We start from the raw sequence: 144,179 nt of genomic DNA, 5'->3' as shown, positions 1-144,179 counted from the left end.
GTTTTATGAGAGGTTTTAAATATAAAAACAAAAAACTCAACCCCACTTTCAGTTTTCTGTACAAGTCTCATACCAACTTTATACTTTTAACCCCTGAAATCTCTTAAGTATTTACGTTGGGACTACTTTTTTTCATAATCATCTCATGTAACTAAATTTCCAGATGCATTTGTTTGTCTGGAGTGTAAGCAATGTGTGGACACTGATCATAAACTGGATTGCTAAGTATCCAAAGTGTTTATCCCAGAGTATGCTCATAGTGCCTTAGTGTTATTTTAATATTTTGGGTTTTTTTTAATTTGTAATTAATTTTTGTTAAGTCTTGGCATTTAACTGAGATGTGCCTCATAGTCTCAGGCATTTGAATGCATGGTCCCCTGTTGGTAGTGCTATGTAGGAGGCTTCAGACGTGTGGCCTTGCTGGAGGAAGGATGTCACTGGGGGATAGGCTTTGAGCATTTAAAGACTCCAGCCACTTCTGGTCTCTCTGGCCAGTGCTTATGGTTAAAGATGTGAGCTCTCCACGTCCAGCTCCTGTCACGTGCCTGCTGCCTGCTGCCTGCTGCCTGCTGCCTGCTGCCTGCTGCCTGCTGCCTGCTGCCTGCTGCCTGCAGCCTGCTTCACTACCTTAAAAGACTCTCAACCCTCTGGAACCATGAGCACAAATGAACTCTTTCTTCTCTAAGTTGCCTTGGTCATGCTGTTTTATCACGATTACTTTTCTGTAACTAATACCATAAGTATATGAAAAGTAACTAATACCGTAAGCATATGAAATAATTGACATCTATGACATTTTCATACATTTGTCATAATACTTTGCTCAAAATTGTTCCCCATCATGTTACAAGGAAGGAGCTGCTTATTCGTCCCAGCCACCCAGAACCAAAATAACCACACAGGAACTGTATCGATTAAATCACTGCTTGGCCCATTCGCTCTAACTTCTTATTGGCTAACTCTTACATATTAATTTAACCCATGTCCATTAATCTGTGCATTACCATGAGGTTGTGGCCTACCAGCAAAGGTCCAGCATCTCTCTCTGGCGGCAGATCCAGGGTGTCCCCCCTCACTCCACCCCTTTTGATCCTAGCGTACAGCCTAGCTTTCCCCGCCTAGTTTTGTTCTCCCCTGCCATAGGCTCAAAGAAGTTCTTTATTAACCAATAAAAGCAACACATAGACAGAAGAACTTCCCACACCACCATCATGCCATGTCTCACCCCACAATGGGTCCTTTTCTATTCCCTGATAGTATCCCTTCAACATGATTTTTATTAACTGGCTAATAAAAATAAGCAGACACTGGAGAAATGAAAGCTGCAAAAAAACCTAGGTCATTCTAATATAATTTTTAGGCAGGAAGTCATAAAAATCCAAAGTAGTCATTGAAATGAGGGGAAAGACAAACACAAGCACCAAGCACTGCCTACTCTGTGTCAGGAGCATCTACTATGCACATGTCTTCCCAAGACCTGGCCTTTGGTGACATTTCATCAGCATCTTAAATTCAATTGGCTATGGTAAGAATTTTACTAATTCTATGAAGCTATACTATCTCGTGACCGAGAGAACCAGTTTTTAAACATTTTATTCATTTATCATGGGCTGAAGGAAAAAGAAATTCCCTCTATATACCTTTAATTCTTTCAAATTAATATTTAGCAATTTAAAGGCTATTGCACATATGTTATCTATATTTTGCATATCACTCTTTGCAATGTGGATCTTCAAATTGAAATAATGTAGCTATGAGGAAACGACATAATGTATGAAAGAATAAAGGAGTTAATGTAAGCATATATTTAGCTTAGTTTTTTAAAGATGGAGCATATCTTACAATGTCAATCAAATGACAATTTAGAAAGTGTGATTGAGTTTTAGGAGACTGCCTAATGATGGAGAAGATAAACAGCTAAGAGAATGTCTCCCACTCCGTCATCCTCCACCCCTTCCATCCCATGCCACCTGACAATTTCCCCTTGTCATGTTTATATTGTCACCCCAGAAGACTGAAACAATACTGCAGCCAAAGGACAGGCATGGCAGTGCACCTTCAAATGAACACTGGCATGACACAATGAAAAACACCTCCCTTCAATGTATGCATCTCCTTTGGAACTGTATGATTCTATTACAGCTTTATAACCTCCTTGTTGAAATGTTAATGAAATGCTTTCCAGCATGCTTTCAAAGTCAGGATCCACTCAATAAAAGCTTTACTGCTAAATGGTTGCATGGCATCAGCTGTGCTATTCTCCCAGGGTTTTGTGGACTCTACTGCAAAGTGTCCATCAAAGGGAACAATGCAGTCAGGTCTCCAAAGGACTGCTTTGGCCAGTGTTAAGTGGCAGAATGACAGCATTTTCCTTTGTGAGATGAAGGACGTTCACTCTTAAAGTCTTTAAGAACAGAAATACTGAGAGCAATGTCTGTAAAACCTTAAAATTAAACGCATGCTTTTTCTTTATTGTAAAGCATCTAGTGTTCTGTAGAAGGAATTTGTTGATGCCAGTTTCAAGGTTGCCTGTTCTTTGTGCTTTAAACCAAGGTCAAATGAGATGCAGTTCAGAGGCCTTGAGATTGTCATTGACAAGAAAAATAGAAGCTTTATAGCTGCAGTACTAATTAATCACTTCAAAAAGTAGAAATAGGAACAAAACATGTATTTATGCATAAACACATATATACACATGCATTTAACCCTGTCAACAGTTAACTGAAAATTTGTTTTATGATCTTAGACTTGTCATCATATACAGCCAAACATAAGAAATGTTTAAATATATATTCTGGAATTAAATGAGCTTGGGGGTGGAATGTAGTTTCTTTTATAGCACTTCTCCAAAATACTGTTGTAGAAAAGATCTTCAAAAGATCTGCACTTTCAAAGTTATTTCAATGAAAATGTGAGTCTGAGGTCTAGTTCAGTGGTAGAGAACTTGCTTGGCATGTACAAGATGCTGAGTTCACTCTGTAAAACAACAAAAATAAACTGTACTTTTATTGTTAATGTGTTTTTAAAATCATTTTGCCACTATGTTTCCCTGGGTCCCTACATTTCATAAGTAACTTAAGAAAAGAAATTTGCTGGGCAGTGGTGGTGCCTGCCTTTAATTCCAGCACTCCAGAGGCAGAGGCAGGCGAATCTCTGAGTTTGAGGTCAGCCTGGTCTACACAGTGAGTTCACACACACACACACACACAAAAAAAAAAAAAAACCTGGCCGGGCGGTGGTGGCGCACGCCTTTAATCCCAGCACTCGGGAGGCAGAGGCAGGTGGATCTCTGAGTTCGAGGCCAGCCTGGTCTACAAGAGCTAGTTCCAGGACAGGCTCCAAAGCCACAGAGAAACCCTGTCTCGAAAAATAAAAACAAAAAAAAAAAACCTGTCTCCAAAAAAAGAGGAGGAAGAAGAAAGAGGAGGAAGAGGAGAAAGAGGAGGAGGAGGAAATGCTTTTTTACACGATTATATTTATATTTATATTTATATTTAAATTTACATACTGTATTTGAATCATATCCTTTCCTCCTCCTCCAGCTCCTTCCAGATTTTCCCACCACCCTACGCACTCAGTTTCATGTTTTCTCTCTCTCTCTTTCTCAAAAATAACCCAAAACGAAACAACAAAAAAGCAAAACAAACAAACAAAAAAGACAAAACATAACAAAGCTAAAAATGCACAAAATAAAACAAGGAAAGTGGTTTGCCTTTGATAAGTACCCCTGAGCATGGGGCCTACCGTGGATTGTGGCTGATCTACCTAGTGACACTCTGTTGGATTAAAATTATTTTCCCTTTCTCAGCAGGTATCAACTGACATTAGCTTCTTGGTTAGGGAGTAGGCCTTCCCCAGCTCTGTGCTGGGATTTATCTACCTTGAGCTTGTGCAAATCCTGCAAATGTTGTGCATCACCACTCAATCCTCATCAGAGAAGCTTATTCTTGCAGTAGATGGTAATCAACAAATAGACCCACAATATCTTGGACATTGAGCCGAGAGTGAGAGAGACACTTTGGAGCATTCTTAAAGAATGTCCTTATCAAATCCCTCTTCTCAATGCTTAGATGTCTCTGTAGAAAAGTAATGGGTGACTGCAAGAGAACAGTATCTATCTAACACAAGAGGACCGATGGTACACATATGAACGTTAATCTTGAAATGCAAAATATAACAATATAATCAGTATGACCCACATAGGAAACATGGCTCAAATGGTTAAGTTCAGACCTTGTGTATGAAAATGCAGTTGCTTCAAAGTTACAGTATACTTATTCAGAGCTTTCTCCAGCAAGCATTTCATGAGCACTCAATATACACCAGTTGTGGAACAATACTACAGACAAAACTTATGTTTAGATATTTTTGGACGCAACAGTCATTGGACAGAGCTTATTTACAGTAGATTTACAAAGAACTCTTTGGCTTAATTTCTCATTCAAATATTTAACTATTTTTGAAAATTTTGCTATCGTAAAGATGTTGGACCTCTGCTGAACTTTAGAAGTTGTTTTCAGGAAGAGATTGTACTTAGTTTTTTTAATAAGTGGCCTCAAATTCCTATAACAAAGTGACTCTCTTGATTTCAAAAGACAGTGCTGGATTTGGTGGTACACACTTGTAACAGCACCACTCTGGAGTCTGAGGCACAGTTATGACTTTGAATCCAGCCTTAGATGGACACCTTGTTCAAAGTCAGCCTGGGCCACACAGCAAAACTGCATCTCCAGAATAAAATTAATACAGTAGCATTTCTGGGGTGTTAGGAAACCAATTTTTTAATTTATATATTTTAAAAATTCTTCATTCTTCAATATTTTCTGGAACCCAAGCACAAAATGAAAATTGTGCAAAGTTCTTTATATTATTATTGTACTTTATTTATTTAGTGTGTCTTCTCTCTGTGTGTGTGTATGTGTGTGTGTCCATGGATTGCACACATGTGGAAATCAGATGACAATTTGCAGAAACATTTGTCCTTACACCATGTGGGTGTGAGAGACTGAATTCAAATCACTAATCTTGTCAGAAAATACCTTTACCCACTGAGCCATCTTGCCTGCTGGCTCATGTGTAAGGTTCTAAAGTTACAGCAATCACTAAAATGTCCACTGTTCCTCCCTTAGTGAAATTTTAGATATTATAAAAAGGGAGCTCAATCACTTTTCTGACATAAGAAACTATAAAAAGGCCAAAAACATAGAACTGGAGTTTAGGAGAGCTTGCTAGAGAGGTAGTTTCTAATCAGTAGAGGAATGAAGGAAATGATTTAACCAAGCTAAAGAAAAATGAGTGGAATTTCAAGTAGAAGAAAGAGAAATTGAAAAGAAAAGCAAAAGGGCTTTAGAAAGAAAAGAATTTGTTGAGTTGTGTCTAGGGTTTAACATCTGAAGAACACTTAAGAGGAGCTGGCTTTAATGGTACAAATGCTAAAACCCTCAGCTCTCTGTGAGTTCTGATAAAGCTCCAGGAACCAAATGGAAGTTACAAATCTCTGCTCAGCTTCAGTAATGAATCAGGTAAAGATTTGGGGCTTGAAATCACCATTCTTACCACTTTCTAGAAAATATAATGAGCATTACAAAGACTGGAGGAATGCTAACTAAACCTTCAGACTACAGTGTGTCAGGCTAAGAACCTGAGCACAAATGGCAATGGTCGTGGTGAAAATACTGTAATCTGGTCTGAGAGGACACAATTTAACAAATTCTCCTCATTTTATTTTTATTTTCAAGACTAGATTGTATGTTGAGGATGTTTAGCAGCATTTCCAGATCCCACTCAATAATTAACAAAAACTTTCTTCTCACAATGACAACCAAAACTGTCTGCAAATATTGCCTGCATCTTCTAAGAGGCATTGATCACCTTTTTTTGAGAACTATAGTTAAATTAGAGAATTTCTGGCCTTAGTTTTGTATTAGAATCACCTGAGAAACATTTAAATCACATTAGTGCTCTATATTCATCATCTGTTTACAAGGTTACAATCTCAGAAAATAAAATCACATGTTTTTCTAGAGAGAACTGTGGATGTGGATTGCATTTAATGGTGGCACACACCTTTAATCCCAGTGCAAGGGAAGCAGAGGCTGGTGGATCTCTGTGAATCCAAGCCCACCCTGGTCTACTGAGCTAGTTCTAGGACAGCCAGGACTACACAGAGAAACCCTGTCTGCAAAAAGAAGAAAAGGTAAAATTATCCATAAATATTAGACATTCCTAGTTATATGAAAATATTTTAGATGTTAAAAGAAAATATCATAAATTCTGGTCAATTAAGCTCTGAACAACAGTGGGGCGTTGTGATATATACCTATAATTCCAGTTGAGGCAGGAGAATCAAGAGTTAAAGTCTAACCTAGACTACATACAGATACCCTATTTATTTAAAAGTAATAGAGTAAAAAAATAATAAGCCATGTAAAGATGGAAAATACATAGAGAATCTGGATTATGTATATTATTGTATTTTCTTTGAATTTTTGACTGTGAAGAAGCTAAGTAACTGACAAATATACTTTAAAGGTATCTTGTCTTCAAAATTTGGACCTAAGGATATGTTGCTTTGGAAAAGAGGTTCTTCTTTTGTTTCTACAGAGGATGATAACCTTTGTAATCCTTCTAGATTAATGTGGTTTGTTGGACCAAGAACCCCTGAAAGGTCACCTTGAATACCCCTCAAAAATTACTTCACCCAACAAAAAGCAAAAAGCAGTTAGGAAAGAACTACGCCCAAATTCCCAAATATTGTTTATAAATGTTTGTTTTTATTTAAAGGGGGATATGCTATAGAGATTTGCATTGGTATGTATCTTCATTTATTGATACAAATTTAAAGTCAATTTTGTTATATGTATATTTCTGCTCTTGATTAAGGTATTATGTTTATGTAGCTCATTTAAAAATTTAATATATATTTAAGAAATACAGGTTAATAGATAGTCATCTATAATAGTCAAGCTTATAGTCAGGTGAGTTAGGTTGTCTAGATGTATAGAGATACATATCAGATTAATAGGGATTCTTTAAATCTTTCAAAGACCTTCAGAATATGGTATATAAAATGTTTTAAGTACTTAGGAATTTTCATGATAGTGAGACACATCAGCTCCTGGCAGCACCAATCTACTTCAAGAGGAAGATGGGCAATGAAGAGGTTCCTTATGGAGTTTGCAAGAAACTACAGGGTTCCTGTGTCATGAAAGAGTCTGCCAAACATTCTGAAAGACACAGAAGAAAGTAAGTGAAAACTTCTAATATAGGTGGAACTGTCATTGAAATTTCCTGCTTCATGGAAAAGTATGCTGGATACTGTGGGCATGCGGGCTGAAGATTGGATGCTTCAACTTTACAGAACAACTTTGGGTGACTGTCCAGGCAATGAGATGTCTCTGTCAATTCTAGAGTTTGGAAATTGCTTACAATGCACTTCCTGTTTACTTAGGTAATATTATATCCTTCTGGAGTCTTTGATGGAGTTGAAGAATAGTAATAATTATAGTTTTCCTTAGTTATAATAAGAGATAAAGTAGATATAAATATTGCAACTGTAATTCTTGCTTGGTAATTGCTTTGTTAGATGTAATTTTACTATGTTAAAGTTAAAACCTTCCTTTTATTTAAACAGAAGAGGGAAGGTGATGTGGAATTCCCCTCTGTATGTTATGAATACCATTGGTTACAATAAAGAAACTGTCTTAGGCCTATGATAGGGTAGGGTAGAGCTAGGTGGGAAAAACTAAACTAAATGCCGGGAGAAAGGAGGCTGAGTTGGAAAAAGCCATGTAGTCCTGCCAGAGAACAGACACCGGAATTTTACCCGGTAAGCCACAGCCTCATGGTGATACATAAATTACTAGAGATGGGTCAAATTAATATGTAAGAGCTAGCCAATAAGAAACTAGAGCTAATATGCCAAGCAGTGATTTAATTAATACAGTTTCTGTGTGGTTACTTCAGGTCTGAGCTGCCAGGTGGCCAGGAAACAAACAAGCAGCCTCCTACAATAAATGCATACACATGATACATATTCATACATGTAAGTAAATACTCATGCATATAAAATAATAAATCTTAAAAAACAAGAAAACCAAAATAAATAAAGTCATAAAAGTATGATAAATAATGAACACAGGAGTGGCTCAGGAGCCTCCCACCCCTAACTGAGGAACTACAGATGATAGATGGCTTCTGGGAGAAGCAGAGTCAGTTTTTCTTTAAGAGTGTGGTCCCTGGTAGGTCAAACTCTCCAGGAGATGACCTCCTACCCATGCTTATATGGGTAGCACTAATTGGACTCAATGGATTATTTAAAAAAGGGGGAATTAGAGGTGGATATTAGAGGAGTTAGGAGCAATAGCGAGTGAATGTGATCAAAATATACTGCATGCAACTAAAAAGTTCTCAAGAAAACAATGAACTATTGTATTTTAAAAACACACAGAAGACAATCCAGTCATACTGTGTGTTGACATATGCAAACAATTCTATGATCCTGATCAGCTGTTTGGGTAGGTAGCAATGTTGTTGAGCCCAACTACCTCTGTTATGGGTGATTTACTAGGCTCTGGTTTCTACAAAACTGAAAAGTTCCTCTTCTGGTTGAAATATCAACATGCTTGTCCTTACCCGATCACCCTGATGCAGGGCAGCTATGAGAACCAACAGATCATTCCGTTATCTGACTTCCTTGATACATGTTTGTGTGAATATGTCTCTATGCTGTGTGGTACAACTGCACTCAGATCTTCAACTACCTAAGCCTGTTGAACTAGATCCATAATACTGACCAAAAGAAAATTGTTCTCTATATGTGTACAAAGGAGGAGTCTTTATGTGACCTCCAGTGGTCTACTTTGAAGACAAAACAGGCTGGAACCTGAATCACAGTGGAGATCAGCTGCCTATGACACGACATGGTAGCCTTGTTCAAATCAGCCAATGATGTTGACATGATGTAGTGAGCCCATCAATCAAAGACAAAAAGTTACAAGTGCTAGTTCTGCTAGATCTTGTTCACTGTGTAATCAACACCCACCTACAGCTGCAGCTGCAGGAATGTGACAATCATCTTGGAGCTACACCAGCATCTCTAGAAAGGTTTCATTACCCTTGAGGCCTTGCCTCATGAGGAGACATCCTACAAAAATATCTTCCAAAAGCCTGTAGTTCACTGCTTCCTATAATAATCCAGCCCCTTTTTCTTCAGCCCCTCTTGCTTTCAAGCCATTGTTACTCCAGTTAGATGCTGGATAGGAAGGTAATGCTCCACCCATTTGCTACGAGGTTTACTACTTATTTTGGAGAGGTTAGAGTCTTGGCTACCGCCCTGCTCTATACATTTTACTCTATTTGATACATGACATTTCTGATAATTTTTCATTTTTCTCTTCTTTTTGTTTTTAGATAAAGAGTTTTAAGGAAAAAAAGAAAAAATATCTAATAAAAGAAAAAACAGTTCATAAGAGTGAAAATGTGGATTCTCCCTGTTTAGGAACATCAATAGAAATTAAATTAGCCATGATCTATCCACATCATGGAATACTGCAAAGGTATAATTAAAATTATTTGGGTGATAGAAACAGTAATTCTCATGTTATGATGGAATTATATTTCGAATATACAGTTTACAAACACAAAAAGATCATATTTTGTTTCGTTTGTTACCTTTCTTTGTTCTGTTTCTCTCAGTATCTGCTTCCCCCATAACAGTTCCGTAATAAATGACTTACATATGAATTCCCATCTCATGGTCTATTTCTAAGTGAGTCAGTCTAAAAGAAACTCCAGCTGTGGCATGTTATATAAAACGGAAATCTCTACATGCTACCAATAAGGGCTATTGAACAAAACCTCCTCATTTCCTCTTTTAAGCAAAACACTTTTCTGTGCAAAAAGGAAAATGACCAAAACTTACTGTGAGGTTGCCCAGCAAATAGCCATGATGCCATTATCCCTGGGAATTAGGGTAGACAGGTGAGGCAATGTCTATACTTATTTTAAAATATTTTATTAATTCTTTGAGAATTTAATGCACTGTAATTTTATAACTACTCACATGCCTCCCCTTATTCATCCCAGATCCTCCCCTACTTCCTTACCACTCCCAATCTTGTGTCCTGTTTACAAGAGTTAAGTCAACTCAAATTTGTTTTGTCCATGTACTTCTAGAAGCATTAAATCCTGAGCAATCTGCTGACTGTCATAACTGCACCAGAGCAAGGTGAAGGGTGAGGATAAACATCTTACGTTTTAACCTGAGGAGGAACTTTCAGATGCTGTAGAAACCAGAATTCACAAAATCGCCCATTAAGAAGAAAGAAGCAATTGTTCTCAAGAGCTTTTTTATCTACCTAAACAGCTGGTTGTGGTCATAGAATTATCTATGTATGTCACCACATACTGTGACTAGATCATCTGCCTGAACATCTTTAATATGATATTTTTATTATTTAAGAATTTTATAATATATACACTATGTTCATCTCCCACTCTTCCTCCTTAACTACTTCAAGATCTACCTCCCACCCTCAACTTCATGTCCTCTGGATTTTTATTTTAGTTTGTAACCCACAAAGTCCAATTAGTACTGCTCACGTAAGTATGTGTGTGGGACTACCCACTGGAGAGTTTGACTTACCAGGAAACACACTCTTAGAGAAAACTGACTCTTCTCCCCAAGAGGTCATCACCTGTCCACAGATCCTCAGTAAACTCCTTCTCATTCCATGGTAGAGTGTTGACCTGCTTAATCTTGTGCCAATTTTCTGCAGGTAACCATAGCTTCTATGTGTTCATGATTAAAGTGGTCCTGTCATAGAAAGAAGACATGTTTCACTCTGGTCAACTCTGACATCTGGCTCTTACAGCCTATCCACCCCTCCTCCACAATGGTTCCTGAACCTTGGGTGGACACTTATTCTTTAATCAGGTAACCACTTATTCTACTATCTACTGCACAAGCACACAACACACACCACACACACACACACCACACACACACACACCCCTCTTATCTGGTAAGATCACAGCAGCCATTGTTAAGATGCCATAGCTTATAGTGTCTGATCTGGTCCCAAAATGCAGGGCAACTGAGTCAGACGGACAAGGAATAGCAGCCTGAGAAAGTGTCCAGGGTCAGTCTGAGGCCCTGCTGGAGACTCAGTCCTGCCCAGGTTGGAAGATGGAAAAAATAGTAATAGCCACAGTCCAGCCTTCAGGGGAATGTTGGGGTCAATGGCAAGACAAAGACTGTTTATTGGTTGTAATAGATATAATTCTATGGTCCTCAGAATGGGTGAGGTATGAGTGGCCATTAAATATTGGCTTTAGAGACAAAGACTCAGGTGGCAGAAATATTAGAATGTGAAAACCTGTCCGGTAGATATCAGGACGGCCATTAGAGGAAGCCACTTTGGAAAGAGTTTGGCATTAATGGTTGAGTTATACCTTCAAACCCAGCAGTCCCGTTTCATACATGGGAAGAAAACCACTCAGCAGTGCTGTTTATAAATACCACACTCAAAAACAGCCTGTTTGAGCTTAATAGCACAGTAAAGTGCTGAGACTATAGCGCAGTGGTAAAGCATTGGCCTAGCATGCACAAACTCCAGGTTCAGCCCCACTACCTGCCACTAAGTAAAATAATACCGTACAGAATGTGATGCTAATTATATAGCAGAGGGTAGTGGTGGTGGCGCACACCTGGAATCCCAGGACTTGAGAGATGCAGGCAGGAGGATAAAGGGTTCAAGGTCCTCTTTGGTTACATCCTGTTTGAGGCCAGTCTTAGGTCACAGAACATCCATTCAACTTGATTCTATTTAAAGTTCAAAAACAATGAAGAACTACAAGCATTGCACTTGTACAGCAAAGTTATGAAGAGAGGCAGTTGCTCAAGGCCAGTCTGGTCTGCATAGTGAGTTCCAGGTTAGGCGGGCTACAAAGTAAGACTCTGGAAAATAAAATCTTCAGCCAGTACTAAGTAACTGTTAGATGCTATTGCTGGCTAGTAAGAGGACACAGCTGCCCATGACCTAGCAGCTTGTCTCAATAAGCTTGGCAAAATAAAGCTCCCTCCCTCCAGCAGAATTTCCTGCCTCTACCTGCCCTATCTGGAGAATGTCCCTGATCCTGGAGGACTGACCTTACCTAAAAGCTGTCTTTAAACCAGATGCCTGATTCATCATTAGCTTGACCCTTGGCACAGATCCCTGCTAAGAAGACTAGGAAACCTGCTTTAGGACCCTGCTACACATACTAACCCTTGTGATAGGAGCGTGCCAATTAATGCAAATTAGGGTTTGTCCCCAAGCTCCCCAACCCTATATATTTCTTATACTCTGAAATAAAATCAAGATGATTCACTGAAATCTATCTCCCAGGGTGCTGTCTCCATTCATGCGCATGCCCAATAAAGTTTTCTGTTACTTCTGCTGGTGGCCAGCATGCTGAAGGGGAAAGAGACCCCCACAAGGAACTACTCAACTCTCCCAGTTCTAAGACATCTGACTTATAATGTAGGCAGCCTGGATTTCCATCAGCACCAATGCCTACCAGCCTTGCTGCTAAGACACATCTGGCCACCAAAGGGTTTTTTTTGTTTGTTTGTTTAATTGTGTGAAGGGGGTTAATGATCATCCTGGCCTCCACAGCTATGAGCCTACAGGGGGTGAACTACATGCAATGAGCACCCAGTAAATATTATCTGCACTACAGTCCTGTATGTCTACTATTCCTTCTATGCAAAACGTCCCCCCTCTTGTATAATGTACACCTTCCTTTCAAAGAAGAAAGCCTCCTGGTAAGTTCTGCTTTATCTATCTGCCATATTCATCCACCCATGTCTTAGCCCAAATTTCTATATCCATTGACTGCGTCCTCTCACACTGTCTTGATTCAGATCTGAACCACCTTCCCAAAGCCCCTGGAGTAAAAGCATGGCTTCAGTGTAACAGTGTTCAGCAGTAGAGCCTTCGAAAGCTGGTGGGATCATGAGGGCTCTAGCTGTTCCCAGTCAGCTTTTTTGTTCCCTGGCTGCCATAAAGCAAGTATCTTTTCCCCCACCACATTCCTTCACCAGGAGGCAAATTACCTTGCCATAGGTAAAAGAAATTGGCTCAGGTGATTGCCAGCAGAAGCCTCACAAACCATGAGCACAGGTCATCCTTTTCCTCTTTGAGGCCTGCTATTTTGCCACCGCAACATAAGATAACCTGTCAGAAAGCGCTAATGGCTACCTTTAGAGCATCCATGAAATCTGGCCCCCACCCTAGCAGAGCATGTGGCTACTTCCATGTGGCTTCCCACTTCCAGCTTGTCACACACAGCAGTAGAGAGCGCCAGTTTTACTACTCCTCTTTGGAGTTCTCCCTGTCACATATATAATCAAAGTCCTCACATTTGAAAGACTTTTCAGAACCTGACCTCTCCTTGGACCTGCTCCAGTCCCATGTAGCTCTAGATGAGAGGACTTTCCTCAAGGCACATGCAAGCGTGCCACACAGACACACCTTCAACTATGCTTTATGGCTTTCTTGGGCCATTTAATGTGTTGGGCATTATTGGTTCACTGTCTACTTTGCAAATGAGACTGTGGCTGGGATCTTGCTTTTTTATATCTTTTTTTTATCTCATGGTTTATTTTTTTTATATTTAAAAATTTCCATCTCCTTCCCTCCTCCTCCCCCCTCCCTCCCCTCCTCCTCCCCCTTCCCTCCCCTCCTTCTCCCCCTTCCCTCCCCTCCCCTCCACCCATACCTCCCCTCCCTCCCTCTCAAGGCCAAGGAGCCATCAGGGTTCCCCACTCTATGCTAAGACCAAGGTCCTCCCAACTCCCCCCAGGTCCAGGAAGGTGATCGACCAAGCTGAGAAGGCTCCCACAGAGCCCGTCCATGCAGAAGAATCAGAGCCCAGAGCCATTGTCCTTTGCTTCTCAGTCAGCCCCCGCTGTTGGCCACATTCAGAGAGACGGGTTTGGCCGCATGATCCATCAGTCCCATTCCAACTGGAGTTGGTGATCTCCCATTAGTTCTGTCCCACCGTCTCCATGAGTGAACGCACCCCTCTCGTTCCTGACTTTCTCCCTCATGTTCTCGCTCCTTCTGCTCCTCATCGGGACCTTGGGAGCTCAGTCCAGTGCTCCAATGTGGGGCTCAGTCACCTTCCCCATCTGTCGCCAGCTGGAGGTTCCCTCACGGTCCTGACTTTCTTTCTCATGTTCTCTCTCCTTCTGCTCCTCATCAGGACCTTGGGAGCTCAGTCCGGTGCTCCAATGTGGGGCTCTGTCATTTTCTTCATCTATCGTCAGGTGGAGGTTCTATGGTGATATGCAAGAAATTCATCAGTATGGCTATAGGAACTGGCCTTTTCAGGCTCCCTCTCCTCAGCTGCCCAAGGAACTAACTGGGGGCGTCTCGCTGGAAACCTGGGAACCCCTCTAGGGTCAAGTCTCTTGACAACCCTCAGGTAGCTCCTTAAATTAAGATATATGCTTCCCTGCTCCCATATCCACCCTTCCTATATCCCAAGCACCCCATTCCTCAGAGCTCCCCCTGTTCTCCCCTTCACACTTTTCTCTCCCCATCTTCCCTTGGCCCAGTCTTGCCCAACCCTCAAGTTCCCAATTTTGCCTGGCGATCGTGTCTACTTCCAATATCCAGGAGGATTACTATATCTTTTTTTGGGAGTTCACCTTCTTATTATCTTCTCAAGGATCCCAAATTTATAGGCTCGATGTTCTTTAATTATGGCTAGAAACCGATTATGAGTGAGTACATCCCATGTTCATCTTTTTGGGTCTGGGTTACCTCACTCAGAATAGTGTTTTCTATTTCCATCCATTTGCCTGCAAAATTCAAGATGTCATTGTTTTTTACCGCTGAGTAGTATTCTAGCATGTATATATTCCACAGTTTCTTCATCCATTCTTCTACAGAAGGGCATCTAGGTTGTTTCCAGGATCTGGCTATTACAAAAAATGCTGCTATGAACATAGATGAGCATATGCTTTTGTTGTATGATTGGGCATCTCTTGGGTAGATTCCCAATAGTGGAATTGCTGGGTCCTGGGGTAGGTTGATCCCGAATTTCCTGAGAAACCGCCACACTGCTTTCCAAAGTGGTTGCACAAGTGTGCATTCCCACCAGCAATGGATGAGTGTACCCCTTACCCCACAACCTCTCCAGCAAAGGTTATTATTGGTGTTTTGGATTTTAGCCAATCTGACAGGTGTAAGATGATATCTCAAAGTTGTTTTGATTTGCATTTCCCTGATAGCTAGGGAGGTTGAGCATGACCTTAAGTGTCTTTTGGCCATTCGAACTTCTTCTGTTGAGAATTCTCTGTTCAGTTCAGCGCCCCATTTTTTAATTGGGTTAATTGGCATTTTACCATCTAGTCTCTTGAGTTCCTTATATATTTTAGAGATCAGACCTTTGTCAGTTGCAGGGTTGGTGAAGATCTTTTCCCAGTCAGTAGGCTGCCTTTGTGTCTTAGTGACAATGTCCTTTGCTTTACAGAAGCTGCTCAACTTCAGGAGGTCCCATTTATTCAATGTTGCCCTTAAAGTCTGTGCAGCTGGGGTTATGCGTAGGAAACGGTTCCCTGTGCCCATTTGTTGTAGAGTACTTCCCACTTTCTCCTCTATCAAGCTCAATGTGTTCAAATTAATATTGAGGTCTTTAATCCATTTGGACTTGAGTTTTGTGCATGGTGATAGATATGGATCTACTTTCATTCTTCTACAAGTTGACATCCAGTTATGCCAGCACCATTTGTTGAAGATGCCCTCTTTCTTCCATTGTGTACTTTTGGCTCCTTTATCAAAAATCAGGTGTTCATAGGTTTGTGGTTTAAGATCCAGGTCTTCTATACGATTCCATTGGTCAACTTCTCTGTTTTTATGCCAATACCAAGCTGTTTTCAATACTGTAGCTTTGTAATAGAGTTTGAAGTCAGGGATGGTAATTCCTCCAGAAGAACCTTTATTGTATAATATTTTTTTGGCTATCCTGGGTTTCTTGTTTTTCCATATAAAGTTGATTATTGTCCTCTCGATCTCTGTGAAGAATTTTAATGGGACCTTGATTGGGATTGCATTGAATCTATAGATTGCTTTTGGTAGAATTGCCATTTTTACTATGTTGATCCTCCCAATCCACGAGCAGGGGAGATCCTTCCATTTTCTGGTATCCTCTTCAATTTCTTTCTTCAAAGACTTAAAGTTCTTGTCAAATAAATCCTTCACTTCCTTGGTTAGAGATACTCCCAGATATCTTATGCTATTTGTGGCTATTGTGAAAGGTGATACTTCTCTGATTTCCCTCTCTGCTTCCTTATCCTTTGTGTATAGGAGGGTGACTGATTTTTTGGAGTTGATCTTGTAACCTGCCACGTTACTGAAGGAGTTTATCAGCTGTAGGAGTTCTTTGGTGGAGTTTTTTGGGGTCGCTTATGTATACTATCATATCATCTGCAAATAATGAAAGTTTAACTTCTTCCTTTCCAAATTGAATCCCCTTGATTCCCTTATGTTGTCTTATTGCTATTGCTATAACTTCAAGCACTATATTGAAGAGATAAGGAGAGAGTGGACAGCCTTGTCGTGTTCCTGAATTTAGTGGGATATCCTTGAGTTTCTCTCCGTTTAATTTGATGTTAGCTGTCGGCTTGCTGTAAATAGCTTTTATTATATTTAGGAATGACCCTTGTATCCCTAATCTCTCCAAGACCTTTATCATAAAAGGGTGCTGAATTTTGTCAAATGCTTTTTCAGCATCTAATGAGATGACCATATGGTTTTTTTCCTTCAGTTTATTTATATGATGGATTACATTGATAGATTTTCGTATGTTGAACCAGCCCTGCATCTCTGGGATGAAGCCTACTTGATCGTAATGGATAATTTTTCTAATGTGTTCTTGGATTCGGTTTGCCAGTATTTTATTGAGAATTTTTGCGTCAATGTTCATGAGTGAGATTGGCCTGTAATTCTCTTTCTTGGTTGAGTCTTTGTGTGGTTTAGGTATCAGGGTAACTGTAGCTTCATAGAAGGAATTTGGCAATGACTCTTGTGTTTCTATATTATGAAATACCTTAAGGAGTATAGGTATTAGGTCTTCTTGGAAGTTCTGGTAGAATTCCGCATTGAAACCATCTGGTCCTGGGCTCTTTTTGGTAGGGAGGTTTCTGATAACAGTTTCTAATTCTTCGCAACTAACAGGACGATTTAGAGCATTTACCTGGTCCTGGTTTAACTTTGGTATATGGTATTTATCTAAAAAACTGTCCATTTCTTTTACATTTTCCAATTTTGTGGCATACAGGCTTTTGTAGTAAGATCTAATGATTCTCTGAATTTCCTCTGTGTCTGTGGTTATGTCCCCCTTTTCATTTCTGATCTTATTAATTTGCGTGTTCTCCCTCTGCTGTTTGATTAGTTTGGCTAAGGGTTTGTCAATCTTGTTGATTTTCTCCAAGAACCAGCTTCTTGTTTCATTGATTCTTTGGATTGTTTTCTGTTTCTATTTTGTTGATTTCTGCCCTCAATTTGATTATTTCCAGTCTTCTACTTCTCCTAGGTGAGTCTGCTTCTTTTTTTTCCAGAGCTTTCAGGTGTGCTGTTAAGTCACCAATGAGCATTTTCTCCGTTTTCTTTAAGTGGGCTTAAACTTATGAACTTTCCTCTTAGCACTGCTTTCATTGTGTCCCATAGGTTTGAGTATGTTGTGTCTTTGTTTTCATTAAATTCAAGAAAGACTTTAATTTCTTTCTTTATTTCTTCCTTGGCCCAGGTGTGGGTCAGTAGTTGACTGTTCAGTTTCCATGAGTTTGTGGGCTTTCTGGGGGTAGCATTGTTGTTGAATTCTAATTTTAATCCATGGTGATCCAATAAGACACAGGTGGTTACTAATATTTTTTTGTAACTGTGGAAGTTTTCTTTGTTACCAAGTATATGGTCAATTATCGAAAAGGTTCCATGAGCCGCAGAGAAGAAGGTCTATTCTTTCCTATTTGGGTGGAATGTTCTATAGATGTCTGTTAAGTCCATTTGGTTCATTACCTCCATTAAGTCTTTCAATTCTCTGTTAGGTTTCTGTCTGATTGACCTGTCCATTGGTGAGAGAGGAGTGTTGAAGTCTCCAACTATTAGTGTGTGTGGTTTGATGGCTGCCTTGAGTTCTAGAAGTGTTTCTTTTACATAAGTGGGAGCTTTTATATTAGGGGCATAGATATTCAGGATTGAGACTTCATTCTGATGGATTTTTCCTGTTATGAGTATAAAGTGTCCCTTTCCATCTCTTCTGATTGATTTTAGTTTGAAGTCAACTTTGTTGGAAATTAGTATGGCCACACCCGCTTGTTTCTTAGGGCCATTTGCTTGATAAACCTTTTCCCAACCCTTTACTCTGAGTAGGTGTCTGTCTTTGTGGTTGAGGTGTGTTTCTTGTAAACAGCAAACTGTTGGATTCTGTTTTCGTATTCAGTCTCTTAGCCTGTGCCTTTTTATAGGTGAATTGAGTCCATTGATATTAAGTGATATTAATGACCAGTGGTTGTTAACTTCAGTCATTTTTAGTAGTAGAGTTTGTGTGTTTCCCTTCTTCTAGTTGTGCTGGTGAAGGGTCGCTAGATGCCTGAGTTATTGTGGGCATTGTTGGACTCCTTGGTTTGTGATTTTCCTTCTATTACTTTCTGCAAGGCTGGATTTGTGGCTGCGTATTGTTTAAATCTGTTTTTGTCCTGGAATATCTTGTTTTCTCCATCAATGGTGAATGCAAGCTTTGCTGGGTATAATAGTCTAGGCTTGCATCCATGTTCCCTTAGTGTCTGTAGCACATCTATCCAAGCTCTTCTGGCTTTCATGGTTTCCATTGAGAAATCAGGTGTAATTCTGGTAGGTTTCCCTTTATATGTTACTTGACCTTTTTCCTTTGCAGCTCTTAATATCTGTTCTTTATTCTGTATGTTTTGTGTTTTGATTATTATATGGCGTGGGGATGCTTTCTTTTGATCCAGTCTATTTGGTGTTCTGTAGGCTTCTTGTACCTTCATAGGAACATCCTTCTTTAGGTTGGGGAAGTTTTCTTCTATAATTTTGTTGAATATGTTTTCTGGGCCTTTGAGTTGTAATTCTTCTCCTTCTTCTACCCCAATTATTCTTAGGTTTGGTCTTTTCATGGTGTCCCAGATTTCCTGAATGTTTTGTGTTAAGAATTTGTTAGATTTGTTTAGTTCTTTAATCTGTGAGTAGATTTCCTCTATAGTATCTTCAGAGTCCGAGATTCTTTCTTCCATCTCTTGTATTCGGTTGGAAATACTTGTCTCTGAAGTTTCTGTTCGTTTACTCAGAGTTTCCATTTCCAGTCATCCCTCAGATTGTGTTTTCTTCAATACCTCCATTTCATTTATCAGGTCTTGTACTGTTTCCCTTACCTGTTTGATTGCTTTTTCTTGTTTTTCTTGTTTTTCTTGGGTATCTTTGAGAGATTTATTTATTTCGTCTACCTTTTTGTTTGTCATCTCCATTTCTTTATGGCAGTTTTTTACCTCCTCTTTAAGGTCCTCTATTATTTTCATAAAGTACTGTTTAAGGTCGGTTTCTTCTATATCTTCTGGGGTAGGGTGTTCAATTCTTGTTGTTTCGGGATGTCTGGCTTGTGGTGATGTCATGTTGCCTTTCATGTTGTTGGAGGAACTCCTGCATTGGCGCCTGCCCATCTCTTCCTTCAAAAGGAGCCCGGAGGCGTTTGGTGTCCTAGACCAATCTTTGCTGTGACTGAAACTTGTTGGATCTCCCCAGTGCCAGAGGAGGACCTATTCCTTGCATCACAATCTGAAGAAGCCCGCACTCCCTTGCAGGAATCCTCAGACCTGCCTGGAGGCCAGAGTCTGACTCCTCTGGGTGGATGGCCTTAGAACAGGAGCAGGACACCTGAGAACACTAGGGAAAGCTTGGGAGACACACAGGGAAGGGAGAAACCGACACAAGCCTGCAGAGGGAAGTGGGGGTAGGGGGTCTGTGCTCTCTTCCAGGGCAGGTTGCCCCAGGGTCCGCATTCACTCACCAGTTCAGATGGAATGTCAGGGCACAGGATCAGGGATTCCAGGCAGCCCAGGGTCACAGCCCAGACAAAAGGGCCAAGGTGGGGGCAGGGCGGGATGGAATACCACACACTGAACCTGGCAGCACAATCTGAAGGAGCCCGCACCCCTCCGCAGGAATCCTCAGACCTGCCTGGAGGCCAGAGTCTGACCCCTTTGGGTGGATGGCCTTAGAACTGGAGCAGGACACCTGAGAACACTAGGGAAAACTTGGGAGACACAGGGACGGGAGAAACCGACACAAGCCTGCAGAGGGAAGTGGGGGTAGGGGGTCTGTGCTCTCTTCCAGGGCAGGTTGCCCCAGGGTCCGCATTCACTCACCAGTTCAGATGGAATGTCAGGGCACAGGATCCGCTTTTTTATATCTTGAATCTTAGGTGTACTGTTGGTTGGTTGGTTGATTGGTTGGTTGGTTGGTTGGTTGGTTGGTTGGTTGGTTGGTTGGTTTTTTTGACAGAGCTTCTCTACGTAGCTGAATCTGACCTTGAACAGGGATCCTCCTTCCTTAGCTTCTCAGTTCTAGAATTATAGTGAGCCACTTGAAGACTTACTTCCTTGCATTTCTTGTACAAATTGTCCAATTGTCCGATACTGGCCATGGGTGTAGAGGGCCCTCCAGGAGTCAGACCCTTGCTGAGGGTGAAGTGCTTAGGTGCACATTGGCCCAGCTGGCTAAAAATGGATATCAGAGAGTTTATGGTGTAGGAGGCAAGTTTGTGTCTGACCTTGGCAGTATAATGTTAAACATGGACCTCACCTTCCTGTCACTACCTGTCAAAGACGAATTGTGTGTGTGTGTGTGTGTGTGTGTGTGTGTGTGTGTGTGTGAATCGTAGGTTTCCAATGACTTTTCAAACATCCTTAATCTTAGTTATCCTCCCTCCAACCCCATCCTGTGAACTACCCTCTCATGCCTCTCCCCAGTTAAGCCTCCTACCCCATTATTCCTTCCTTTTTCCTCATAGTGCTTGGATTTTTATGGTACGTGTGATTTCAAATATAACAAGTATGGTTTAAAAAAAAAACCTTAAAATACATTGCATGCCTTTGTCAGGGCACTTTACCTGCATAGCAGTCATGAAAAAGGGTTTAGATCTGAAAACATGCAATGCGTTCTCATAGAACTTTAACAAAATCAATGTACAGATGCTCCACCTCCATGTATGTACTGTTCTTAAAATTTATCATCCTGATCCTTCCTCTACCTGCCTGTGAAAAATCTAACTCTTGTTACTTTATTTCTCTATTCTAAATATTACTGCAATATATTTCCCCAGAGCATTAAAACCTCTGTGGTGGCCAAAACAGAATAATTAGACATATTAGTTTTGCTCTTGGGGAAATAAACGAGTTCAATGACTAAGTAACAAATCCATTATCGTGACAGGTAATTTCCAGTTTTTACATTCCACAAAATGGTAGGATATAGACCCCATATTGAACTCTAACCCTTCACACCTTCCGTAAGAATTTATCCAGAAAGATTAGAGACAAATCAGAAAAAAAATAATTTGTAGTTGCTGCATTCAGTTGAACTTTTGGATGAGAAGATGACTCAGTGGTAGAGAATGTGCTTAGAATGCTCAAGGCCCTTGCTTCCAACTCCCACAGTAAAAAAGATGCACTTTTGATCAATTAGATTTTACATTTACTGTGTGTGCATTTGGATGTGTGTGGGCAGAAGAGGGACAGGGTATGTGTGTGGAGTTCAGAAAGCAGGTTTGGGGAATGAGTTATTTCCTTCCACCATGTTGGTCCTGAGGATCAAATTAAGATCATGAGGTTTAGCAACAAGCATCTTTTATCTGCTGAACTATCTCACTGACCCCATTTTTAATCAACTCTGTCCTTCTAAAGTTTAACAATTAGTTATTTATATAATATATTTTATTTTGGTGATCCATGTCAAATAGTAATTGTACAGATAACCCATGGAGAAAGAGAAAAATTTTCCTCATATAAATATCTCAGGATGTCATGGACCTCATTGTATATAACAGGCTAGACTCAAAATCCTGATCTTCCTGCTTCACCTTCCCAAATTCTAGAATTAAAGTTATATATCACCACATCTTGCTTAGAGAAAAAGTATTTACACCTAAAGATGATGGAACAAAGGAAATCATTTTATTTTGTATACATTTTTCATAATAAAGTAACACAACACCTTGCCACTGAATTTGAATGCAATGTCTGATAAATATGTGAGATGGGGCAGTGACAATATTATTTTGACTGAGTGAACAGTTCATAACTTATACATATTTCAGTGCATCTTGTATGTAGTAAATATATAGCATTTTCAATTAAAGAGGATACGGACATTTAAAAAGTATTTTTTCAAGGTGACACAGGAGTGGGCACGATGGCTCAGTGGATAAAGCCATCTACCAACTAGCTTTGAAGAGGTGAGTTTAAACTCCTGGAAAGGAAGAAAGAAAGAAAGAAAGAAAGAAAGAAAGAAAGAAAGAAAGAAAGAAAGAAAGAGGGAGGGAGGGAGGGAGGGAGGGAGGGAGGGAGGGAGGGAGGGAGGGAGGGAGGGAGGGAGGGAGGAGGGAGGGAGGGAGGGAGGGAGGGAGGGAGGGAGGGAGGGAGGGAGGGAGGGAGAGAGGGAGGAAGGGAGGGAAGGAGAGAGGGAGGGACAGACGGACAGAGGGAGGGACGGAGGGGCTGAGAGAATTAAAATAAAGAATTAGAGGCATAGTAAACTATCCCAATTAAAAAGCAATGCCCTTATTTTTAAATGGACATTGATTGTCTATGAAACTGTCCATACCCCACTGTGGCACTCCATGCACTGTTCTGTTTATAGTAACAATGTGACTGTTGGAACTATACTGAGTAGCTAATGATAGTCAGTACATTTTTAGTACAGTAAGTGTGGTTCTGTGTCTAGAGAGAGCAGTGTTCTGAGTGGTGGGTGGGCCCTTTAGAGCAACAGCCGCTACAAAATTAAAGCTTTAAGGAGAGGTTCATCGAACTATTTTAGTCAGCATCAAGTAGGGAACAGTCTCTTCCAGGTTGGGGACTGCTCAACTGGCAGGTTGTGATACCAAAGTGACCCTGCTTAGCTAGGTTTGAAGTAGCAGATTGTAGCAGCAAAGGGGCAGGAAATAGCTGAACAGGTTAGGAAGAAACATCTTCCAAGAACATTCTGCTCTGGAAACAAGCAAGGGAGTCTGCTTTCTCTGACCAATTACCCATGACCTTTACAATCTGCTTCTTAGAATTCTGCTGTCTTCCGTTGTGTGCTATAAACCCACTATTCTGTTAACTTCTAAGAAGACTGTTACTAATACTTGATAGAGCTCTGAAATGTAGCTTTATATTTAAATGTTTCATGTCTATTGAAATAATAAATCAAGAAGTCCAAATAGAAATCTCCATGTGAATGCAAAGAAACACCACTCTGGTTCACTAGGTGCCCAAGCAGAGGAGGAATTTCTAAAATCCATTCTCCAAAACACTGGGAAATTAAGTGTGTCTAAGAAACTTAGACACACACAATGGGTTGAGTAACTTTTTCGAATCACAAAATATTTTCTGAGGACTGACAGTGGGCAAGACTAATCATTTTTATAAAATATATTAATATTCATATCAAAACACCTGAGACTGCAGGGCTCTCACAAATTTAAAGCTAGCCAATGCTACATATTAAGAGCTTATCTTAAAGCAACAATAAAAATAAAACTCCTTATAAGAACCCTATGTGGTAGGTACTGTTATCACCATCTTGCTAATGAGAAAATAAAGCCAGGGTAGTTAAGAAACTTGCTCCAAGTCCAGCGCACCAGGAGTCAGGGCTTTCATTTCGTTCTAGATGGTGGAGCTGGGATTTGAAAGAAGATGTTTGCCCTGCTGTCAGTGATCGAAAGCAGGCTGTTTATATTCCAGCCTTTGCCAGGACCTCCCTGATTATTATTTTATAAGTCTATACTCTAAAATCTACATTGCAGATTTCTATTATAGTATTATTGTGGTGAATGCTTTCATGGTAACCTGAACCTTGTGTCATACAGTGTTTGCGTTCATATGTGTAGTTCTTCAAAGCAATAGTCTGTCTCTCCTGCTTTTTTACCCTGTGTGTATTCATGAGTATGCACATGCGCCAGAGTGCAGTGGAAATATATGAAACTAAGTTAATAGAGTTGGTTATCACCCCTTACTTTTATGTGGGCCCCAAGGAACAAATTTAGGTGACCTCCGGTTTGTATAGCAAATACTACCACTGCTCCATCTTAATGGTCCTTTCTCTCCTTTCTGTTCCCCATTTTTTCTTTTGTTGTTAAGATCTGTTGCCTAGCCATATGATTTCTTTGTTATTACTGTTAATATTTTTAGTTATGATACAAAATAATGGTCTTTGTTATAATGTCTTCACACAGATATATTATTTTGCTTCACTTATATTCTTCTTCTTGTCTCTCTCCTTTTAATCTCCTTCCCATCAAATAAGCCCCCTTCTGCTTTCACAACTAAGCATTTTGATATAAAATAAAACAATTGATCAGAGGTACCTTCGCATTGTAACTTGTAAGTTTTTAAATTTTTATTATGAAAGGGTAAATGGGGACGGCTCCAAACTCATACCCTTAGGGCAGGAAATAAATACAAATCTTCTAAACTAGTTTCTAAATTGTCATGAAAGAAGGAAGCCAAGAATTAATTATGATAATGTTAATGAGGTTTATCAAGCATTCGTCCTAACAGCAGTAGAGAAAACATGTGGAAGCCATTCAAAACCCACATATTTTGTGGACTTGCTATTATCAGCATTTGTTTAGGCCAACATTTGTTCTACACAGTGGTGTATCCTTAGCTCTTAGGACAATATACTGTACATAGGTGCATGTTTAATGTGTGTGTGTGTGTGTGTGTGTGTGTGTGTGTAACTGATATCTCTTAAGCATGATTCCCTCATTCTTACCATTTTCCAGTTTCCAGTGTTGGTAGCTAGAAATTCACCAGTGACAAAAGTAAAAATCTACTGTGGTCAGTCAGTTCCCATGTGTTGCCAGGGCCCGTGATTTCTTCTTTATCATCATCATCATCATCATCATCATCATCATCATGGTGTTTCTTTTTATTGTTTTTATTGAGCTATATATTTTCCTTCATTCTCCTTCATTCCTCCATCTCCCTATCCTGTGACCTCCATGCTCCCAATTTGCTCAGGAGACCTTGTCTTTTTCTCCTTCCTATGTAGAGCCATGTATGTCTCTCTTAGGGTCCTCTTTGGTGTCTAGGTTCTCTGGGATTGTGGGTTGTAAGTAGGTTTTTTTCTTTGCTTTATGTCTAGAAGCCACTTATGAGTAAGTATATATTATATTTGTCTTTCTGGTCTGTGTTACTTCACTCAGGATGTTTTTTTTCTAGAGCCATCCATTTGCCTGCGAATTTCAAGATGTCATTATATTTTTTACTACTGAGTAGTACTCCATTGTGTAAATGTACCACATTTTATTTATGCATTCTTCAATTGAGGGGGCATCTATGTTGTTTCTAGGTTCTGGCTATTATAAATAATGCCAATATTAACATAATTGAGCACATGTCCTTGTGGTATGATTGAGCATCCTTTGGGTATGTACACAATAGCAATTTTGCTGGGCCTTGAGGTAGATTGTTTCCTAATTTTCTGAGAAATTGCCTTACTGATTTCGAAAGTGAAGGCCTATGATTTCTAACTGTCTGAATCTTCTTGTTTTGCTTTGACTTGGGCAGTACTGGAGACTGAAGCTAAAGCTTCTTGTATGCTAAGCACACACTCTATGACTAAAACCCTGTCTGAGTAAGTCTTAAACTTCTGGTATTTTAACTTTTCTACATATAAAACTTAATGAGTATATCAAATCCAACCAGTTGTTTATTGTGAGACATGACTTTTTGTTTCTTTATAAAAAATATTGATTTATCATTAGCTTTAAGCATTTCCATCTTATTAGCTAGGTAATACCACAAATGCAGTGCAACACATACAGCGCCATAGGACACATTTTCTTCTCTATGCTCACACATCTAAAATTTCCCTGAGCACTCAATTATCTGTAAATAGGTTCTGACAGGCTTGGTGCCAAGCTGCAGATTTTGACCAAGGGGTTAGGTGCATCTTTAATCTATTACCATTCAGGTATGATGATGCATGCCTATATTCACATCACTTGGGAGGACTGAAGCAGGAGGATTTTCAGAAGTTCATATCCAATCTGGAAAATGTAGCAATACAGGGTTCCATGGCAAGATATTTGCTCCCAAAGATCTGTTTTACATGATACATGAGGGTAAGAGTCCTAAAGAGGCTAATGAAAACTGGCACTGGCATTTCTGCCCACATTTCAAGGGCTAAAGCAAGTAACAAGGTCAAGCCTGCTACATCTAGTGGAGATAACTTTAAGGTTTCAAATAAAAGGGAATGGATATTAGAAGGAACAGAAAATTGAAAAATATATCCATTAAGAATATTACTATAAAAACGTTTTCATGAGGGTCAGGACTATGTCTGATAAACTCTCTATTGCAGCTTTTCCATGCCAACTGCCTCCTTACAACTTGGCGAGGTAAAGCAGTGATCCTTCATTAGTTTCTGATTACCAGTTTGAATTTTAGGCTTGGCTGTGCAGCTGTTTTCTGCTGGTGTCATCAGAACCCACTGCTACAGACGTAGTTAGCTGAAGAACTTGCTAGAGAGCAGTGTCTCCCTCACATCTTTGACAACTGATGCTGAGCTCTGAGCTGCTGCTGGAGCGGCAAGAGGGTCACACAGAACCAGCGCACTCCACTCGCAGGTTAGAATGCATTAATGCCTTCCATCGTTGTAGCGAAATACATGAGATGACTAGAGAAATTTTATTTGATGCACTTTTTAAGATTCCAGTTTGTGACGGAGCAGTGGTGGTGCAGGCCTTTAATCTCAGCACTCAGAAGGCAGAAGCAAGCAAATCTCTGTGAGTTTGAGACCAGCCTGGTCTACATAACCAGTTCCAGGACAGCCAGGACACAGGGACTCATAAGGTCTTGTGGTGAGACGAACAGCTGCTCTGGTGAACTGTGAAGCAAAACAATGAATCAAGGAAGAAGAAAAGAGCAGGGTGCCACAAACCCCTATGATGGCACATGCCCAATGACCTACGATCTCACGAGCACCACCTAAAGGCCTACATCATGTCTCAACAGTACCACCCTAGCAACGAAGCCACTTTTAAAAAGGAAAGAGAAAAACATGTTTGTGGTCGTATTTTTATCTCCCTCCCTTTACATTTGTTTAATTTTGCTTATGAGTTTTGAAATCTTTAACATTTATTTATTTATTTGAGAATTTCATACAATTATGTTGATCATATTCTTTACTCTTATCAACCTTTTATCAGATATCTTCACTACCTCCATACCCACCCAACTTCATGTTCTTTCCCTCCAAGTTAAAAAAACAAAACAATGAGCAAGGAAGTCAGGACCGTGAGGAGTGCGTTCACCCATTGAGATGGTGGAACAGATCTAACAGGAGACCACCAAGTCCAGTTGGAATGGGACTGATGGAACAGGGGACCAAACCGGACTCTCTGAATGTGGCTGATGGTGGAGGAGGACTGAGAAACCAAGGACAACGGCGATGAGCATGAACTCTACAGCATGGACGGGCTCACTGTGAGCCTTGTCAGTTTGGTTGCTCACCTTCCTGGACTTAGGGGGAGCTGGGAGGACCTTGGACTTAACATAGTGAAGGGAACCCTGATGGCTCTTTGTCTTTGGAGAGGGGTGGAGTGGGGGTATGGGTGGAAGGGAGGGGAGGGAAGGGGGAGGAGGAGGGGAGGAGATGGAAATTTTTAATAAAAAAAAGAGAAAAAACAAAAACTAAAACAAAAACAAAAATAAACCACAAAAATGCAAGGTATACAATTTGTGTTGGTCAACTATTGCTGAACATGAGGCCTACCCTGGAATATAACTGATATACCCAGTGTGTCACTCCACTGAAAAGAACTGATAGTCCCTCTCTCAGGGGACTAGCTTCCTGGCTGAGGAGTTAAACTTTGGGCTCACTTCATGCTGGCGTTGTGAGCTCATATGTGCATCTACTATGTTGTGTCTGTAAAATGCTGCTTTCATGAAGTTATCTACTACCACTGACTTTTCTAATCTTTCTGCACCCTCTTCCCCATAGATCTCAGGAAATCTTGAGGAGTGTGGCAGAGATGTCCCATTTAGGGCTGATCACTACAAAGTCTCCCACACTGCAAGCTGGGGCAGCCTTTAATGTCTGTGACTTTAGGAGAGTGATCCAAACCACAGCATGGAGGTTCACGATTTCTGGGGCCTGCAAGAGAGAGAAAGCATTAATATATAAATCTATAATGTTTCTGTTTGTGCCACATTTGCTATTTATTACATTGACCAAAGCAAATAATGTGACCATCACCAGATTGAGAATACATAAGGACATGGATATAAAGAATATGAAGAAATCAGTATCTGATGTATATTACATGGTATCATTCTGGACATATAACAGGCACTCAGGAATATCAGCAGATGACTGTCTACATAGTTTTGCCATCAGTTGTGAACATTCAAATTTTACAAACTGTTATCATTTCAATGATTATTCTGACCTCTACCACAGGGAGGTCTCTAATATATGGAATTCATATCAAGTTGATTACAAGGACATACTTTTCAAATTTTTAGATGCACAGCTTTTGAGAATAATAATTTTGATGGCATAATTAAAAACAAAATGTCACATCTGAAGAAACATATAACATTAAAAACAAATAGTTAGGCCTGCATTTAGTTACCAAAATTCCACTTCAGACATTTAGAATAAAAGTCTACACTTGCTTTCTTCTCTTTTCTAAAAAATGCAATGTTTTCTAAAGATTTATTTATTTTATGTATTTGAGTGTTTTACCTGCAGATACACCCTTATGCCAGAGAGGGCATCAGCTCCTACTAAAGATGGTTGTAAGTCACCATGTGATTGAAGGGAATTGAACTCAAGACCTCTGATCTAGGGTTGTCCAAGTTATTTATCTGATTCAAGGTCACAGGTGCTTTGAATGTATGTGGAGATGAGGGCACAGATTTGGGGAGGGAGAGTTACTTGGAATACAAGAAGAAACTTTATTTTCACTGACACATGAATTAAATAGAAAAATATAAAGAGTACCAAAGTTAATAGAAAACTAAACCAAGGTTATTTTTAACTGGAAAATGAATTACTGACAAATAAAGCCAGTGAGGGTCACAAATTGTTTTCAAATAAAGTAAGTGAAACTAGACATTTCCTATTTTAATTATTTTTCTGTGCAAATGCTATTGTTAACACACTCATGAGCATGCCCTATCATTCCAGGAAAATGAATAGTTTTTTTCATCTTTCAATGCAGTGATTTTTATCCTTTTATTACTGATAGAAGCAAACATTTATGTTCAATTTCTAAAACCCTTATTATCCTTTTGCTAATTAATTCTATTTCTGTGGCTGTGGTTTGCAAAGTACTTCTTTTTATGTCTTGAAGTGCAAACAAAGCTGTCTTTTTTCCAACATTCCCTGTGATGTTAAATACAAGAATAAAATAAATTCTATTCATTGTCAAGATTTATCTGGTTCAAATTTTTCTAAAGCACAAAACATTATTAATGAATCACTTAACATTAAGCTTCCATCAACCTGGTATAAAAACAACAATAATCCACTAGATAAAGGAAAATATGGGAAATGTTTTTAGTAGGAGCCAAGAAGGGATTTATGTACTTTTAATGCAACTTTATAGGTTCTGGGTTCCATTATTTTGTCAGAGATATAAAGAAAGGGAAATTGAGCAATCTTTTTAATTGATCCCATAGAATTTAGAAAGCTATTGAGTAGATCTAGAGATGGCTAAATATTAGAGTGAGTGAAAGAAATTTTTTTATTAAATTTATAAGATAAACCCCAGAGATCCAAATAAGTACAGCAATAAAAAATATAGAGACACCATCTTGCTCCCTATTGGTACAGTTGCAAGAAATAAAAAAGTCAAACTGGCAAAAGAGGGCCATCGGTGCCCTGAAATTTAAGAAGCCATTGGAAAATACAGAAAGACTGATGTCTCCACGTAAGGCTTAATGGCTCCTGCGAAAATCACAAAGCTAGCATACATGCAACACATATAGAGGTCCTCAAAATATAACCCACTTCAGTGGTCATTGACTTATACAAAAGACTTTTCTTTCTACAAAGATTAAATATGTTTATTTTTATTATTTTAAAAACTTGAAAATAAATTTTTAAAAATTACACACTAAAATTAACCAGCCCTAGAGTCTATTCAACTGATTGAATTTGGATTCAGTTAGGATAGGCATTCTGAGGGGAAGCTGTGAAGGTTCACATTGCATGTTACCCTTTCAATACCACATACAAGTTATGCGCTTATCCGCCACCATTTGGTCTCGGTGGCTATTGTTGAGGAGTCATATATAATTTTCTGAAAGTGCATTTTTCAGACCAAGTGTTAATATCATTAATGCTCTTGGCATCTTCCATCTGCCCCCAAGTCCCCACTTAGCATCAGCAGACTACACCTTACTTTCCTCGTGGCTGGTGTCAGCTTTGGCCACTAGGGGGCACTAGCAACAAACAGGTGGCAAGAAGAGGGCCTTAGCGTGTTATGTCCTCTCTGCATGCATGAGCACTTTATTTGATGTGACTTCCTCTAACAAAGCCTACCACTGGGTCTGGAGAGATGGCTTGGAGGTTAAGACTCCTTGCTTCTCCTTCAGGGGACATGAGTTTCTTCACCATCAACCTATGATGGGTAGCTGCCGGAGAACAGAAACCTCTTCTGGCCACCAAAGTTACCCACACACAGGTGTGCATGTACACACCCAGACAAAAACATGAGTACAAATAAATCTTGTAAAAGGGTAACACTTCTACCCTAATCACACTGCCTTCTCTGAATCCAGAGCTTACTAGCAGGTTTCCTTCTCACCACCTGGACCTGGAGATGGTAACAACACTTAGTAGTTATTACCAACAAGATACCACAGCCCTTTCTGATTTTCCTACATTCTAATCACTTGTTTGAAAAATCTCAAATGACCCAGTTTGGTAATGTTATCTTGACATTAAATTATTACACAAAGAGAATATTTTCTAATATTCAAAAAATAAGGGCATCAGTATTATATCAGGTTGCTCTAAGAAATTACTATTGACTATGTAAATTTATTGTGCATAGTCCAAAATGCTCTGATATCTGAAATCAATGTGTTGGTAGACTTGGTATCTGGGGAAGTTTTGCTTCTTGATGTAAAAACATCCATGTTCTTATCACATCCTCGCTAGGCAGAGACAGATGAAGCAACCCCTCGTGTATCTTTTTATCAGAACACTAAGCCCATTCACAGGGGCTCTTTTATCATGGTCTAAGCCAAATACCCTACCTCTTACTGGCATCACTGTGGGGATTAGGATTCTAGCATGAGTTTTGAAAGGACACAAACATTCCGTTCATCACACAATCCACACGAAGAGAAACTCTTAGACTTGCTTTTTCAAATGAGTAAATAAAGCCTAATGTTTACTGAAAGCTTACTCAATGCTAGAGCTATTCTGTATATTTTCAATGCTAGTTCCTACAACCTGAAATTTAATCCTATGAAGATGAGGCAGTAATTATGCGAAATTCAGAGGGAGGTTAAATGACTTATTCAAAGTCACACAGAAAATAAGGGGCAGGGTTGGAATGTAAAGCAGAAAAATCTGACTTCTGAGCCCCAGTTGTTTACACAGATTAATACCGATAGTCGAGAATATTTCCTGAAACAATCCATGCCGTTAAAATGAAAAATACATTAGTAAAATTTCCAGAATACATAGTTGTTAAAAATAATTAAACATACTTATTTTAATATCAACAGAAAAATAGAGGATATAATGCTCTAAACAGAAAAAGAGGTCGAAACCAGCACTTGAGAAAAGGTATACTGGAAAAGAAATCGGTGCTTATTAAACACTGGTTATGCTCCCTGTTTTCCCAAATCCAATCATCTATTCTCGACCCTACCACTGCAACAGAACACAAGGCACAGCTTTCCATTACCCTTTCCTAACATCCCCTGTGTACTCCACAGACCATCCCCTCCTAACCTCCCTCCCCCTAGTCTTGCCTGTATTCCATCCCCCAGTTCCAGGAAACACCACCTGCTAAGCCACCGGCCATACCTGCCAGAAAACCAGGTATGCTGCCTACAGACCTTCTCCTCTCTCTCTATTCCCTGAGACCCCATACCCCAGTCTCCTCCCTAACACTGCAACAGAAGACTAACTGCAGCCTTCCCTCACCCCTGCCCACATATCCCGTGGTTCCCACAAACCAACCCCTCATAACCTCCTTCCCCAAACTTGTTGTATGTTCCAGATCCCAACTCCAGCAGGCACCCTCTGCTACCCAAAGGCAAGTCATCCTAGGGCATCAAGTAGGCTGAATGCAGATCCACACCTCTCATACTTAATTTTCAGGTTATCTTTTACCCTGTGTTGGATTAGAACATCAGAATCAGGGAGGTCAGCGGCCTGTGGTGATGTCATTTAACTCTGAACTTTTAGTTTCGCCATCTGTACAGTAAGAAGTGCAGCAACTAGGAAACAGAACTTTGGTTTTGTTTGCTCTAGAAGACACAGTGTACAATGTAGCTACACTGACAATGAATTTCCAACACTCTTTTCCTAACCTTCTGACTACTGAGATTACAACAGGCACTTAGGAAATACAGAGAATCATAAGGACGCACTTTAAAAACCTGTACTCCACAAACTTGGAAAATCAAAAAGAAGAATAATTTTCTCAAGAGATATCACTTACCAAAGTTGACTCAAGATTAGATAACCAATTTAAATAAACCTACAACCTCTAGTGAAGAAGCAGTCATTAAACATCTCCCATTCAAAAAGCAAAAAAAAAAAATTAAATAATTTAATTAAATTAGAATGGAATTAGATTAGTGACCACCTAACTTTCATCCCAGAACCTTCATTGAGTAACTGATGGAAGCAGATGCAGAGATCCCCAGCCAAGCCCTGTGCCCATCTTCGGGACTCCAGCTGTAGAGGGGGAAGAGTGATACTATGAGCAATGTGGTCAAGACCAAGATGGGGAAACCCACTGAAACAGCTGACCTGAGCTCATGAGAGCTCATTGACTCTGGACTGACAGTGGGGAAACCTGCATAGGACTAAACTAGGCCCTGTGAATGTGGGTGACAGTTGTGTGGCTTGGGCAGTTTGTGGGGCGACTGGCAGATTCAAACTTGCATCTTATTTGTGTAATTCTCACAAGAGGGTAGAGGTGCACACGTGCAATCTCAGTAGTCAGAAGGCTAGGAAAAGAGTGTTGGAAATTCGGTGTCAGTCTGTATCGTATGCTGTGTCTTCAAGAGCAAACAGAAACCAAAGCTCTGTTTCCTAGTTGCTGCCCTTCTTACTGTACAGATGGCGAAACTCAAAGTTCAGAGTGAAGTGACATCACCACAGGCCGCTGACCTCCCTGATTCAGATGTTCTAATCCAACACAGGATAAAAGAGAAGCTGAAAATTAAGTAGGGGAAAAAAATCTCAAGGCCTACATGAAGCCCCACATTCTCAGGCAGCATAGAGTTGTGTCATAGCACAGATAATGAGCACACAATGATGACCGTGACCAAAGCATGAACCACATTTTGCCTTATTTCCACTTAGTTCTGTAGCATTTTGCCATTTCTTCCGTTACTCTAAAATGACTCTTCTGCTTGAAACATAAATCAAGTAAGACTCCTTCATTTGCTCAACAAATATTAGCTTTGCTATTACAGCTCATATCTTCAATCAGCAATTTTATACACTCTTTATAAAGCCCAATTTAAATTGGCAACTACCTGTTGTTGCCTCAAGTACACTTTAGACATCTGATAACTAAAAACTTCTGACGAAGGAAGCTCTTACAGATGTGTTACATTTCTCTAGCTCTTCTAAGCTCTGTCCTTAATAACAGGCTGGCATATAACTCCTTTGCAATACATGAACTAAATGTGCTGGTAGATCTGATATCCTGGGAAGTTCTATTTAGTGCTGTCTAAAATGAAAGTATAAGGTCCCTAGTCAGAAATTGCTAACAATTTCAAGATGGCTAAAGCCAAGCACGAAAGGGAGCCCTTTTAAACAGAAGCTACCTGGAAACAACACAGGCTCCAGGCACTTGATCGAGTTCTGCAAGCCATTTTCTAAATAAGTTTCTGATTGCAGGAGGGTGAGACAGTAGAGTCATGAGTTTGAGGCCAGCTTGAGCTGCAGAGTAAAATTATGTCTCATAAAAGAAATATTGTGCTGCATTCCTTTTTGGGTTGTCCACATATAGGAAGACATGATCCTCAGGACTTCACCTAAATATAAAAACTTCACAAATGTCTCAGCTCCAGGAAATACAATGTGGGAAGCAAGGTTTTCAATATGAAGACTGTTTGAAAGAACATAATTCAGCCCGCAGTACCATTGTTCAAAGCCTGATCTTTCAACTTTGCACTTACACAATGAAGAAGGGAACCTTATTAATAAAACACTTACTTTATTCTTGTACTGGGATAAGGGCCTCAGCAAATTATTTTATTCAATAGAGTATATCGTATTTTGAAGCCCAGAGAGATAAAAATAATTTACTCTGAATCGTGAAAGCAGTAGAGCTTTGCAGAGACTCAAAGCCTACCTTATTTGACTCCATTACTAGAGACTTGTAGGGCCTTTCTAATGTTTACTGGTGAGTTTATTTAAGAGTGTTTCATAACCCCCAAAGACAGTGCATGCATATCAACAAGATCACATGAAACCACTTTGAATTTGGAAATCAATGTTTTCTCATTATTACTATTTCATAGAAGCAGTTATCACTGGTTAAATAGAATACATTTGCACTTGTTCTTTAAGCCATAAGTGAGTTCTGGAAATTGAATTTTTGAAAAAAGCGTAGTTAACATGAATTTGGGGAAAAGGGAATTGGATGGTCTGTGAAGATATTTCAGTACTGACTGTCGTTTAGCATTCTTACGCTGTTCACTGTGTGATTTTTCATGTCTCTACCGTCAATATCATCTGCCTTAGGCAGTAAAGGCTATGTCGGTCTAAATTACCATGTACAGCCAAGCATAGTAGGAAAGTGACTGAATAGCTGATCATTACCTAGAAGTATCATTTGGTACATCTTTAAAATGTGTTACTCAGAGCCAGGCAGTGGTGGCACACGCCTTTAATCCCAGCACTTTGGAGGCAGAGGCAGGTGGATCTCTGTGAGTTAGAGGGCAGGCTGGTCTACAAGAGGTAGTTCCAGGACAGACTCCAAAGCCACAGAGAAACCCTGTCTCGAAAAACAAAAGGCAACAAACAAAAAATGTTCCTCGGACAGAATATGCAAATATCCATCCCTATGGCTGCAGCACAGAGGATGAAGCCCTCCAGAGTTTAAACTTCTCTCACCTTGACAGGTATTTGGTACTGTATTTCAACATTCCATATCAAAAACATCTCAGTTTGAGTGGATGCAGTGACCTTTGGGCCAAACACTAGGAGGAGCCAGGGGAACCCTGCAGGAGAGGAGGAGGAAAGATTGGAGAAGTCAGAGAGGACAAGGACACCCCAGAATCAATACATCAATGTTCATAGGGGTTCACAGAGACCGAAATGACAAGCACACACCATATATGGGTCTGAGCTATGTCCTTGGTATATATATACCTACCTTACGGTTGTATAGCTTGGTGTTCTTGTGGGACTCCCAACAATGGGAGTGGGGACTGTCTCTGACTCTTTTGTCTGTGCTTGGCCCTCTTTTTCCTCCTACTGGGTTGCCAAGTCCAGCTGTGATATGAGGGTTTGGGCCCAGTCTTATTGTATCTTGCTCTGTGAAAATTCCTGGGAGGCCTGCTTTATTTTTAAGGAAAATGGAAGGAGGAGTTGATCTGGGAGAGAGGGGATGTAGGGAGAGGGACTGGGAGGAGTAGAGGGAGGGCAAGCTGTGGTACAGATGTAATGTATGAGAAGGGAATTAAAGTTTTTAAAAATCTCAATTAAACATAAAAGAGTGACAATTTCATTTTCAATAAGGAACATATTGACTTGTGTAACTTCTCAGCCTCTGTGTTCTAAACTGCAACCACTAATCTCCACTGTTGTGTTGTGAAGACAGACCAAATAATGAGTAAGGGGATGAGCGTGACAATAATGCAGTATACTTTCAGCTGTAAGCATAGTAGTGGGTCTCATTTGGCCTGCAAGCTGTAGCCTCCCCTCTCCTGCACAAGGAAGTGCTATCTTTTTTTCTTGAGATATTTTATGTTGAATGAAGAAAGATTTACATCATATACTTCACATAATATCTCAAGGTCCTCATTGAAATTCTCATTTCTTAAGTCCAAAGTCTATTTGTGTCTCTAGTACTCCCAAATCTCCTTTCTCTTTTTCCTTTTTGCCAGAAGTCTCCCAAAACCTACAATGTTCTTGAGAATAGGCCATTCTTTTGCAAAGATCACAGGCTCCGATAAGTGGTTAACAAAAAGAATAATCCTTTAGAAGTTATGTAAATGAGCACTGTTACTATTGGAATATGTCTTAATCACCAGGATTCTTGAGAAAAATAGAAACTACAGGTGAGTGGAATTGATGATATCCTACATTCATTCCTGTTGCTGTTATAGAAGACCCTAACAAAAGAAATTTTAAGAGAGAAAAGGTTTATTCGACATACAATTCCAGGGTCGATTAGATGAAGAAATCAAGGAAGGAACTTGAAGCAGCTAGTCACAACCACAATTAAAAACAGGGAGAATGAATGCATGCATGCCTACTTGTGGCTCAGGCCTCTCTCTACACCTGCACTGCCCAGGACCCAAACCTGAGGAAAGCTGGTATGTTGTGGTCCAGTGCCAGCCCGGGCCATGAATTATTTCTCGGAAGGCAGTATTCCCACCACAAGTACAGGACTTCATGTACACCAGCAAGCACTCAGGGCAACTCAGCTACATCTCCTGCCCCGATTTGATCTTTGGAACAAACGTGAGTGTAACATATTAGCAACCCCTATTATTAAATGGAACCCTACGCGCTCTCCTCCTGTGTGATTCTATGACCTCACCTGAGTGATTTGCCCTGTGTTTGCCTGCTCCTCATATGAAAGATACCAGGATTGAGTCAGATTAACATAGCCTTCTACTCTGAGAAGTTACTATTTTCTTTCTTCCCTGGAATCATGTGCTAGTCGTGGTGAATTATTTTAGCTAGAGGTTGTAAGTGGGAATGGATATATGGCATTATGTTAGAATGGTGATTCTATAACTGCTCAGAGTCACGCAGAAGTTTGTGAGTGGTAACACTAAAGTAGTGGGACTGTTAGAACTGGCCAGAACACCAAGAACCTTAACTTCTCACATTACTGGGATTTACTACATATGAAGAGAGCTTTGCATTTTAACTTAGTATCTAAGTGGAAGAAAGTGAATAGACATTTGATTTTACTTGAAACCTCTTTCATTGAACTTAATATGCGTGGTTTACACACTCTGAAAAAGAAAATAATAAAGAAAAAAATATTTCTCAGACCTGTGGGGAGGTGTGGGAATAAAGACACAACTCACATGACCTTATTGGGAGGGGGTTTTCAGTGATCCCTCATGAAATCCTGAGTTCACATCCTGAAAATTCACCCGCATTTATTCTCTAAACAGTTTTTATACCAAAATGTAAACTGAGGGGGAAATTCATTAGCATTCTGTTTCCTAGGTAGCCAAGCAAAAGAGTGAGGTCATGTCCACACCTTTGTATGCCCATTTTGTCACAGCTTCCTATCTATGCCTAACACCTCTTTCCCAGGTGGCCTCCAAAATTACAAAGAAGGAGCAGAGCAACATTAGAGCAACATTAGCATATCCTGACCCTTTGTTAGGATGGCTAGGTGATCACCTTCTGTGTGGCCAGGTGCAAACTATGGCCTGAAAATCTAGCTGCCATACAATGCAGAAATACAGATTTGTATAATATGGCCCTACAGTGGTGTTCACAATGAACAGGTAAAAACCTACTTCAATTTATGTTATCAAGGCAATCCTCACAGATAAGCCTGATTTAGACAATCCCTCATTAAGAATCTCTTCTTGGGTGACTCTTCAGTGACTGAAGTTGACACTAAAACTAATCAACATAGATACAGACAGACAGATGATAGATAGATAGATAGATAGATAGATAGATAGATAGATAGATAGATAGATTAGTGATATAATTATATATAGTGATATAGTTATATAGAGATAGAGGCACAGATTTCATTACAAGAATTGGTTCTCACAGCCATGTTTTTGGCATTTTCCCATGTAGTTATACATTCGTTCATTTATGTTTTATTATTGATTAGTATTTCATAAAATGACTGCACCACGGTTTCCAGGGAAATAGAAATATTGCATACCCTACTATCCACTTGACAAAATGAGTTAAGCAATCTACTTTAGAGCTGAATATTATACTCTATGTAAATTTTACCTTAATACAAATATTTTTAAACATGTTTATGGTGTAGGAGTTCCTTCTGTTTGTGTGTTGCTTTCATTGGTTAATGGATAAAGAAACTGCCTTGGCCTAGTTGATAGAGTGGAACTTAGGTGGGTGGAGAAGATAGAACTGAATTCTGGGAGGAAGAAAGCAGAGTCAGAGAGAGCCACCATGGAGCAGCCAGATTCAGACATGCTGAATCTTTCCCGGTAAGCCACTGCCACATGGTGATACACAGATTATTAGAAATGGGTTAAATCAAAATGTGAGAGTTAGCCAATAAGAGGCTAGAGCTAGGGGGCCAAGCAGTAATTTAATTAATACAGTCTCTGTGTGGTTATTTCGGGGCTAAGCTAGCTGGGCAGCCAGGACAAACAAGTAGGCCTCCATGCAACAATTGGAGTCCAAGTAGTCAAGTAAATTCACATAAAACCTGAGAGGGCTTGAATGGGAATTCAAAAAAAACAGAGTTTAACACAGCTTCTTGCTGTTTGCTGGCAGCTTGCTGCAGCTCCTTTAGAAGAGATTTTCCTGACTCAGCAGCCACAGCAGGAAAAAAGTGGTGGTTTTAAAATGCTGGCTTTCTGGGCCACCATGTTTATATTTTTGTTTTTGAGACAGTCTTTTTACAAAAAACTAGCCTTGATCTATCTATGTATCCCAAAGTGGACTTGAACTCATGACTCTCCTATTTCAATTCTAGGGTTAGAGAAGTTTACTACTAATCCTGGCTCCAAATTGTTTTGTTATTGCTGTTGTTGTTATTTGAGACAGGGTCTCTTTACATTGCCCTAGCTGTCCTGGAACTCATTCTGTAGACCAGACTGGCCTCAATCTCAGACATTCACCTGCCTCTGACACTCAAGAAATGGGATTAAAGGAATGTACCACCTTGCCTGGCTTCAAAGCATTTTTTAAAAGTTTATTTGCCTGAAATTTTAAAGCTCCAAACTGGGGCTTAGAGCATAGTTAGCTCTATAGGACAGCACTTGATCAGCCAACAGAAGTCCCTGGGTTTGAGCTCCAGAGACATAAAACAAAAGTTCCATTGTGACTACTAGAGTACCATCTGCCACATCTGCCTTTAGGCGGTGAAAAGAAGAACTAATAAAAAGCTAAGAGGGCCTGGCACAGACCCATGAATTTCCTTAAGGGGAACCAAAGCTTTGTCAACATGTGGCTGGAGAGATGGCTCAGCAGTTAAAAGCACTAGCTGCTGGCCCACATTTGATTCCCGGCGCCCATACAGCAGCTCCCTATATTTAACTCCAGTGCCAGGGCATCTGCCATGTTTTAGCCTCTGTGAGAACCAAGCACACACACTGTACACAGACGTAATGTGCAAGAGAAACACTTATATACAAAAAGCATGAAAAAATAAATTATTTTAAATGTCTCATCACCAATTTAGACTTCCATTGCATTGAGTTCTCTATCTATAAAACAGAGAAACCGGCACAGTGCACTGTTTAGCCAAGCATGTATCAGACAAAATGTTATGTTTGCAGTAAAAAGAAAGCAGAGAGGATGGAGATTAGTTATTCATTGAAACATTCAATCACACAGAGATGTGTGTATGCACACAATTGTTTACAGGGTATCAGGGGATTCACTGGCATCCACTGAATCTCAGTTTGCCTGAATTCTATATTAAATGCTGCTGATTAAATATAACTGAGTAGCTATTCCTAAACACAGCTAATGAAAACTATATGAAGGACACATTCTATTACAGTGGGCACTCAAAAGACACAACTTTGGATAGAGTCTATGTCATAGTTCTCCACTGCAATAGTGAGGTTGCTTGTATCTCCAGAAGACTGCAATTATTTAAGTGGCCTGTTTAGAATTGAGCAGTATTTAATTTTGATGCCATCTTAAATTTACCATATGTGAATGTAAGAAGATAGGCCACTTAAGTATACATTCTACTTACACCCTTGATTTGATGACATTAGTTTGCAGGTGTCTCTACTTCAATTAATTGCATATTGGTGAAATGCATAATTTAGACTCTGTGTAAAATTGAAGTATCTGAATAATAGTCTCTTCAATATAATTATTCCACATAAATTGAATTGCTGACAAAATGTTGTCCTTTATTTTTTTAAATAATAGCTTCAAGTATGTTCAAGATTAGATAACACAGAAAATGTCAACAACATATGACAAATATGAAATGAAAATAATGAGATTAAAATTGTCTTTAATTTTCCCCCATAGACTCACAGGATTTTTCTTTATGAAATCGTCAGCGTTCTTCAATTTTTTCAGCCTAATTTGAAATACAAAAGAAAGCACCTTAAAATATGTATATATAAACAAAGTCTTTTTGCTCAGAAATAAGCTAAATGTTGATCTGGAAAATATGCTAACAGAAGTAATGCTCTATTTATTTTACACACTGTATATTTGAAGTAATCATTTCCTTAGAAATGAATCCTTGTCAGAGTACATGCTAAAAATTAAGGGTGTGGCTCAGTGATAGAGTGACTACTTAGAATACAAGAGAATGTGGCTTGCATCCCCAGTTCTATATTTTAAACTCTATTTGGTCAAAGAAGTTTCAGTGGGCATCAGTCAGTGCAGGGACTCATAGTTGGTCCAGGTGCTGAAGTGAGTGACTTCTGAGTGATCAGCTCTTCGTATGACATACATATCCACCCTTCCAAGGTCCAGGTCACGTGTCAAAAGAAGATGCGCAAAGAATGCAAGAGCCAAAAGGGTAGAGAGGAACGCTATGAAATGTCTTCTAGACGTGGCATGGCTACTGTACTTTATAACTCACAGCAGCTATGGTTCCCTGCATAATATCAAGCTAGACAACATGGAAGTACAGATGGAGAGGTTCTAACCGTACCCCATCCCTAGCTGACAAGGTATTGAAAATGATGGCGATGGGTGGAGCATTATTTTGTCTTGAAGAGTGTTGTTGCTGGCAGCTTATGCATCTCTAGTGGATGGCCGCACACACTCAAGCATACTGGTTGGACCAACTAGCCTCAGTGTGTCATACAAGAGAAGGAGGATGTTAAGATGGGGGGGGATGTATTGGGGTTCCAGGAGAAGTGCAGGGGTTGGAGTGGATATAATAAAGGCATATTGTATAGAAGTATGAAATTGACAAGGAATAAATTTAAAATGTTCTTTAAACTTCCTTGAAAATTTAATAGAAGTGACTTTTCACAGACCCCACATATGTTATTTTATTATTGAGTCACTCACTGACACAGCATCATGTTGTCAAATTAACATTTCATGTTCTATCATAACATTTCATGCAGTATCATAACATAGTTCTATTTATTGAGCATGGGCTCAGAGAAGAAGCATTTACTATACCATTGCTGCAGTATATTAAACAATAGCTCTTTTATGTTCTAATTCCTGAAACTTACCAATGATCCTTTATGTGGCAAAGGGCCCATTGCAGATTTGATTAACTTCAGGAACATGAGCGAGTAGGTTAACTTGGCTAATCCTGGTGGAAGTCGATGAGAACAAAAGGAGCTCTTATAAGACAAAAACATGGAACTGAGAAAAGCCAAGGTGCCTTGCTGCTTGCTTCTTAGAAGAAGAGACTATGAACCAGTAAAAATAAATAAATAAAATAAATGATTCTATCAACATCTAGAAGCTGAATGAAACAAGGAATCAGCTCTCTCCCTCCTAGGGCATCCTGAAGGAAGAAGCCCGTGCAGCAATTTGATTCTAGCCTAGTGAAATTATTCTTGATATCAGACCTCTTGATGTAAGAGAATAACTTTGTGTTATTGGAAGCTACCTATGTACTAACTAGTTACATTAATAATAGGGCACTAACACAATTCAATCACATATGGGGTGGGAAATGTGGTTATTGAACAAAAATGAGACAAGAAAAGAATTAAAATTGTGGACTAGGTAAGTGTGTGTGGCTATGGATGAATTAAGCATCTAGGTAGACTTGAAGCACACACACAGCTCTCTGAAATCATTACTGGTTTGCATGGATCATCAAAGTTCATTGTGCCATGTACTAAGTTTTTCTCCTGTCTTAAATAAAACAGAAGCAGAACAACCATCTCATTTGGGGACTGTTTTGGGGAATGAGATGGGTCTGCCAGATGAGGTCAAGGAGGTATGAGAAAATATGAGTCAAAGTACAATGTAATATACGTACAAAAGCGTCATCAGAAACTCATCATCTTGTATGATAAACTTTAAAAGTTAATGAAAATGCCCCCTTTTTTTCATTTCAAAGGGAAAATAGTTGTTATTCTCTATATATTATTTCTTATTTTCTTGGGGATCCAGTTCTGGAATGTGATCATATTAGGCAAGCTCTCCAATAACAAGCTATCTTGTTCTAAACAATGAGCTTATTGACTCAGATATTTTAGAACCCTATAGTATGTTTCTACGAGGGGATTTTTTTGTATCACAATTTAGGCTGTTTTTTTCCCATAAGTGTGTGTGTGTGTGTGTGTGTGTGTGTGTGTGTGTGTGTGCGCGCGCGCGCGCGCGTGCATATGTGAATTCAACCTCAGTCTAAATTTTGGCTATTTCTATAAAGTTTCTTTGTGAGAAAAATATGCTATGTTCCCCACACAGTCTCCATAAGTGTCTGTTTGCCCCCTAATAAACAATTAAAAGAAATTTTGCAGAAATATGTTGTTTGAGGTTGGATACTATAAATTTTAAGACGTTCTCAATTTAAAATGGATTCAGAAATACTAAAAACCTATTTGAAACGAAAGAATTGAATATGAGATGCTGTAGTTAGCACTCATATTAACCCAACATGCATAAAGCAGGGCTGAGTCGTTCTTTCCAAACATTCTGGATTCCCTGGGAGGTAATCAGGTATTTTGTAATTTGAACTTTATGGTTTGGAATTGTGACTATCTGAACCAGAAAAATGTTGACAATTTAAATAGATGTCAAGAACTCTTTGAAACATCAGCAAGGAAGCTAACTTTGAGCTTTTGCCGGCAAGTATTCGGATATTAGTCTGGTATATAGTGACATCTAGTGGCCCGCATCAGTAATAAAAGTACTTGAAGTTAGAAAGAGGCAAGGAAGAAAAATTAATAAATGTGTAAGTTTGGAGTTAAAGTTATTTTTTCTCATTTTGTCCTTTGCCTATGAGAAAACTCTGAGTCTCCACATTGCAATATATACCAACAGGAATAAAGGCGTTGAATAACAAAAGCCTAGATGGAAACAGAAGAGAGTCCTAGAAATATTTCATTCCATCAACTTATTATTTTGAACATTAGAATATTTAGAACAATATTTGAACAATGTTTGAAATATGGCAGTTATGAAAAGTTGGTTAATTTTGCCTCATTTTCAAATAAAATAAAGAGAACACTGTGTCCTATAGAAGATGCCCTCAGGGTTTTACCCACACTCACTCTGCTGATTTTCGAACTCCTGCTGCTTGATACACATTGCCTGCCTGCCCTCTATGTAAGGGCTGTATTTGGTTCCAACAAAGACTCTTGCCTATAGATGACAGACTAGAAATGCCTCAAAGTTAACAATTTCAAGAGATATTCTCAACAAGAGAATGGAACACAAAAAATAATAAGCTCCTTATCCCCTAGGTGGGACAATTATGTGCTGGTTTTTGCACGAGCTTTCCATCTGGGGCATCCCAAGGGAATAAGATTCCAACTACCTGCAGCATCAGCTTGTACCAATTGCTCGTTTCCTGCATCCCTACCACTTCCAAATGCCTCCTAGTATCACATTCAATAAACCATGTGCTCTCCAAGCACTCCATTCTAGAGAGGACCAACAGGCTTCACCAGGATGACTTTCTGACTGCCCTTTATTTCATTGTGTGCCATCTCTATATCATTAACCTTGAAAAATTGCCTTCTCTCATCATATATTTAATATCATGGCACATCTAGAAATTTTCTATATAGAGGTTAAAAAAGGAAACAAATATTATTATGGGAAAATACCAGCCAATCCCTGGAATTTGTTTCCTTCCATCTCTTCTCAATTTAAGTATAATTCTCCCCTCCATTGAAGTTTATCCATATAATGAGTTATCCAAAATCCCAGCAACATGTCTCTCTCATAATTAACATCAGTTTTGCTTTATTTAAAATAATGTGCCCAAATCATTGCCCAAGAGTCAGCTACATAAAAAGGAAAATAGTTATTTACCTATGCTTTATGCACATGTGTTCATGCAATTCGGAGACAAAAACGAGGTCTCAGCATTTGTACTTATTTTGTTAGCAATACATCAAAATGAAAGGTGCAAAGACAAGAGCAGTATATTTTGGATTTATGGCAACTGTAAAGTCTTTCCAACTGCCTTCAGCCCTGTTTGCAGTTTCCTGTGGGCTTTCTCTTTATGGAAATAGAAGCTGAACAGAGGGAAATTGTCAGAATAAGGAAGGAGAGCACCTCCCCTCTGGGACTCTATCCATTCTAAATTTTCTTCAGGAAAGCTCGAACTAGGAGCTGAGAGTTGGTTGCCTAATTGGGTGGTTCTGTATATTTGAGGACAAAAACTAACCATAGACATTAAAAATGTATTTACCATGATTTGGTGCTTTTTTTTCTGTTTTAATGAGGAAGTTAGTAAACTGTCTTCACTCTCAAGGGCACATGAGAGCAGAAAGAACTATGACTGTCTCAATATTTTATACAAACTAGATCCCAGCATAGGAGGCAATATTCCAGAAGAGGAGGTACAGCCATTCAGCACTCTGACCATCAATCACATGGAAATTTCAACCTTTGGCCACAACTTTGTATCAAGAGTCAATTTATTCTGACCTGATGGTAATGGAGAGGGCAGGAAGCTGTTTTCTACTGACATGTGGAAAATTACAAAATAAATCTCAGATGTATTTACCCAAAACCTTGGTCACAAACAAGGCAGACATGCTAAGTACAGTATATGCCTAATTGCAATTTATAATCCAAGGGATGGAGATAAAGTAATAATTTCATTTCTTTAAAAAAAAACATTTCTAAGCCAATTACTTATCTTCCCCAAGTAGTATATTTATGAAGTTCAGCAGCCCTTATGCTAAAGAGACAATATTTATGGGCCCTGGGTTTCTTTTTAAGTCATCATACATTCTAACATAGGAGTATTATCTTGAAATTCATGGATGTCTCTTATCTCACTTCAGTTTCTGAGCCCCAAAGTAACATAGCTTCTGTAAGTACAGCATTAATCTTAAACTGAATCCTGCCTAAGTCTGTACATATAATATTTCATTTTGTTCTTATAGAACTATAATAGTTGTTATAATTATATATATGCATATATATGGGTATCCTTATGTACATGATTATGATTACATCTGCTAATACTGAATCTTTAGATAGGTTGCTCAAATCCAAATCTATCTGACTGCAAATTCACTCTCATACGTGGTATCAACAAGCTCTTTCTACATAATAAACAAGCACAAAATTTCAAAACTAAATAACTCGAACCCTTTCTTCCTCGCACTTCTACCCAAAGCTGAAGTGGTCCAGCTGATCTTGGGTAAGCTCAGTCAGTTAACTTCAGCTTTGGGGTAGAATCCGGCTCTGCCCTCACGTGTTTCCTGATCTCTTCAGAGCAACAGGCATGGCAATTTTATTTTGATGGCTGAAATACAAAGTATAAGTGGAACACTCATAAGGCTTAAGCTCACATCTAGCATAGTGGCTGTGGCTTAATCCTGTGGAGCAAAGCAAGCCGGGTCTGCAGTGAAAAGTTTGACAGTAAGGAAACACTCCTCTTTTAGTAAAAGAACATGGTGAGATACTTGGCAAAGGGTATGTGTACAAGAAGTGGTGGGAAAATGGAAACAATAACTCAGTCTACATATCTTCTTTGTTAGTGAAATCCATGGTGTTATTTATTGTATATAATGTGATATGTATGAAATAACAACATGTCACTCTGATATACTCATGAATACTTACCAAAAAATCAAATCCAATCTGGAGTCTAGAGGAATAGCTCAGGAATTAAGAGCACACTGATTGCTCTTCCTATAGGTCCACTTTTACTTCCTACACATGTTCGCCACATGGCAGCAAACAAAAGGTCTGTAATTCCAGTCCCTGGAGATCAGATGCCCTCTATTGACCTCCATGGGCACTGTGTGCAGATAGAATAGACATTCGGGAACATACACATGAAAATGAAGAAAATCTCACAAAGCATTTAAAAATCACGAGTCATCTGTGAAATAAGACAAGGGCAGTCCACTTGTATAGCTCTAGCACTCAGGGAACTGAGGCAGGAGGGTCTCCAGTTTGAAGCCAGCCTGGGTCATATACAGTGTTCCAGGGAAACCTAGATTATAAAACCAAACATTGTCTAAAAATAAATAGACAGGAATGTGGGGTAGATAGCACATCAGAGGATGCTCTTTAGCTCCTGTGTCTGCAGAAGCCTTCAGAGACTTGAAACTAGATATAGGCATGATGAGAATGGCCTTCTTGAAACAGCATTTGAACAGGGCTGGGCAGTATAACAGTCAAAGCAGCCATAAGAATTTGTCAGTCTGTCAGTCACTAGCTACTAAACTAAGTCAAATAAAATGTGGAGTTTGAGGATAGAGGGACATTTTTTTTTTCAAATGACCTCAGAACCTCAGGAGATATATACAAATGAATGGCTTTTAGTTCTGTAACACAGGGTAAAAAAAAAAGGAAAAGACAATCACTTGACCACGTGTATTCCCTGCCAGACTCTGCAGTCAATGTGATGCCAAGACCTTTTATCTCTAAATAAGAAAAAGAACAGCAGTCTTGACAGAGGGAGCTTTATATCTCCACTGAAGCAGAACTCCAATTTGTTCTTCAGGGAAATCTTTCTATATTAACTGACGTCCTCTCATGGCTAAAAGAAGCTTGAGTTAACATTAGATTTTAAGTGCCTTGATAACACATACAGTTTTACTATAAGTCATTACTGGCTTGGAACTTGCTATGTAGACCAGGCTGTCCTCAAACTCACAGAGATCCACTTGTCTCTGCCTCCCAAGTGCTGGGATTAAGGCATGCACCACGCCATGCCCAGTGACATTTTTGGTAATTATTTCATGCATGTACCATGCAAACAATTATTATTTATAAAAGTAGATGTGTTCTAGATAGCATGTACTGGGTAGATGTAGTCATACAACTAGATATATTAAGGTATCAATTGAGAGTGAACTATTGAGGTTGCAAAGATGACACAGCAGTTAAGAGCACTTGATGATCTTCCAAAGGACCGAGGTTCAATTCCCAGCACTCATATCGGGACTCGCAGCCCTCTGGAACTCTAGGTCTAGAGGATCTCCACTCTCTCTTCTGGACACTACCAGCAGGAGGTACGCAAGTGATACACAGACACCATATAACAAACCTCCAGCCCCAATCCACAAACTAAAATTTAAAAAGAAAACAAAGCAAATCAATTATTGAACAGTTAGTACAAAGCACCCATGTGGTAGATTTTCTCACTTTGGGCAATGGAACTTTCCCTTTTCTTCTACCTCTCTCTATACTTCCCGAACATGCTTCCTGAACACTTTGGACATCACTCTTTCTCCAGAATTCTTCTCCCACCATGTTACTGTTTGTACACCCTGTGCTTGACTTCCATGCTAATTTAAATTTAAAAACATGGCTTTTTCTATTTTTCTTCTCCATTTCCCTCCTGAGGGTAGCTGCAGAGATTTATTTCTTGTGTGTCCTGGAATTTTTCTTTTAAAAGCTAACAAACATGTCCTCAAGTTTAAAACATAAAAAAACCTGAATTATTTGGATGCCAAAACCTAGACCTCTTCCTGGTATGAAATAGATGCACAGATACTATTTAATTCATTACTTCCTTAGAAAAAAGTTGAGAGATCCAGAAAATATCAATGACTTCCAGCAATAACTTGTCTCTGTAATGTCAACACAATACTAACAACCTTCCTCATATGGTTGCAATTAAAAAGCGTAACAAATAGTTTTGCTGTATTATTTTCTATTTTAACCTTCTGTAGTTCAAAGGAGTTATACAGTTCCATTAGACTTGGGCACACGTTTCAATTATGAACTATAACTTAACTTTTTGCACTTTCTTGTATATTAATGGAGGAAAAGAACTTGAATGAAGAAACAAAATGTGGAATTCTGTTCATATATTACAAATACAAAAGGGAGCAGGAATCTAGGAAATTATGGTAAGTCATAGTACACGTGTGGACATTAATATACCTTCTGTCAATCCTGCTGTCCTCATATTTGTCCAGCTGTCTTCAGAGAGATTTCCTCTGGCAGCAGATGGAGACAGGGACAAAGACCCACAGCCAGGCATTATGCTGAGAGAGTCTAAATTGGAGGTATCCATTTGGCCCTCCCCTTGGAGTTCAGGGAACCCCATGCAAGAGGGTAAAGAAAAATTGTAGGAGTCAAAAGGTGTGGAGGACACCAGGAGAACATGGTCCACTGAATCAACTAAGCAGGGCTCACATGGGCTCACAGAGCCTGAAGTGTCAAGCACAGGGCCTGCAGGGGTCTGTAGCAGGTCCTCTGTGGATATGTTATGGCTGGTAGCCTGGTGTTCTTGGGGGACTCCTAACACTGGAAGTGGGTGTTACGTCTGACTCCTTTGTCTGCTCTTGGGACTCTTTTTCTCCTGGGTTGTGTTGTCCAGCCTTGATATGAGAGATTTTGCCCTTTTTATTGTTTCTTGTTGTGCCGTTTTTGACGGCCATCTCTTAGAGGCCTGTGCTTCTCCGCAGCGGAACCAGAGGAGAGTGGATCTTCGGGAGAGGGTAGGTTAGGGGTAGCTGGGAGGAGTGGACAGAGGGGGAACTGTGACTGGGAAATATTGTGTGGGAGAATAATCTATCCTCAACTGAAAATAAAAAAATACAGTGTATACAAATACATATACCTTCTGTTAAGCAATAGTGCACAATTCTATCTACAGAAAGGGAGCTGAATCACAGAATTCTCCCAAAGCAAAATAAAACTGTGAGGTACTATGTCAAAACTTAGTGAACATTTTTATGACCCATCAATTGTATCATTGCAAGTCATTAGAGAGGAGAGTTTGATGAACATCAATTTCAAACATCAAGAAAAATAAATGATCCTCCATTTCTTTCCTTCTCTTTGTTCTCACCTTCAAGTTGTTAAGGTCTTTGAGAAGAATAAAAGATGACACTTCAGTAGCTCACAAATCAGACTTAACTGTTCCCATGTCAGTTTGAGTTTAGAAAAGATTACTTTCATCTAAAAGCCTTCTCAGATACAGTACTACGGTTAGGTACTATGTCACCTTTAGAAATGATTTATACTGCATCCATCTAAAATTTAAAATATTAGAGAATTCTGCCTTCCATCTGTCTCCATACTTCTAAAACAGCTCCCAACAGTGCCTTGGTGTAAAAAAGAACAAAGAAAGGCATTTCCCTATTAAACTTTCTAATACTTTAAAGTAAATTCATGGTTATATTGACGTTCAGAATAGATGTCAAAATGATCACACAACTATTCTCCATGTTTCTTGTCAAGTTAAGCCTAAATTTATCGTTTTTTAATTCCATAAAAAAATCTAAATTGTATTTAAGGTCCCTTGTGATAAAGATAAGTATGAAATAATCAACTTCTCAAAAAACTCCCCATCTGACAGGCATGATAAGAGGTGGCACGTATTTACAATATGCATAATAAGATGATCATTGCCATAGAAAAGGATGACTGGTGCTTTCAGAAAAATAAAATAGCTTCAAAACTAAACAAAATTGGGAATATAATGATGTTCTATTCTGGTTGAATCTGATGGAAGGGATCATCGAAGAAACATAAAGGGTTTTATACATGAGAGTTGTAAACTTTCAGACAAACTGAGTGAGAATAGCAAGACAGCAACTCTTAGTACCTGGACCAGTAGTATAGATTTTATAAGATAATTGGTGAAAAAGATGCAATGTGATATTAGCTCTTTAGAAGAGATGTGAGGCTGGAATAACATGAAAGGTCCCAACAGGATGCTAACAATTGCCTGTTTCGATAAATGGCCCCATACTGAGATCTCAAGCCAAGGCACTAAGTAAGAGTGGCAAAATTGTCCAAAGTCAAAATATACAAAGAGGTGTAATTATTGGAACAGCATAAATGCTTGTATGAACACTCAATGTGGAGAGAGAAATAGGAAATATCTATGAAGATTTGTGACTAGAAAAAAAGCTGTGGCATTAAAACCCTGTGGGAAGTTGAAAAGAAGCATATATGAAAAAGCTAGAGATAAGCAGTCCAAACGGAAAACATCCTCAACAATCAGCTAGGATGTTCTGCTTCATTTCAGCTCCACTTTGGAAACTTTGGTAACTCCCTTCAGTTTTGTGATTTCATCGTATGTGTTAACAGAAAATATAGACAGTAGAGTTTATCACAGGCTAGGTACTGTCAGGAACTACCAGCAAGGAGGTAAAAGAGGGTGGACAGCTTACACTACTAGCAAGAGGGCATTGAAAGGACAGTTCCTGGGGCAGATGTTTGATAGGGTAGTTTATTACCCACATCAACTCCTTTTCCTCCTTCACATGCCTTTTCCCTTGCCTTTTGTGCTGGGGCTACAGGTGTGTGCCACATAATCCAGCTTCCTTTATCATGTGACAAATTTCATTGTATATTTTTAAAGTATATGATACAATGTTCTAAAATTTGTATAAACAAGTTATTATAGTGAAACAAATTAACATCCATCACCTCATGTAATTACTGTTTCTCTCCTTGTATAAGAGCAACTATAAGAATCTCATTTAGCAACAGTCTTGAGGAAATTGTGCTACTAATGGTTATAATCTTATGACATACATTAGCTATTATATAATTGCTACTGTAAATATTGTCATCTTTTCATTCATCTTCTACTTCAAGATTTTCAGCTCTCCTCTACTCTTCCATTTGACCATTAGCCATGGTAGAGCAAACATATTCACAGAGCAGTATAACTGAGTTGGTATTTCCAATATATACTGCTTAATTGAGCTTTAGAAAAAGTTTATCTCAGTGGGTGAACCCCTCATGGTCTTGACTTCCTTGCTCATACTCTCCCTCCTTGTGCCTGAGCTAATTGGGAGCTCACCAACTCCAACTGGACTGGGAATGAACGAGCATGGGATCAAACTAGTCCCTCTGAATGTGTTTGACTGTTGGGGCAGACTGAGGGGCCACCCCAGCCCCATCTGCTCGCAGTACCCTGTAATCTCTGCTCTCACTGAAGTTCTTTGGGTTCCATATTTTCCTCATTCCCCTTCAAGTCTAGCTGGATTGCAGAGTTAAGTTTATGATTATGAATTAAAAACTAAGTAAGAAAAAAAAAACAGACAGGAGGACCAATCGAACTGAATCAAAGACCCATTAGATATGTTTAAAAGGTAGAAACAAGAGAAGTTATTGAGTCCAAGATTTCCGTATCAATCTAAGCTTCGCTCATATCAGATGTCTGCACTCAGCCAATGTACTTACATTTTAACCTTAATTTTCTCATATATAAAATGTTTACAATAACACTGTTCTATGGTGCTATGTTAAACTAAAAGTATGCACGAATGTGGGGAGTATGGGGTAAGTGTTCAATGACAACTACCGTCAATGTACTCATAGTCTCAAGTAACTTCCAGTTCACATCTTTATAGAATTGCTGTTTGTTAGCATTAGACAAAATAATGACTGTTGGCACCTAGAAAACAGTAGATTAACTCACAACAAACTTGTAAAGTAAAACACTGGTGTTTGAAAAGTTAACTTCTATGTACTTGAGTTCCTTTTTAAGCCATTGTTGAGAACAAACTTATTTTACTGAGCAATGCCTATTGGTCTTATCAAAGTTCTAAATATTCTACATGCTAAAGTAAAACTTGCTGCATTCCCTGGAATATTTTCCATCACTATAAAACACAATCTTTCTGCAGTGCTTTTTTTTAAGACACAAGCCATATTTGACTTTGAAACTCCATGAAGAGAGAAAATGCAGTGTTGATTAGCTTTTTAATCTCCACTAAGTTCTCAAGATAGCTGAAGCCAACTCCACATCTTAGTTGCATAAGCTTGGCCCTAATTTCAGTGTACATGACCTTGAAACTTAGGCTGAAATACTACAATGCCCATGGATGTCTGACATTTTGTAGTAATTACTTGCATAAAGCATATATGAACAGAACATTAATTTCACAAAAATTAATATGGCTCATAAATGTGTGTGCTAATGTTTTAAATGCTATTTGCTATGATAATAAAGTGCAACATCATGCAATACAGTTATGCTCTTTCCTTTAGTGTGTGTGTGTGTGTGTGTGTGTGTGTGTGTGTGTGTGTGTGTGTTTTCTGGTTGTGCTAGGGATCTAACATGGAGCCATGAGACTACCAAGCCAGTGATTCTCAAAGTGTGGTTTGCAACCCCTTTGGTAAACCTCTACCTCCAAAAAAATTATTTACATTATGATTCATAACAGTAGCAAAATTATAGTTGTGAAGTAGCAATGAAATAATTTTAAGGTTGGCGGTCGCCACAACATGAAGAACTGTATTAAAAGGGTCACAGCATTAGAAAGTTTGAGAACCACTGATTAGAATGTATGGCCTTGTTGGAGTAGGTGTAGCTAACAGAAACCCAAATCAAGCTAACAATAAAATTTATGAGTTCAAGTATTTGAAAAGAATATGGGTAAATCCAGGAATGTGTAAGTCTAGTATCTTAACCAATGAAAATGGAATCCATTTTTTTTAAATATCTCAGCTTTCTACCTTTGAGTCTTATCCTCAAGTACAAAGACAGTTTCCAGTACTTGAAGGTATCCACAGGCCCCACTTGCACAGAACAAAAGGTGCTGCCTACTTTTGACAATCCCAGTAGATACTGTCTTGAGTTGGGTAGCCCATAGCTATCTTGAATGTAATTACTGTAGTCATGGGTATGGGATATTCTGATAAACTGAAGGTGTAAATCACAAACAATCCCACACCAGTTTGGAATTATGATTAATAGAATGGTTATTTATTTGAAGGGGAAAAACTTACAGATCACCGTCCCAGACAACAGCCCTCTGTGCAATCAGGAAGGGAGCCTAGTCACCGGAAGCAGAGCCAGAAGCCAGAGCGCGAGTGGAGGGAAGTGGCTGCGTTTTTTTTAAAGAGAGAGACCACGCCCCAATGGGCTGGTATCTCAGTGGCTATTGGCTGAAGAAGCAGAAGGAGCTCCCGCAACAATAAACCAGTGCATATATAGCTGTAACACCCTGAATGGACCAGATCTCATTTGATAGACCAAGCCTGAGATGTGTGCATTGTACCAGTGGAGTATAAAGTAGAGAATGGTTCACCATAGAAAACTTAAAGTGATGGTACGTTAGTAAAGGGAAGGGATGCCAAGCAAGAAAAATATGGTGGCCATAGGAACCTAGTGGAATATGCAGTGATTATATGCAGTAGTTCATTTTCCTAACGTAAGTGGATCTTGAAGTGTTCTGCTTAATAACAAATTTCCAAACTGAAAAATAATGATAATCATGAACTACTTCTTTTTTCTTTATAAGTGAATGTATATCATCCTGTGGGTATAGCTTACTGGACAGAGTGCCTACATAGTATACCAGAGGCTCTGGATTTGATTCCTAGTACTTCCAAAGCCAGGAGGGTGGTTTACAGGCCTGTAATACAGTCCCAATCCCTTCAGAGCTGGAAATAGGAAGATGAAACATTCAAGGTCATCCTCATACTTAACCAGCTCCAAGCCCACATAAGCTACAAGAAAGTAAACCCTGTCTCTATACAGAACAGTTAAATCTTTAGGACCCAGGATGGAGTTCAGTGCTAGAGTGCTTGCCTCACGTGTTTGATGCCCAAGGTTTAATCCCCACTGCTCCCTCCTCCCCTCCAAAAATAGAAGTAGACCGATTTAGATCAAGTACATGAACAAAGACCTGAAGTTTCTGCCTTTCATTTAGATCAGTGTAGAGAACATTATGTGGAAGATACCTATTTTGGAAATTCATCTGCCTGTAAGTAACTAGCTCAGAGAGTTTTCCTGGACCATTAAGCAACTTCACAAAGCATTGCTATCTCTAGGGAGGAGAAAACTCTATGAAAAGAAAATAGAAAGCAAGCACAATTTTTCAGCAAGAACTTCCTTTCAATTTAGCTCATTTCTGAATCATCCGAGACATCCAGATTCCCTACTTCAGAACGTGATCACAAATTCCTCCTGTGCCAATTGGAAATTAGTTATTTATTCTACATATGAAAGTCTTCGCGCTTAACATTTTCTTTCTTTGGATACCTTAGCATGAATTATATAAAGTTCATTATGATAGTGTACTCTAATGGGCACAATTGTCACAATTATTATGCATTCGTGACCTCTCTGACTCCTGTGCTCATTCTGGCTACCTGAATGTTCATCTTTCTGTGGAAGAAAAATCCATGATGTCATTAAGGATAGCTTCACAGTGACTTTCTGCATACGTTTTTATAAAGTGCTTGTGAGGAGGCCTGCTTTAGTCATTCATTCCTTTGGTGGTATGGAGCCCTAGCCGAAAGCTTATATAATCATGCATAAGAGACAGATTGCTCCCCAGATCACACTATCATCTTAACTACACAGTAATATTTAGACCTCCAAACCCTTGTCCCTAATAACTGTAAAGAAAAAATTCCCTCCAGATTGCTTGGCTTATTATTAAATAAATATCTGAAACATCTTATAAAAATGTTGCTTGTGAAGGCTGAAAAGATAGCTCAGTAGTTAGGAGTACTTCCTGTTCTTGCAGAGGACAAGAATTCAGTTCCCAGCATCGACATCTGGTGACTCACAAACACCTGTAACACTAGCATTGGGTCCCCTGGAGCACACCCAAACACAGGTGCTCAGACACATGTATGTATACATACACACAAGTAAAAACAAGTCTCTAAAAGATGTTGTTTTAGGGTTTGGGGTATATGCCTATAATCTCAGCACTTGGATGCATAGAAACAGGAGGACAAATTCTAGGCCATCCTTGGCTGCATACCAAGACTTTGTCTCAGGGGAAAAAAAACTTAACTGAATGTTCAAAGCAATACCTCAAATGATTTCCATAGAAATAATCTGAATTTGTTTTCTCTTTTAGTTTCCTATGTTTTTTGCCTTTTATCACTTACCTTTGAAATTTTATTATTTTAAATTTATGACCATAAATTAGATAAGCTGATAGTATACAAAATGATGTTTCAATATATATTTATAAAATATTTATGCCTTGTAAAATGATCAAATAAAATTAAAATACATATTGCCTCACATTTTTGTGATAAGAATGTTGAAAATCTACTTTCCAAACAACTTTAAATCATACGATATATTAAGTATCATCACTGCAGTGTACAGTAGACTTGAATTTACTCCTTTTGCTTAACTGAAATTTTATATGATTCGGTATCTCATTCTCTTTAACATCAGCTAGCATCATAGCAACTTCTATGGTGTTTGCTTTTACGAACTCAACCTCTTTCATTCTTTTATTATTGTGATTTTTCTTCTTTTTACACTACTGAAATGAATTTTATTTTTTAAAATATATTTTGAATTGAAATAGAATTACATAACTTTTCTCCTCCCTTTCCTCCCTTTAGCCCCTCCCAGCTACCATCCCTCAAATTTCTCCAGTGTTACCCCACTTTCAAGTTAATAGCCTCTTTTTGTTCGACTATAAATATATTTGTATGCATGTGTATACACTAATACAAATAAATATATAAATTATATATAAATGTACAAATGCAATATATATATATTATACAAATATATATAGTACACACACATACATATATATGTATATATCGTGCTGAATCCATTTTTGTTAGTGGTATGTATATGGTTTCAAAACTGAGTACTCTGGGGCTGGAGAGATGGCTCAGAGGTTAAGAGCACTGGCTGCTCTTCCAGAGGTCCTGAGTTCAATTCCCGGCAACCACATGGTGGCTCACAACCATCTGTACTGAGATCTGGCGCCCTCCTCTGGTGTGCGGGCATACATGGAGGCAGAATGTTGTATACATAATAAATAAATAAATCTTAAAAAAAAAGAACTAATAAAAAAACCTGAGTACTCTGTGTTGAACAACCAATAAGGAGGTTTCCTTCTGGAAGAGGCTAATTTTTCTTCTCCCGGCAGTCACGGTTGGCCTGTAATTCTTTGTCTTGGAGTAGGAACCTGAAAAATACCCCACTTCCTTCTGTATTGATATATCTCTTGACATTAACTATTGTTCTGGTCTTGTTTGTACAGTCATTTCTAGGAAGGACTGGTTCACAGCAGATTTCCAGATATTCTGACTCCTACAGACTTTCCATCCCTCCTTCCATGATGTTCCCTGACCCTCAAAGCAGGAGTTGTTATGTAAATAGATCCGCTAGGGCTGGGCCTCCTATGATCTGTTGATGTCTGTAGCATGCTCATTTGTGCTTTTCTATGATGTCTCCATTTGCTATAAAGAGACGTGAAAGGCAGTAGCTACATGATTCTGTGAAAAGAAGATTTAGATTGTAGTAAGGGTATTCACTGCCACCCTACCCACAATAGCCAGGAAACAACTGACTGCTTTCCAGTAGCAGGCATGATTTTTACCTACTGATGAGTGGGCCTTAAGTCTACTAGACAGTTGCTGCCTGCCACTCACATGTGAAGGTCATTTATTTTACCTTTATGTGTCTCTTGTCATGCAGGCCAGTGTCATGGCTCATAGATGTTGCAGCTCGTAGGACTGTTTATTTGCTCTCTCTCTCTCTCTCTTGACAGCTTGCATAGTATTTTCTAGAACCGTGGAAGATAGATCACAGGAAAGAGTTTTAGGGGCCAGATCCAGCTTGAATAATCTGAGTTTTACAGGGGTGTCTTCAGCAATATGGACCCATACTCAAGATCTGTGAAGGAACCAAGAACTCCACAAATTTTTCTATATTGCTGCAGGAGTCACTTGGAATACCTGATCAACCATTTGAGCTCATGTTTGGTACTGGGGATTTTGTTAATCTATGGTGAGAATTTTAGAGAGCACTGTCAGTTCAAGGGTTTGATCTCTCTCCCTCCCTCCCTCTCTCCCTTCTTCCCTTCCTCTCTTCCTCCCTCCCTCCCTCTCTCTCTCTCTCTCTCTCTCTCTCTCTCTCTCTCCAGTTAAATATAAAATAGTTTGAGTCCTAAAGGTTTTATCAGACAGCTTTGATGCTGCCTGTCTTTTGTCCGTCCTCCTGTTTTGACCTCCCTCCATCTACCCAGTTGGAGATCCCTCCCCATTATTCCATTTTCTGCTTCACATCACCTGTATCCTCCTAGTACTTTCCCAACCCCTCCCACAGAGTCCCATCCTACTTGCCTGGTTTCTGTGGTTACTCCATGTTGTATACTCACACCTGAGGATTTGGTGCCAGGAATCGCAGATGAGAGACAATATGTGGCATTTGTCTTTCTTGGTCTGGGCTACCTCACACCATGTAATCTTTTGTAGGACCATCCACTCAACTGCAAATTTCATGATTTCACTTTTCCTTGGAGCTGAATAAAATTCTATTTGTCTACAAAACCCAATTCTAACACCTATAAAACATGACAATAGCCAGCTAGATGAGATATGTATAAAAGTGCAAGAAGTGGCATTCGCATGTGAGTCACAGCCAGTAACTGTTTAATGGACTTACGGCCCATTCACCAGGAGAGAAATCATGCCTAGTATTGGAAAACAGCTTTCCCCAGTTATTAATCTTAGAAAAGAACCTACTACCATTACTTATGTCTACTTCCTATTATATATTGCTATTATATATTGTATGCATGTTTTGCTTCCAAGTATGTCTGGGAACTGCATGTGTGCAGTGCCCACAGAGGCCAGCAGAGGGAGTTGGAGACATTGAAATGAGTCACAATGGTTGTGAGTTGCCATGCCACTGTTGAGAACCAAACCATGATCCTCTGGATAAACAGCCAGTGTTCATAACTACTGAGCCACACTCTTTCTTTTTAAAGACATTTATTGTTACTATTTATTTTGGTTTTTCGAGACAGGGTTTCTCCGCAGTTTTAGAGCCTGTCCTGGAGCTAGCTCTTTTAGACCAGGTTGGTCTCGAACTCACAGAGATCCGCCTGCCTCTGCCTCCTGAGTGCTGGGACTAAAGGCGTGCGCCACCACCGCCCGGCAGATTTGATTTGATTTGAAAGTGAAAAATAATGGATTTTCCCTGTCGGTTAAAGCAGTCTCCTAAACATATATGGCTCGTTTCTCACAGTATACTTCAATGCATCATATCAAATACTATCCAGACATCTTTGTTTATACTTCCATCTAACATTCTAATTCTGACATTGTCTTTTATTTACAGCTTTGCAGTTAAAATGTTTCTGGGCCCCACTACCAGTACTTTCTCTTAGCATAGTATGGAGGTTTTCACAAGTAGAGCTCGTGAGAATTAGCTATGATAGTGTAGGCCTATAATCCCAACACTCAGGAAACTGAAACAGGGAGATTGCTAATTCAAGGCCAACATGAACTACACAGTGAGACCCTGTCTCAGAAAAGGCTTTCTTGGCCTGGAGAGATGACTCAGTGCACGGTTAAGAGTACCCACTGCTCTTCCAGAAGACCTCAGCTCGTAGGGGCACAGAGAGACTGAACCAAAAAAAGACAGATTTTTTTCATTCAGCTAAAGCAATAACCAAGATTAACATGAAAACAACATGAACCACAAAGAAATAAATTTATTGTCATTTGAGATATTCAATGAAAAGGGACTTGTTATTAGTTTATGATGCTGAAACACACACACACACACACACACACACATCTATTCCTTTTTCCTCCCTCTCCTCCCCCATTTTGATCCTTCCTCCCTGTTTGTGCATGTATATGAGTCTTTTACTTTTCTTATACCCTCATTACATCTATGATGACCACAACAGCCTTGATCAAGGAAACCAAAAATTCATCTGAAAGTAATAATAAACCAAGAGCGGTGACTCGTGCATTCAATTTCAAATGGAAGAACACTGAGGGTCAGGAAAATTGATGTGGATCTGAGGCCAGTCTCGGATACGTAGTAAGTTCCAGGACAACCTGGAATATAGTTTGGTATTCTATATCAACCTAAAGAGGAACTAGTAATACCCCCTTTCATGTGTTTTAGGGAGCACCAGGTGAGCACATAGATTAACAACCATTTGTGACTCATACAGCCCTATGCACATATGAATATCATCCTGCTGAAGTTCTATCCCACAGAAGCATGGACAGCAGCAGTAACTATGGTCTTGGCACCAGATCAAAGCTAAGCAGGAATAAAGACTTGTTTGGCTAATTGTTAGAACAGGTGGTCTGAAGTTTATTTGCAAAAAAAGACTGGTAAGTGCCTATAAAAGTACTCATTTTGAGGCTCGAATGTGACAAAGTAACAAACCAATGAAGATGGCTAATGTTGCTGCAGCCAGATACTATAGAACTCTGAAGTCAGCGTGAAGATCTGCCCTGGTGCGGTAGCACTTGCTACCTATAATCCTAGCACTCAGGGAATAGAGGCAGTTGAATGAAGAGTCGAAGGTCATCTTTCATCCTACATGATACCTCGCTTCAAAACAAACAAATCCAAATCATGAAGCTCTCCAACTGACACCCAGAAGCTGTGATCACTGAGAGGGACAAAACTGTGGCAATCATCTTAACTCGTCCCTCCAGCAGAAAGACTCCTAGGTCTTTAATTAGAAAAGGCATCTATAACACAAATCTAGAAGACTGGTTTCAGGCTGGAACACAGTGAAGAGCATCTGAGCCATCTTTTAACACTGCTCTAGCAAGGAAATACACAAAGTAGGGAGAAACAGAACCCGATAAATATAGACATGTTACAATTCCAGGAATATCTGGAGGATGGCTGGAATAATATACAAAGGTTAATAAGAAAGAGGGCCAAAATCAAATAGTCTACCCATCAACTTGGAAGATGGAATTCACACACAACAATCAATGAAAATACATAAACAGAACCAATTAAAACAAGCTATTAGTTGGATCTGGCAGCTATTGCTTGTGATCCTAGCATTTAGGAGGCTGATGTAGGATTGTTGCTATTAGCCTGAGTCCAGTCTGGACTACATGGTATATTCTAAAACAGCCTGAGCAATAATGTGAAACCTTCTCTCAAAACAAAAACAACAAAGAAAAAACGTTGCTCAGTCGATGCAGTCTTTATCTAGGGTGCACAAAATCCTGGGTTTGATCCCTAGCACCACATGCAACTGAGCATCATAGCACATGTCTATAAACCTAGTAAGGTAGAGGCAAAGGATAAGAAGTTCAAGGTTATCTGTGTTGATATTTTGTTTGCTCTATAACAAATAAAGCTTGTCCGAAGACCAGAGTAGAGAGCTAGCTACTAGTTAGCCATAAAGGCCAAGCAGCTGTGGCCCACACCTTTAATCCCAGCACTCAGGAGACAGAGGCAGTTGGATCTCTATGAGTTCATGGCCACCCTGGTCTACACAAGATTGATCCAGTCTCAAACACAGCCAGGCAGTGGTGGCCCACACCTTTACTCCCAGTACTTGGGAGTCACAAGATTTTAACCTCAGTACTAGAGAGGTGGAGACAGGAAGGAATATGGCTGGGTGGAGAGAGGAATATAAGGCAGGAGGAGACAGGAGCTCAGCAATTCAGTTTGAGGACTTGTAGAGACAGGATACCCCCATTAGGTCTGAGGATTTCATAGAAGTAAGAACTAGTGGCTGGCTGCTTTGCCAGGAAATAAAGAAATTGAGGGCTGAAATCAATAAAATAGAAACAAAGAAAATAATACAAAGAATCAATGAAACAAAGAGATGGCTCTCTGAGAAAAACAAGATAGACAAACCCTTATCCCAACTAATCAAAAGGCAGAGAGAGAACATTCAAATTAACAAAACCAGAAATAAAAGGGGGGACATAAGAACAGACACTGAGGAAATCCAGAGAATCATTAGGTCATACTACAAAAACCTGTATACTCCACAAAATTGGAAAATGTAAAAGAAATAGACAATTTTCTGGATAGATACCATATACCAAAATTAAACCAAAACCATGTGAACAATTTATTTTATTTTTTTTTTGTTTGGTTTTTTTGAGACAGGGTTTCCCTGTAGTTTCTAGAGCCTGTCCTGGAACTAGCTCTTGTAGACCAGGCTGGCCTCGAACTCAGAGATCCGCCTGCCTCTGCCTCCCGAGTGCTGGGATTAAAGGTGTGTGCCACCACCGCCCGGCTAGGTGAACAATTTAAATAGACTTATAAACAGCAAGGAAATAGAAGCTGTCATCAAAAACCTCTCAACCAAAAAAAAAAAATACCAGGGCCAGATGGTTTCAGTGCAGAATTCTACCAGAACTTCCAAGAAGAGCTAATACCTATACTCCTCAAAGTGTTCCACATAGTAGAAACAGAAGGAACATTGCCAAACTCTTTTTATGAGGCTACAGTTACCATGATACTGAAAACAAACGACTCAACCAAGAAAGAGAATTACAGACCAATCTCAGTCATGAACATAGATGCAAAAATATTCAATAAAATACTGAAACTGAATCCAAGAACACATCAAAAAAAATCATCCATCATGATCAAGTCAGCTTCATCCCACAGATGCAAGGCTGGTTCAACATACGAAAATCTATCAATGTAATTCATCATATAAATAAACTGAAAAAAACTATATGATCATTTCACTAGATGCTGAAACGCATTCAACAAAATCCAACCCCCCTTCATGATAAAGGTCTTAGAGAGATCAGGGATACAAGGAAAATACCTAAACATAATAAAAGCAATATACAGCAAGCCGGCAGCCAGACAGGGAAGGAACTAACATAGGTCCAAACTAGTCCCTCTGAATGTGGTTGACAGTTGCATGGCTGAGGCAGACTGAGGGGCCACTGACAGTGGCACCAGGATTTATCCCTACTGCATGTACTGGCTTTTTGGGATCCTATTCTCTTTGGATGTATACCTTGCTTAGCCTAGATATAGAAAGGAGAGCCTTGGACCTTCCCCAAAGCAATGTGCCTTACCCTCTTTGTGGAGAGGATGGGGGTGGGGTAGCGGTAAGTGGAGGGAATAGGAGTGGGAACTTGGGTTGGTATGTATAATAAAAAAATTGTTTTCTTTTTAAAAATAAAATAAAAAAGGAAAATTCATTAAAAATTAAAATTTAATTTTTTAATTTATTAAAATTAAATGCATTTAAAAAATTAAAAGTATGTACATGAGCATAGGTAGGGACAAGCCCAGGGAAACTCAGTGGGTCACACACACACAAAAATGTGAAAGCAAGAATGCAGCTGCATGAAAAGAACAAGGGTTCCATGGGGAGTAAGAGGGAAGATGGAAGAGGGTAATGAGTGTCAAAATGACTAAAATTGATTAGATGTATAAAGTTGTCAAAGAATAATTAAATATTTATAGTATAACAAAACCATAAATATAACCCAGTATAACAAAATTTGTGGAATAGCATGAATTCTCAAATTAAGTATTATAAACTCAGTTAATTGTCATTAAATATACATAGAAAAATAAAGACAAAATCATTTCCAGTTCCATTACCTAAATATAATGATTTAAACTAGGTGTCATTTCTCCCAGCCTACTTTCTATAAAGAGGTGATTTTTAATTGCTATTACATTTAATTTATTTGTTTGAGTACGTGGTGTGTGCATGCTTATGCTAATCAGTCTGAGGCTTGTTTTAAAAACATACCAGAACTCCTGCAGAAGCTACATTAGCATATAATTTCACTTAATGTTACAGCCTAAGTATTTTCTATACTAGTGCATAATATTTACAAGTGGCCTTTTACAAAGAGTAACAAACTAATTTGCTTAATCATATACTGTAGACCACTTTAACATCCTTTTTAAAATTAATTTTTATTGATACATTAATGTTAATTTTCATGATCGTATTACCCTTGATATTAATATATTATACAAAAATGAGCTTATCTATGCCATGTCATTTATACTAACTCTTTTTTATTATGGCTGCTTATTATAGCTGTGATAAAACACCTAAGAAAACAACTTAAGGAAAGGATTTGTTTAGGATTAAAAGCTTTTGAATTTTTGGTCATGGTCACTTGGCCCCATCACCATGAGTCAGTGTCTGGTCAGAAAACCACGACAGAGATGATATAGTATCACCGAATGGATCACCTTCTGGTGGCTGAGCAGTAGAAGGAAAGTGTACCTGGATCATCTGACTTCCCCCTCCTCCCCTTAACCCACCCAGGCCCTAACCAGTAAAGTTGCGCTAACCACAATTAGTGTAAGGTTAATTTCTTTGATCACCTTTGTTAATGCTTTCAAACAGTCCCAGGATTGCATTTCTATGAACTAGAATCCCTCGTTCTAATCAAGCTGATAACCACAAATATCTATTACCCCTTTGGTTTATTTTATAAGTGGCATATTTTTCTTCACTTTAAAACTAGAGTAAAAATTAAATGTATTCCAACATGATAAGTTCAGTTGTCTTAAATAATGGTTCTGGATTTTACTTGGATATAGCTTGTATTTTGGTTCATCTTTGCATGTATTTTCTTAGACTAGGGGAAGAAGAAGGACCATATCCCATCTCCGTTTATTCTATTGGCATCTGCTGCTCAAGAGTGTTGGGAATCAAACCCAGGTCCTCTGCAAGAGCAACAAGTGCTCTTAACTGCTGGACTATCTCTACAGCCCACAATCCCCACTTCGATGCCATACTGGAGATCAGCTCAGGGCTTTGTACATGCTAGATAAGCACATTACCAGGTGAGCCACATCCCCAGCCCTAGCCCCTTGGAATCTTAATGTATGTTCATCAATTTTTAGCTACATAATAACATATCGCCCTAGAGTGTCTAATGTTTTGAAAGGATCTAGTTCATGATGCTGCTGGGAAAAGTTCCTTGCTCAAATCGAGATCAAAGTATTGCAGCTTAATTTGTTCAGGTATTTATTGTCATTTGACAGGTAAATTGGATTCCAAAAGCAGACACAGAACAAACTTCACACAAAACTGTTCTAATGCCATTGTTTCCATTATGTCAGCTGGCAAGCAACTGACTAAAATAAACGTAAGAGTGTACTGTCAAAGAGTGTACTATGTGGCCATTTTCCTAATCTCCAATGTGCTATGATTACCACTCACTTACAGACCCCGTGCCATGTAACCTACTCTAGTGTAATGCCCACTTTGGTTTTAGGCAGCTGGTAGGGCTGATAATATCAAAGCAATGATAACTTTGGAATTCTGCCTTCAGAACTTCCTACCTAACTAGCCCCCAGTCTGTTGTTTCTGGGGTAAATCAGGAAAGGAACTGTGCCAGCTTTATCTTCCATGTCTCTTCGAGATATGAATTCTTAAATGCAGAAAAGAGAATCCCCTGAATAATTTAAGCACAAAATGTGTATCAAAATGTCAACTGTGTGATATTAAAGCAGAGGCAGTCATGTTTTGGTTAAAGGTTTAAGAAGTTATGGGGGCGAGGGGAAAGGGGAGGGGAAAGAGTGGAGCTAAAGCAACCAAAACTGCTAATGTATGAATAAGATTTATGGAAACCCCTACCTGTTGCTGCATAAAATAGCTCTGTTGTTTTTCAAAGGCGCTTGAGTGGAGGTACCCTGAATGCAGGGATAATGCTTTTTATAAAAGACATGGGTTATTAGCCAGAAACCTCAGTGCTTGACATGGGATTGCTTCCAATGAATTGTTGATCAGGAAGATCACCCTGGACCCCTCAACCAACACAGGATAAGGGCTTTTGGTTGTTCCCCATAGCGAGATGGTTAGACCTTATTATTGAAGACACCGCATGCTTTTGTTGCAGGGCATAGAGACATTAATCGGAAACTGACTGCGAAACTTCTTCCCTGTTGGCTAGTTTTCATAATGCCTGAAGGGTGCTACGCAGTCAATCCTCTGGTGTAGAAAAGACCCAGAGCTAGAACCTGCTTGCTGAAATGCCTGCAAGTTGAACACTAATGTATAGAAATCTAGAAGCACAGGAACCTACATAGGTAGTTTTTACATTTCCAACTTAGATTTTAGAGGAGAGAAAGCTAGAAAGCGTTTGTAAAAAGCGACTTTATCTGCAGTACAGTTGCTTGCCCTTATCTATAGTTTTACTTTTCATGGTTTCAGCTACCCACAGGCAACTGAAATCTGAAAATATTAAATGAAAATTCCATTAATAAGCCATTCACCAACTTTAAGCGACTTTTTAGTGTGTGATCATTGTTCTGCTTTATTATTCACTGCTGTTTATCTCTTATACTCAACTTATAAAATGACTTATAGATGGCTCAGTGGCTGTAGAAGGGGCAGTTGGCTGTGTTCCTGCCACACAGCTCCCGGCCGCCTGGCTAGCTTATGCCCCGAAATAACAACACACAAACTGTATTCATTTAAACACTGCCTGGCCCATTAGTTTCAGCCTCTTATTAGCTAATTCTCACATCTTGCTTTAACCCATATTTAGTAATGTGTGTAGCACCACAAGGTGGTGGCTTATCGGGAAAGATTCAGCATGTATGACCTGGCCGCTGGCTCCATGGCGTCTGTCTCAGAGAGGAGAGGCATGGCATCTGACTAACTTCCCTTCTTCCCAGCATTCTGTTCTGTCTACTCCACCTATCTAAATCCTGCCCTATCAAAAAGCCAAGGAAGTTTCTTTATTAACCAATGAGAGTCCTCCATCAAGTGGCTACCTGCTGAATAAGCCCAGCAAGTTGAGTTTGAGCCCGGAACTCTCATATAAGGAAAAAGAGAATTACTCCACAAAGTTGACCCCTGACCTGTACAAGCATATCATGACACATGCTCTCATATATACAGGCAACACACAAATATAATAAGAATAATTCATAAAATTAAAAAATTAAACTGTGTCATGGATGCATAGGGAAAAGAGACATAAATAAAGACCCATATTATCTGTGGTTTCTGGCATCCACTGGTAATCTTAGAATGTTCCCCTGCAAATAGAGAAAGCTTCTGCTGTTTGTCTTGCTTTCAGTTGTGTATACAGTTGTGTTGGCATTAGATTTCCTGGGCAGCATGATCAGAGGTCTCAATACTCAGTAATGCTGAGAGATGTTATAGGCCATTCATTTTGCTTATGTGGATCATAAGGATCAAAAGGAATGACTCTAATCTGGAACGTACAGTAGTAGTTTTTCTAACCATGCTGACTTTGTAATGCTAAGAAAAGCAATGTATTTCTGACTCCCTGAGCTCCCTGATCAGTCAAGAGGTAACAATAATGCCTTTCTGGTGAAGTTCTTTGGGGACTCTGTGGGAGTACTTCCTGAACATTTAAGCTACAGTGTTTTACTTCATCTCCTCCTGCATTCTATAAAAAATTCTTTCCTGTTTGAAATAGTTAAACCCCAGGGTTTTTACACAAATGGGCACTCAACATAAGCAGTTAAGACAAACATGGTATGTATTCACTTTTAAGCAGATATTAGCTATTAAGTAAATGATAACCAAGCTACAGTTCACAGAACCAGAGAAGTTAGATAAAGAGGAGAGGTCTAGGGGGATACATGGATATCCCTAGAAGGAGAAATAGAATAGATTTTTTGGTTGGCTAAGGGCAGGTGGTTATAGGAAAAAGAGGGATCAGGTGTGGGAGGGAGGGATGGGAGTGGGATGACTGGAATGGGGGTGTGTACGGGGAGATGTAGAAACTAGTGCAGTGGAAACTTCCTGGAACCTATGAGGGCGACCCTAGTGAAGATTCCTAATAATGGAGGATATGAACCCTGAACAGCCCTGCTGTGGAATAAAGCCCTTGTACACTGAATAGAGTTGTCACTCGTATTGATTTAATAAAACACTGATTGGCCAGTAGCCAGGCAGGAAGTATAGGTGGGGTGACCAGACTAGGAGAATTCTGGAAAGAGGAAAGGCATAGTCTAGTCGCCACCCAGATGCAGGGGAAGCAAGATGAAAATGCTGCAATGAGAAAAGGTACCAAGCCACATGGCTAAACATAGATAATAATTATGAGTTAATTTAAATAGTAAGAGCTAGTATATAATAAGCCTGAGCTAAGAGGCCAAACAGTTTACAATTAATATAAGCCTCTTGTGTTGCTTTGAGACTGAATGGCTGTGGGGACTGGATGGGAAAGAAACTTCTGCTTACATGGGCCATCTTTTATAAGCAGGTTAAGTCCCCAATAATGATACTGGGACACCAACACCAACACAGCAATAAAACCTATGACTTTCCTGCCTGCAAAATGTGCTGGGGCAATGGTGGCTCAGAGCTTGTGGGAGTGACCAACCAAAGATCAGTCTAACCTCACATCCACTTCACAAGAGGGAACCCATGCCTGACGCTGCCTAGATGGCCTGGATCTGGAAGCTGGATGCTTCAGAGACCTAGGATAGAACCAAACACAACTGACAAAAAGAAGTCAATGTAATGATGCCTAATGATATTCTTCTATACTCATACATTGGTGCCTGTCCCAATTGTCATCAGAAAGGCTTCATCCAGTAACTGTTCAAAGCAGATGCAGAGACCCACAGCCAAACATTAGGTAGACTTTGGGGGAACCTATGGAAGAGGAGAAGGAAGGGTTGCAGGAGCTAGAGGGATTGAGGATACCAGAAGAACATGGTCCACAGAATCAGCTAAGCAGGGCTCATATGGGCTCACAGAGACTGAAGCAGCCACCACTGAGCCTGCATGGGAATTCACTAGGCCCTCTCCATACATGCTGTGGTTGTTTAGCTTGGATTGTTTTTCCAGACTCTTAACTGTGGAAGCAGGGGTGTCTTTGACTCATTTGCCTGTTTGTGTGACCCTTTTCCTTCTACTGGTTGCCTCATCCAGCCTTGATATGAGGATGTGTGCCTAGCCTTATTGTGACTTCTTATGCAGTGCTTGGTTGATATCCCTGGGAGGCTTGTTCTTTTCTATTGGGAAAACAGAGGAGGAGTGGATCTGGGGGAAAGTGGCCATGTGGGGGGAGGGACTGGAAAAAGGGGAGGGAGGTAAAGGTGTGGTCAGAACGTATTACGTGAGGAGAATAAATATTTTAAAAGTTGAACTTGCAGTAAAATACAATGAATGAATGAAAAGTGAAAAATGGAGTTTGCCAGGGTCCCAGGAAAAGAAAGAAAAAGAGTAGATTTAATAAAAGGTTCCAAAGTTTCAGATAATATGGTAATTTGAATATAGGTGGTCCCTATAATCTCACAGGGAGTGGCACTACTAGGAGGTGTGGCTTGTTGGAGTGGGTATGACCTTGTTTGAGGAAGTGAGTCACTGTGAGCGTGGGCTTTGAGGTTGTCTATTCCTAGGATACCACCTAGTGTCTCAGTTGACTCCCTGTTCCCTGCAAGAAGTAGGACTCTCAGCTACTGCTCCAGCAATACGTCTGTCTGCGTGCCACGATGCTCTCCACATGATGATAATAGACTGAACCTCTGAAACTGTAAGCAAGACCCCTCCATTAAATGTTTTCCTTATAAGAGCTGCCATGGTCATGGTGTATCTTCACAGCGATAGAAATCTTAACCAAAACAGTTAGTTGGAATAATAAGCTTTGGTGGTCTATCATTCATAAAGATGATTATAATGAACAATAATGCAGTCAGGCGGTGCTGGCGCATGCCGTTAATCCCAGCACTCAGGAGGCACGGGCAGGCAGATCTCTGTGACTTTGAGGTTACCCTGGTCTACAAAGAAAGTTCTAGGACAGACAAGGCTGTTACACAGAGAAATCCTGTCTCGACACTGCCCCCCCCAAAAAAAAAGAAGAAAAAGAAACAATAATGCACTTTTAACTTCAACATTCTTATAAGAGCCAGGTGTGACCGTGTATGCCTATAATCCCAGCAGTTGGGAGAAAGAAAAAGGAAGATGGATATAGCCCGAGCAATGTAAAACTTTATTTTAAAAAATCAGTACAAGAAAGCTGAAGCATGCTGGGCGGTGGTGGCACACGCCTTTAAACCCCGCACTCAGGAGGCAGAGGCAGGCGGATTTCTGTGAGTTCAAGGCCAGCCTGGTCTACAAGAGCTAGTTCTAGGACAGGCACCAAAGCTACAGGGAAACCTTGTCTCAAAAAAAGAAAAAAGGAAGGAAGGAAGGAAGGAAGGAAGGAAGGAAGGAAGGAAGGAAGGAAGGAAGGAAGGAAGGAAGGAAAAGAGAAAGAAAGCTGAAGCTGGTGGTGTACACCCACAATCCGAGTCCTGAGGAGGCTGAGACAGGAGGATCATGAGTTTGAGGCCACCCGGGATTGATTTTTTTTATCCTTGATAATTTGTCTCAAATTTGTATTTATTCGTTTGTTTATTGGTGTGTGTGTGTGTGTGTGTGTGTGTGTGTGTGTGTGTGTACATGTACATGTGTGTGGTGATCAGAGGACAATTTGGAGTAGTCAGTTTTCCTCTTTCACCACTTGAGCCATGGGGGAATTGAACTCAGGTTTTCAAAATTGGTGGAATGAACTCAGTCTTTTTCCAGCCATCTTTGTTTATTTTTAATCATTTTATTCTTGCTATAACAGCCCTACTTCCTCATCTCAAACACTGCAATACGGTTATATCAGATTAACTAAAGATAGCGTATTTACATATTATATTAATAGTAACTACATCAATAGCGAGCCATATGAAAGCATCTTAAGAATATCTACATATTCACAAGTAAGCAATGTGTGCTTTTATACATTTATAAGAGAAATGTATTTTAAAGTATCTGTTATACGTATATTTATAATTATTCCCTTAGAATGCTTACTTCATATAATTTTCTAAACCTTTTCTACTAATGAATTTTCTATCCACAATTAGGATACGTTTCTAGTATTTATTCATGGCATAATTCCTTCCTTAAAAAGTGGTTTTGACGAAGATTGAATCATTTATTGCCTAGTTTGATTAATGAAGAATGACGGTATCTTATTATCTCAATGAACACTTTTATATGCCAGGATACTTGAAATTTTGTAACATTTATTTAAGTATAATTATATCTGTATATGTAGCCTTCAAAGGTGGAAAGGTATAGTGGTATATTGTTTGTATTTTATTAGATAAATCTTGCCTGAAGACCAGAGGCTAAGCTAAAGCCACTAGATGTCAGGTAATAGTGACATACACCTTTAATCCCAGGATTTGGGAAACAGAGGCAGATGGATCTCTGTGAGTTCAAGGACACTGTGGGCTACACAAGGTCAATGCAAAAACAAATCCAGGTGGTGGTGGCCTACACCTTTAATCCCAGTATTAGGGAGTCACACGCCTCTGATCCCAGCACTAGAGGGAATATAAAACGAGAGGAGAGAGTCTGTGGTCACCCAGCCTTGGTAGACGTAAGACTTCTCTAATGGTTTGGCTGATTTTCTTTTCTGGTTTTTGGGTTGAACCCCAATTTCTGTCTCTGGGTTTTTGTTATTCGTACTACATAAAGGTTTTGAGTGTAATTAATAACTCACCTGAGTTTAATTATATGTCTAGTGAATAAAACTGTGAAAGTATTTTTTCTTAAACACGCAGAGATAAAGTGCTGCTATTGTCACATTTTATTAAATTATTTGTGCTCCAAAAGCAAATTTAATGTAATTGATCCTTTCCTAATTGTTTAGTTATTGATGTGTCTGTGATGTGATGTGTAGGTATGTGAAGATGCTGTACCATGGCATGTGTAAAAGGGCAGAGGATAACGTTCAGGGCATAGTTGTATCCCTCCACAGGGATACAGAGAAGCTGATTTCTCTTGTTTCTGCTGTGCTGAGAAGTTGAGGGTAGCCGGTCTGGCAGCTTCTGTTGGGTTACTCCTCTCTTTGCCTCCCACTGTACAATAGGAATGCTGGGATTCCAGAAGTGGGCCTCAATATCCATTTAGATTTCGTGTCCTGGGGATCCAACTCAGCTCTTGAGACCTGCATGGCAAGTGCTTTGTACCCAAAGAAGCATCTCACTGGCCTCATAATTGGTTCTTATGAATAGTTCAAATATCTAAGTTATCATCAGTTGGAATATTTCAAACACACTGTGTAGTAGAGAAAAAATGAACAGATGCATTGGTTAGAAAACGTATGTCTACAAAAAAACTCAAGTTCCAGTTTTAAGTTCAATCAAGATCCTGAACTCGAATAGCTTGAATCCCTTATCCAACATCAGTCTCGGAAAGACAATGTCAAGAAATGATGACGTGAACCACAGTTGTATTCCATTTGCCTCATCTAAGTCATGTGGCCAGGGCCATTCCCCAAGCACTTAAGCTTTATCAGGTAAGTGTGGTTTTTCTTGCTCTCTTTGCTCCACTTGTGCTGATCCCGATCCATTTGCTCATTGCACGGTATCTCAACAAACCTTTTGAAAATCCACATTTAAGAACACAGAAGCCAGGCCTGGAGGCACAGGTCTGGAATCTCAGACACTCAAGAGACTAAGGTAAGAACACATGTTCAATGCCAGATTGGGCAATGTAGTGAGATCTTGTTTCCAAATGAAAAAGGAGGGCTGGGCTGTAGCTTGGTGTAGAAGCACTAGCACATGACAGGCTTTGGATTCAATCCCCAAAACCCATCACTGAAAGTAAAACTTCTTAATCATTTTAGGATGTATTAACTCTCCCAATAGCAACCAACCCAAGAAAGCACATACTAGATGACAGGATTATTTCATGGGCTCTAAGGATGTGAGAATACATTTTTTTTTTACATTTCAAGCCATTTATTTGTGAAGGAGTTTAGTAAGTATAAATTTTTTTCATAACTTCCCCTTTTTATTTAGTATTTTATTACTTTAAAAAATACCAAGCCAAATTTCCACTCCTCCTGTACTTCCACACCCTCCTACCCCTCCCCCTCCAATCCTGAGAAGACAAGGCACCCTGCCCTGTGGCAAGTCCAAGGCCCTCCCCACTACATCCAGGCTTAGGAAGGTGTGCATCCAAAAAGAATAGGATCCCAAAAAGCCAGTACATGCAGCAGAGACAAATCCCAATGCCACTGTCATTGGCCCTCAGTCTGCCCCAGCTGTTAGCCACATTCAGAGGGACTAGTTTGAGCCCATGCTCCCTCATTCCCAGTCCAGTTGGAGTTGGTAAGCTCCCATTAGCTCATGCAAACTGTCTCAGTGGGTGGAGGCCTCATGGTCTTGACCTCCTTGCTCATCTGTGAGAATACAATTATAGAACAAGTAAGATCCCTGCCATCCACTAACCTAACAATCGTCAATCTCTTCTTTCTCTGGCTCCAAATTACATCTTTAATTTTCCCTCACATAATCATTATTTTGATATTTAATTCCTTAGATTTTTATGTTTTTAAATTTTCTTACAAAGTAATTATACAAGCCGGGCGGTGGTGGCGCACGCCTTTAATCCCAGCACTGGGGAGGCAGAGGCAGGCGGATCTCTGTGAGTTCGAGACCAGCCTGGTCTACAAGAGCTAGTTCCAGGATAGGCTTCAAAGCTACAGAGAAACCCTGTCTCGAAAAACCAAAAAAAAAAAAAAAAAAAAAAAAAAAAAAAAAAAAAAAAAAAAAAAAAAGTAATTATACAGTATATAATTATTATGTGTTTGGCTTTTGTTCAACAACATATGGGCAAGTTTAGGTAAAAATCCATATTGTTATGCATGGCAGTAGTTTATGTATTTTGGCTGCTATATAATATTCCATCCAATACACATGATTTATCAATAAAAAGACATGAATAAAGTTGTGAGAAAACATGGTCTGATCTGGGTAGTTTCAGAAATAAAATCAGAGCAGATCACAAATAGTGCCTAGGTTCTGAGATGAATCTCTAGCAGTCATTTACAAAGTGCATCCTGTAGTCAGCCTCAAAAGATTCTCGTGAGGCAGGATTTACTAAAATTCCCTCATTGGAGAGACTGGTAACCTTCAAGAGATTCTTCTGAGATCCATCCAAGCCCAGGATTCTGTAAGATATAAACAGTTGACTTGGGCACGACCCTTCAGTGCTTCAGCTGTGTATGAGTCAGACTCTTAGGGGTGGATTTCTGCTGTTCTAATTTCCTTTGAGTTCCCCATACTTCTGAAAGCCATTCCAATAAACCCACTGGTTCATAAAAATGAACTTAATTAGAATTCTTTCTTTGATCTATCAGTGCCTTCCCCGTCTGGGGTGAATGGATTTTTCTTAGTGTCTCCTTGGGGAAAGTCATGCATCCAAAATATTCATTCATTTATGTATAAAGTATTATGAGCTTTTCAACGAGGAAAACTGGGAGTGAAGAATGGGGTGACAGCATGGGACATCTTTCCTATTTGTGCCCTTCCCCACTGCGGTGCTGGGGAATAGCCCAGAGCCTCACATACTGTCACACTGCCACTGAGCTACGTCCCAGTACCTAATATTTGAATTCCTCTCATGTGATATGTATAAGTTATTTTTTATTTCTTAGCATTATATCTAATACAATTGAGACGTGATTTTTTTAATTTTAGAAATTAACATGTTGCCAAATAAATCCCGAGAGTGAGTAGAGGAAGAGCTTCCAGCATCTTTCACCCATTTCTTCAGAACTCCACCTTCCCCCAGGTTATCTGTGGAGCCTGACTGCTCCAGCAATACTGTAGCTCCTGTACCCATGCAGCTTTGTAAAGATGCAAAAGTGCAATTAGAGGAGTTTGGTCATACATTGTTGACTCATTTGTGGATTTGTCTGTGAAATCTGTTAATGACAATAAACTCATTCACTCCAAAGAAGGAGGGAGAGGAAAGGAAAGGAAGAAGAGAGGTGAGGGAACATAAGGTTATATTGGCAGAGTGGAGAAGATATGGAAAGAACAGGAAAGAGAAGCAGAATGAATTGAAAATGAAAAGGGGGCACATATGAAGAAAAAACAGATGAAAGAGGGTTGTAGAATAAATGTGAAGAAATATTCTTATTTCCACTGAGGCCTCTTTTCCTTAGCTCTCATCATTAGCCCATAGCTAAATAGATCTTCTCATTTGTCCTAGCTAATTAATGCCACTAGTTCAGAAGTTGGAGATTTCTGTCACTGAGTTATTTTATTCCTTGGACAGGACAGGGAAGTGGGACTGTAATTTCCACAATGTCAACTTCACTACAAATTTAGGTGTAATTAATGATACCTATTCTTGCTTCCCTCTGTCCTTCCTGGCTTCTTTTCTTTTGAAAAGCTGAATTTCTGAATCTGAACTGTGTTTTTCCATGGTGGCTGAAAATCTCACCAAAGTCATTCTAGACTTCTCCAGTCTCCTCAGGGCTTTGTTATAGTTATAGAAACTCACATAATTACAAGGAACAAAAGCAGAAAAGTCAGCAATGAGTGGATGTCCTTCAACTCATAGACTTTGGGTTCTCAGTTGACACCAATTATCCTAAGTCACTGCCAAAAGACTTACTGTCCTGTGTGTAAAATCTTTAAGTATGTTCTGCTTCTAGATTGCAAGTCTGAGAACTGAGTACATAACTTGAGCCTAGCAATAGCAACATAGCGTGACATGCTTACAGAAAAACATTTCCATTGCAATAATAAAGACACAGAAGCTGTGGATATGTGCATAAGACCTACACACAAAAAAGAATAGATATAAGTATAAAGGAGACTAGTTGGGAAAAAGTGGGTCAGCAAGAATAGGAGAGGCTGAGAGAGGGAAATGGAGGTGACTATGATCACAAAATATTGAAAGCGTGTATGCAATAATAAAAAATTTTAAAAACCTTAAAGGAAATAAACTAATTAAAATTTTAACTTTAAAGACATAATGCAAACAAAAGCAAAACATTCTTCTGATTGAGATGTGCAGAGAACAGAGAAACATTTTGTAGCTTGTCCTGCAACTTGAGCTGAACTACTCACCCCTACGCCTTGACCTTTGCTTCTCTCTCTCAAAGGAATTGGTTAACTATATTCTGAAAACTAAGGTATAGTTGGCCTTGGTAGCACATGCCTGTAATGGGAGCATTGGAAGACCGAGGCGGGTGACTCAAAATTTAAGGCCAGTCTAGGCTACTTTGTTGGCCAGCCCAGGCAACTTTGTGAGACTTTGTATCAAAAGAAAAAAAAAAACTTAAAATAAGGACCAAGGATGAGTTGGATCCTCAAAGCCTCAAGAAAAGGTTTTAAAACATAAACAAAAGGAAAACCAGGCCTTGGTTTCTCCATGCTCCTAATACCCAAATGTAATATATCACAGATGAAACTTCTGGAAGTATTCTCTCTAGATCTCAGCTGAAACATTGCTAGGGACTCCACTTCATCTCATTCTTCTCAACACTGGATTATTCCTAGAAAAGCAATGGGCACAAAAGACTGAAATGAACAGTGTGTGTAGGAGTAGAGCGGTTACCATACCAAACATGCAATGGCCACATAACATACACAGTGTTCAATTAAGGGCAAATCTTGATTGTGGGGTTTAATCTTGTTTGTCACCTTAACTAGACCTAGAATCAACCAGCAGGCAAGCCAGTAGAAACACCTATGAGAGATTTTCTCTATCAGTTCAGTTAAAATACAAAGGCCCAATCTAAATGTGAATGGCCCCTTCTGTTGATAGCCCAGATAAAAAGAATAACGCTTTTGCTTTTTGCCTGCTTGCCGTCACATCATACAGGGAAGTTCATCTAAACTGGTAGCATCTTGCTGTGACTACCGCTGCTACTCTTCAGTGAACTAATTGGGCTTCTTTGGCCTTCCAGTGTGGACTGAAGATAGTGGCTCACTAGAAATTCTCTAGGCTTTCCGTGCCAGAGTTATCTACACTTGTAGACTGACCAGGTTACTAGGTCCTCAGCCTTTCCAGTAGCTTCCTATGCATGCACTGTCCAGCTGCCTAACCTTTACAGGGTAAACCAATTTGCTGAAAGTCCCTTAACTATGTATCAGTCTATAGGTTCTGTTTCCCTAGAGAAACCTAACACACTCACCAAGGCTCTGTTGAACTAAAGTCCATGCTGAAGGAACTCCAACTTCTTCCACACTGCCCAGTATGCTTATTTGGGAAGGTACTTGTTATAATCCTATAATAATAGGGCTGCAGCAAAGAGTAAGAAAATAAAATATGTGATAGGTGAAAGCTGCAGGTGTTGAATCCTAATAAATTGCAAAAACCAAAAACTGGGAATCTATTGATGTGTTATTATGTGTCTTACTACATTTCTTGTGCCTTTCTTTTCTCATGCTACTAGAGATTGAATTTTGGACCTTGTACATACTAGGCAAGTAAGTGCTCTGCCTTTGAACTACACCCCTGGCCCTCTCTACTTTTTATTTTCCATGCTATAGATATCTATATAGCTATTTTCAGTGATAGCTATCTATTTGTCATCCCTCCCTTAGCAAATACTCCTTTTCTTGGAACACCTCTCTCATCCATCTGCCTAGACTGTGCCTTGTTCTTTAAGTTATCTAAACTACCACCTAGCCTTGGAAGCTCTGCTTTTTGACACCGGGCTCCTCCACAGTCTGACACCCATTAACATGCCTTCTTTCCAATACTCCTCACACTTGAGTTGACATTATTTCTCATTTTATTCCGTTTATACAACCTTGCCAAGTTCTTAACTAAGAATTGGCTTTGCTGCCTGTTCCCAAGCTATCTTCTGGGTCTCTTCAATAATATGGTAAGTCTGCGGGAAAGAAGTATTACTCCTCTATGTTGTACACATGCATTGTATCTTTGCCTTAAGCTGAATACACACACCCAATTAAAACATACAGACACCAAAACCCAGCATCTAATGGATAAATGGATACTCAGTGAAAACTAACAAACCAGTGGGTTTTCTAACATTATTTCTCAATAAGCAAAAGAAAATAGCCATGGTGATGTTTTAATATGCATTGTTTTAATGTAGCATTTGCCTGCTGATAAGCCCATTTATTCAATTAGTTTACTCCATGGGGGGGGGAACTTCAATATCATATTTTCTAGCCACAGTTATTTGATTTTCATATTGATTGTCTAAGATTTTGATCAGCAGATGCAGTATCCAAGATTATCCAAACATAGGCATCCATTGCTCAAAGATTACTTACATACTATGTCCAAGTAGGGTTTGGAAGGTAGGGAAACATGAATAGACTAAAGCTTATGTTCTGGGGAAAAGAGGTTATAAACTAAATACAGAAGAAAATGAATGAACCTAATTGCTGTCAGATTAATTAGTTGGCTCCTCTAGAAGTAGAACACTTTAAAGAGATGTGCAGGAGAGAGCAGCCAGGGCTGCTGGTGCAGACCTAGAACCCTAGCTACTTGGGAAGTGAGGCGGGAGAATCTCGTGTTAAAGGCCTAACTTGACTACAGAGTAACTTCAAGTAGAGCCTAGGCAACTGGTCAGACTCTTTCTCAAAGTGAAAAATAAAAGATAAAATGGGCAGAGAATAAAACTCTACTCTAGTAGAGTGCTTACCTAGGTTGTATGAGGCCCTGCCTGGGCTTCATACCTAGGAACAAGAGCAAAAACTGAGATAAAAACAGAAGAATGCAAATGGTAGTTGCTAAAAGCCAGGACCTCTAGCTCAGCATCTTAGTGTGTATCTGTCCTGTAACTTGAGCTCTGGAAAGACTGATAGATTAGGAACATGACTTCAAGACCTTCTTGGGTTCCATAACAAAAATAACAACAACAACTAATGGATTCCAATTAAATCTTACTACCTACCATGCAGTTTGGGACAAATTATGAAAGTACCCTTAACCTACCCGGCTTATCTTTAAGGAGATAAGGCTCTCTGCCCTTAGATTATTATGAGAATTACATCATTCATGAAAATGCTTAACATGGTATAGATACAGAGTGGGAAAATGACAGAGCCCCACATAGAAGCACCAGACTGAGCTCCCAAGGTCCCGATGAGGAGCAAAAGGGGGGAGATCATGAGCAAGGAAGTCAGGACTGTGAGGAGTGCGTTTACCCATTGAGACGGTGGGACAGATCTAACAGGAGACCACCAAGTCCAGTCGGAATGGAACTAATGGAACAGGGGACCAAACCGGACTCTCTGAATGTGGCTGACGGAGGAGGAGGACTGAGAAACCAAGGACAACGGCAATGAACGTGAACTCTACAGCATAGACGGGCTCACTGTGAGCCTTAACCTTCACTTGGCGATGTATGGAGATAGAGACAGAGCCCCACATTGGAGCACTGGCCTGAGCTCCCAAAGTTCTGATGAGGAGCAGAAGGAGAGAGATCATGAGAAAGAAAGTCAGAACCATGAGGGATGCGTTCACCCACTGAGATGGCAGGACAGAACTAACGGGAGACCACCAAGTCCAGTTGGAATGGGACTGATGGAACATGCGACCAAATCGGACTCTCTGAAAGTGGCTGATGGTGGAGGCTGTCCGAGAAGCCAAGGACAATGGCGATGGGCTTGGTCTCTACGACAAGGACGGGCTCTGTGTGAGCCTTGTCAGTTTGGTTGCTCACTTTCCTGGACCTGGAGGGAGTTGGGAGGACCTTGGACTCAACATAGTGTAGAGAACCCTGATGGCTCTTTGGCCTGGAGAGGGAGGGAGTGGGGGTATGGGTGGAGGGGAGGGGAGGGAAGGGGGAGGAAGAGGGGAGGAGATGGCAATTTTTAATAAAAAATAAACTGGAAAAAATAGATACAGAGTGGGCAATTAAGGCATAATATTAATTATAATTAATTAATTATAATGATGACTAATTTTTATTAATTAGTTATTATTAATTATAATGTTGGTAATCTGTTGAAACTACTGAATAAAAGTTCTGAATAACTGTTTCAAAAATAAGTCCTTTCATGATAGCATTTGTTATGAAAAAATACATTCTTTCTCTCTACACATACAAAAATGGAAAAAGATAGCTCGACTCAAACGCCTCCTTCCGAATGTGAAATTTTCATCACCACGGCAGAGGCCCCCACCATAGCTGCCTGTAGTTTGGCGGATGAAGACTCGCTGGAGACCTCCAGTCTGAGAACTGCCGAACTGAACCACTCAGCTTACGGTATGGACCTTGCTGCTAGACGCTTGACTATGAAAGCCAGCTCCCTTGTTTCGATTTGGAACTGTTTTGAAGAGCCGTCCTAACTCTTCCTGGCAACTTCTGCTGTTTTCTTCCCTCATTCTCTCACAGAAGTTGTTCCCAAGACCCAGTCTCCATACACATGCTCCTTCATATCCTTTGAGAGACTGCTTCCCTGCAAACCTGACTCAACTATGGGCAAAATACTGTTGTTGCACAGGGTAGGTAAACGTCTCTGCAAAGAGCCAGATGGTCATAAGAGTATATATGTCATTGTTGTGCCATGTAGTCTCTGCCATGTCCCTTCAACTCTGCCACTCTTGTATGGAAGCAGCCTCGGACTATAAAAAGTAAATAAAAAATAAGAGAAAAAGAAAGAAGGCAGCTTGGGATGTATCTCAGAGTTAGTGCACTTGTCTGTCATGAGTAAGGCCTTAAATTCTATCCCCAGTACTGCCAAAAATAAATGAATAAATAATATTTAGCTTATATGCACTAAATTTCTATTTTAAACTTTATCTAAGTTTTACTTGCTCTAGAATATTTTTATTTAAGCATTTTGGTTTCTTAAACCATATTAAAATTACAAATAATAAAAGGTGCCAGGTGTGGTGTGGTAGCATACACTCTTAATGCCAGCATGTGGGAGGCACAGGCAGGAAGATCTCTCTAAGTTAGAGAGCAGTCTGATCTACATAGTGAGTTTGACAGCCAGAGCTACATAATAGAAAGACCCCACCAGAAGAAGAAGGAGGAGGAAGAAGAGGAAGAAGGAGGAAGAGGAAAGGAGAGAGAGAGAGAAAGAGAAAATCCATCCTTAGCTCACAAGAGTTAAAAATTATCATAAAGTTAGATTTGGCCAACAGGTCATAGTTTTCCAACTCCTGAGCTGGATAAAAGATTAAGAAGATTAAGACAGTAATGCACACATGAAGCTACTGTTTTAGTAAACAAATGTACAGAACTTGATATTATGGAATCCCAGGTCTTGTATGGAGCATAGAGAAGACCTTTTTCTGTCTCCAGGTCAGAAGAACATATGAAAAAGAAAAATTGGAAAAATATTCATGACTCCTTTTGAACATTACAGCACCGTGAAAATTATATTCAGCAAAACAAAAAATCAAAATGTTTCAGTGCTCACAGTGGGAGGTTTTCCACTGAAAATGCTATCTCTATCACTAAATAGAATTAGGGGATTTAAGTCATTGTCTTGTGACTGTACCTTTTCATTCAAAAATAAAAACACACTCGGATGTGATGGTACATGCCTATAATATCAGCACTTGTGAGACAGAAGCAGGAGGATAAGAAATTCAACATCATTGGCTATATAACGATTGCAAAGTCAGCCTGAACTACATTGAACCTTGTTGCAAAAAAAAGTAAACAATTGTAATGTTTAGTATACCTTTAATATTTACAAAGAATAGTCCTAAATGACCTACTGATACAGAATAGAGAAAAAAAGATACAAGCTTATACTTGGAAAAATGTTAGTCCACCCAAATTTAACAACCTTCCTGTAGTTCATTTCTTTCTAGAAGAAACAGCCTAGAAGAATTTATGTGAATGTGAAACACATGTTTACTCCCTAATCCTGAAGCCCTCTGGCTTTAGAGTTTAGCCGTAGTGTTTCCTTTTGTTCCTGATTGGGCTTATCTTCCCATTTCAGTACGCCTATAACTGACTTGTAACCCCTTCCTTCTCTCTGTGATCATTTTCAGTTTACTCTATTTCTGTATAAACCTGCCCTTGAGACCGTCCCTCATGGTTCCTTTTCCTGTATTCCTTCAGCATGTAGAGTAGTATAAGATTTCTCAAACATTCCTTCACTAGTCCTTAATTCCCTTCCATTATTCCCTCCCTCACATCCTCTGAATAAATGAATACAGTATTGCTTAGCGATAGGAACGAGAGGAGCTGACAGGAATCTTCCCTATGGTGTTATACTGCTATACTGAGAAATATGGAGACTAGGGGTGCTGATCTCCGATGAGACCAACTGCAATAAGTGGCTAATAACTATGTCCTTGACTTTTGAGGTGTCCAGATTCTTCTCTCTAGAAACTTGAAGACTAATTTGGTCCACGTTTGTCATGATGGGTTCTGATGCCAGGATCTGGGTAGGAGAACTGTCATGAAACACATTGTCCATAATGTATTGCTTATATAACTCCACCACCTTCTGCTCCAGATACTCGTTGAGCACTGCATTTGAAATAGGCTTTTGCATTTGCAGGCTGCTTTTCTCTTTGATGCTGGTTATTCTCCAGTAGGATGAGTACCGCTGGATCGGTTTGAGGGGAAATTCAGTGGGCTGAATGGAAATTGAGTCCTCCATGGACAAAGGAATCTCAGATGACCTCAGCAAAGGGCCATCTTCAAAGCTGCTCTCTGAGGGAAAATCTGCCATTACTGAGTTAATGGCCATCACCTGTCCTCCCGCAATATGTAAGTCATTGTAATTTTTACAAATACTTTTGCAAGAAGGTGGAACCAAATAGGTCTCTCTGATTGCTTCTCTGCAAATGTCAACTGTGGCCAAGGTTGGACTTTCAAATACAGGGTTGGGGTTTGTTTGCAACACTGTTCTGCTCTGGCTCCTGCTGTGTTGACTCCCTCTCGCATGTACTGATGAGATGAACTTGCTGGAGGATTTGCAGCTCACATAAACACTTTGGACTTGTGTTTCATCCACAGAGGAATAGGAAAGAGCAGTAACAGAACTTGTCTCCTTGCCCTGTTCTCCAGTGACCGGTTCATTATAAGAGGCACAATTCCAATGAATGTCATTCCAGTAGGCAAGTCCACTGAGATACCCTTCTGACAGCATTCTGAAAAGAGAAGTCATGAGAAACAGTAGAAAAGAAGACTATAAAAAAATGTAATTGGCAGTTGATATATCAAAAATGAATGATGATGAATTCATTCATTCATTCACTGACCAAGCCCATTACTGTGTACCTGATGTATACCAGGTCGATGGTATATGCTGGAGATACAAAGATGAAACACTCTCTCATGCTTCTCTTATGGAAGAAAATAAATACTGAAAACACATAGCCTCAATATTACATTACTAGAGATTATAATGGTGGTAGGTACAAGAACGTGAAATCCAATATAAACAGGCTGCCCATGCATGCTTCAGCATTGCTGGGGGGGGGGGGCATGTTTCACATTTTTTCCAGGCACAAAAGTAGCATAACACAGTCCAGAGCAAAAAGGGAGGACTCACAGGATGTGGCTTAAGGCATGTAGCATTTCAGCTCAAGGGTAAAGGGTAAGTAGGAATTGAGACTACCAACATAAAATCATAAGAAGACACCGTGACCTTTTCAGAACACAATAAAAAGCTAAGAAGAAGAAATGGGACTGATATTATAGCCCTGAATCTGATTACAAAGGGCCTTGGGTGTTGGACAAAAGAGTTATGTTGTGCCCAGAAAGGGAAGTGGAGAAACTGCCATCTGGAGAGTCACATGGCTAGTGGGCTAGGAGAAAAAGATTGAAGAAATATGTGACAAAGTCTACTGACACAAGAACTGTAATCTTTCTCATTGGATAAAAACTTTGTTTCTGGGGATTAGATAGGAAATGGGGTATAGGAGGGATTCTAAAAACTATTTGTTAAGTTGATGAAACATTTTACAAGAATTCTGAAACTAATCATGACTGATACATTATGAAAGAACAGAGTTCCCCCCCCACACCACCTTTTAAAGTCATATTTGTTATTGACTTTTTCTTTTTATCCCCTTCACTTTACAGAATATATCCTAGAATCTCTACACTAAACTGACCAGTTTACCTCTACCCTAGTTATTAAAATTCTTTCCTGACAGTAGGCCTTCCCCCATACCTCCCCTCCCCCTTCCACATCCTTAGCAGTTGTCATTGAAGTCTGGGATAGATAGAACAAGCCAGGAACCAGCAGCTGCATTTTCTAAAAAAAAGGAACAGACTGGCATTCCTGGAATTTGAGCAACAGGCAACAGTGAGAAGAACTGGTTCTCTTTGAGCCCAAGGGCTGGGTTACTAAAGCAGACCTGTCAATTTGACACTGAAAAGGAAAAGTCAAAAAGAAGGATCATTTAAAAAAGAACATGACATTATGTTTTTCAGTTTTTAGGCCCTGTTTTACATTCATGCAGCTTTCCAAGTAAATAAAATGTTTCTTTTGGGGAAAATGTGGTCAGATGTAATATATGAGAAAAGAATAAATAAAAATTTGCACAAAGACAATGTTATAAATATCTATATTTTCAAAATTATGTCCAAAGTATATTCATCAAATTCATCCATAATGTTCATTATTCTGTAGGCAAAGTTATACAACATAAAAATACAAAGCTAAGCTTTCACCAACTCTATGAATAATAATGCTTGCTTGTATTTTTAGTAAAATTTAAAAGATAAAAAGAAAATGTGATGCTTATCTTAAAAAATACTTTTGAAGTACAGTTCAATAAAACTAGTGTCTGGTAGCTAGATGAAAAGAAAAAAATTAAATACATGAGAGAATAATTAGGCAACAAAGATGGCCATAGGCTGTTTCCCCATCCTAACTCCACCCGGCTAGCATGCCATTCGACATATAAGTTCAGAACATGTGTGTCAGGCCAAAAGTTCACTGCTAACTTTCGAATTTTTATAGAGACTTTAGAAAATCTTAGCAGAGACTGGCCTGGGCCACATAAATGAAAAATCAAAGTTGACAGTGAGATCCTGTCTCAAAACAAACAAGCCAACCAAAAGTAAAATAAAAATCAAGTGTGGTGATGCACATCCATTATCCCAAAACTTGGGAAGCTGAGGCAGGAGGATCTGGAGTTTAAATTCAATCAAGTCAAAAGGCGAGAGAGGTGGATGTGTTCATAATTCAAAATGATTTTTAAAATACTATAATTTGAGCTTTAAAACATCATAATCAAAATCAGAACCATTAAGAGCTTGGGGCATTCCAGGCAATGGTGGCACATACACATATACCCTTAATTCTAGCACTCAGGAGTCAGAGGCAGGTGGATCTCTGAGTTTGAGACTAATGTAGTCTATAGACTGAGTTCCAGGACAGCTAAGACTACACAGAGAAACCATGTCCCAAAACTAAAACAAACAAACAAAAGAACATAAGACATAATATTTATAGATAAACAATATAAAGTCAGTACCCAACTGCCCTGTCCAGTAAAAAAGATGTGAAAAGCCTGTATACCTGAAGGATGCCTACAAATGAGGTACAGAGATTGCATATACGACCTACAAAGAGCACTAACCAGGGGCTAGGTGAAGAAGTTGCCATGGATATGAGTGTGATTATATTGTGAAACCAAAGACATTCTCTACGTATACCCATTCCTAAGTGAGTCTCTAGTTCTATATATGACCATTCTGGAACTTAGAGGCAGCCCTGGGAGGAGGACCACTGGAGTAGACCTGATAGGCAAAGGTAGAGAAGAGGCACATTGTGCAGTTGCTAAAGGCTGATCTAACTGTAGACCTTTATTACGACAGGACATCATGCCCCTGCTCCAGCGGCGAAAAAGAATGAGGGAATAAACACATTTACCTCAAAACGGCAGTTTTGATAAGCATCATCAACCAAGATGACCACGAACTAACTGTTGCTCTGTAATAATGATAACTCCAGGGGCATGAATTAGTTTGACACGATGGCACAAGGACCTGAGTCAAAGACAACTGGAGCTCTATGACAACCTGGGTTACAGAATGAGATCATGACTCAGATACAAAAATAAATAAATTAAAACACCAGTGATTCCTCTAGCTTGAGAAGCCTGCACTCACCCCTCAAGTTTATGAGTTTTCAATTCCTTGATTGTACTGTCTTGGAATTCTTTCTTTGGTGGTGAGAAAGACCTGAAAAAAATAGGGCAAAGGTCTCACTCTGTTCCCCTTTGAAACATCCCTAGCCTTCACCATCCACAACATTGTGAAGTGGTTAAAAGAACCTTGAGTGACAAAGAGTATTTCCTACATATTAGGAAACTATGGGTCCAAATTTGAGGGAAGGGTGGCAAAGATTTCACAAAATATAGCTGAATAGGCATATGGATGTGTTGGTTTCTTTTTATTTTTCTATCTCCACAATTATTGCCAACAACCAATCCTACAGGGGATTGATATCCAGTAGGCCTAACAAATTCAAAAGAAAGCAAATATAAAAACAGCAAATAACCCAATCTATAAATGTGCAAGTGAAAGGAACAGTTATCCGAAAAAAAAAAAGACAACACATTTATTCATCAGAGAAATGCAAATTAAAACTGCTTTGAGATTCCTCAATACCCTAGCTAGAATGGCTATCCTCAAGAAACAAACAACAAATACTGCCAAGGATTTGGAGAAAGAGGAAGCCTTAGACACTGCCAGTGTGTATCTGTGAAGATTAATATTCATTGCCAATTTGCCAGAATCTTGACTTACTTAGAAGACAAACTGCTGAGCATGCTTGTTTGTCTAAATCAGCTTCATCTGGGAATGCCTGTGGGGAGTTAGCTAGATTAGGTGAACAGAGATAGGAAGACACATTCTAACTGTGGGTGTCATCATTCTGTGGGCTAGGATTCTGGAGGAAATTCAAGAGGAGAGCAAGCTGGCCATTAAAACTCCATCATTCTTTGTACCTTGACTGCAGACAAAATGAGAGCAGCTGCCTGCTGCTTCCCTCCTCCTCTCGCTGCCATGACTTCTCCACGAAGGTGCACTATTACCTGAAACTGTGAGCCAAAATACTCATTTCATCAAGCTGCTTTTGCCAAGACTTTCTGGCACAGCAGCAATATAAGTAACTAACACAGAATCAGAACAGGTACAGCCATTCAGTACAGAGGTTCCTAAAAGAACCAGAAATGAAATTACCATCTTACTCAACTATACCATTCTTCCTGGACATATACCTGAAGAACCCTATGCCAATCCACCACATAGATGTTTCAAAGCCATATTTATAATGTACTGTTCAGAATAGTCAAGATACAGAATCAGATGCCTGAATATCCATTAATGATAAATGAATCAAGAAAATGTGGTAGGTGTGTGTGTGTGTGTGTTTGTGTGTACCCCAGAATTTTACTCTGTTATAAAGAATGAAATTATGGTACAGGAAATAAGTGGAAGTGAAGATCATTATATTAAGTGAAATAGACTCAGAAAAATGTTATTTTTCGTATACAGAATCTATATTTAAATTACTTCCACACACATATACACATATGAACCTGCATATAGCATGAGAGTATAAATGTGGGTAATATGAATAAAGGGAGAAGGGGGGGACAAGAGAAGGTAATGGACTACATGTGTCATGAAAGGAGAAAGACAGTCTGTTTGAGAGATGAAGGAGATTTCCAAGAAGCGGAGGGGGAGAGAGATGGTAGTGAATAGAAACAGAGAACAGTGTTACATATATGTGTTCTAATGAAATCCATATATTTGTATGCTAACCACAGCATTCAACGCTCTCTTCTTGCTCCCTGAGGCACCAGGGATGTGTGGATTACATGTACATACATACACGCACTCACACACAACCATAAAATAAAAATAAATAAATCCTTTTTTTAAAAAGTAGGGCTGAGGGACTAACTCGGTGTCATAGGACTTACTTGCCTGGCAGTTGCAAAGTTGTGGATTTAATCCAAGTTCTACAAAAGTAAAAATGATTTAAAAACTACAGAAGAATATTTTAGAGTAACTAAGAAGAAACAAAAAGTAGGTGGTTATCCCTGTCCAGCTGGATCGGGGTGACGAAAGAGGCTGTCAAAGTGAACTTTCCAGGGCTCTGAGGCCCAGGATTGACTAAACAGCACAGTGGATAGGTTGAAGGCACTGTAGATAGGAGAGAATGTCAACAAACGTGACTAAGTCTCTCTCATCACCCTCAAGTTGGGCAGTGATAGATACCAGTCTATGGTGTATTCTTTTTGAGAGTAATACAAGCCTTAAGAGCCCGACTTTCTTATCCCTGATCCCATGCAGATAGATGCCAAATCTCCCATCGTTTCTCATCCCGCGCTTCATATTCATCAATCTGATCTGACAGAGGCTTCTCTCGAGGCATGGGAACATTTATGAAAACTACTGAGAGTCTCCAGTCCTTCACAGTAGTGGCGGAAGGTCTAGAATTTTGTTATTTGCGAAGAGGTTTGTTAGTGTTGTGATTATGGTAAATCCAGTCTCCAGCAGGCTACCTGAGCATGGGAGGTAGAGAAAGGAGGATCATGGACTGTAAAACAGCCTCTACCATAGGCATAAAACCCCCTGCCATTCTTGTATATGGAGCCAAGTGCAGATTAGAAAATTGCGGAAGCAGAAAATTTATCCTAGTGTCTAAGGATAGATTCACCCCAGACCAAAGCAGGTGAATCCTGGGGGGAAAGAGTGGGTAATGAGGTCAGTGAAATCCATTGAGACAGACAAACTTGACCGTATTCCATCTAACTTAAGAAACGTTAAGCACTTTAATCAAAAAATCCTAAATCTGAAATGCTCCAGTGTTTGAATGTTCTTGAATTCCAGCATGACACCATAAAAGTACAACTCCAGTCTTAATCTCACTAAGTTCCGGTGCACCAAAATCTTGTATAATGTTGTCTTCAGTGGCGCTGTGCATGTGAAAAGGTATACATGAGGCATACTGTTTGTATTTCCAGTTGCCTCCTATTCCTAAAATGTACCATTACGCATACGCAAATATTTCAAACTCTTTAACAAAACACTTCTGCTCCCAAGCATGTCAGATCAAAGATTCCCAGCCTGGCGTGCAAGGAAGATGATTCAGAGTACGGAGAATTGTCACAGTAAAGTGCAAGGTGAGCTTCCGCTAGCTGAGAGGCTGTCGGGCTGTCGTGACGCTAGGATGCTGCTGCACTCCTTCCCCGCCTGACATGGGAGCTAAGAGTGAGGCTGCAGAGAGCTGGGGCATGGGGTATCTAGTGAGCAAGCCAAGCGCGGGGGCACGCCCCTAGATTCCTAGTACCTGGAAGGTAAAGTTGGGTGGACCAAGAACTCCAGGCCCACTTTGGCTACACGGCAAGTATGAAGCCAGCCTGGACTACATGATACGACCTCAAAAACAAAAACAAAACAAAACAAAAAACCTCTCAGATGTGGAAAGGAGGTGCGAGACAAGCCCAAAAGACCTTTGAAGCCAGGGTTGGTGGCTCAGTCCTTGCACCCTAGCAGGTGGGAGACTGGGGCAAGAGCACTGCTGTGAGCTAGAGGCCCACTTAGGCTGCACAGTAAAAAGCAGACTTAAAACTGTAAATAGCACCTCATAGTCTGGATATATAGATATATGGCACTAGCACTGTCTGAAATGCGGGTAGGGGCTTATTTCCTCTTGAGCCTACAAGAGATGGGCCATCTGAGTACAAACATCTGTGTACCTAGAATACCTAGTGTGACAACGTATATCTGTAAGCCAACCACTGTGGAGAGACAAAGACAGGAAGAGGACAGCTTGGTTTATAGCCATGATCCAGGCCATCCAGGGCTACACTGAGAGACCATGAAATGACAAGGGAGAGACAGAGACACAGAGAGGGACACAGATTCCACCAGAGAGGCAAGTTACTTCAAGTTAATAATGAAACCAGCTTCCATGTATAGGAAGCAGGAAGTGATACCAAGGGCCTGAGAAACTTTCTGTTATTTGTAATAATGTCCCATAATGCTCATCACGTAACAGTGCCACATGTCTTTGTAAAGGCTGCAGAAGTTTCAGAAGTACTGAATAGATCTCTTTAGTTTCAGATGTTAAATCGAATAGCTTTGGAACAATGCATCCAAAGTCACCAGGCACGCAGGCGCTCTCAGTCCTAAAACAGAGCTTATACTGCATTACTTACCTTTTCACACACTCAGCTGCCTGTACGGAGAGTGCCCGAAAACTTTTCTACTGCATGAGTTTAGGAGGAAGATTGGTGGATTTACCCAGAATCTGATCTTTCTGTTAAACTGGCAGCAGAGGGCAGTAGAAAGCATGCCACAGAGGTTTGTGAAATCGTTCTGAAGCCGTGCAGATGTACACTGCACAAAAATTACAAACCAAATTAGACAAATACAATTTATTTGATTAGCACTTTATGGCCCAAGCCTGTAATACAGCACCCTGAGAGCTGACACAAGAACATAGCTGTGAGTTCAAGGCCAAGTTGTGCTACATAACAAGACCCTGCCCAAAAAGGGGCCAGGGCCGGGAAGATGGTTCTTTGGGTTCATTGCTGCCAAGCCCGGTGACCTCAGTTTGAAGCCAGGACCTACTTGGAAGAAGGTGAGAACCAACTTTGTCAAGTTATGTTCTGAGTTCGACACAAGTGCCGGGATATGCAACACATATACCATAAATAATTAAGTGTAACTTACTTTTGAAAAAGAAATTATTTCTCTTGCAACCACAATTTAATGCACTACTAGAACAAATATAGTTACATATCTCAGAATCCTAAATATCACAAGGCAGAGAAAGAAAAGCTTCCTGGGCCTGCCTTAGTTTATTTTGAGCATTTTTCTTAATAAGTTTTATTGCCTATAAAACTTTTTAAAACTATCACTATATCTCAAAGGTATATTTAATTTTATAGAAGGCAGTGAACCTAATGGATTAAGTTTTTCATATAGTTTATTGTTTGAAGTTTTGTTTCTCATCTTAGAGAATCTCTCTCTCGTGTGTGTGTGTGTGTGTGTGTCTCTGTGTGTGTGTTTAAATCTATGACTGTTTAAGTGTGAAAAAAGCCATCCAAGGACATCTGCTGATGAGATGTTCTGGGCAAATTTAGCCTGCATTAATCATTACCAGACAGTGGCATACCAAAATTAACCCGATGTGCAAATTCACAAACTAGAAGTACAGGCTAAAGTGCAGTACTTTCAATCATTTACTTGGTTTCCTGGAGAAACTTCAATATAAATTCTTCCTTCTAGATCAGTATGTGTGTGTGTGTGTGTGTGTGTGTGTGTGTGTATAAACTTGTTATAACTTCTGTACATAGGCATACTTTTAACTTATACCCTAGGAACACAAACCCAGGATCAAAAAGAAAATCTAATGATAGTACATGTCTAATCCCAGAACAAGGGAACCAGAGGCAGGAAGTCTACAGGTTTAAGCTCAAATTTGTCTACAAATTCTAAGTCAGCTAGGGCTACATTAGTGAGAATTTGTCTACACTACAAAAGCAAAACAAAGCAAAAAGAACTAAGAAAATTAAGGAGGGAGGACTTTGCAAAGGGGATATCTAAACATGTTTCTTAAGGAAAAAGAATGGATAGAAAGGATAGTAAAGATTTAAGGTATTAGATCATACAGAGTTTGTTGCAACCCTGCCGTCATAGAAGAAAAGTAGGCACAAATAATGTGCAAACAAATTGTTATGGCTGTGTTTCAATTAAACTTTATAAAAACGGTCCTGGGCTGTGGCTTGCTTAACCTTGACCTTAGTCAAGCTTCCCTCGCAAACACCGACATCTGGGTATGGCAGCTTCTGAGTGTAGTCCCAGCAATCGGAAGGTTGAAGCAGGAGGATTAACTGCTTCAAGGTCAATATCAGTCTGGGCTAGGTTGTGGTGAGTTTAAGGCTAGCTTGTGCTTCAGAGTAATATCTTAAAAACACAAAATCACAAACAAACCAAAAATGGGCATAGGTGGTCATGGTGGGACATACCCTAAGCTTACACATTGCGAGTTTGAAGTTGGGGATCATGAGTTTAGGACCATCAAGGACTAAATAAAGAGACTTGGACTCAGAAAGAAAGAAAGAAAAAAGACAAAAATTGAAATGAAAAACAGGAAAAGAAGGAGAAAAAGAAAAATGCAGATAGAGTAAATTGGATAGGACATCATGATAGCAACTTTGCTCTGGTTGCTTCCTATATATTATTCCTAATCTTCCAACACTAAGACATTAAATATTATTAAGCTGCCAAATGAAAAAACTGACACGGTGATAGATGTGAACATAAAAATGTCTTATTGGGAGGGAAAGATGGGGCTCAGCAGGAGTGGCAGGGCAATCCATGAAAGTTATGGAGGGATCTCATCAAAATATATAATATACATGTATGACAATGTCAAAGTGAAACCCATTAATAGATATAATTAATATAGTATATACTAATAAAATCTGTATAAAAAGAAAACTGCCCTTCCTAAGGTCATACAGCTACTGTTTACTGAAGGCAAGTTTGAAGGTCACGTTGATAAACTCAAAAGCTTGTGTTTAGAACATAGTGTTCTGCTGCACCGTTGAAGGCAGTTTCTATCATACAATTATGAGAGCAAGCACTTTTGTTCTTCCAGGAAAATGGCATCATCCCTGACTTCAGTTTCTAACACCAGCACTTGCCAAGTGAAAGAAGGAGGATGCAGTGAAGTATAAATTTTGCATCTCAATGCTCACTGATAAACAAAGAACTTATCCTCCATCTTTGAATCTAACAATATTAACCTTTTGCTTGACTAGTCTTAATTCTGTAATCTAGAAATACATTAGTCTTGATTTTGCAACTACCTTTCACAAGATAATTTAATTTCACCAATGTACTGCTTACATATCAACCAAACATCGACGTATGTCAGACCTTCAGAATGTGTAATTGGCCTACTTATCCTTATCTTTGCCTGTTCCCCACAAGACCCAAGACCCTAGCTATTCTGAACCTATCCCAGTTTTACCCGTCCCAACTACCATCCTAGGGATATTTTATTCTTCTGTCCCTTAAGCTTAGCCTCTACAGTTATTCTTGGCCCATCTTCCATAATCTTCAGATCGCACCTCAAACACTTAACATTTCAAAGACTCTCTCTTTCTTAATTATAAAAGGATTTGAGGTTCATCTCCTTTATTGCAAGATTGTTACCAGAATTACCTTGAATGTTAATAAAACCCAACCGATACCATAATCACTAACATAAATAATTGAAACAGTGAGTGTGACAAAGGAGAGATTGGTGACTGGTGAGGAAGGGAGGGATTTGGAATGTAGTGAGCTGGAATATATCTCGTCTCTTACAGAATCTTTTCAATAAGGATAAACTAAGATACTGGAAGAGGCTGGACTGACATGGGTACAAAGGACAACTCCAGTGTAGCCAAACACAAATGGAGCCAGTGGACTGGAACTACCACCCAACACTGTATTGTATAATCTGGTCAAAAAGAAAGAAAGAAAAATGTTGGCTGCTCTTGCGTAGAAGATCTTGGGCCAAGGCTCCCATTTGACAGCATGTCTGTTCTTATGAATCTAGCCTAGCTGGGTATGGTGACATACACCTGTAAGCCCAGGGACCAGTAGTCAGAGACAAAAGAATTGAGCTTCAATCTTGATTAAATAGTGATCTTGAGGCCAGCTTGGGCTGTGAGAACCTATCTCAAAATAATAATACATCTATAATCCTAGCACTGGAGAGGCAGGGCAAGAAAGATTTCCTCAAATTCTAGACCAGTCTAAGTCAGTCTACTCTACCTTGCAAGTACCAGGTCAAACCAAGGATATAGAAGTAGCCTGTCTCAAAAACAAAGTAAACAAATAAACAAAATAAAAACTCTATTCTTTGGAGCTATGATGTGGGACATTCTTCTGTATATGTGTGCTTTTATTGGTTGATAAATGAAGCTGTTTTGTCCAATAGCTTAACAGAGTAAATCCAGGTGGGAAATCCAAACATATATATATATATATATATATATATATATATATATATATATATATATATATATATATATAGAGAGAGAGAGAGAGAGAGAGAGAGAGAGAGAGAGAGAGAGAGAGTAGGTGGAGTCAAAGAAACATCATGTAGCCGCCAAAAGAGAAAGATGCCAGAACATTACTGGTAAGTTACAGTCTTGTAGTGATACATAGATGAATAGAAATGTGTTAATTTAAGATGTAAGAGCTAGCAAGGAACATGCCTGAGCCATATAAGCTGCTCTGTGTTTCTCTGGGACTGAATGGCTGTAGGACCAGGCAGAACAGAAAATTCTGTCTAGAGAGCTAGAAATAATTATTTGCTTTTTATTATAGATTATATCTTGAATAGTTCATTTTACTCACCCATATTTCTTTTTGTATTATTAGTACGTGTGCAAATGAGTGCATGTATGAAGGTGCTCATGCATTCAATAGGTAGAGATGAAGCTTGCATGCCATTCTTCAGGCACTTGTTCTCAGGTACAATGGTACCACTGGCCTGGAGTTCACCTCGTATGATAGACTGGGTTCCTAGAGAGCCTAGGGTCTCTGTTTTCCCTGTTCTGGGATTCCAAGGCACCACACAAGGTTCATTTAAATGTGGATTCTGGAAATCAAATTCAAATGTGCAACAAGCACTTTACCTACTAAGCAATCTCTCCAGCCCCATACTATTAGGTTTCTTTTTTTAAAATCAGCACAGAAAGTAATGGGTTTCTTGTCATATCTTCATATACATGTGCCATTATTCTTAGTTCTTGTCAATCCCCATCGCTTACTGCCTTCTCTTATCCTTCCTGCAGGCCTGTTGCTGATCCTATTCCTCTCCCATTACCCTGTCTCTCCCTTAAAACTTCCCTCTTAACACTTCTTCTTTCTCTATGACCTCTTGATCTCTTTCTTGATTTAACACACACACACACACACACACACACACCAAGACATATGAGAGAAAATATGGTAAATATGGTGTTTCTTTGTGGCTAATTTTGTTTACTTAAAGAACTCTCAGTACTGCTGATTTTACTACAAACATGTTTTCATTCTTCTTCATGGCAGAGTGAAATTCTATTGTGTATATCTGCTGCATTTTCTTTATCTAAGCATTGGTTGATGGGCATTTAGGCTACCTCCATTTGTCTGCTATTGTAACTAGTAGAGCAAGAAACAAGAATATGGAAATACCTCTGTACCTCTGTGCAACAGTGCCTTAGAGACCTTTGAGTGCACAGCTAGGAGTGGTACACCTGAGTCATGTACTTATCCTGCTTTAGCTGTTTTGCTTAAGACAGGGTCTTGAACCTATGATGATCCTCCTGCCTTGGACTCCCAAGTTCTGGGATTAAGAGTATGAGCCAATACACTTGACTGCTAGTTCTAGTTATTTGAAGTACCTTCACATTGACTTCCATAGTGAATTCATAGGTTTAGCATCCCACCAGAAGCACAGAAGGGTTCCTCTTTCCCAGCATCCTTACCAGCATTTGCTGCCTTCTTTTGATGCTAGCCTTTCTAACGGGAGTTAGATGGATTCCCAATGCAGTCTTAATTTGCATTTACCTGACTCATTTATATTTCAAGTCCTGTTACAAAACAAAATTTGTGGTCAATTATTCTTCTACAACGTATTTTCTTAAGGCAGGGTGTAATGGTATGTGCCTGTATTCCCAGAGCTCAAGATGTTGAAGCTGGGGGCTGGAGAGATGGCTCAGAAGTTAAGAGCATTGCCTGCTCTTCCAAATGTCCCGAGTTCAACTCCCAGCAACCGCATGGTGGCTCACAACCATCTGTAATGGGGTCTGGTGCCCTCTTCTGGCCTGCAGAAATACACACAGACAGAATATTGTATACATAATAAATAAATAAATAAATAAATAATTTTTTTTTTTAAAAAAAGATGCTGAAGCTGCAGGACCACCACAAGTTCAAAGCCAGCCTGGACTACATAGGAAAATTGTCTGTCAAAAATAAAGAAATAAATAAAAAAAAATCTCTCTTTTCCATATCAATTTGACTAAATCAGTAAACAATTTCAGTTTGTGCTCTGCTGGAATTCTAAGTTCAAAGGCAGTAACTACATCCAAGGGCCTTACCTGATTATAAAATTCTTTGTTTCAGAATATGTAAAATTTGGTCCAGAAGTATTATTAAATATATTTTTAGTAATGTTTCTGTTTCTTTATAATTTTTCTTAGCATCTCATACATTGGAAAATCAAAGCTATGTCCACTTTTCAAAAAATATTAAATGCATTTTACATAAAAGAACTTTTAAAACTAAGGAATGACTTTTCTAGTTTAGTTCCTTTCCTTTTCTTATTTTGATAATAGGTCTCATTCTGTACCCTGGATCATTCTGAGACTCCCTATACACCTCATTCTGGCCTTGAACTCATGCAGTTGTCCTGCCTCAGCTACCCACAGTCAGAGTGACAGTTTCTTGGGGGAACTGGGAGAGAACCTCCGGAACAAAAAAACAGGCAGAGGGCCTTTTACCTCAAGGGTATTTATTTTGTTCCCTGGATTGCTCTTGGACATGATTTCATGCCTCCTGTAACAAACGTTTGCATTCAATTTTTAAGACACGTTCATTCTTGTTGGATGTCAAAACATACTATAGCACTCAATCTGGTCACTCTACCCTGAATCTGGATATGGCCTTCTGCCTTGCTTTTGTGTTTTTCCAGAGCTAATCTTAGTACGTGCCAGGCATTGTGTTTCAACTGGTCTGTCCTGAGAACGTTCTGGGAAAGGGATGCTCTGTCAATATTTAGAATGTGCTTACTGGCGTTTATTTACATGTTTTCTGATCATGCTTTTCTGAACACAAACAGCCTTCCTGGGATCACTGCTTTCTTTGTTAACTTTGTGTTTAAAAGGGCACTGAAACTGAGCTAAGGAGGTCTGCAGCATTAGACTGTGTGCAGTCCACAGCATCCTTTAAGACCCTCGGATGCCATGGCTCGAAGACAGATCTGCAGAAGTCAATGAAAGTCAACACCCACATTCTGGCATTAGAGGCATGAGCCACTGTCCTTGGATTTATCTTACAGTTTTGGTGTCATAATTATATTATCACTATGTAAAAGGATTCTCATTCTTAGGAAACATACACTCAAGATTTAGGGATGGGATGGGCAATGGAGCCAACAAAGTACTTCCCAAAAATGTCAGAAAAAGAACAGAGAAAGAGAGAAATGGACAATAAACATGCCAAAATAATCCACCAACATCAATGGACTTGAAGGAGTTATAGGCGCTCATTGTATTATCTCAAGAGAATAGAAAGAAACTACACTTGATCTTAGCCAAAAGGTCGAGAAGCTATGAGAATAGAAAGAAATCATCATTTGCGAGCTTGAGAAGTTTTTGTAAATATGGAGAATAGTAGAAATCTCTTAGACATTCATGTCACAATAGTTTTTCATTTTAGTTTTTTTTCAAGATATTTATCTGAATGTGGGGGTGCACACCTCTCATCCCAGGACTTGGAAGGTAGAGGCAGGAATATCAGGAGTTCAAGACCAGTCTCGGCTACTTAGGGGTTTCAAGGCCAGTCTATACTAAATGAGGCCCTATCACATAAAACCAAGCAAAAATAATTTCCATTGTAATATGGATATTTAACAAAGATTTCAAATACTCTTTATATCAATGAAAAGCTTCTCAAGCTCAGAAATAATTGTGTCAGGCAGGCTTATGCAAGAAATGCGTAAGAGCAACCTTACGAATAGTCCAACCAACCCAAGTCTGTATTTAAGCAGAGACAGATGTGCACAAAAGGAGGGATGTTTGAGATCTAAAAATGATTAAAGCCAAGTCCACACACACATGCATTCCCTGTCTTTAATACAAAAAGAAGGCTTTCCTTAATCATCCAGATAACAGTTTGAAAAAGCAGTATCACAATAAAAACCATCTTCACTTTTACTATGTCCTGCCACTCAAAACAGCACTGTCCCAACCTCGCTGAACTGAATGAATGGAGACTGAAATTCAATGGGAACGTACTATGATGTTTTTCCTTCCCCCAAAGTCATCAGCACAACTGAAGTCAAGAGAAATGATGTCCCTACATATTCTGCTTAAGTTGTTATGCCTTCCTATTAGAAGGCAGAATCTAAACAATGTAGATCCTGGTGAACCAGGCATGAACAAGCTATATACTAAAGAATTTGAAGGCTGAACGCAGGAGTGCAGGCTTGTGACCTTGGTACTGGGGAGGCTGTGGCTCAGGACTGATGCAAGTTTGTAGACATCTTGAGCTACATAGTATACTTTAGGTCATCCAAGGCTGCATGAAGAGACTTTGTCTCAAAACACACACATACACACACACACACATGCACACATACACACGTGTGCACACTTAGAACTTTTTCATCAGAATCAGCCTCATTGGTGCTTGCCTATGATCCTAGCACTTTGGCTACTGAAGCAGGAAGTGTACAAGTCACAGTCCAGCCTTCGTTACCAAGGATGAAGCCGTCTCAAAACTAAAAAGAAGCGCTCACGAAACGCTTCCTTCTCTTCCTTTCTACCTCTGGTCTAGACATGCTTCTGAGCATGCTTAAATCAATTGCCATGGTTTTCTCTTCCTCCTTTGGGCAGCTTCTGAGATTTACAGCTCTCCTTCCCTGGAGGTTTTCTCTCAAACATTAATAAAATTGTCTTTGAGCTTCCAACTTTTAAAAAATTAATTAAAACAAATTTTAAATGAGTCTAACCAAATCAGTCAAAAATTTCATATTAAAAAAGAACTGACCATGCTGTGCCTTGTGGCCCATACATATAATTCCAAAATTTCCATGAATTCAGTACTAGCCCCATCTAAATATTGAGTTTGAAGTCAGTCGGGGCTACACAATGAAATCCTACCTCCAAAGCAAACAAACAAAAATCAATCAAACAAACAAACAAACATAAGTTATTTTGAGGAACTGACTACGTGAATCAAAACTTGGGGTTATTTATGATATGAATAGCAGATGTTACAGATGAAATCTCTTGCTACTATACTACTAATATAGCTTCAAGCTTCGCTGGAGACAAGTCCATTAAAATCTTGTTCCTCAGCAGGTGTGTTGGATTACACCTGAAATCCCAGAGGCAGGAGGCTGAGGCAAATTGCTGCAAGTTCAGAGCCAGACTGGGCTACAGGGTGAGAGCTTATAGCAAAGACAATAAGTAAATAAATGAATATGAACATTTTTATACATGGCCTGAAACCAATAATGCCAGCTACTCAGGAGGCTTAAAATGTTCAAGCGCTTTTTGATCTATGTGGCCAGATTTTAGTGAGTCTTTTTCTCAAAAGAATAAAAATTTAAATTTAGTTCAGTAGTAAAGTATTTTCCTAGCATGCGTGAGACCGAGAGCTCAATGGCCAGTACTAAGCACAAGCAACAACAACAACAACAAAATAAACCCAAAAACTACTTTAGAGATATTGCAAATGTCCAAAATAACATATGTACATCAGGGAAAGGAGTGTTTAGCCTGATTTTTATTATTGAACTGTCCAGCTTCACTGACTGATTGATCAAGTTCCTAGCCACTCTAATCTAGTAAACTAGAAAGCCTTTCCAATGTCGACAGAGTAGGCTAATGACACAAAAGCTAAGAACGTGTCGAAAGAAATAGAGAGACTAGTTGATAAGAGAATCAAAGGACCCAGTACCTCCCTTACCTTCACCAAAAAGTCTGCTCCTTGGATTCTGCAGCCACACAATGACTGATCTATCAGAATGCACTAGCCAGCCAGAGTTCTTTCCCCAGAGTTCTCAAGCCTCTCACTGAGGAGACCAGCAAAACACTGAGCTGCTCCCTCCTTCGTATAACTGATACCATGGAAAAAGAGTTGTTTCACTTAAGTCTAGTTTGTGCCTTTTAAAGAAGGAGTGGGAAGTCCCAGGAAATGGGCAGGAGGTAACTGACAAAGCCACATAGGGCCACAGAATGGTGTTTCTTCCTCTTTTTTGAAAAATGAAACCTATCTGTGAAACTGTCTCTTGTTAAGAAAAAAAAAAACAGTTGATGGTTGCATGCTACAGTAATAAAATATCTGGTAACCCTTTTGCAAATGAGAGCAACAGGCACACATGACTTTTTTAAAAAAAAATCTGATTTATTAAAATTTTTCTGATTAATTATTAATAATCTATGATTTTCAGACGTATATTATGTCTCAGCCAAGTGATGGTGGCACACACCTTTAATCACAGCACTCGGGTGGCAGAGGCAGGCAGATCTCCGAGTCTGAGGCCAGTCTGGTCTACAGAGTAAGACAGCCAGGGATGCACAGAGAAACCCAGTCTCAAAACAAACAAACGAACAGTATATACAAAAATATCACCAAAGATCAAAACTGTGGTAATATATTGTGTGGACATCTTTATACACCTTTGGTATATTTTGAGAGTAAATTCACTGCATCTATCAAAATTTTAGAAGTTCTAATAAAGATTTATTTTTTAGTTTAAGTATGCTGTAAGTTATGTCTTTTTGGCAGACCCCTTTTAAAAATGGGTCAATTACTTTGAGCCCTAAACAGAAACAATGATTTTCCAAGTCATTTCCATGGTTTATTTTAAGTGACAGAATAACCTCACCTAAATGACTGTTACTCTCTCCTCTCTTCTTTCTTGACTCTGATCAAGCTAATGTCCAAACCCTTCCTTTGGAATGTTTCCACTTAGTGAAGTTGCTAAGTTTGCTTTGTTTCATGCCTTACTGCCAAAGTTACATATTGAAAAGTATACCAGCAATTCTTCTTCTGTTAAAATGCATCTTGGTTTCAAGCATGATTTCATGGAACACGACTCAGATCCGGTTGAAAAGACAGGCTCCTACCTGTAAGCCATAATAACTTGACCTAGCCCACTCAAGGCCCCAAGGGCAAGTTCAGCTTCAGCATAATCATAAAATCATGCCTAGGGACAGCTCTAGGCCTTGGTAGCACATCAAAGATTTAACCGTGATCAAGAGGTTGAGAGCACCTTCAGGGCCAAACACTGCTTAATTTCACCCTCAAGCATAACCAAGTGGATCGCCTACAATGGCTTTCATCTAACTCCATGAACTCTCCTTGGTGGGGGTTACCAAAAGTTCAACTGACAATGCCACAAAATACCCAATAAAAGATAATTCCATTTGCCCAAGTTGCACCTTAAGTCATATGTATATTTTTATGTGTTTCACAGTTTTATGTGTGTGTGTGTGTTTGTGTGTCACCATGCCCTATGTGGTGTGTGTGTTCAAGACCTATATGCTAGATGTGTGTCCATTCCCTATGTAGCATGAATGCATGTCCCCATGCTCTATCTAGTGTCTGTGTGTGTCCCCATGTCCTATGTGGTATGTGTGTGTCCCCCATGCCCTATATGGTGTTTGTGTGTCCATGCCCTATGTGCTGTGTGTGTGTCCATGCCCTATAAAATGTGTGTGTCCTCAAGCCCTAAGTGGTGTGTGTCTGTCTGTGTGTGTCCATGTCCTATGTACTGTGTGTGTACGTGTGTCTGTGCCCTATATAGTATGCATGTTTATAGCCCTATGCCCTATATGCTGTATGTGTGTGTCCATGCTCTATATGTGCTGTGTACATGTGTGTCCATGCCCCATGTAGTGTGTGTGCCCCCATAAACTACATGGTTTGTGTGTCCATGCCCTATGTGCTGTATGTGTGTCCATGCCCTATGTAGTGTGTGGATGTGTGTCACCACGCCCTATGTGGTACGTGTGTGTGTGTGTCCCAATGAACTATGTGGTTTGTGTGTGTATGTCCATGCCCTATATAGTATGTATGTGTGAACCCATAGCCTATGTGATGTGTATGTGCCTATGCTGTATATAGTGTGTGTGTGTGTCCCCATGACCTATATAGTGTATGTGTCCATGCCCTATTTGCTGTATCTATATGTATCCATGTACTATGTAGTATATGTGTGTTCCCATTCCCTATGTAGTGTGTATATATGTGTGTGTGCATGTGTGTGTATGTGTGTGTTTATGCGTGTGTGGTATATCTGCATATGTGTGCAGATATTTCAGAGGAGGATGTTGTGTGCCCTGCCTTATCGCTTTCTGCCTTATGCCCTTGAGGAAGGGCCTCTCATTGGACTTGGAAGTAGGCTGGTAGCCAGAAAGCCCTGTCAATCTTGCTGTTGTTACCCTTCACAGCAGCAGTGCACAAAAGTCTGTGTCCATGATTTGCAGTAAATGTTTTTACCCACAAAAGCATTTATCAAATCCCATTTTCTTTTTCAGAAAGAGTCTCACTCTATAGAATTAATTGGCATAAAAGTCCCTATGGAACCTGGACTAGTCTCAAACCTATGCTAATCCTCTTGTCTCAACCTTCTGGAGCTAGGATTACAGACATGTGTCCAGAAAAGACATTGTTTTACTCAAATACAAAGTACAAAACTCAGTATGATGACTCACACTATCATGTTATCATCCAGGAGGCTGAGGCAGAAGGATTACCTTGAGTTGGATGCCATCCTGGTCTATATAACGGGATGTGTGTGTGTGTGTGTGTGTGTGTGTGTGTGTGTGCGTATATATATATATATATATATATATATATATATATATATATATATATATATTCAAGACTGGAGTGGTGGCTCATAATAACAGCATCCAGGATGCTGAACCAGAAGACAGTTTAGCTTGACTTTCTGTCAAAACCAAAATTAAAAAATGGATGGAAGTGTACCTTAATGGTACCATGCTTGCCTGGCATTTGTGAGGTTCTAAATTCAATCTCCAGACTACAAATAAAAAGACTTTAGATAGTTGGAATCTGATGGAGTGCATTTGTGACCTGATCAATTGTGTGTGTATATGCATGAATAGATAAATATATATTTAATATATACTTAGGGAAAGGCTAAATAATGGACTTTTCAGAGAGAATGTGACAGAAAAGATACTATTGAGAAATTAGGGTCCTTGGAGTAAAACTGCTCGGAGACAAGCAGAGGATGGCCGTGGTGCCAAACTGATAGTGACTAAGGGGTTGATGATACAGTAACAGAAATAGCTGGGAGTGCATTTTCACCCCAGAAGAGGTAACTGGATGATAGGAATAATATCCATTCAGAGAAACAGAAATGATAACAATAACTCTTACCTGCCGTTTAACAGAATGACACGAAATTACAAGATTTCACCTACAAAGGATGTAATTCTATTTCATTATAGTCAGCAGAGATACAGCAGTTTAAAGTCAATTTTGTGCACTCAGCTGTAATAGAAGAGAGATGCTAAGCTACCTTGACCGGATGCCTACATTTACATTTTGATTAAAGATTCTTTTCTTGGAAATGATCATTTTTATTTAAAAAGTGGCAGAAACAAACCTAAGAGGGATTTTTAACTAAAATTCTGCATGGCTTGTTTTGTTTTGCATTTGTTTATTTGATTTTTACTTGAGTTTTGTTTCTAGCTTCCTCTGGCCTGGAACTCACTCTGTAGGCCAGGCAAAGAGCAAAGCCAACACTACTGAGGAGACTTGTCTTTCTGTGGTTTCTCAATGTTTCCATAACTGTCTATCTCATCCAGCAGCCTTCATCTGAGTGTACATTATGATCCTTCATATTTTGAGAGGACTTCACACTGTTCACATCATTCCTCACTGAGATGGCTCAGCAGGTGAAAACTCTTCCCACCCAACCTAACACTATTACGGGGTTCCATCACTGGCTCTGCCTGCATGGCATAAAGAAGAAACCAAGTCGCACGACTTGCCATCAGAGCTCCACCATGCATGTGCACTTCCATAGCTAAAGAAACCAGCTTTCTGTAAAGTTTGTGTATGGTGTTGTGATGGAGGACTCTCATTGGCTAATAAAGAAACTGCCTTGGCTTTTTGTTGCTGTCATTTGAATGGGAAATGACTCCTGCAGGCTCAGGAATTTGAACACTTGGTTTTCACTTGGTGGCTCTGCTAGAGAGGATTCAGGAAGTGAAGCTTTGCTGGAGGAAGTACGTTGCTAGAGATGGGCTTTCAAAGTGCATGATCTCACCTCACTTCCAATCTGCTCTCTCTCCTTTCAACTTCTGGTTGAATATATGCTCTCTTAGCTTTCTCTTCCCGCTGCCATGCCTTTTCATTCCATGCCTCCTCACTGTGATTATTATTATCCATCCCAGTACTATAAGCCCAAGTAAACTCTTCCATAAGTCATTTTTGATCATGGTCTTTTATCACAGCATCAAAACAGAAGTGAGACAAGTACATAGTAAAAATGACTGCAAGTGGTACAAAAAGATATGCTGAACTCCAACCTTTCTCCCTATTAGAGACTACCTCACAGTTCTGCTTCTCCAGAGACAACCATTTTTGTTGGAATTTATTTTATTTGTATTTGGGGCAGTTTTGAAACAGGGTCTCTCAATGTAGCCCAGGCTATCATGGAATTCACTCTGTAACTCAATGTGATTTCAAACTCACAGCAATCCTCCTGGCACAGGCTCCTGAATTCTAGATTATAGCCATGAGGTATGCTTAGCTATTGCTGCCTTCTGGGGTATCCATTCCAAAGATTATGTGTATCCTCTTTTTATATATAAATGACAGGATATATACTTTTGCCCGCCTCTTACCAGTCTCACTCTCCCTTCTCCTCCAATTCTCTTGTTTGAGACAGGGTCTCCCATACCCCAAGGTTGGCTTTGAACTCACTATGTGGTTGGTTATCAAGGCTGGCCTGATACACCTGATCCTACCACATCCACCTCCCAAGTACTGGGAGTACAGACAGGAACACCAAGACCAGTTTTTTTTTATTTTATTTTGGTTTCCAGAGCAGTGTGTTCTGTAATGCAGGATGCCTTTAACGCTTACAGAGCTGAAGCTTGGCTTGACCTCCTGATCTTCCTGCTTCAGCCTCTCTAGCACTTGGATTACAGGTATGTGCTATACGGCTGGGTACTATTTTAACATCAGAATGTCACAGCAGATGGATTGTGTCCTTTCTAACAACTACACTAAGTTCTGGTGTGTGGGTGATTCAGTAAAGATGTGTTTAACCAGGGTTTTGTTGATGCAACCCTTCTTATCAGATCTCCCCACCAGCATCAACTCCTAGCTGGTCCCATGTCACTGCACATTAGTAGCTATTTTCCTGCCTCCCGCTTCTCCCTTCTAAACCCTGCCTTGCTTTCCTATTAATGCCTAGAACTGAGGTTCCTGGGCTTTCATGACTTCAGCATCTCATGTTGGTAAACTCATCATCACTTGACACATTTTCCATTTTCTTCTCTGGATGGCTTAAATATCTGTAGCGCCTATCTTGGTGTTTTTTGTTTTGGAATTATGTGAATTTCATTTATGAACCCTTGACCACTTCACATAAACAATGCCAAATATTTATCTCCTGGTCAAAAGTCACATGATCACCCTACAGCATTAGCCAGTTCAGTACTTTGAAATAAAATTCTCCTCTAATTCACCTTAGCACTGATGTCTTCAATTAGTCACCAGTGCCCTCCAGGTTCACACAATAGACCAGAGAGAGTCACTGAAAACTGAGTTAGATTTGTGCCTCTAAGTAAACCAGAATAAAGAAAATCATTAGCTCCCATAAGGTATGATATAAAAGTAAGCTTTTGCACAATAATGTATAATCTAACATCTTGCAAACTACAGTCCCTTTTTCCCATATTCATTTTCACAGTTTATTTTAGTAAATTTATCATTACCATTTCCTGAATTTATAATTGCAATATTCTATAATGTTTTGGTGTTCTTCCACTGTAGACTATTCATTTTAATTGCATTCTACAAAATTAACATGAACATGTTAGGATTTAGGAACATGATACATGCCCACAAAATAAAATTAATGTAACACTTAAATTTATTAGTTGTATTCCAAGAGGTTCAATTTATACCAAAGAACTCTAATAAGGTAAGTTTTAGGACAGGACTGATTATCTGGAGGATGGGGTGACAGATTATAATTGCTTTATTAAGTACAACATTCTGAATTCCTATGAAGTTGTAATAGCTTCTTGTGCACTAGAGACTTTGTTATTTAGGATATAATTGATTATAATGTATACTGTTTGCTCTTGGATAACTCCCATTTGCCTCCTCATAGAGATTTCATTTGAGCATCAAATTATCCAATAATTATGGCATTTGTAAAGTTTCTGAAGCATTTCAAAATTCTTTTAGTTGAAAAACTACTTTAAATGAAATATTATACAAATTTAAATGGAAAATTGACTTTCATTATATATATTTCATTTTAAAGCCATGTACAGTATTCAGAAAACCTCATCGTCATTGGCTGGACACCACCCTTTATTTGGGATCAATCAGAGGTAGCAAAGCAAGTACGTGGATATTTAAAGAATAGCATGGATGTATTAGTTATATTCGCTGGATTCTGCTTTCTGTCTCTTTTCAAACTGTATGTATTTTGTATGGATTAGTGTGAGAGCACATGTAGAGGTCAGAGGTTAACTCTTGGGAGTCAGTTCTTGCCTTCTACAGTGTTGAGACAAGGTCTCTCTTCTGCTGCTGAGCTGGCTGAATAGCTAAAGCTAGCCTGTCCAGGAGCTTCACTCAAGTGCCCGGTTCGCGCATCCCATCTCCTCACAGAAGTGCTGGAATTACAGATGTGGGACACCACATCTAGGTTTTTGATGTGGATTTCAGGTGCAAAATCGGTCATCAAAGTACACAGCTAGCACTTCGCCTTCTGAGCCATCTCCCTGGCCACTAATTGTTATTGTTTTCTTTTACTTGGTGCAATCTGCCTTAATCAGCAAATATTCCTACACCAAAATTTAAATTCCTATCATCAACTCTAAATCAAAGTACACCCCGAAAATACACACACACACACACACACACACACACACACACATATATATATATATATATATGAATGAGTGTTGTTAAAAATTACTTCCAGTGTAGACATTAGCAGCATGTATCCGTCTTTCTAAGATCCCAACAACAAAGTCTGATTCGACCAAAATTCACTCTAAAGAATCGATGAGTTTACTGGGCTTCCTTACAGAGAACAGGTTATTTACAGGGATGTGGGTACTCCTCCCCCAACAGACCACACCTGAAAAGGCCTTTACCCAGCATGGAGGAGGGATTCCCCATATTTGCACAGATGAACCACCCATATCCTAGTCTTCCCTGGTTTCTGTAGTTTAACCCCTTCCTGGGGCCACATGTAATTAAGGCAGACTTGCTTACATCAGGAAGTAGGGAGTAGCTGGATACTTGAATGAGGGATTCATTCCCCTCCTCACCCCTGCATAAGGGGAATAAACAATCAACCAACCAGCTTGGAAAATCCTTTTTCAAGGGGATGCAACTGAACACCCCGAAAGGGTGATTGCTTGGTTAGGAGGGCAGTCACTCACAACAGAGTGTGTCAATTGTTTTGTTTGAGCCAGGGTCTCCTATGTAACCCTGGCTGACCTTGAAATCTTAATCCTTCTGCCTCTGTCTCCCAGTTCTGAGATTACTGACCTGTATTTAGTGCCTGGCTTAATGTTTGCTTTCTGTACGCATGTTTTAAGAGAATTCAGGCCCCTTTCCCTAGCTTTTATATTTTTCCCCTTGTCTCTGTCCCAGTTGGATTTTCAGGTTTTAAGGAACAGAGATAATTGCTCTTTAATCCAAGATAATGCCTGATTTCCTCTGCCAAAACTGGTCTTGAAAAGCTTGATCTTTTAGTTGAATAACTGAGTATCTCCATGTGACTGACATTGTATATTGACCTCTTCATTAGTCTCACAATAATTCACTTCTGTTAAGAACAGGCAACAAAAGACACAGCTAAACTAAAGAAGAAACTGCATTGATTTCCATGTTGAACACAAGTTTATTATTATCCTGTTTTATGTGCACCTTTTACAATTTTATAAGGAAAGGGGGAAATTGAATCCGTTGGTATCTATCTGTTCTTGTTGGTGCCTCTGTAAAGGATCAAGTCACTTGAAAATGATGCACTGAACCCAAAATCTAAAATCAATTGTATGTTGAGATAAGGTGTTATTTCAATTTTCTTTAACATCTTGTCTCTGTATATTTAGATAGCCCAAACTATAAGGCCAAGAATGAGCAGAGCAAGCCTTCAAAGATAAAGGTGGCAGCTATTTACCATTCTACTTGGTGATGTGAACCTGGGAGAGCAGGCCTTAAAAATAGGACTAAAGGTCTCATGCAATAGCCAGCTTTATTCAGGACATCAGACAATTTATACTCTGAGAGTTAAGAAGAGTCACCTGAGTAAAGTGTACCATCACAAAGACAAGGCACATGTAGCAAAACACGTGCCTAGAGGCACCTGAACAATAGCAGCTGAAATGAACTCACTCCTATCCTTTACCCATAGGAGGAGCTTGACAACATATTCCAAGAGCATGTCTGTGTTTCCAAGAAACTGAGGTCACAAGACTCTTGTTTTGTTAGCATTTTCTCACAAGCACTCGGAATTCACGCATGACTCCATTCTCAGACTGTGTTCTGAAAGAGGTGTCTTTTTACCGTGCTCCCCTCTTCCAACCTCCTGTAGGAGAGTGGACTTGGAAATCAAGGTTTCTAACTAGTTAAATATGCTGTGTATCCAGACTTTACATTTTTTACATTTATTTATTTGTTGTGTATGTGCATGTGCATGAGTATATGTGTATGCACATGTGCATGTGCGTATGTGTGTATGCATGTGTATGTGCATGTGTGTGTATGCACATGTGTATGTGTATGTGCATGTGCATGAGTATGTGTTTATGCACATGGGCATGTGTATGAGTATGTGTTATGAATGTGTGTATGTGCATGTGTGAGTATGTGTGTATGTATGTGTGTATGTGCATGTGTATGTGTGTGCATGTATGTGCATGCATGTGAGTATGTGTATATGCACATGTATATGTGCATGCATGTGAGTATGTGTGCACTCAAATTTGTGGAGGTCAGAGGCCAAATTGTAGAAGTTGGTTCTCTCCTACCACATGGTTTCTGGACTGTGTGTTGTTTTATTTCAACTGTGTGTGTTTCTTTGTCTGTTTTAATGGTCAGGTTTGGAGCAAGCACCTTTTCCTACTCACCTGCCTCAGCAATACTATAGCCAGAACTTTGATAAAGTATTTAACTTCTCTTATCAAAAATATCAAATATCAAAAGAAAACAATGGTGCTGTGGAGATGGCTCAGCGGTAAGGGCATTTGCTGATCTTCCAGAGAATGCAAGTTTCAGCCTAAGCACCCACATGGTAGCTCACAGCATTTTGCAACTCCAGCTCCAAGGGATCTGACACCCTTTTCTGGCCTCATCAGACACCAGGTATGCATATGGTGCATAGATATAAATGCAAACAGAACACCCATGCACATAAAAAAATTTAAACATAGACTTTGCTTTCATTTGTGTTTCTTATTTTTGCAGTTATTTAATGTATTTGTAGTTTTCAATGTATTTCCCTTTCTACTCCATTTAGTATGTGTGTCTGTGTGTGTTGGAGGAAAGAGTGAATGGCACGGCATATGTGCAGATGCCAGAAGAGAACTTGTGGGAATTGGATCTCTCTTTCTACCTTACGGATCCCCAGAGATGCTAAATGCCAAAAACATGTGAGGCCTGTAGAGAAGAAACTGGACTCTCAGCCCAGTAGCATTGCTTCACAAGACAATGGAGAAATTAAAATAGTGCCATCAAGTTGTATTTGTCTCTTTAAAATTTTTGTCGGGGGATGGGAATGAAGGATGTTCCCTCTGGATCAAGCAGAGACAGATAGCAAGCAGCAGCAGCAAGAAGGTGTTTCTGCAGTGTAGAAGGAGCTGCGGGCTGCATTCCTGTCATCTGGCTCCCGGCCACCTGGCTAGCTTATGCCCCGAAATAACAACACACAAATTGGGCACCACTCTGTAGAGATGGGAGTGGCAGGCCACTTCCCGCCACCCGGCTAGCTTTACCGGAAATAATTACACAGAAACTGTATTCTTTTAAACACTGCCTGGCCCATTAGTTTCAGCCTCTTATTGGCTAATTCTCACATCTTGCTTTAACCCATATTTACTAATCTGTGTAGCACCACGAGGTGGTGCCTTACCAGGAAATATCTTAACCTGTGTCCATCTCGGAGAGGAGAGCTATGGCGTCTGCCTGAGACTTCTCCCTGACTCTGCTTTCTTTCTCCCACAATTCGTTTCTGTCTACTTCACCTACCTAATTTTCTGTCCTAATAAAGGGCCAAGGCAGTTTCTTTATTAACCAATGAAAGTAACAAATAGACAGATGACCCACCTCTATCACTGCAGGAGTGGGTTTTTAAGGAGAAGGGGGAGTCTGTGCTAGGGTCAATTGGTAAGTCCTGATTGGGCATCTTAGCCAAATAATGAATTTTGATTGATGGATCTTGGTGTTTTAGCTAAGGAATGAGTCAGTCACAAAATGAGGGAATGGAACTCAGGAGCTGGAGCTAGCATTAGGAATGTAATTGAATTGTTTTTAGCAAGAGATAGGGAAAAGGGGGAAGGGGGCAAAACCCATTGGCACCAAGTTTGCTATGCTAGAGAGCCCTTCAATATTCATTCTCCAGCACCTTCTCTTACCCCTTCTTATCACTGTTGTCCCCCTTCTTCTCAAGCTGTGTTCAGGTCGTCACAGCCACTATCTGTATATGTTATGCTCCCAAGACAGGGTTCCACAGTACTTCTCCCCATTCTCTGGCTCTTACAGTCTTCCTGCATCCTCTTCTGCAATGTTCCTTCCACCTTGGAGGAGGCATTATAGACGTCCTAATTAGGACTGGGCACTCAACAGTCACTTATTCTTAGCATTTTGACCAAATGATGGCATTAGAAGTGTAGAGCAGCATGATCAATCTGCCCACAACATCTGTCACTTCATTGACCTCTAGGGTTAATTTGGCTCATCTAGCTGGCCAGACAGATTTTCCTTTCTTTCCTAACCACTCCATGTGTTCTCCCCACAGAGTTGTTTGTATGCCATGTTAACGAAGACAACTGTTCATCCATAAAGTTTATATGAGTACCTGCACTCTCCTGTTAGTACTGAAAAAGAAAATCTCTCAAGATTTTTTTTTTACATCTAAACATGAGACTCTATTTGTAACAAGTATTTTATTTGGAGGATGTCTAGTTCATGTATAATTCATATTAATATGTTTGATTTATGTAATGCAACCATCAAAATAACCCAGATATTATTATTTTTATGGTTCAAAATATAGAACCCAGGGTTTTATGGATGCTAAGCAAAAGCTCTATGCATTTCAGGCAAGAAGCCTTGATTTTTTTGTTTGTTTTTTTGTTTGTTTGTTTTTCAAGACAGGGTTTCTCTGTGTAGCTTTGGAGCCTGTCCTAGAAGTCGCTCTGTAGACCAGGCTGGCCTTGAACTCACAGAGATCTGCCTGCCTCTGCCTCCCAAGTGCTGAGATTAAAGGTGTTTGCCACCAACACTCAGCAAGCATGCCTATTTTTAAAAATAAAGTTTGGCATTCAGAGAGAATGCCAGGTCTATAATTTCCAAAACTGAGAGGCTGGCCAGGTGGTGGTTGCACACAGCTTTAATCCCAGCTCTCAGGAAGCAGAGGCAGGCTGATCTCTGTGAGTTCAAGAGAAGCCTGGTCTACAGAGCAAGTTCCTGGACAGCCAGAGCTGTTACACAGAGAAACCCGGTAATAGAAGGAAATTCACAAACAAAGGAGTCCAGCATTGCCCAAAATAACTCAGACATCTAGCGACCCTTCACCAGCACATCGCAAAGAAAGGAAACACACAATCTCTACTACCAAATAAAAAATGACAACCGGAGTTAACATCCACTGGTCATTAATATCACTTAATATCAATGGACTCAATTCACCTATAAAAAGGCACGGGCTAAGAGATTGGATACGAAAACAGGATCCAACATTCTGCTGTTTACAAGAAACACACCTAAACCACAAAGACAGACATCTACTCAGAGTAAAGGGTTGGGAAAAGGTTTATCAAGCAAATGGACCTAAGAAACAAGCCGGTGTGGCCATACTAATTTCTAACAAAGTTGACTTCAAACTAAAATCAATCAGAAGAGATGGAAAGGGACACTTTATACTCATTACAGGAAAAATCTATCAGAATGAAGTCTCAATCCTGAATATCTATGCCCCTAATACAAAAGCACCCACTTATATAAAAGAAACATTACTAGAACTCAAGACAGCCATCAAACCAAACACACTGATAGTGGGAGACTTCAACACTCCTCTTTCACCAATCGACAGGTCAATTCGACAGAAACCTAACAGAGAATTAAGAGACTTAATAGAGGTAATGAAGCAAATGGACTTAACAGACATCTATAGAACGTTCCACCCAAACAGGAAAGAATATACCTTCTTCTCTGCGGCTCATGGAACCTTTTCGAAAATTGACCACATACTCGGTAACAAAGCAAACTTCCACAGTTACAAAAACATATTAGTAACCACCTGCATCTTATCGGATCACCATGGATTAAAATTAGAATTCAACAACAATGCTACCCCCAGAAAGCCTACAAACTCATGGAAACTGAACAGTCAACTACTGAACCACACCTGGGTCAAGGAAGAAATAAAGAAAGAAATTAAAGTCTTTCTTGAATTTAATGAAAATAAAGACACAACATACTCAAACTTATGGGACACTATGAAAGCAGTGCTAAGAGGAAAATTCATAGCACTAAGTGCCCACTTTAAAAAAAAAAAAACGGAGAAAGCACACATTGGAGACTTAACAGCACACCTGAAAGCTTTAGAAAAGAAAGAAGCAGACTCACCTAGGAGGAGTAGAAGACTGGAAATTATCAAACTGAGGGCAGAAATCAACAAAATAGAAACACAGAAAACAATCCAAAGAATCAATGAAACAAAAAGCTGGTTCTTGGAGAAAATCAACAAGATTGACAAACCCCTAGCCAAACTAATCAAACGGCAGAGAGAGAACACACAAATTAATAAAAAACAAAAAACAAAACAAAACAACAACAAAACCTGAGAGGCTGATCCAGGGGTGTGCTGAATTTCAAGACTAGCTTTGATAACAGAGTTTTAGGCTCAGGCTCTCTCTCTCTCTCTCTCTCTCTCTCTCTCTCTCTCTCTCTCTCTCTCTCCTCTCTCTCTCTCTCTCTTTCTCTCTCTCTCTCTGTATATATATGCATATATATGCATATATACATATATGTATATATGTATATATATATAAAACAATCACACATGGTGAGAAAGAGTATTTTGTTTAAGACTATGCATCAAAGCAAATGCTAGAAATTTGGGCCCAGGTTTTTATTAACTCCACAACTAGAACACTATGGGAAATACAGTCTATGTGCTATATGCAAGTCTTTTATACAGTATGTTTAATGAGATATGATGAAAAGTTTATATGCATGCCTTAGTTAGGGTTTCTGTTGCTGCAAAAAGATACCATAACCATGGCAACTCTGTAAAGGAAAATATTTAATTGGGTGGATCGCTTATAGTTCAGGGTTCAGTCTGTTATCATCATGGTGGGACATGGTGGCATGCAGACCGACATGGTACTGTAGAAGTATCTCAGAGTCCTACATCTTGCAGGCAACAGGAAATGGTCTCAGACACTGGATGGTATCTTGAGCACATATGAGACCGCAAAGTCTGCCTCCACAAAGACACACTTCCACCAAAGGGCCATACCTCCTAATAGTGCCACTCCCTATGTGCTTATGGGGGCCAATTACATTTAAACAACCACAATCCATAAAAATCAAAACAAATTGAACATATCCAGAGTAAGACAACATTTTTTGACGTGTGGCACAAAGGTGAATATAGTGACATAGTTTTTTCATCTCAGTGTCTGGGATGCTTGAAGCAGGAGAACCCAAACTTCATGGCCAACCCTGGCTAAATTATGAGACACTGTTTCAGAAGAAAGGACAATGGGGGTGGAAAATGTGACTCAGTTTGAAGGTCTTACATCAAGATGCCCTGGGTTTAATTCCAGAAGTAGTGCGTGTCTATAGTCCCAGGTCTGGTGAAGGAGGGAATGGAAGATCCAAATCTCAAGGTCATCATGGATGGCACAGAAAGTTTGAGGCCAGCCTGCCTTACACGAAACTGTGTCTTTAAAAACAGAAGTGAAAATATGCATTCGTATCAAAGGAAAACATAGACTTCTGAGTTAAATAATTATAAAACAGAAAAAGACAAAAAGTCAACAACCTACTTGTACAAGTTTAGTTTAGATTAACTTTCATTTGTCTATTTTTCTGTATTAAACTACAGAAATACACTAAATCGAATTTTAATTAATTTATTTATTCGTTTGTGTGTGTGCATATGTCCATATGTGTATGAAGAGTACACATGCCTGTGTGCTTTTGCAGAAACTAGAACACAGCATTGAGTGTCCTCCTCCAGCATCTGCCCCTTATTCTTTTGAGTCAGGGCTTCCCCCTGAACCTTGGGCTCCCGTTTACTCAGTTAGGCTGGAAGCAAAGCAAGAAAACTCCAGCTACCCTCCATCTCTACCCTTTCGAGAGTTAGAGATACAGGCATTTCCCGAGACCCCTGGGTTGTTATGTCATGTTGGTTATTGCAACTGAACTCTCATCTTCACAATAACAGAGAAAAAGGTCTTAATATTTCAGCCATTTTTCTAGTCCCTCAAACAGAATTCTTTAAAGCTAGCATTGGCATACTTAAGAGATACAAAGAGTAACAGAAGAATATAACAAAGCTCTTGCTCGTGGAAAAATTAAGGATACCTTCAAAGAAAAGTATGTCTAATACTTAGCAACAACAAAGGCATTAACAAACGAGTATGATCAGATGTGTTTTGTAGAAATAGAAAAGACCCATTTAAATAGAGGAGGGGATTCTAGAATTTACAGTACCACTTTCCAACTGCTACATAATAAACGATTCAAAAACTCTTTGCTTTTCGGGGTTCTGTTTTAGTTTTGTTTGATGTGGTTTGTCACTTATTAATTAATTGATTAATAATTTTTTAGGATAAAGGATCTCATGTAGTCCAGACTACCCCTGAAATCCTGATTTTTGGGGTGGAGGACACAGATGGTGCCCTCCCATGCTTTTTAGTATGGCGGGGGGGGGGGAGTCACAATCAACAAGGAGTCAGCGGCTCTACCCAAGGCTGAATTGGTGGCAAACACAGGTGGCACCAAGCAATCAGGTACCATCATACCAAGCATTGCCCAAGGTTTCTAGGCCCAGGAACAGGAGAATGGAAAGGCCACAACTCCAGGCCATTCCCTGTGGCTGTGGCAGGGAGTAAGAGCATGACATAGGGCATCATTGTGGTGAGAGAGTACAGGTTAGGGAGGTAGAACAACAGGACAGGCAGAATGGTTTGTGGTGGATCAGGAGAGGTGAACGTGTGAGGAATGGGCTGACATGAATGGCCAACTGGCCACCCAACTCCAAGATGTCTGGGTCTGTGCTATGACCAAGGGCTGAGGCATGTTCTGTGACCTGAGCAACAGATGGGGCCTGTGCTGCTATCTGTGGCTCCTGGTGTTGCTGAAGATGTGCAGGGGCCTGAGGTGTGGGCTGCCACCTAGGTCCACATTGGTGTCCAAGGCCCACATGTCCACGAATCCATGCCAATTTGAATGGCTTACACAGCCACATGGGGCCATGGTGGTAACCTGGCCTGGGCTGCTGCCCAGGACCACATGAGTCCGCGGTCCTGTCACGGCCAGGGTCTGTGTTGATGTCCCTGGCCCATGTTGCTTCTAGAGGCCATGAAGATAACCAGGTATCTGGGCTGCTAAGTGTAGCCATGTTGGTGTCCGAGGGTTCTGTTTCCTCTGGGGCTAGGTCGAATCCAGTTGTCAGGGCTGTCTCCTGGGGTCATGATATCATCCATACCAGGACTGTGCCAAGAGTCATGTTTGGGCCTCTGCCTAGGGCAGTATGTATGTCTGTGGCCCTGTGGAAACTGGGGTCTGGAGTGGTGTCCATGGCTCCAGTTGGCACCAAGGGCACCAAGGGCTCTGCAGATGCCTGGGGTCTGATCCACCTGGGACCATGTTGGTGCCTGGGGGCCATGCTGCCAGGGCTATCCTAATCAGAATTGCTGACCACGAGCACACCAGGGCTGCGGTGGTATTCACAGCCATTCTGCCACCACAGGCCATGTCTAGGTCCATGGCCCTACAGCAGCTGGGACAGTGGTGATGTCCATGGCCTGTGTTAGTACGAAGGTCATTGGAACCATGCTGTGCTGAGCTGGCCCTGTTCTTCACTGGCTCTGGAATGGCTGGCTCTGTCCCTGACTGGATACTGCAGCAGGTGAGCTGGCCCTACCCCTCAGGGAAGAGCTGGCCCCCACACTCACCATAGGTGTACACTTCACCTGGGCAGCACACTAGAGTTTACCCTGTGACTGGGGATTCAGAGGAGCAGACCCCGAGGGCCCAAGAGTAGAATTGGCCCTGCTCCTTGCTGTAGGCTGTGTTGGATAAGCTATCCAAAGCAGTGATGGAAAGCGGGCCTGGGCAGTGATGATGAGGGAAAGGTAGCCAGCTAACCAACCCAGAGACCACCCAAGCCCAGAACCAGGGCTACGAGCTGGCCCACGCCAACACCCACCAAGCCTATGAATTGTTGGAGTATGTGAAGGGGACAAACCTACGGAACCAAAACAAAAGATTTCCATGACACAGGACAACAACAGGATATCTAAGAGGAGTCCCACTGAGAGCCCATTACTGGTGGCATAGAAAAAACCAGAGGCCTCGAGCCAGACCAATGACTCTGCAATGAACACTTGCAAGGAAAGATGAATGACCTGAAGGGTAAACTGGGTGACTCAACCGCCACACTACAGCTCCCATGACAAGATTCTTCTTTTTTGTTCTTTGGTAGTTTTTTGCTTGGCAGTGGAACCAAGATTTATCCCTGGTGCATGAACCAGCTTTTTGGAATCCATTCCCTATGGTGAGATACATTGTTCAGCCTTGATACAGTAGGGAGGGGTTTGGTCCTGCCTCAACCTACTATGTCAGGCATTGTTGACTCCCCATGGGAGGCCTTAGCCTCTCTGAGGAGTTGATGGGAGTTGTAGGGGTGAGTGTGGGGAGGGATAGGAGGGGAGCTAGTGGAACTGTGTTTTGTATGTAAAATGAATTAAAAATGGAAAAAAAAGAAAATAAAACCCCTACTTTGAATTTGAATCATGAGTATGTCATAGTGACCTGAGTTCTGCCTAGTTGTAATAAACTTTGATTATTAATAAACACATGTATTTCTAAAAAATAATCTCTCTTTTTAAACATTTCTGACAGTGTTGTGGATGAAATTCAAGGCCTCACACATGTGGCCTACCCCTGAATACACAGTCCAGCTCAGATCCTCTTTTCCTCCTTTTGAATGTTTTAAAGATAAAAGTCTTCTACTGTATGTAGCTCTGGCTAGACCGGAATTCACTATTTAGTCTAGATTGGATTCAGGCTCTCAAATATTGGGATGACAGGCCAGACCCCACACGCAAATTTCATATTCTACTTCTTACTGGAATAATTTAATATTTTGAACAGTCTAACAACTTCTACTTATATACAATAGTGGAGAAGAAGTTGGAAAGTATAAGGAATGAAGTTCTGAGAGTTGAGCCTGGGCAAGAGAGAAAAAGCACTGTCTTTGGGTCTATTGAAATCTCTACTTATCTCATTAAGTAATTCAAAATTTAAACTTGTCAGAGACTTAGAGTGAAGCCTTGTTAAAAATTACATTAAAATAATCCATATAGGGGCTGGAGAGATGACTCAGTCATTAAAGTCTAGGCTCACAACCAAAACTAAAATATTCCATACGGAATTCTTATTTAATGCCCGTTTGACTTTGAGATTGAGATGTGATCACTGAAGCGTTAATCTAATTAATCTTTATCAAAAGATCGGGAGTCAGATATTAGGGTAAGACCTGAAAGATCAGAGCGGCAGGGACCAGTCACCAGTCACCTCTTTTCTCTACTGTTCCTCCATCCGAAAGGCTGAGATCATCTTTCTACCCTCCTTATTACTTCCTGTCTTGACTCTGTCTACAGTGCTCCAAAGCCCTATGGTTAATTTAGGCCAGCTATGGCTAGCTCCATCCTCTGACTCCAAGCAAGCTTTACTTGTCAGAACAGAATCGAAATATCACACAAGAGATCACTGGGTTTTGGTTTGATTTTGGTTTGGTTTTGGTTATTTATTTATTTATTTATTTGAGATAGGGTCTCAGTATGTAGTCCTGGCTGATCTGTAACTCGATATGTATACTAGACAGTTCAGAAATTTTCAAAGATATCCTTCTGTTGTCTCTTATATTCTGGGATTGGAGCCTAACCTGAAACTTGCTCTGTAGACCAGGCTGGCCTTGAATTTACAGAGCTCTGCCTGTCTCTGCCTCCCAAGTGCTAGGACTAAAGGCATACACCACCACTGCCTGGCTTTTGGCACAGGGCAGTTGAGACAGGGTTCCTCTGTGTAACAGCTCTAGCTGTCCTGGAACTAGCTAGCTCTTATAGACCAAGCTGGCCTTGAACTCACAGAGATCCACCTATCTCTACCTCCTGAGTGCTAGGATTAAAGGCATGTGCCACCACTACCTGGCTTGGGTTTTGAATTTCTTGAAACAGAGTCCTATGTAGCTCAGTCCATCTGGTCTCGAATTCACTATGTAGCCAAAACTAGCTTTGAACTTCTGATTCTGTCGCCTCCACTTTCCAAGCGCTGGCATTACATGTGTGTGCCATCATGCCTAGCTGACCACTACAATAGTCAATCCAGAAAATACTTATTTTTCATTTATTATAAACCAGATATTAGCTGAGTGACTTCCATATACCTCTAACCAGGAAAAGAATGGCCATGGCTAAGCAGACAAGAAATTATTATTTCATATTAACTATGGTCTTACTGTTTTACCATGAGAGAAAAAGTTGAATTTTTCAATTATGGTAATTATTTATCGGTATTGCTTTTCAGTTAGATGGCAACTGTGTGATATTTTGTTTGTGCTGCAACAAATAAAGCTTGCCTGAAGATCAGAGTGTGGAGCTAGCCACACTAGTTAGCCATAGAGGCCAGGCAGTGGTGGCATACACCTTTAACCTTAGCACTCAGGAGACAGAGGCAGACGGAGCTCTGTGAGCTCAAGGCCACCCTGGGCTACACTTGACTGATCCAGCCTCAAAGAGAAACATATCTAGGTGGTGGTGGCTCACACCTTTAATCCCAGTACTTGGGAGTCACACACCTTTAATCCCAAGACTAGGAAAGTAGAGAAGGGAAGGGATATGGCTGGGTGGAGAGAGGAATATAAGGCTGGAGGAGACAGGAGCTCAGTCTGAGGACTTGTAGAGACAGGATACCCTATTTGGTCTGAGGATTTCATAGAGGTAAGAATTAGTGGCTGGCTGCTCTGCTTCTCTGATCTTCCAGCTTTCATCCCCTAATATCTGACTCTGGGTTTTTAATTATTAAGACCACTTAGAAATCATGCTACATACAACCTTCAACAGATTCATTTTATTTTTATTGGTAGCTATGTTATTATAGAATATATAGTAAATAACAAATTAATGTCTTACAATTGTATAATTGATTGTAAGCCATACTGTGACATTTTGAAAATGGATATTTTTTTTCCAGACACTGATTACTTTATATGTTTCTTCTTTTAGATTTTACATCTCACAGGTCTCATTTCTAAAATAATCATAAAGAATATTTAAGTATTCATAAAAAAACATGCAGTTGTTAATTAAGAAATATAATGACATCCAGAGCTCATGAGATCTCTCAACCTTACACAAAGAACTACAGGCAAATAAGGAATGTTGGAAGTGAGGAATAGGCTTCCCCAGGAAGAGCACACCAGCTGGTTTTCCAGTGCCAAATGGTCATCCTTGAAAACATACATACAAAAAGAAACATTATACAGACAGAGCGGGTTGTATTTATGTATTTAGGAATATATATGTGTGTGTATGTATGTGTGTGTGTGTGTGTTTATATCAACGATTAATAAAAAGAGGCTGTGAATTTGAAAGGGAGAAAAGAAGGGTATAGAGCAGGTTTTGAAGGGAGAAGGGAGAAATGATGTAATTATATTATCAAAAACTAAAGGGACAATTAAAAAGAGAAAGAGGGCAAGTTGAAATTAAGGGTCCATTTTCTTCAGGGAAGTTTCACTTCTGCGCTACGACGGCTCACAAACTACTTTCTAGTCTGCATTCCACACTAATGTACCTCAAACCCCTCCTTGTACCTATTTGCCTTCTTACAATTAATAAGGAAATAATTTTCTACTTACAAAGCTTTTTATCCCAAGTGCAAGATGAGCAAATCAAGAAAAACTGGTTCTTTCTAGTCCTCTGACATGGGCTCTCTGAACACCTGAGCTAAGGAGTCAGTTGCAGAATTCACTCATCCAAGTCAAATTTATAAACTTCTCTCAGAACTGTATGAAGAAACGTGAGTAGCCCAAGAGAAGACAAGAATCCCTCCTCAGAAGAAGAGCACCTTGTCATTGTTCCTTTGTGAGGTTTTTTTTTTTTTTGGTCAGGGAAGGGTCAGTTATTTTATTTCTGATTTTGGATAAGGTCTTGCTCTATGGCCAAGGCTGGCCTGGAAACCACAACTGTTCTCCTGCCTCAGTCACCCAAGTAGTAGGATTGAGGGCATGCTCTACTATATCCAGGCTATTCCTTTGATTATTTTGAGATAAGATCTCTGTAGCTCAGGCTGGCTTCAAATGTGGCCTAAGCTTGTCCTAATTCATGATCTTCCTGCCTCAGCTTCCTAAATGCTGAAGATATACTGTGCATGACCACAGCTGGGCCCTTCAAGTTTTAAAGCCATTTCTGCAAGAAAATGCTACTTTAAAAAGTGGCAGGCCACGAATCAATTTGATTCTAGTGAGGCGCTTGATCAGCTGCAGTCATGGCTTCTGTCACAACTCCTGGAGATGAGATGAGGACCAAGTTTGACAAACACCAATACCAGGTTCGTATTCAGGCCTTTGAAAAGAACGATATCCTGATCACAGAAGTGGCTAAACTGGTCCAGATTCTAGATCCACGAGTCTGCGTGTGGTTTCAGAACCCAAGAGTGTGAAAATCAAAGAGCAACCAGAGATGCTCCAGTGGTACCACAATGTGGCCACAGGTCCCTCTCCTAGGACTGGGACTGCCTGTGTTAAGTCACAGTTGTTCAGACCAGCAAGGCCTCTCATGGGCCCTAGGAAAGCTTCCCCAGCGCATTGGAGTGTTCCAGTTCTAGTCAAGCCACCCAGTGGAGGAATACTGTTGTCCTGAATGGTAATGTATCCTCCCCTAACCTGGAGACTCCAGCCAGTGAGCCAGGCGAGCCTTCTGGAGACTTCTGCTCTCTCTCCTTCTTTGGGCACAGCTGTGTTTCCACCTCCTACCTCTGAACATCTCTTCCCACAGCTGGATGCTGGTGGTACTAGGACTGAAATTTGTCTAGAGATACCCAAGATGCTGCTATCTGGGGACTAGACCCTGAAGACACAAAGGTGACATCCTTGCCCTAGGGAACTGACATTAGCATGGGGCTGACAACCTCTACCAGCTCTGGATCCTGAAACTGCACCTGTTCTTGGGGGGGGGGGGGGCTTGGGAGCAGCCAGAATCCTGCCCTGACCTGTAGGTCTAGATACTTTCAGCTTCTCCGTCTCTGAGCTGTCATTGGCCTCAGCTACAGCCAATGATGAGGCCTGCTGAGCACCGGGAGCAATTTGTGTCTCCCTTATCTCCCTTTTCCAGACTGGATCTGTGGTGTAGACACCAAAGCACATGGACCTCAACCCCATGTCACTGTGGGGTCTGCAGCTCAGACTCACACAGGAAATCAAGAAGTGGCCTGAGTAAGAGCCCATCACTGGGGGACAAATGAACTATTACTTATCTGTAGCACAGAACATCGTGCAGAATTGAAAAGGAACGCAAAGATTTGCAGGCTTTCTCACAGACAGGACTTCCAGACATGCTTTACAGAGCAATGTGATTATGCCCTATGAAAATGCAGGTGGAATAAGACAAGAAGAGGAGGTCGAAGTTTTCCTTTGATGAAAGACCAAAAAAAATAGTTTAAAAAAATCCCTCTCCTATGAGAGGTGGGCATGAAGAGCCACTTGCTCCATAGCTAAGGAGGTATCAGGATTTGATTGCTAACAGGATAAGAAGAGCCAGTATTGGGTTTTTTTGAATGATGTGACAGCTGAAACATCATCCACACTTCAGCACAGCTCCCACCCCCGGGCATATTAATATTCTTCCACCACACAATGAACTCGGTGGGAGACAGACAGAGAGAGAGAGAGAGAGAGAGAGAGAGAGAGAACCCATGGTGTTGGATGGGTAGGGAGCAGATGGGAGATGAAGGGAACAAGATGAATATGATCAAGTTGATTGTCTGAAATTATGAAAGGATACATTTAAAAACATTTCAAAAATTTGTCTTGTGCATAAGCATGGAATAAAGCAAAGACAATATTCTCCAAAGGAACTAAAGAGAAGACTTTAGGATCAGGATGAGAAGTATTCTGCACACGTGCATTATTGTATAGTCAATAGAGAATGACTCATAAACTGACCAGTTCATGTTTTGTTTTGTGGTTCTGGGGATTGACCTCAGGTCCTTGTGAATGCAACGTAAATAAATACTTCTGTCACTAATCTGAATGTTTATTTTGCTGGCTATATTCTTGAATGAATTCTCCTTTATCTAAAGGCAAAATGAAAGAGGCAATCCAGAGAAATTTGCAAGACGTATAATCCTCCAGACTCTTGCGCATTGAGTTCAATTTGTTACATGTGGTCATGGGACTGCTACATTTAGTAACTGTTTCTGGGATTCTTATTGTAAAGAAAGTTTGAGGAAAGCTACAAAGGGAAACCACTTTCAGTCCTGAATGGACATTAATATCACCTGAGGGAGTTTTATTTTTAAAATTTTATTATTGTTCCTTTGCCTGCAAATTTCGAGATGTCATGATTTTTTTACTGCTGAGTGTGTAAATGTACCACATTTTCTTTATCCACTCTTTGGTTGAGGGCATCTAGGTTGTTTCCAGGTTCTGGCTACTACTAATAATGCTACTATAAACATAGTTGAGCAAAAGTCCTTGTGGTATGATGTACACACTTTGGGTATATACCCAAGAGTGGTATTGCTGAGTCTTGAGACTGATTCCCAATTTTCTGAGAAACTGCCATTCTGAATTCCAGAGAGGCTGCACAAGTTTATACTTTACATCCTCTCCAGCATAAGCTGTCATCAGGGTTTTTGATCTTAGCCATTCTGAGAGGTGTGAGATGGTATCTCACAGTCTTTTTGATTTGCATTTCCCTGATGGCTAAGAATGTTGAAGGTGAATGGATGGAACTAGGAAAGAAACATATTGAGCGAGGTAAGTCAGATCTAGAAAGACAAACACAGTAGGTACTCACTAAGTGGATATTAGATGTAAAGAAAAGAATAACCAGGCTACAATCTACAACCCCTGAGACACTAGGTAACAAGGAGGACCGCAAGAAGAGAGATATGCATGAATGCCCCTGGGAAGGGGAAATAGATAGGATCATGTTTTGTTTTGTGGTTCTGGGGATTGACCTCAGGTTCTTGTGAATGCAAGGTAAATAAATACTTCTGTCACTGATCTGAATGTTTATTTTGCTGGCTATATTCTTGAATGAATTCTCCTTTATCTAAAGGCAAAATGAAAGAGGCAATTCAGAGAAACTTGCAAGACGTATAATCTTGCAAGTAAACTTGCAAGCCTGGGGGAGCGAGAGGTGAAGGGGAGGCGGGGATGAGAACATAAAGGAATAGAATGGTTGAGTTGCGGGAGGAACAGAGAGAGAGAGAGCAAGGAAGATATCCAGATAGAGGGAGCCATATGGGTTTAGGGAGAAATCTGGTTCTAGGAAGCTCCAAGGAATCCATAAGAATGACCCCAGCTAAGACTCCTAGCAACAGTGGAGAGGGTACCTAAACTGGCCTTCCCCAGTAATTAGATTGATGACTACCCTAATTGTCATCATAGAACCAAACCTTCATCTAGTTAACTGATGGAAGCAGATTCAGAGATCCACAGCTAAGCACAAAGCCAAGCTCCCAGAGTCCACTCAAAGAGAGGGAAGAGTGATAATACGAGCAAAGGGGTCATAGACCATAATGGGGACACCTACAGAAACAGCTGACATGAGCTAGTGGAAGCCCCCTGACTGACAGCTGGGGAACCTGCATAGGACTGAACTAAGCACTCTGAATGTGGGTTGGGCAGTTTGTGGGGCCACTGGCAGTGGGACCAGGATTCATGCCTAGTGCTTGAAATGGCATTTTGGAGCCCATGCCCTATGTAGGGATACCTTGCTCAGCTTTAATACAGGGGGAAGGGGCTTGGTCCTGCCTCAACTTGATTAAGCCAGACTTTGTAGACTCCCCATGGGAGGCCTTACCCTCTCTGAGGACTGGATGGGGGTATGGATGGGAGATTGTGAGAGGAGTGGGGGAAGGGGAGGGAGGGGAACTGTGGTTGGTATGTAAAATTAAAAAAAAACTTTTAAATAAAAAATTTTAAAAAATATAATTTTGTTGGCCATAGTGGTACAAACCTTTAATTCCAGAATTTAGGAGGCAGAGGCAGGTGAATCTCTGTGAGTTTCAAGTCAGCCTGTTCTACATAGTGACTTCCAAAAACACCAAAGCTACCCAATGAGGCACTGTCTCAAAAATTATTATTGTGTGCATGATTTGTATGTGTGTGAGTGTGGGCAAGCCTGTACCATCATACCCATGTGGAGGTCAAATAACAACTTTTGGAAATGGTTCTTTCCTTAGACCATGGTTTCTAGGAAACAGATTCTGGTCATCAGGCATGCACACCAGGCAATCTTCCCTACTGAGGTATCTCAAGGGCCTACCTGGATCATCTTTAAATGTACATACTGCATATACTAGGGCTTAGTCTCCAAACTGAAAGATTATTATTTAACTCAGGCATCAACTGGCTAATTAGGTGCTTAGTTTTTCATTGTCTTAAGACAGTGTTTCACTACATAACCCAGATTGTCCTGAAAAGTCACAATCCTCCGTAGTTACCTGAGTTAAACAACTAAAGGCATATGACAACATGGACTGCTAGGCATTGTTCTATTTTTGTTATTACCTTCATATCTATCTATCTATCTATCTATCCATCCATCCATCCATCATCTATCTATCTATCTATCTACCTATCTACCCATCCATCCATCATCTATCTATCTATCTATCTATCTATCTATCTAACTATTTATCTACCTACCTATCTACCCATCCATCCATCATCTATCTACCTATCTACCCACCCATCCATCCATCCATCATCTATCTATCTATCTATCTATCCATCCATCTATCTACAATCTCTCTCTCTATCTCTCTCTCTATCTATCCATCTACAATCTATCTCTATCTATCTATCTATCTATCTATCTATCTATCTATCTATCTATCCATCTATCTATCTACAATCTCTCTATCTCTCTCTCTATCTATCTATCTATCTACCTATCTACCTATCTACCCATCCATCCATCATCTATCTATCTATCTACCTATCTACCCATCCATCCATCATCTATCTATCTACCCACCCATCCATCCATCCATCATCTATCTATCTATCTATCTACCCATCCATCCATCATCTATCTATCTATTTATCTACCTACCTATCTACCCATCCATCCATCATCTATCTATCTACCCACCCATCCATCCATCCATCATCTATCTATCTATCTATCTATCTATCTATCTATCTATCTATCTATCTATCTATCTATCTCTATCATCTAGCTAGCTAGCAATCATCTATCTATCTTACATATGTTACTGTCTGGGTATGCAGGTGCCATGGTACACATGTGGAAACCAGAGGACAATGTACTGGAGTTGCTTCTGTCTTTCTACCAGGTGGGTTGCAGGTTATTTTTCCTTGCTGAGTCCACATCATTGATATTTTTAAACATCTTTGCAGATGACTCTAGGTTCCCAGCATTTCAGAAACAGTGCTCTTTCCTTCGCTCCCTCTCAGGTTTATTTGTTTGTGTGGCAAGTTCTCACTTTTTAGCTGACACTAGTGTCTAAGTCATAACAATCCTCCTACTCCAGCTGCCTACATGCTGTAATTATAGGCATGATCCATCACACCCAGCGGAAACAAGGATTTCAAATGGATCTTTGGTTTTACGAATCCTTTACACACAGAAACACTATAGAAAATACAGAGAGTTTTGCTTTAAGCAGTTCATACTGATTTTTTTTACTTTTTTATTCAGGCACTATATTATACAATATATTCTAATCGTGCTTTTTCCCTTCTCCACTGTTCCCTAGATACTTTTCCCCTCCCTACCCACCTGATTCAATGAACTTTCTTTCTCTATATCTTTACAAATAGATATACAAAGAAACACATGTCAAAAAATAACCACACACAAAAAACAAACGAAAATATACTAGCAAAAGAATAAGAGATAAGAATGTTCAAAGAAAGCAATAAGAGACAAAAATTTTAACAGAATACCATTGATTTATTTTGTATTGTCCATCTACTCCCAGAATTCTTCAGTCTCATATTTTCTGCACCTTAGTCAGTTGTAATATAGCAGTTTTTAAAAGAATAAATAGAGCTGGAAATATAGTTCAGTGGTAGAAAATTCACCTACCTTGTGCAATGTCGTGAGTTCAACCCATAATACTGAAAAAATGAAATATTTAAAAATGTTTATTTATTAATTAAAGATTTTCAATAATAGAGTCATTCATTACATGATAATATTAATGGCATACTATTGATAACTTTCACACACACACACACACACACACACACACAAGTTATCTGGATTTTGATGGTACATGCCTATAATCCCAGCACTCAAGATACTGAAGCAGGAAGACCTTGAGGTCAAGGTCAGTCTGGAATGTATAGTAAGACTCTGCTTTAAAAAGAAACAAATACAAAGATTAGTGAGAAGAGTATTAGCATTAGTGAGAAGAGTATTAGCATTAGTGAAAAGAGTTGCACCAATCTGAATGGAGATAGCAGGTCTGGGCACGTCACTGAAAGCGGACTTTGCAACATGATGGACCAACTAAAGAATAGACTGTAAAATTTAAAGAAGTCTTTTAGTTATTCGGCAAAGATGGTGATGGAAACAGGAGACCAAGGGAAATAGAGAGTGTGACGATGTCCCTTGGGCAGAATGCCACAGAAACAGGGTTATAAGACCTGATTAACAAAGTAGATGCTGATAGAAATGGCACAATAGACTTCCCTAAATTTCTGACAATGGTGGCAAGAAAAATTAAGGCACAGAGAGTAAAAAGAGACTATAAAGCATTCTGTGTATTGATAAGGATGTCAAAGGCTGTATTAATGCACATGATGACAGCACGTGATGACAAACCTTGGAGAGAAGTAAACAGATGAAAGGACTGAAGAAATGATCTGGGAAGCAGATACCGATGGTAATACTCAAAAATACTGCCAAGTATTATAGCAAAATAAAAAAGTTACACAGAATGTGCTAAATGTCTTTTTCTTTTGAGACAATGTTTCACCATGTAGTCCTGGCTGTCCTGGAACTCACTGAGATCCTCCTACCTTTGCCTCCAGAATCCTTGGACTTAATGTCTTTTTATAAGTCTCTCTCTCTCTCTCTCTCTCTCTCTCTCTCTCTCTCTCTCTCTCTCTCTCTCTCTCTCTCTCTCTCTCTCTCTCTCTCTCGTGCATGTGTTTGTAAGAGAGAGACAGAGGCAAAAGAACAACATACATGTATCATGGCTTACATATGAAAATCAGAGGCCAACCTCAGGTTTCCTTCCACTTTGAGACAGGGTCTCTTGTTCGGCACTGCATGCATTAGGCTAGCTGATCCATGAGTCTCAGGCAGTCTCCTGTCTCCATTTCTCATGTGGTCGTAGAAGCACTGGGTGCCATAGCTACCTTTTAAATGAGTTCTATGGATTTGAACTCAGGTTTTCACACTCCCACAGCAAGTGCTTTACTGAACTGAGCAATTTCCCCAGCCCAGGATGGACTAAATTTCTTGTGTCAAATAGCTTATTTGCCTTTTGTTTGCTTATAACTTATAAAACTTCTCCACAACTACCAAACAAGTATATGTATAGTATTGAATATTTCGTCCTCTATAGTTTCTTTACTTACTTACTTTCTTTTTTTTTTTATGGAACACTTCACGAATTTGCATGTCATCCTTGCGCAGGGGCCATGCTAATCTTCTCTGTACCATTCCAATTTTAATATACGTGCTGCTGAAGAGAGCACTTCTTTACTTTCTTATTGGTATTGTTATTAAACCTTATTCTAGACAACATGTACCACTCTCACTTGTACCATACTGCAGGCAGAGGCTGTTCATTTGTTACCCAGCCACTCAGAATTGAAATAATCACACAGAAACTATATTATTTGCACTATTATTTGGCTAATAGCTTAAGCCTATTTCTGGCTTACTCTTATATCTTAAACTAACCCATTTCTATTAATCTGTATATAGCCACATAGTTGCGGCTTACTGGCAAGGTTTCAGGACATCTGTCCCCAGCAGCGGCTCCATGGCTTCTCTCTGACTCTGCCTACTCCCTCTCCCAGCATTCAGTTTAGTTTACCCACCCAGCTCTATTCTGCCCTATCATAGGCCAAAGCAGTTTATTCATTGACCAATAAAAGCAGCACATATACATAAAGACTTCCCACACCACCATACCATTATCAGGAGCTCTACCCTACTTTTATGTGACATGTGACCTTTCATCCCCGCGTCCTTCTCACTGCCTCTAATTCTTCTCTTGGTGTCATATATATATGGATTTTTACTCAACCAGAAAGAAAAATGAAATCATGAAACTTTCAAGAAAGAGCATGGTTCTGGAAAGGATAGTATTAAATGAGGTGACTCAGACTCAGCAAGACAAAAATAGCATGTTCTCACTAATATGCAAATCCTAACTTTTAACCATATGCACACATATAAATAAGGGAGTATGAAGATAGATTATGTTTCTTTTAAAATCAGTTTTTAGGACTGAGAGCATGCTATTGAAGTATGGAGTTGTGACTCTTTCTGGGTTGTGTATAGTGTACAGTAAACAATATGTACATAAAAGCAGTGCAAAATAGGTACACTGTTATTGTGTTCTGTTGGTACTCTACCAGAAACATTGGGAGGGGGTAGTTTCAAGACATGGTTTCTCAGTACAACAGTCCTGTTGTCCTGGAACTCACATTGTAGACCAGGCTGTCCTTGAACTGACAGACAGCTGCAGGCCTCTGCTTCCTGAGTTCTGGGATTAAAGGTGTGCACCACCACCACCCGACAGAAATATTTTTATTGTTATTTATTTTTTAAACATTGTTTAAACACTTAAAGAAAATCTGCTTATGGCACAATTTGCCTCACATATATTCCAGGTGTGTATTTGCTTTTCAACTAAAATTTTTCAATAGAAAAAGGAGAGTAGCATTGTTTTCTGTTTTTAGTTTATATTGAACATCTAAATTCTGGCTTATTTTAAGTAGATAAATTTTCTATTTAATCTTTTTGGATATGCTGGTGATAGAATTTTGCTTCAGGGAATTATAACTTTTTAGCTCCTTTTCATGTTCATGGGGTAGGGAGTACAAACATGTATATGTGCAGAGGTTAGAAGATAACTTGAAGGAGTTGGTTCTCTATTTCTTCAATGTCAATCCCAGGACCTGAACTGCAGTCTTAAGGCATGGCAGCAGGTACATTTACCCAACAAGTCATCTCACTTGGGTTTTGTTTTCTTTCATGATTTGTGCTGTTTTATTTTTGGTTGGTTGGTTGGTTAGTTTGGGGTTTTTTGTTTGTTTGTTTGTTTGGTTGGTTGGTTGGTTGGTTGGTTTTTGTTTTTTTGAGACAGGGTTTCTCTGTAGTTTTGGAGCCTGTCCTAGAACTAGCTCTTGTAGACCAGGCTGGCCTCAAACTCACAGAGATCCGCCTGTCTCTGCCTCCTGAGTGCTGGGATTAAAGGCGTGCACCAACACCACCACCCAGCTTTTGTTTGTTTTGAAAACAAGATTTTATTGTGTAGCCCAGGATGACCTGACACTCACTATGTAGCCAAGGATAGCATAGAACTCATGATACACTTGCTTCATCCTTTCAAATGCTAGGTTACAGACATGTGAAACATGCCTGGCTCGATATGCTATTTTAGTTGAAGTCTTCAATTTAAACTTTAAAAGAAAATCCAGGGACTGGGGAAATGGCTTAAGGATTAAGAGTGTTTACTATTCTTGCCAAGGATACAGATTCAGTCCCTAGCACCCACAAGGTGACTCACAACTATGTGTTAGTCTAGTTCTAGAGGCATCCTTCTTCTGGTCTCTGGGAGCACCAGACATGCATGTGGTGCACATACTTACATACACTCATACGCATAAAGGAAAATAAATGTTTTAAAAAATGAAATCAAGGCCAGGCAGTGGTGGCGCATGCCTTTAATCCCAGCACTCACGAGGCAGAGGCAGGCGGATCTCTGAGTTCGAGGCCAGCCTGGTCTACAAGAGCTAGTTCCAGGACAGGCTCTAGAAACTACAGGGAAACCCTGTCTCAAAAAACCAAAAAAAAAATGAAATCAAGGGCTGGAGAGATGGCTCAGAGATTAAGAGCACTGGCTGCTCTTCCAAAGGTCCTGAGTTCAATTCCCAGCAACCACATGGTGGCTCACAACCTGGTGTATGTGAGCACTCACATACATAAAGTATTAATAAAGTTTTTTTAAAAAATGAAATCAAGAGAGGTAGAGCCATTCTTCTTGGAGAACATAGCCACTGGTAGATTGCCCGTGCCCTGTTGGAAAACTCCACACCTGTGTGTGTAAGGAATGCAATAGTTGAACACAAGGGCCTATTACAAACAAAAAAAAAAAGAATGAAGTTGGAAGAGAACAGGATGAGGGAGAGAAACAGAGAACAGTGTGGTGATTTGGAGAGAGACAATGATGGGTAGACATGATGGTGGTTTGAATAAGAATGGGCCCTATAGGTTCATGCATTTGAATGCTTAGTTATCAGGGAATGGCACTACTTGGGAGGGATAGGAAAGTGTGGCCTTGGAGTAGGTATGGCCTTATTATAGAAAGAATATCACTGGGGGTGAGCTTTGAGGTTTCAGAAGCTCAAGCCAGACTCAGTGTTAGTGTCTCTCTGCTGCCTGCAGATTCAGATAAAGAACTTGCTGCTTGTTCTCCAGCACCATGTCTACCATGCTCCCCACAATGTGATAATAGACTAAAGCTCTGAAATCGTAAGCCAGCCCCCAATAAATGCTTTCCTTTATAAGGCTTTCTGTGGTCATGGTGTCTCTTCATGGCAATAGAACACTAAGACAGATATGATCAAAACACAGTATATAAATGTATGACATTTTCAAAGAAGAATAAATAAAGTTATTACTTCTTAAAAAAAGTAAAAGAGAACTTTTGAGATAGCTCATCAGGTAAAACCCTTGCCACACAAATCTGAAAAACTGAGTTTTATCCCCAGAACCAACATAAAGGTAGAAGAGAACTGATTCCACAAGTTACTCTCTAAACTTACATACACCCACACCATACAACACCCACAGACACATCACACAATACCCACAGACACACCATACAACACCCACAGACACATCACACAACACCCACAGACACACCACACAACACCCACAGACACATCACACGACACCCACAGACACATCACACAATACCTACAGACACATCATATGACACCCATAGACACATCACACGACACCCACAGACACATCATATGACACCCACAGATACATCACACGATACCCACAGACACATCATATGACACCCACAGATACATCACACGATACCCACAGACACATCACACAACACCCACAGACACATCACACAACACCCAAAGACACATCACACTATACCCACAGACACACCATACAACATCCACAGACACATCACACAACAGCCACAGACACATCACACAATACCCACAGACACATCATACGACACCCACAGACACATCACATGACACCTACGGATACATCATACAACACCCACAGACACATCATACAGAAAAGGTAAATAAGAGGAAAAAAGCCAGAAGAAGAGGCACACTCCACACCTTTCATCCCAGGGATAAAAGGAGGCAGGTATATTTGTGAGTTCAAGGCCAGTCTGATCTACATAGTGATTTCCAGGGCAGCTAGAGCTACATCGTGAGACCCTGTCTATAAACAAACAAACAAACAATTATGGAATAGTTCCCCAAAATTTTAATTTTCATTTGAAAACTTGAATTTTTCTACTGACAACGTTAACAACTATTATCCTGGAAAATGACAGGTGTCATTTTCCTTCATTTTCAAGAAAATATCTGCCATATTTCCAAGTTTGCAAAATTAAAATCTGTCAGTTGTTCTTTCAGGAAAAATGTCTTTTCATGAGAAAGCTGCTAGATGAACTGTCAACTCAATCACTCCAATAATTTTCCTGGAGGCATCTCATGTGCTTTCCTTATACAACAGGAAGCATTTCATGTATACATCACATTTCATCATGAAGAATCCTTTTGTACGAGCATATACAAGGGTCAGTATTTGATAAAATTAGTATCTGCTATGTCATCAAGGACATGCTTAAATGTGAGACTTTCCTGCGAGAGTAGAGTTGTAAAGAGTATAACGACTGTATTACTGTTTGCTAGCACAGCCTTGGTATCATAGCCAGAAGTATTCCTATTGTTTCTGTGCCCTAAATGTAAAGTAAACACACGGGTATACACCCATAATCCCAACACTTTTGGAGGAAGAAGCAAGAGAATCAGGAGTTCAGGGCCAGCCTCCTCAGCTACATGGTACTATTATGCAAATTGCTTTTACCCCATGGGCCCTATGGATATTCATTTGGTCTGATAGTTGGAGAATGGCTACACTAATAAGTCCAGCAGTACTAGCAGACGGCAAATTTGTATATGCACTTACCTGTTTATTGCTGAGATTGGAATATGTAACATGCATGGGTTATTTCTCTACTGTCTGAAGTCTCACAGGAAAACGCACAAGGTATATGTTAGAATTCAGGTATTATGCTGGCTCCTGTCACCTGGCAGCACACACCCAGGCAGAAGCCTCGCCAGCTCAGGGTCCTACACCTCCTAAGTCACAACTATGTATGCAGGTGCAAATGGTTCCCTTAAGAGCCAAACTCTGCTCACCCCCCCCCCTTTTCCCAGTGCTCTTCTGAAGAGGCAGGCTGGTCCTTGCCTCTTCTTCCTCTTCCTCTTTCTCTCTTATCTGTCTTTCTCTCATTTCTCCCCCACTCCCTTTATCTCAATAAAACCCCCACATAAGCTCTGCCAGGATAGTGTGTCTGTCTCCTGCCTTGGGCTCATATCCACCGTGTGGCTTCTTGGCTCACCAAGGTCTCTCACTGAAGATGGATTTCAGTTGGTGCAGAGCTTATCTAGTATGCAAGCAGCTCTGGGCACAACTCCTTAGCACTGGAAAAGCTGGGTGTGGCACACACTTGTAATCCAAAGATTCAGGCGGTGGATGCAGTAAGACAGAAGTTAAAGATCACCTTCAGTTGCCGAATGAGGACAGCCAGAGTTCAATGAGACTGTATCACAAACAATGCTGGGGTCTAACAAGACGGCTCAGCAGGGATGCACCCTTGCTGTGAAACCTGACACCCTTGGTTTGATTCTTAGAACTGAGAAAGGAAGATCTGCCAGTCCACTTCCACACGTGTGGTGATTTGAATGAAAAAGGAGCCATAGGCTTAGGTTTTTGAAAGTTTGGTACTCAGTGGGGGGTGGGGGTGGGTCAGGAAGGGATGACTGTTTGACTGTTTGGGAAAGTTTAGGGGATATGATCTTGTTGGAATGGGGGTGACCTTGTTTGATGAAGTGTGTCATTCGGGGTGCACTTTGAGGTTTCAAAAGCCCACAGCAGACCTAGTGTCTTTTTCTTTGTCTTCTGTCTGTGGACCAGGATGTAAAGTTTCCTGACAGCTGCTCCAGCTCCATGCCTGTCTGCTTCCTACCTTGATCATGGACTACCCCTCAAAACCGCACTCAAGCCCCCAATGAAATGCTTTCTTCTAAGAGTTCTCTTGGTCATGGCGTCTCTTCACAGCATAGAACAGTAAAGAAGACAACACCCATGGCATGGCATGTACACACTATTAACTGAATAGCTATAAAAATGACAAAGGTAGAGTCGGAGAGGTGGTTTAGTGGGTAAAGGTACTTGCAGCCAAGCCAGACAACCTGAGTTTTCTCTCCAGGTCCCACATTGTGGAAGGAAAGAATCAGGTCTCAAAAGCTGTCCTCTTTTTCTACATGCATACCATAGCACGCAGATCTGTGCACACATATGTTGAATAAAAGCAACTGTAAGAAAAAAAATGTGGTACAAAAAAAAGGGTTGTAAAGCTTGGTGGCACATACAGGCCATCTCAGTATCTGGGAGCTGGAAACAGAAGGAAAAGGAGTTCAAGATCATTTGTGACTACCTAGTAAGATGAAGGTTAGTCTGAACTATATGCAATCCTAAACTCAAAAAAGAAAAAAGAAAGCAAAAGAAAATAAAACCTTAAATATTTTATAAGCATAAATAAAGACCAAAATTTAAAATCCAGATCCTTCTGAATCCTAACTTATTCCCTTGCTGCTATGCCATCTTATTTTCCTTCTTTTGAGTCATCTAAGGTTTAAACAGTAACTAGCAGGACATATGAATGCCTTATACATTGAAATGTGATCTCAAAACTTAAATGTCCCAGCACTCAGGAGGTTGAGGAAGGGGTATTACTGCAAGTTTGAGGTGAGTTTGGTCTACACAGTGAATTCCAGGACAGCCAACGCTACACAGTAAAGACCATATCTGATAACAAACAAACCAGAAATGTCACAGAATTAACTTATTTAATCCCCATCACAGTAACCCATAGTAGCTCTATTTTAGGCATAAGGAGAGAGAGACCCAGAGAGTTGTATAGTTTTCCCAAGCACACAGGTCTTTTATGGGAGCCAAAATTTAAAACCAGCTTACTAAATCATCTCCTAAATGAAAAATAATGAGAAACTTCAAAAAAAGAGACACAAACAGTATTGTTTCTAAAGCAAAATGCTAGCAGAGCTTGGTTTTGCACGCTGGTAATTCCAGCCCTTGAGAGGCAGGGACAGGCATATCTGTAAATTTGAGGCCAGCCTGGTCTACATAGCAAGTTCCAGGATAGGCAAGGCTATATAGAGAAGCCCTGTCTGAAAACAACAACAAACTAACTCAAAGGGAACTGTTATCAAAGGCTCATGTTTGAACACTTGGGAGGATTTCCTAGGGATGGGACTTTGCAGATTATAAGCCAGGCTTGCTTCCAATCCCATTTGGTCCTCTTGCTGGTCTGCCAAAGCATGTTGCAAGCTCCTGATGCTAGGAACAGGACTAAATGAGCCAACGTGGCTTCCCCTCCATTATGGACTAATATTTTCTGACATTGTGAGGCAGATGAAATTCTTCTTCCCTGAAGTTGCTTCTGTGTGGTATTTTGTTACAGAAATAAGAAAAGTAAAGCAGTACAATCGGCACGCTTGGAATTTATTTTTATGAATTTTTTGAGACGAAGTCTCAATATATAACTCAGCTGCCCTCAAACTCATTATCTTCCTCTTTCATCTTCTCTAGTACAGGAATGACCAGGCTCCACTACACCCGGATAACTAGTTTCTTTTAAAAAAATAATCTATGGACACTTCCTGCTCTTCCTGCAGGGGTTATTCTCCGCGGATACTGCCTCTCTCTTCCTGTCCCTTCCCAGCTTGCACCCAGAATCCCCCCCCCCCGCCTCATCCTCCCGTCTTTTGGGCCACAAAATCCCACAGCTCAGCCTGTTTGGGTGCCAGGGACCTGGAATTGAGTGCACCCAGGCCGGTGGGAGGTCCCCTCCTTCATTAGCCTGCCTGCAACAAGGTAGGCCCTATGTCAGTGAGCTGCTTGGCCTGCAAGGAGACCTGACAGTCTGCCAGAGGATCCATCATTCATTGGGGTGAGTAAGGAGTGAGTGCCTGAACCACGGCAGCTGCCCGAAGAGGGACCACCTACATTCCCCAACTCTCCCCCCACCCGAACACTTCCTGCTCTTCCCGCAGGGGTTATTCTCCCCGATACTGCCTCTCTCTTCTTGTCCCTTCCCAGCTTGCACCCAGAACCCCCGCCCCCCCCCTCATCCTCCCGTCTTTGGGGCCACAAAATCCCACAGCTCCCACAGCTCAACCTGTTTGATCGCCGGGGATCTGGAATTGAGTGCACCCAGGCCAGGCCGGTGGGAGGTCCCCTCCTTCATTAGCCTGCCTGCAGCAAGGTAGGCCCTTTGTCAGTGAGCTGCTTGGCCTGCAAGGAGACCTGACAGTCTGCCAGAGGATCCATCATTCATTGGGGTGAGTGAATTGAATTCATTGGGGTGAATTGAACTTCTAAAAGAAGACCCAAAGGGGATTATTCAGAGGAAGAAATGGGCAGGTGCCAATGCAAGAATTCCTCCAACAATTTGAAAAACAACATGAAAGCACCAGAACCCAGCGAACTTATAACAGGAGGACTTGAACACACTAATCAAGAAGAAATAGAAAAAATTGACTTTATGAAAGTAATAGAGTCCCTTAAACAGGAGGTGAAAAACTCCCTTAAGGAAATGGACGAGAAGAATAACAAAAAGTTTGAAGAACTGAGTAAATCCATAAATGATATCCTAGGAAACCAAGAAAAAACAATCAAACAGATAATGGAAACAGTGCAAGACTTGAAAACTGAAATGGAGGCAAGGAAGAAAACACAACCCGAGGGCCAGCTGGATATGGAAAATCTATGTAAACGAACAGAGACTACAGAAACAAGCATAACCAACAGAATACAAGAGATAGAAGAAAGAATCTCAGATTCTGAAGATACCACAGAGAAAATAAACGCACTGATCAAAGAAAACAAAAATCCAACAAATTCTCATCACAAAACATTCAGGAAATCTGGAACACAATATAAAGACCAAACCTAAGAATAATAGGCGTAGAAGAAGGAGAAGAATTACAGCTCAATGGTCCAGAAAATATATTTAATAAAATTATAGAAGAAAACTTCGCAAACCTAAAGAAAGATATTCCTATTAAGGTTCAAGAAGCTTACAGAACACCAAATAGACTGGATCAAAAAAAAAATCCCCTTGCCATATTATAATCAAAACACAAAACATACAAAATAAAGAAAGAATATTAAGAGCTGCAAAGGAAAATGGTCAAGTAACATATAAAGGTAAACCTATCAGACTAACGCCTGACTTCTCTATGGAAACCATGAAAGCCAGAAGGTCCTGGATAGATGTTTTGCAGAAAATAAGAGACCATGGATGCAAGCCCAGATTACTATACCCAGCCAAGTTTTAATTCACTATAAATGGAGAAAACAAAATATTCCAGGATAAAAACAAATTTAAACAATACATAGCCACAAATCCAGCCTTACAGAAAGTAATAGAAGGAAATTCACAAACAAAGGAGTCCAGCATTGCCCAAAATATCTCAGACATCTAGTGACCCTTCACCAGCACATCTCAAAGAAAGGAAACACACAATCTCTACTACCAAATAAAAAATGACAACCAGAGTTAACATCCACTGGTCATTAATATCACTTAATATCAATGGACTCAATTCACCTATAAAAAGGCACAGGATAAGAGATTGGATACGAAAACAGGATCCAACATTCTGCTGTTTACAAGAAACACACCTCAACCACAAAGACAGACATCTACTCAGAGTAAAGGGTTGGGAAAAGGTTTATCAAGCAAATGGACCTAAGAAACAAGCGGGTGTGGCCATACTAATTTCCAACAAAGTTGACTTCAAACTAAAATCAATCAGAAGAGATGGAAAGGGACACTTTATACTCATTACAGGAAAAATCTATCAGAATGAAGTCTCAATCCTGAATATCTATGCCCCTAATACAAAAGCACCCACTTATATAAAAGAAACATTACTAGAACTCAAGGCAGCCATCAAACCAAACACACTGATAGTGGGAGACTTCAACACTCCTCTTTCACCAATGGACAGGTCAATCCGACAGAAACCTAACAGAGAATCAAGAGACTTAATAGAGGTAATGAACCAAATGGCCTTAACAGACATCTATAGAACATTCTACCCAAACAGGAAAGAATATACCTTCTTCTCTGCAGCTCATGGAACCTTTTCGAAAATTGACCACATACTCGGTAACAAAGCAAACTTCCACAGTTACAAAAACATATTAGTAACCACCTGCATCTTATCGGATCACCATGGATTAAAATTAGAATTCAACAACAATGCTACTCCCAGAAAGCCTACAAACTCATGGAAACTGAACAGTCAACTACTGAACCACACCTGGGTCAAGGAAGAAATAAAGAAAGAAATTAAAGTCTTTCTTGAATTTAATGAAAATAAAGACACAACATACTCAAACTTATGGGACACTATGAAAGCAGTGCTAAGAGGAAAATTCATAGCACTAAGTGCCCACTTAAAAAAAAAACGGAGAAAGCACACATTGGAGACTTAACAGCACACCTGAAAGCTTTAGAAAAGAAAGAAGCAGACTCACCTAGGAAGAGTAGAAGACTGGAAATTATCAAAATGAGGGCAGAAATCAACAAAATAGAAACACAGAAAACAATCCAAAGAATCAATGAAACAAAAAGCTGGTTCTTCGAGAAAATCAACAAGATTGACAAACCCCTAGCCAAACTAATCAAACGGCAGAGAGAGAACACACAAATTAATAAGATCAGAAATGAAAAAGGGGACATAACCACAGACACAGAGGAAATTCAGAGAATCATTAGATCTTACTACAAAAGCCTGTATGCCACAAAATTGGAAAATGTAAAAGAAATTGACACTTTTTTAGATAAGTACCATATACCAAAGTTAAACCAGGACCAGGTAAATGCTCTAAATAGTCCTGTTAGTCACGAAGAATTAGAAACTGTTATCAGAAACCTCCCTACCAAAAAGAGCCCAGGACCTGATGGTTTCAATGCAGAATTCTACCAGAACTTCCAAGAAAACCTAATACCTATACTCCTTAAGGTATTTCATAATATAGAAACAGAACAGTCATTGCCAAATTCCTTTTATGAAGCTACATTTACCCTGATACCTAAACCACACAAAGACTCAACCAAGAAAGAGAATTACAGGCCAATCTCACTCATGAACATCGATGCAAAAATTCTCAATAAAATACTGGCAAACAGAATCCAAGAACACATTAGAAAAATTATCCATTATGATCAAGTAGGCTTCATCCCAGAGATGCAGGGCTGGTTCAACATAGGAAAATCTATCAATGTAATCCATCATATAAATAAACTGAAGGATAAAAACCATATGATCATCTCATTAGATGCAGAAAAAGCATTTGACAAAATTCGGCACCCCTTTATGATAAAGGTCTTGGAGAGATTAGGGATACAGGGGTCATTCCTAAATATAATAAAGGCTATTTACAGCAAGCCGACAGCTAACATCAAATTAAATGGAGAGAAACTCAAGGCCATCCCACTAAATTCAGGAACGCGAGAAGGCTGTCCACTCTCTCCTTATCTCTTCAATATAGTGCTTGAAGTTCTAGCAATAGCAATAAGACAAAACAAGGGGATCAAGGGGATTCGATTTGGAAAGGAAGAAGTTAAACTTTCGTTATTTGCAGATGATATGAGAGTGTACATAAGCGACCCGAAAATCCCCACCAAAGAACTCCTACAGCTGATAAACTCCTTTAGTATCGTGGCAGGATACAAGATCAACTCCAAAAAATCAGTCGCCCTCCTATATACAAAGGATAAGAAGGCAGAGAAATAAATCAGAGAAGCGTCACCTTTCACGATAGCCACAAATAGCATAAAATATCTTGGGGTAACTCTAACCAAGGAAGTGAAAGACCTATTTGACAAGAACTTTAAGTCTTTGAAGAAAGAAATTGAAGAGGATACCAGAAAATGGAAGGATCTCCCTTGCTCTTGGATTGGGAGGATTAACATAGTAAAAATGGCAATACTACCAAAGGCAATCTATAGATTTAATGCAATCCCCGTAAAGATCCCATCAAAATTCTTCACAGATCTTGAGAGGACAATAATCAACTTTATATGGAAGAACAAGAAACCCAGGATAGCCAAAACAATCTTATACAATAAAGGAACTTCTGGAGGCATTACCATCCCTGACTTCAAACTCTATTACAGAGCTACAGTATTGAAAACAGCTTGGTATTGACATAAATAGTGAACACCTGATTTTTGATAAAGGAGCTAAAAGCACACAATGGAAGAAAAAAAGCATCTTCAACAAATGGTGCTGGCATAACTGGATGTCAACCTGTAGAAGAATGAAAGTAGATCCGTATCTATCACCATGCACAAAACTCAAGTCCAAATGGATTAAAGACCTCAATATCAATCTGAACACACTGAACCTGTTAGAGGAGAAAGTGGGAAGTACTCTACAACATTTGGGCACAGGAGACCGCTTCCTACATATAGCCCCAGCAGCACAGACATTAAGGGCAACATTGAATAAATGGGACCTCCTGAAGCTGAGCAGCTTCTGTAAAGCAAAGGACACTGTCACTAAGACAAAAAGGCAGCCTACTGACTGGGAAAAGATCTTCACCAACCCCTCAACAGACAAAAGTCTGATCTCCAAAATATATAAGGAACTCAAGAGACTAGACTTTAAAATGCTAATTAACCCAATTAAAAAATGGGGCACTGAACTGAACATAGAATTCTCAACAGAAGAAGTTCAAATGGCCAAAAGACACTTAAGGGCATGCTCAACCTCCTTAGCAATCAGGGAAATGCGAATCAAAACACCTGTCAGAATGGCTAAAATCAAAAACACCAATGATAGCCTTTGCTGGAGAGGATGTGGAGTAAGGGGTACACTCATCCATTGCTGGTGGGAATGCAAACTTGTGCAACTGCTTTGGAAAGCAGTGTGGAGGTTTCTCAGGAAATTTGTGCTCAACCTACCCCAGGACCCAGCAATCCCACTGTTGGGAATTTACCCAAGAGATGCCCAATCATATTACAAAAGCATTTGTTCAACTATGTTTATAGCAGCATTATTTGTAATAGCCAGAACCTGGAAACAACCTAGATGCCCTTCAGTGGAAGAATGGATGAAGAAATGGATGAAGTACATATTAGAGTACTACTTGGCGGTAAAAAACAATGACATCTTGAATTTTGCATGCAAATGGATGGAAATAGAAAACACCATCCTGAGTGAGGTAACCCAGGCCCAAAAAGATGAACATGGGATGTACTCACTCATAATTGGGTTCTAGCCATAAATAAAGGACATCGAGCCTATAATTCGTAAAAAATCCTAGAGAAGCTATATAAGAAGGTGAACCCAAAGAAAAACATATAGTTATCCTCCTGGATACTGGAGGTAGACAAGATTGCCGGACAAAAAAATGGGAACATGGGGGTGGGGTGGGATGGGGGGATGGAGGGATGGGGAGAGAAAAGTGTGAAGCAGAGGATGAGAAGAGCTTGGGGGAATAGGAAGGTTGGGATATAGGAAGGGTGGATATGGGAACAAGGAATTATATATCTTAGTTAAGGGAGCCATTCTAGGGTTGGCGGAGACTTGACTCTAGAGGGGTTCCCAGGTGTCCAGGAAGACGCCCCCAGCTAGGTCCTTGGGCAGCTGAGGAGAGGGTCCCAGAAATGTCCAGATCCTATTGCCATACTCATGAATATCTTGCATATCACCATAGAACCTTCACCTGGCATTGGATGGAGAAAATGACAGAGCCCCACATAGGAGCACCGGACTGAGCTCCCAAGGGCCTGATGAGGAGCAAAAGGAGGGAGATCATGAGCAAGGAAGTCAGGACCGTGAGGAGTGCGTTTACCCATTGAGTCGGTGGGACAGATCTAACGGGAGACCACCAAGTCCAGTTGGAATGGGACTGATGGAACAGGAGACCAAACCGGACTCTCTGAATGTGGCTGACGGTGGAGGAGGACTGAGAAACCAAGGACAATGACAATGAGCATGAACTCTACAGCATGGACGGGCTCACTGTGAGCCTTGTCAGTTTGGTTGCTCACCTTCCTGGACTTAGGGGGAGCTGGGAGGAACTTGGACTTAACATAGTGAAGGGAGCCCTGATGGCTCTTTGTCTTGGAGAGGGGTGGAGTGGGGGTATGGGTGGGAGGGAGGGGAGGGAAGGGGGAGGAGGAGGGGAGGAGATGGAAATCTTTAATAAAAAAATGAGAAAAAAAAGATTGGATTCGCCCTGTCCAAAAAAAAAATAATCTATGCATGAGTGTAGGGGAACAACATGTTGGAGGGTGTCTGGGAGGAGTAGGAATAAGGAGTTAGGAATTGATATACTAAAACAGTGGTTCTCAGCCTGTGGGTCCCGGTCCCTTCGAGGGATCACATATCAGATATCCTGAATATCAATATTTACATTATGATTTATAATAGCAGCAAAGTTACAGTTGTGATATAGAAAAAAAACAAAACCAATTTTATGGTTGGGGGGTCATCATGACATGAAGAACTATATGAAAGGGTCACAGCCTTAAGAAGGATGAGAACCACTGTGCTAAAGACACATTGCACCCATGTAAGAAATTGTCAAACTCATTATTATTCTTCGAGATTATAATACAATTACATCATTTGCCCCTTTCCTTTTCTCCATCCAAACCTCCTCACTCTAATTCAAATTCATAGCCTCTTTTTGCATTAATTGTTATTACACACAGAGAGACGCACACACAAAAACATACACATATTACTAAATACATGGAATCTGCTCAGTCTGTATGATATTATATTGTTTGTTTTCAGGACTGGCCGTTTGCTGTTGTATAAACCAATAGGTATGAGCTTCCTTGAGGAAGACTATCACCCACTCTCAGCATTCCTTAGGTGTCTTTAAGTCTTTTGGTAGGGTTGATGTTAATGGGCTTTCCCAATCCAAGGTGCGTTTGCTTACTTTTAACAAAAAAAAAAGTTGAGGCAGGGTCTCACACTGTATCTCAAGACTAGCCTGGAACTCACTGTGCAGTCAAACACCTGCCTCACCTGATCTTCCCACCTTAGCCTCCCAAGTGCTGGGATTACAAGCATGAGGCATCACACCAGCTGCTCTGTTAGTCAAGTAATAGAGGCCAGGAGGGCATGGCACACATATGCCAGCATTTAGGGGACTAAGGCAAAAAGATCACCTTGAATTCAAGGCCAGTCTAGGCTATGTAGTAAGATTCTGAATAATAAAAAAAAACCACAGGGCTGGTGGCAAATCCCATCTCTAGCATGCACAAGGTCCTGGGTTCAGTCCCCAGTCCCAAGGAATCACACCAAGGTGAGATGTAGCTCCAAGGCATAGATAACACTTCCTTAACATACCTGAGATCCTTGTTTCAATCCCCAGTACTTGACTATGTGAATATAAAATTCAAACCCATAAGAAATATTTGTTTAGTTTACTCAAGAAGATACAAAGAAGAAGAAAACTGTGAGAAATTTTCAGCAAGGAGTTCCTTCCCAGGAATCAGTAGGAACAGAGTCCTAAAAGGGCATGTGTGACTTAACATTTTCAGAGTTCTGAGACCAGGATGTGGTGAACAAATCTGCACAAGGGAAAACATTGGGGTTTTTGTCGTGTTGAACATATGACCCTCTTCAGAAAGCACACCTGTTTCTGGAGAAGATCGGAGCAATGGAACAATCTCTATATATAACAGAGCCATTTTCTCTATCATTTACCACAAGAACGTGACCCAGGAATAGTGATGCACAGCCATAATTTTAGAACCTAGGAAGTGGAGACAGGATTGTGAGTTCAAGGCCAGCCAGGGCTACATGGTGAAATCCTACAAAAAGAATTAAGGGAAAGAAAGAAGTGAACAAGAGAGGTGAGGAATGAGGAAGAGAGAGTAAGGAGGAGGGAGATCATGAGCAAGGAAGTCAGGACTGTGAGGAGTGCGTTTACCCATTGAGACGGTGGGACAGATCTAAAGGGAGACCACCAATCCAGTTGGAATGGGACTGATGGAACAGGGGACCAAACCGGACTCTCTGAATGTGGCTGATGGTGGAGGAGGACTGAGAAACCAAGGACAATGGCAATGAACATGAACTCTACAGCATGGACGGGCTCACTGTGAGCCTTGTCAGTTTGGTTGCTCACCTTCCTGGACTTAGGGGGAGTTGGGAGGACCTTGGACTTAACATAGTGAAGGGAACCCTGATGGCTCTTTGACCTGAAGAGGGAGGGAGTGGGGATGTGGATGGAAGGGAGGGGAGGGAAGGGGGAGGAGGAGGGGAGGAGATGGAAATCTTTAATTAAAAAATGAGAAAAAAAGGAAGCAGAAAAGAGAAAATTATGAAAATAAAAAACGCTGACATCACCGGTCTTTCATGTGTTCTGAGGAAAGCTCCTCCCTCTGGACCATGCCTGAGGTTGGGAAATAGGAGTTCCTCCTTGCTCCCTCCCTATTCTACATCCTACTGTGTACTATAATACTACTTTCCCACCACCATGGGCAACAGCACTTAGGAGCAAGTAAGCAGGGAGGAAAAACTTCTGT

The 144,179-nt window shown here is 40.1% G+C and overlaps 1 protein-coding gene, 1 long non-coding RNA gene, 1 other non-coding gene and 1 pseudogene across 8 annotated transcripts; 2 read left to right on the top strand and 2 right to left on the bottom strand.

The window, feature by feature from the left end:
• Positions 1–75,845: 75,845 nt before the first annotated feature.
• Tasl (TLR adaptor interacting with endolysosomal SLC15A4) lies at positions 75,846–99,273 on the bottom strand. Of its 6 annotated transcripts, XM_042054378.1 has the most exons (7): positions 89,555–89,719; positions 86,330–86,422; positions 85,491–85,562; positions 85,252–85,400; positions 81,862–82,513; positions 76,605–76,711; positions 75,846–75,962 (listed from the first exon to the last, which is right to left on the bottom strand). In XM_042054378.1, the coding sequence occupies exons 4-7, from the start codon at positions 85,278–85,280 to the stop codon at positions 75,932–75,934; spliced, it is 819 nt and encodes a 272-aa protein (XP_041910312.1). In that variant the 5' UTR covers positions 85,281–85,400; positions 85,491–85,562; positions 86,330–86,422; positions 89,555–89,719; the 3' UTR covers positions 75,846–75,931. The 6 variants fall into 6 exon arrangements, with proteins under 6 accessions (XP_041910312.1, XP_038172442.1, XP_038172444.1 ...); XM_038316514.1 differs by lacking the exons at positions 75,846–75,962; positions 76,605–76,711 and having other exon boundaries at positions 81,073–82,513; XM_038316516.1 differs by lacking the exons at positions 75,846–75,962; positions 76,605–76,711; positions 85,252–85,400 and having other exon boundaries at positions 81,073–82,513.
• On the top strand, positions 89,720–93,289 carry LOC119804809. The gene is made up of 3 exons (XR_005283847.1): positions 89,720–89,979; positions 92,005–92,077; positions 92,720–93,289. It is a non-coding gene; the product is annotated as an uncharacterized LOC119804809 (long non-coding RNA).
• Positions 99,274–125,342: 26,069 nt separating the features above from the next.
• LOC119804219 lies at positions 125,343–136,051 on the top strand (annotated as a pseudogene).
• On the bottom strand, positions 127,673–127,779 carry LOC119805690. The gene has a single exon (XR_005283988.1). It is a non-coding gene; the product is annotated as a U6 spliceosomal RNA (small nuclear RNA).
• Positions 136,052–144,179: the final 8,128 nt, after the last annotated feature.

The sequence above is a fragment of the Arvicola amphibius genome, chromosome X, assembly GCF_903992535.2.
Source record: "Arvicola amphibius chromosome X, mArvAmp1.2, whole genome shotgun sequence".
NCBI lineage: Eukaryota > Metazoa > Chordata > Mammalia > Rodentia > Cricetidae > Arvicola > Arvicola amphibius.
The sequence above is the reverse complement of the archived record's forward strand: the minus strand, read 5'-3'. Positions and strand labels throughout refer to the sequence as shown.

Excerpts from the sequence above, each read along its gene's own strand:
- Tasl (XM_038316514.1), bottom strand. The coding sequence starts at position 85,280 with ATGATGCTTATCAAAACTGCCGTTTTGAG. Across the intron at positions 82,514-85,251 it reads ATCAAAACTGCCGTTTTGAG|AATGCTGTCAGAAGGGTATC; the intron begins GTAAATGTGTTT and ends TTCTCTTTTCAG.